Source organism: Nymphalis io, chromosome 1, assembly GCF_905147045.1.
Source record: "Nymphalis io chromosome 1, ilAglIoxx1.1, whole genome shotgun sequence".
Lineage (NCBI taxonomy): Eukaryota > Metazoa > Arthropoda > Insecta > Lepidoptera > Nymphalidae > Nymphalis > Nymphalis io.
The window spans coordinates 10,132,159-10,276,337 of NC_065888.1; the positions used below are offsets into that span (position 1 = coordinate 10,132,159).

The 144,179-nt window shown below is 32.4% G+C and overlaps 1 protein-coding gene across 4 annotated transcripts; it reads left to right on the forward strand.

Moving 5' to 3' along the window:
• The first annotated feature begins 37,604 nt into the window (after positions 1-37,604).
• Positions 37,605-95,138, forward strand: LOC126773213 (uncharacterized). 4 transcript variants are annotated; one of them, XM_050494394.1, is made up of 20 exons: positions 59,608-59,730; positions 60,139-60,330; positions 60,551-60,831; positions 61,255-61,405; positions 66,225-66,571; positions 66,735-66,893; positions 67,013-67,196; positions 71,018-71,167; positions 73,692-73,807; positions 75,596-75,770; positions 79,067-79,195; positions 83,058-83,200; positions 83,547-83,769; positions 84,041-84,315; positions 84,533-84,714; positions 85,196-85,387; positions 90,305-90,464; positions 90,904-91,028; positions 91,257-91,423; positions 94,567-95,138. In XM_050494394.1, exons 5-20 carry the CDS (start codon positions 66,481-66,483, stop codon positions 94,751-94,753), a joined length of 2,658 nt encoding a protein of 885 aa, XP_050350351.1. In that variant the 5' UTR covers positions 59,608-59,730; positions 60,139-60,330; positions 60,551-60,831; positions 61,255-61,405; positions 66,225-66,480; the 3' UTR covers positions 94,754-95,138. The 4 variants fall into 4 exon arrangements, with proteins under 4 accessions (XP_050352714.1, XP_050351150.1, XP_050350351.1 ...); XM_050496006.1 differs by lacking the exon at positions 60,139-60,330 and having other exon boundaries at positions 59,615-59,730; XM_050496757.1 differs by lacking the exons at positions 59,608-59,730; positions 60,139-60,330; positions 60,551-60,831 and adding an exon at positions 37,605-37,700.
• Positions 95,139-144,179: the final 49,041 nt, after the last annotated feature.

Sequence of the window (144,179 nt, forward strand, 5' to 3'; positions counted from 1 at the left end):
ATTTCACTGTTGCTATTATTAACTCATCATTATCAGATCACAAAAACATATATGTTCAATTGAATAAATTCAAAGCTCCAAAAAGAATACGAACCACTTATGAAGCTATAGATTACACAAAGTTGTACAGTTCCCTAGAGTCCTCGCAATTGATTAACTCAATTGAGAACTATACAGAGCTTGAAAATATAATAAAACAATATGTTATGGACTGTAAAGAAAGAAAAACCAAAATTTTAAACCACATAAGAGATGATTGGATAAGCAAAGATATCGTCGATGGAATAAGTCAGAGGAACTTTTTATGGACGCAATATAAAAACAATCCCGACAATGAGTATGTAAAAAATCAATTTTATTCAAAGAGAAATGAAATAGGTACGTTGATACAAAATACAAAAGATACATACTATTACAAACTATTTACAAACAATGCAAAGAATCCTAATAAAATTTGGACCTTAGTTAATAAATTATGTAGTAATAAAATAAGTCAAAGTTGTGCTCCCTCTAAAATAATAGTAGAATCAAAAATAATTTCTGATACAAACGATATTTGTAACGTATTTAACAAATATTTCGCAACAATAGGTTTCCTCTTAGCAAAAAGAATACCAACACGACACCACAGCATCCTACACACAATTAATACAATCAATGAACATGAACTTGTAACATTCAAACCGTGTAGCTTTTGTGAGATTGAAAGACTGATAGGGGATCTTGATTCGAATGCAAGTAGTGGTATAGATAAGATTAGCACAAAAGTATTGAAATGTTTATGTAATTTAATATCAAAATGTCTGGCACGCTGTTTTAACAAGCTTATGTCCGAGGGACTATTCCCAGACTCATTAAAGGTCGCAAAAATAACACCTATACACAAATCTGGATCTTTAACAAACCCAGAAAATTATCGTCCAATATCTGTGCTACCTGTTCTCTCAAAAATCTTGGAAAAATTAATTCATAACCGCTTAATAACGTATTTGGACTCTTTTGATTTCATTACTGAACGACAATACGGCTTTAGAGCTAGAAGTAACACCACTGCTGCAACTGTAGATCTAGTAACAAAAATAAGACAGAACCTAGATAGAAAGAACATAGCTCTGGGCGTATTTATCGACTTAAAAAAAGCCTTTGATACCGTAAGTCATAAAATCTTATTACATAAACTTCAAAACATAGGTATCAAAGGTACTGTACTAGAAATGTTAAAATCGTACCTAACAAACAGATTGCAAATCGTGAAAATTGGTGATATGCAAAGTAGTGCTTTGCCTGTCACCTGTGGTGTTCCACAGGGCTCAATTTTGGGACCACTTCTCTTTTTAATTTATGTAAACGATATTGCAACTTTGAAACTAAATGGTCACCTGACTTTGTATGCAGATGACACCTGTTTATTCTATTTCGGTAATAACATAAATGATATAATTTCTCAAGCTCAACGTGATTTAGATGTTTTGCATAAATGGTTCAATCAAAATCTTTTAACTATTAACGTTTCCAAAACTTGTTACATTGTATTCAAAACTAAAAATAAAAGGATTGCACCGCATGTTCCATTAACTATTGACAATTTTCCAATTGAGCAGAAAAACTGTGAAAAATATTTAGGGTTACGAATAGACAATCACTTAACTTTCAAATATCAAGTAGATTACATTAATAAAAAACTTTCCTCTTTAATTGGGTCATTAACAAATATTTCAAAATGCTTACCTAAAAAAATAAAGTATAACATCTACAATTCGCTAGTAAAATCGCATTTATTGTATTTAATAGAAATATGGGGTAATACTGGAAAAACAAAACTGCAAGAACTACAAAGAAAACAAAATAAAATTATTAAAATACTTTTTAGATATCCACCTTTGACATCAACAACTAAACTTTACAAAGAAACAAATATTATGAACTTACGACAACTTTATGTATATAATTCTTGTATTCTCATTAGAAAAATTATTAATAAATCGATACATTCAGAATTGTCATTTATAAAACAAAGCAATAAACGTAGCACCCGTAGACCAAGCTTATTAGTACTCCCAAAAATTAGAACCAAATTTGCAAAAAAAAATATAACTTTCGATGGAGCACAACTATATAACAAATTACCATCTTATATAAAAAATGTAAGCTCAGTTAACGGGTTCAAGTCTCAACTCTCAAAATATATTTTAGAGAATACCCACTTTTGTACCGATTAAAATACACACATCTATTTTACTATATTACATTCCGTTAACTAAGTATCTATAAGGCGAATATATTTTTTGTCATCTTTACATTTATCATACTGTTCTCATGTAAGTGAATCTGTCTTTTTTTTGAGAATAAATTCTTAAACCTCATATTATAGAAGGTGGATTACCAGGGTGGCGGCGAAAATGACGATACGTTATATAAGAAAACACTTGTAATGCTCGTTACAACGGTTACAATACCAATGCCCGATATATTTAAACTGGCGGTATTTATACAAAAACACCTTGACCTAATTTAATACTAAATTTACAAACTTAAAAGATAATATTAAACATTGTTTATCTTAATTATTCTAATGATTATTTACGGACAAATATTATTTAATAATACAGGATTATGTAACATTAAATATTAAAGATTAATATATTACACCGGAAGTTGATAAGCAGCAGATAACCTAGCCAGATCAGTAAAATAAGATTCTAGTAGCTTAATCCTTACATTATACATAATAAAACAAAATTATTATAGCATTGATTAATCGACATAATTTGAGAAAATATAAATAAACAATAAGCACTATTTATTAATTGCACCGGAAGCTGACAAGCAGAAGGTGCCATTAATAAATAGAATAATATTTAATAAAATGTTCCAAGTATAAACAAATATGAATCAACTATTTATTTGATTATGAAATTACTAATTAAATTGTTAAACAGAAGTTTTAATCTATACTTATAAATAATCATCAAGATGTACCCGAATTAGTCGTATATGTAGGACCGGAAGTATTAATTGATAACAATATGTTTTGAACGGGCAATGGAATGTGGACACTGATATTAATATTGTTGACTAAGTACATTGAATCGACAAAATTATTTACAATTTTGTAAAGAAAAACCTGATCTTTGCATTACCTGCGTTTCTCAAGCGACAAAATATTAAGTTTATTAATAGAATTAGACCCAAATTTAAGCGTTAATCTTCTTATAAGTTTATTCTGTAAGTTTTCGATAGCCATAATATACTTTGAGTATTGTGGATTCCAAACCGTTGAAGCGAATTCCAAATTAGATCTTACATAGGAGTTGTACAGGACATTATTTGTATTGATATTTTTAAAGTCTCTTCCCAGGCGAAATATGAAACCCAACATACTATAAGCTTTTGCAATAATTTTATTCACATGCCTGTCAAATATTAAATTAGAATCTAGGAGCACTCCTAGGTCCCTAACCTCAGTTACCCTCTTAATTAAATGATTGGAAATTGTGTAATCAAATAAAATTGGATTTTTTTTTTCTAGAAAATGTTATGTTTATGTAGCACTTATCAAAGTTAAGATGTAGTCCGTTAGATGAACAATATTGCACTACAATATCTAAATTATTTTGCAAATTTGAGCAGTCATCACTTTTTTTAAAGATTTTAAATAGCTTAGTATCATCAGTAATCGCCAATATAGTATATCGCCAATGCGCCGCCAACCTTGAAAACGAAGATGTTATGTCCCTTTTACCTGTAGTTACACTGGCTCACTCACCCTTCAAACCAGAATGCAACAATACAAAACATTGTTTAGTGGTAGAATATCTGATGAGTGGGTGGTACCTACCTAGACGGGCCTGCACAAAGATCTACTACCAAGCAAAAGTATTAAAAGCTATTATTAATATTGCATAATAATGGAGTTTTAAATAAGACGCAATAGTTTTTTCTACAATAACACGCTGGAGCAGTGCCAGGAAAGTCAGTATGCACGCATCGCAGCAAAAATACTGCTCCGTTTGTTGCCATTACGAACAACGCTTATATATAGTTTACCCCCTATAACAAATGTTCTTAGTACTTTTGCAAATGTGCAGTTGAATAATTCAATATAGTGAAACTTGGATCAGTTTCAGTTAAACTTAAAAATGTTATGCTTAATGTCCTTGAAACATACATTTAGAATTTTTTACTAAGAAAAAAGCTAAATTACAATACAAATGTTATAAAATTTGAATTATTTGTACAGAAAAGTTATAACGGAAAAGTTTACAGACATGGATGGTGGCCTCTTTCCACGGGGAAACGAGATAGCTATCCGTGGAGGATAAATTATAAGACATGTATGCAGAAACACAAATAGATTATTTTATTTCTTTAATCTGATAATCCGACGTTACGGCTATCCAACACGACCTGATCAAGAGACAGAGTGTATGTAAGCCTTGTAATTTTAAGAAAGATATATTTTACATAAATATGGTTTTAATTTGACTATATTTATTATAGTATATTATACTAAGAAAATCAACACGATGGGTAGTCAAATTAATTATAATTTTAAGTAGGGTTAAGGAATTTAGAAAGGGCTGTGTGAATTGATTTGTCTCTCAGTTCGTTTGGTGCATTGGTTGCAAAATAGGAGGCCTAAATCTAGGTGAGAGTGAAGTCTGCCTGCGTATGTTGATGCTGTAATATAAATATTAATAATGTCTCGCTTATTCATGCAAGGTACATTAGCAGAACTGAATCGGAGTCTCAGATTTGTACGAAAGCCGTGACTTTTCTTGTTTTCAGTTACAAAATAAATAAACGAACTATTTAAAATTTGGAATAGTGCCTGATGCAGCAGCAAAATTACAGCATCGTAAAGCTGCCGCATAATTGAGCCATGACCAAGCATGATATTATCAACGGTTGATGTATTGTGAAATATTCTTTCCTTTCGATTTCTACTTGTAGTACGAGATGTAATATAAATGATATTTATTGTGTGGATAATTTTTGGTCCAATTTTAACGGAAATTTTTATTATTATCTGTTAGATAATATTTATTAGTAGAAGCTATCAAGCTTATCTCTACTACTAGTATATTTTAATGATATACTCTATTCAAATAGACTGTTACTAGCACTTTTGAATCGTGATTTGTCAAGATTATTTAATGTAAAGCTATCTCCGAATTAGAATATCTCAGTAGTTACTCTTTGGTTTGAATTTCGAATGATCCAGGGTACTATTTTTAATATAAGTTACGTTATGTCTTGGAGCGGATAACTGGCAGCAAATCAACGCAAATATTTCTAACAAAATGATAATGGGCTGCATCGTTGTTCTAGCCTCTGCAGATCTCGAGTTCCTGGGTTTCTGTCAAAAAAATCTCAATTTGGCTATGTTAATATGCCAATGTCTCGGAAAGCACGTAAAGCCCATTGTCCCTGAACTCTTTTCGATTGCTTCGGAATATCGCACTTTGCACCCGTATTTGCGCACACACTTGAGCACTATAATATCTACTCGGTAGTTGGATGTAAATATTTATATTAGTGATGTAAGGAATTCTTAATATTTTTTACAATACCAATGTATATGGTGGCAGCGACTCCTTACAATCAGGTGTACTGGCCAGTCTGCCTATCCATTACCATTAAAAAAATGAAATCAAAAATGTTCTTCGTTTAAAATTGCTGCCGTGTCAGATATCAGTCAGAATGACGAAGTAATAACAGATAAAGGTGACAGACACTACACCTAAATGAATAAATGTTTCAAATCATAAAATTCACAATTTTTTTGTTCCTCACATGAAAAGAAGGATTAGTTATATGTCAATAATAATTGCAGTGTTTGTGTGAAATAAGGAATCCCGCTTAAATTCGTCTGAAGCCGCACTCGAGACGTTGTACATGTAAACATGAATGTTCACACTACATACACACTTGTAATTTTTGTGAGAGTGACGAGTACTCATTGTCGGTCCTTCGTCGCGCAACGACCCTCTATCTTCCTATTGTTGACTTTCTGGATATACTGCATATAGACTTTGTAATATCTACTAGGGTTCATTCCATGTTGATTTCTTTATAGTTGAAATACTAACTACGACGGAGCGTTGCATGGTGGAACTGTCATAACAATTAAATATAATATTTAATAATTTGTTTGTAAGTTGAGATGAGCTTCATATGTCAGTTCAAATAACCCTGTTGTTCTAACCGATTAACTATTTTAGGAGATTAAAATCATTTTTACCTCACGAGGTGATCTAGGCTTTCGAATCTCTGTCATAGACAATGTTACATTTTTAGTAGATAAAAACCCTACAAAAAGATCCTTTCCGCACGATTTCACTCAACTTGATGTTATATACACAATTACGAAAGAAATAAGAAAAAAATATACAGATATAAGATAACCGCCTCATTTTACATATGAGTTATAGTACTTAATATATGATTTTGAAAAATTAGCAAAAATCTTTTAAATTATTAACAAGCGACCACTCAAATCTGCTCCTTATAAAAATACATTAACAATGAAATATTCGTATACAAAAATTCTATTTTTAAAAGTGCACTTTAATAGGCTTTAAAATTATTCAATAATTGCGAACACACTGGCACTGATGACACAGACTTGCCTAGCTTTAGAGCTCAGGATTTACGTAAGAATGAATTTAACAAATAAATATTATTTTAATTTCTATACTTACATAAGCTGAACTGAAAATAATAATTAAATAATTCATATAATGCTCCAAGGAAACACGTATCGTGCTCTCATCCAATTCCAACTTCAGCCGTCATACTTAAAGCTGTCTCACGTACTCTAAAGGTGAATGTAGACTAGAGCATTTCCATGTATTGCAACGTTCCTGCGAATGCTCTGCTGAGATGGACGTAACGTTCACGGCAATAGCGTTTACCTGTAACATTTCTCTTACGTTTAGTCTTCGTTAAAATATCGCATGTGTGTTTTATCTAGATGAGTTATATTATTTATCCGGGCGCACCTCACTCCGTATCGCCCGCACTCGTGTTTTTGATCGATGAAATGTTACCGCATTACGCTTACACCAATACAAACCAATGTAAAATCAGGTAACAAATCGTCGAGCATGGTAAGCGAAGATCGGTTCGTGAAACGTTACAAGTAAATGCTCTAGTCTGTGTTCACCTTAACGGGAGCGAACTTCCCAGGATATTATGGTGCGGTAAGTCTCTTGTATAAACTAGTAAGTAATCTGATAAGCTCTTAGGTATTGGGAGGAATAGGTTATAACTTTGGTTATTACACTCGGTTTTTCGTTTACTTTTCACTTAATACTTTTAATCTACATCGGATTACATTTTAAATTAGTTTATATAAAATTTTCGTTTTATAGCAGATTCGTCGTTTGGTTTGTCGTTATTTCTTTACATATATTATATTTAATATGTCATTTATTAAGGGCGCCAAAAAGTTACAATTACATATATTAGTTATATTTGAAATATCCTTAATATTAAATGGTTGCTTGTAAATCAAACTACTTTGAAACTCAGTTGAAAAAAAAAGAAAAGCGTCTAACAAACATTGAGATAAAGAGATCAGTAAGCCAATATAATGAATTTACAATTAATATACTATACTTACATAATTTGATACCCATAATATAGTAACGTAAAATATATTTTTTTTGTTTATAGAAAAAAAATATGTTTATCAGCATATGTATGTGTCCATATTATTTATGATAAAAGCATGGAAATCACGCTAGTCACGTGGATAGACTAACATTGTAGGCAAGACTCGCTTAGTTACTTATATAATAATATTTTACACAAAAACTTTTTCCAAAACGCGTTGCATCTTCTTCTATAAGGTTTATGTATTATTTAGTAAAAAAAGTCTGCTCGTATATATGTTAATGATGATCGCCTCATATACTAATAAAGTATAGATTAAATGAATTTGAAGTAAATTCGATGTCTATTAATCGAATAACGTTCCTCATAAAAAATACCCTGAGCTATAAAATTTAACGGTAATGTATTCTATTATTTGTATATTCTTTACGGAACATTTGCGCCGTATACTTCGATAGGAGACACTGAAGGAAATTACGTCAGCGTCATTACCTTCTACAGCTTCCACAACAGTTTAGTTTCATTTTTATAAGAATAAGCATATTATTTAGTTATTAGACCATAGTATTTGTTATCAATAATATTTTAGGTTTAATTTTGGAATTGAATAGAACAAATCTTTGATTTCGTTTATTAACTTAATGTACCCATATATGATTAATATTCTCTTTTGGGACTCGCAAGTTTACGAAAAATGTAATGTTCTTCACATTTAAATGCTTTTATTTAGCTTAACCTGTTTGTTGTTGGACTTTGGGTCAAATTAAATAGTAATTAAGTGTTTTTATCATAAGACGCGAATTTTATTGACTTATCTTGGCGTTTTTTTTATAAATAACAATTAAATTATTGGTCACTAAAATTTTAATAATATTTTTTAACTTAATTATGTAATTTATTTAGTTTGTAAATCGGAATACAATATATTAATAATTAACATTCTTGAAACATTTATACTAATATTACACATGTGAATGTACCTTTGTGTGTTATATCATAATAGTTAAACCACTGTACCAATAGTAATGAAAGTGACATAAAGGTAGCCTCTAGTCTGGATATGGACACATACATAGACGACATTACGGGATTTATGGGGAAATAAATTTTGATGCTTATGGAGTCGCGAGGAACTGCTAGTAAACTATAAATACTAATTATAATCCTAAAGTTGAAAGTAAGTTTGTTTGTTATGTTTTCAAGTCTTAACTACGATCGATGTGAAATTTTGTATTCACGTTTTGAGGGGTACAAAAAAGGACTATGTCACGGAAACTTTAAGCCTTTAATATTACTATTAATGAATTTATAATTCAACCGTATTTGCTTATTAATAATAATAATTATTATAATAATTATTGAAGTATGTTTATCATATAATATTTCGTTAGTATTTAATGAACGCCTTATAGATAGATTGGTTAGGACAGGTTATTACTTCTGAAGTCAAACTCACGCAGTGGGTGCAGATGGAGCAAACAAAGGAGAAGATTGAAGACACCGGCAATTGACACGAGAACATACAAGTTAACGAGTATATTAAATAATATCAGGACTGCTTAGAAAACTAGTTTTATATACACCGTCGGTGCATGATATTTTTATTCTATGTATTTTATGTATGAGTTTTTTCTGAGATCACGTTATTATTAGAAATATATATTATGTTTAAAAATGTAAAGTATTACCGATTTACTTGGGTCGAGTTTCACCGTGCTAGTCATTTATCAAGTCGTATATCAAGCCGTACAGGTACCTATTTTACACAGTTGAAATCGCAAGCGACTTTATAGTCAATATCTTCGAAAATGTTGAGCAGAACAGATCCGGCGCCATTTTAGTCACTTGCCGCATGCGTATTCAGAGTAAAATTAGTTAAAAATTAAAGTATTAATATAAATGTGTGTATGTGTGTTCTTGGTTAATTTTTTGTATGTATGAGTGTATGTTATTATAGCAGTATTATGTTTTATTTTTATCTCTACTAATTATTGCTTTCTTAATTTGCAGTTTTGACTGCTAAACTCTGCGATTTCTGAATAATGTTCGTTTTATATTTTATACAACAAAGGACAGAGTTGAGATGAGAAATATTTTTTTGTATTTGTCATCTCTGCTCAGCACACATATTAAAAAAGTATGAATAATTAAGTAATATAAAAGAAAATAACACTTAAAATTTATATACTATTATTTACATTTATTTAAGTGCAGTATATGAAATTCGATAGTCTCATACTGAACCTTAATTTATGATCCGGAATATTTGAAGCATTACATCGTATATATTTCGATAAATTATGTGTTGTGTAATTTTTAACCTGTCATTATTTCATCGTACGGACAAACAACATTTTTACTATCACAATATCGTAGTGGTCTCGAAATTTTACCAACTAATAAATACAGTTACATAAAATAAACATTCCGCTAACAAAACAGCAGCAAGTATTACATTGCACCATATAAATAATATAGATATGTCAGATAAAGATAAATAATGCTCAATAAAGGAGTAAAATTGCACCAATAAGAGCAAGAGGACAGGCGGACTCTAAATTTATCGAAGCTTTATTGATCGTCGTTCACTTCATTTATAAATACATCGAGTTCGTGTCGTTGGTGAATGGCTTCATTTGTACACATTTTTTGCCATACAATCCGATTCAAAAGTTCCTTTCACACTTTTAGTCATTTTTATTTTAATAAAATTGTACTTTTCACATCATTGGTGGTTTTTAATATTGTTTAATATTAATATGGGAGTGTATCAAGAAATGACCGTTTTATCAAATTCAAGATTTAAAGAATTGTACATATTTTAATCCTATTTAATACTTACCAATTCTTAATAATCCCTTTAGAGCATTCTCTAAGGCTTGTTTATTCCCATTCGACTTAAAAAAAAGCCTGGTTTAGTTATTTGTTTCAGAGAAACAACATGACAGTGCCCTACGAAATTCTCGTAATTATAAGGCATTATTGAAAAAAAAAATACAGCCGCTGAAGCAACTCGTGAAATATGGAAGGTGTCCTTGACCAGCGCACTGCGTGGCGTTGGTTTGAAAAATTTAGCAGTGGAGATACGACGTTGGAAAGGAAGAAGGGCTCTGGGCGACCATTAATGGATATTGATGAGGTTCTGCAGGAAGCTGTTGAGTCAAATCCATCCACAAGTACTCGCGAACTTACCAGGGAGTGTGGTGTGTCGAAAAATACTGTAAATCGCTATCTTCCATGGGGAACATGAAAAAGAGCAGTAGACTGGCCCCTCACGAACTTACTCCTCAACCTTTATATTTATTGAAAAACCCTCCTGATTGATGATTTTACCGGAAGATTGTCACCTGTGATGAAAAATGGGTTTACTGGCGAAATCCGAATACCCGTGAACAATGGCTAGATCGCGGTCAAACTGCTTTTCCGGTTGCAAGGGGGCAATTTGATAAAAAATACTTTGATTATTAATTGTATTTTATATCAAAGAAATAATAATACAAATATTTGGTTAAAATTAAACTAAAACGGTCATTTTTTGATACTTTATATTTGATATTATAAATATTTTTTACAGTTTATTTTTTAATTTTCACTTATGAACTGAACAGAACAATTTCAATTAAGACAATTTTTATTTATTTCAAAAGATTCTTATTTCGTTATATATAATAATATATAAATAGGCATTCGTATTAATTTAGGATCGGATTTTCTCCATTAGACACTTGTAATATTAAGTTTTCTTTGATTATCTTAATCAGAATACCTAAATATGATAACTATATCATTATATTCAGTCGAAGGACAGAGATTTTAAGCGATCATACATTTGCGCTTTTAGTTGATAAGATTAATATTTTCTTCATGATATTCCGTGACTTTATGTCACGTTTTTGTTTGTGTTAAGGAGAAATTCTAGATGAAGGCAGGTATCATAAATAATATTTTTTTTCATTTGTAATCAGTGTTACAAACGAGCGATCTGACAACTAACTTTTTGATAGATGGCTTGACATCGTTGAATATTATATTATTTTTGAATATTGAAAAATATCGTTATGATTTTAGCTGGAAATAGAAAAATAACACTGACCTGTAGTTGCGTTTTTATCGTATATTGCTTGTAAGCTTAATAATTTAACGAAAGTAGGCGTGATCAAAATCGGAATAAAAACGTCATTACTATGAAAAGATATGGAGTGATTTAGGATATCTTGTAATTCTAAAATATGTAAATATAGGGACCGAATCGAATCGAGGCAACCTCCTTTAGCCACATTTTATTTTTGATAGCTCTGTGATGGATTGCTCTAAGAGCTGTTTGAGAAAAATGAGAAGTATCTCATTATAAATACTTGAGGAGGAAAATTTTAAATTCAAATCGGATTTTGCTTTTCGGAGTTTAGCTACTAGAGAATATAATTTTAATGCTTAAGTTACTTTGCAAGTTCAATTGTAAAACGAGACATTAGGGAGAGGCGTTAGCATGTAGTACTAAACTAGGCAGCCAACTAAGTAACTAGTACTAAAACTAGGCAGCCATTTTTTTACGCTTGATTTATAAGTTTGATAGTTGTTTTTATAGAAAGATATCTGTGTGTATGACTGAGTCTGTAATTGTTGGTTTCTTCAGTTTAAAACTAATTTCACCCAACGATTAGTTTTAAAAGGAAAAATTAAACTTTTATTTTGTTTTATGGAAAAAAAGTATTTGTTTGTCCTAGAGCTTCAAATAAGAAGTGTTGAGACAAAATATCAACTAGACTATTTTTAAAATATAATATAGTATAGATCGTGGAACATCGTCCATTCGATTATTTTACGTCGCACTTTTATTCCCGCTAGCTCGGTAAGTAAAACGAGATTGTCGACCACCTGAGCCAAATGCATTACGCAGCGTCACTGTTGCGCTTTAGTTAATTTTTCAGGATTACTCCAACTGAAACCGTGAGAAATAGCTTCTTGCAACTTTTATATAAAATATCTGCCAACTTTTTAATAAAAGTAGTAGCTTGATGAAAGATAAAAGATTTCTGTTCAAGACACCCATTCTACAGATAAATTAAAATTAAAACTATTTACAAGCGTAATGTCAAGTCGATTAAGAAAGGAACGTTATTACGTAACTTTCACTCGTTAGGGTTTTGTGTAAGCCTGTCTGGGTAGGTACGACCCACTCATTTCATATTCAAGCACCAAACAGCAATGCTTAGTATTGTTGTATTCTTGTTTGAAGGGCAAGTGAGCCAGTGTAACAACATTACAAGACTTCTTTAGGCAGGCACATTACATCTTAGTTCCCTAGGCCGGTGACGCATTGATGATGTAAGGAATAATTATAATTTCTTACAGCGTGAACTTCTATAGGCGATGATGTCTATTGCCTGCCCGCCTTCCTATTTTCAATAAAAAAACATAAATAGAATAGACAGCAATAGAAAGAATAAAATAAACAATTACCATTAAAAATACTCAGACAATATTTAATTACTAAATTATATATATTATTTATAATTATTTTTAATTTTAAGTAATGAAAAAATAATAATGTATAATGAGATTTAAGAGAACGTTCGGTAGTATCGTTATAGTTAAAGTTTAAAGAATAGGTAGTATATCATAAAAACGAACATTACAAGACAATTTTTTTTTGCTATAAAAATCCACCGATATTCAAAATCAACCGATACATTAGTAAACATTAATTTTATTTATATGACCATTATAGTACAAGATTTACATTTTAGTAGATTTACGTTATTAATTTTTATTATTTTAGTCAAATTTAAAATAGTCCCTCCCGATTCCCACCCGACGCAAAGCTGCCCATAATGCAGGCCGCATTTCCGCGCTGTATGGCAATGGACAACCTTTGTGCCAAGTGGGACCCGGAGCGACTGTCAAATCCCCTCTCTCTAAGGCGACAGCCAATTTCCCTTATTAAACTAAGGGCATCCGACCCCCAACATCCCGACGTCTCGAACGCTAGTGGCACAAATAAATAATTTTTAAACAAGGGGCCATACTTCTCCCTATTCCTCGCTGCTGCACTCTCAGCAGCCGCCATTAGAACATTAATTAGTATTTATTATTCTAAAATACTTATGTTACTACAAACATAATATATTATTATTATTAATGTGAATATTATTTTCATGCTATCTTTATATATAAAGACGTGACATCGCATGAATATTTATATTCATAAACGATATTGATTTATGAAATTATACTTTGAAATCAACTAGTCATAAGAAAAACAAAAAGTTTTATTTGCAAGAATGTTAGATACATTTAATAATAATCACTTATTCATGTAGTCTGTAAAAAAATAAGATTCTTGTAAGCGAAATTTCAACTTGTTTTATTATACTTTGTTTTAGGATGGCAAACAAATGAATGTTTGAGTGATTACTAGTCGTAAGTTGTGGTATGGTATAAGGAACGCAATTGTATAAATTAAATATTATATTATTCATTATTATGTTATTTTCCAAAAGTTGGAATTGAATGTTCGTATTTGCTATATTAAAATAATAAATTGGTTGAATTTTTTTTCATATTACCATTGTTTATTATTTTTATTGGCTTGTAAATTGGACAGTCACTTCTGGGAACACTGGAATGGTGTACATGTGAAGCGGGTCTAATTCTAGGATTAAGTACTAACATAGTTTAAGCATTCGTTACTAATCTATTTAATTTTAATTATTTATTTGAATTTATTTGTTATTATTTTTTAATTTTATTTGAATTTAATGTTAATTTTAATTTAATATGGATTGTTTAATCTGAAATAAAGTATTATTATTATTATTATTATTATTTTATAGCAATTATACTCTCATAATTTTAATCCTTTATTTATTTAAACTTTAATGCAAACAGTCTAAAATGTCTAACTGATATCATTTACATTTTTAAAAAAAATAATAATAATCTTCATATATATTCCTCTCTCAAGTATTCATGATCAAATATTTATACACATATACATAACGTAATATGCATATTGAAAGCTTTTTTATATCACTGCATACTGGTATTATAAAACAAAGTCCTATCACTACGTTTTCATTGGTTTTTACTGGTGGTAGAGCTTTGTGCAAGCTCGTCTGGGTAGGTACCACCCACTCATCAGATATTCTACCGCAAAACAGCAGTACTAGGTATTGTTGTATTCCGGTTTGAAGGGTGAGTGAGCCAGTGTAATTACAGGCACAAGGGACATAACATCTTAGTTCCTAAGGTTGGTGGCACATTGGTGATGTAAGAGATGGTTAACATTTCTTACAATGCCAATGTCTATGGGTGTTGGTGACCACTTACTATCAGGTGGCTAATTTGCTCGTCCGCCTTCCTATTCTATAAAAAAAGTCTATCTTTCTGAACGCAATAAACTCAAAAACTACTGAACGGATTTTTAAATGGCTTTCATCAATGAACGAAGTGATTCATGGGGAAGATTTAAATGTATAATTTATTAAGGTTTTGAGTAAATTTGCTAAAAAATGGCGATGATTCTTGAAGATGTCACAAAAAATCATGCTGACATTCCAATAGAAGATGTATGTGTTACTTGAAAATATGAACGTAGTCCGAACTTAACGACGCTAAGCCTCTTTAGTGTCACTCTCTCTAATAAAAAGAAAATGTCTGTCATTGTAATCACGCTCCGTCTTTTTATTTAATCTTTCTCTAGCCTGACTCTTTAAATCTATAAACTAATACTTGTTTTCATTAATTACGATATAAACGTTTTAAGAAGACCCTTATTCTACACGCTCAGACGGGTAGCCTAATAATAATTACAAAAAATAATCAAGATTACTTACGTTTGTTGATTAAACTAGTTTAGTGCAGATAACGTCCTTAGTTATTTTATATCTTAATGTCTTAATCTTATTAACGTTGCTCCTTGGATGATGATATATTTGTGTCTTTTATTCAGATTTCTATCGTTTTTATTTTCACACAATTATTGTTACATGATCTTTTCTATTTCATATAAGAGCAACAACACTTTGATTTCGAATTATTTTTTACATTAATCGAGGCTGCTTTCATATGGCCAATACAAAATATACTTAAAGCTTAAAAATAAGTTTTTTTTTGCCGCTACATTAAAAACTCGTTAATAATATTTTAGTTAATTATATTTTTAGCCATACATTTGTCCAGCCTGTATATGTATACTAATTTTTATAGTAATCGGTTGAGCGTAGAACGGCTGCAGCACGATCTGGTACAACTTAATGGTATAATAACCGTCTCCAACAAAATATACATAATTGTGCTAAATTTTATGGTAATCGTATAAATGGTTTCGAAGTAAAATTTCCAACATATATACCACCTTTTATATAGTTATATATATCTTCTTGTTTAAAATTTTATTCAATATTGTATTTACTATATTAAAATGGAAAGCGTAACTTGGGCATTCGCAAATTCGTGTTGCGGTTGCTTCGTACTGGAACCAAGTAAGTCAGCAATATTGTCTCGAGTCAAGTGATATAATGAGTCGCGCCGCGGCAAATTGCTGGCTCAGCTCACCCAGCTCTGGCTCAGGGGAAATTAAAACTGTTTATTTAAATAATCCAAATGTATTTAAGATAATTGTAGATAATGTTTGTTTTATTTTTTATAATAATCATTAATAATGAAAAATGAGAAAAAGTTTATGGGTGCTTAAAGTTCAAATTTTCTCTTATAAAATTTCACGCTAAGAATTGTAAATTCATTAACGCGCCACTAACCATGAGCTCTTTGTGTTGGCAATTAAACTGGCTTCCGAAGATGATGAGTTAACTTATAAACATAAATTATAACAAATTTTTTTGTTATGCAATAATAACTCGCTTATTACTTTGACTTGCTTTCATCTCATGCTTGGCAAAGAAGAAAATCATCATGAGAAAACCTGTATGTATCGATTGATATATTGTCACATGTATAAGCGCCACACCGATTTGGAGCAGCGTGGTGAAATGAGCTTTATAACTTTAATTTCAAGAGGACAGAATGCCTTAGTCAAACAGTAATACATTGACAGGCGGTTACTTACTCCCAAACTTACTAAATTATTGAAAACGAGAAAACAATAATTTTTCAGCACTAAAAATATAAAAACAGCTCCCAATATATTTTTTCAATATATATCGTTAAAAGGTTATCGTTGAAATCGAATAAAGTATCTAAAATATTTCAACTACCAGCCACTGTTAACATAATCCCATATCTGATTCAATTTATATGGGAACTATAAATTGCAAACAGAAAATATAAGGGCAGAATATTCATGAGGTTCAATGCATCTATACTCGATACCTGCCGTCTGCCACGGCAGCCACTATAACTAGAATTGAGTGGTTTTAAAAATACTATTTTAGATATGACTGTTTTTTGCGGGTTGGTGGATAAACATGTGATATATTGTCATCACTTATAATGGTTTCCTTCATAGGCAAGCAGGAAATAAATTATAAGCACAATAATTTTTTATAAGTTTTAATTTATTTAATAATAAATTAAAACTCAGTGGCACCTGGCCAGTTTGAACCCGCTGAAATTTTCGATAAAATTTTACTCATTCTATGTACTGGGCCATAGTGAATAAGAGTGTAAAATAATATATTATAGCCATGTTATATAACAGCAATCATCCTTTTACTTAGTTCAATAAATTTAAACCAACATACAAAACTAATATTGTCATAGTTGAAATTCCAATCGTTATTCCGTTCCACATTATCCCTTCAGAAATTCTAAGTATGTGGACACTTTACGCTATAAAAGAGAGTGCATTTTACAAATACGTACATTATTGTACAATATTGGAATGATTAAAATTAAATTTGTGTTAAATTATAATGGCGACCGTAAGATACGTAATTTTTTAAAAATATGCTTTGCTGGTGGTGACCGCTTACCATTTAGCGAATTTGCTCACCTGCGTACGTATTTCATAAAAATATATATTAAAGAAAATTTGTGTAGTGGACTATTTCTATATTTATTATCAAAACAATGTAAATTGATGAAACATGGTAACAAATGAGGTTTTATTTTGAGTTATTTTCCTAAATTTATTATCTGTGTCGCATCAAGCGATAAAGTTTTTAGACTATTATCTTGTTACTTTTAAAATAAAATACTAACTATTATTCTACCATAAGTCTATTAAAACAATTTCTATTTTATTTCAATAATATCCGCATGTATATAAATAAGCAAATAAAACAGTATGCTATTTGATTTTCTTTAAAAAAAAATGTTCGATTTATGGAAATTTAATGAATATAATTATAGTTGAATCAATCGCTGGTAAAACACTAGTTTATTGAAATAAACTAAAAAGGACAAACATTGATTGTACGAGCTCGGTGAGATTCTATCTTTGGAAGCAATAACTAGATCAAAATTATCAAATGAATTATAAAATAACATTTTAAATATAATATAAATAACATGTACAAAAAAAATTGCTATGCAAGATCTTATAGGCGAAGCCTGTGTTTATACTGTATATATAATCTAATCAAGAAAGTTAAAATTAGAACATGTATGATTTCAGGAAATCCGAAAATCTATCCCCAAGGATATTACCACACCCTTTGTGACTAAGCGAAGCGGAAGTGACGCAACGCTGATTTATCTGTAAAGCTGTTGCCACACTTGCTCAATCAAGTGGCAGTGAATTATCTTAGTTTAGTTGTTATAGTTATCTTGCTACGTCACGGGCAGAATAATTCAATTTAAGAACATGTATTGATTAATATTTAAACAAGCCCAATGTTTGTCCAATGTTGTCCAACCAGAGTAATAATAAATTAATCCAGAAATAAATGAAAGCTTCTCAAAGTCTACGGACAAAACGGATGATATTATTGTCGCTTAAAGCACATAAACCGACATTTACACAATTTATATCCGAAAAATAAACAAACAAGATAAATTCACGGTTTTATTATGAATGTGAGAAAATATATAATTTAAGCCATGTCATAAGCTATATTCACACCATTGGTTCTTAAAAGATCATGTTATTCATAAGGATAGTATATCTCTCATACTAATATTACCATAAGAATAGAAGGCGGCTCATCCATCATTATCGTGAGTTCGTTTAACTTAAGTTCAATAACCTCATACATAATATGATTTCACAGTTTTTATTAAAACGAAAAATTGTAATGTAAGAACCGATAAGGATTTTCGACGCAATAATTATATATAGTTAAAAGCTTTTTTAACCAGAATTTAATGAGGGTTGGATACATATGTGTCAGGATATCATAGGATGAAACTGTGGGTGGAAATTAGTTTCTATTAATTCGGTTTATATTATTATATACATTTTCATCGTAGAATTCTTATTGTTCAATGGAAATGAGCTTTGTGATTTTGATAGTCCATTGTTTATCCATGTTTGCTATAATATTATATTATATCATAAATAATTCATTCTGACAGACATAAATATTATACGTTTTCTTGTAAATTTCATCAGTTTCATGCAAATTTATTATTATTGCCATTACTGCCATTGCTGAGAGCTGGGTGTAATGGTTATGAATAAAAATTTACAGCTTGCAAATGGCCTCCTATTCTGTTAAGCTCCATCTCAATTAAAACTCTATTATCCACTCGATTCGTGGGCGCCATGTGGTCCGAACTGCTTTCATAAATATAACTTATAGTTAACGGTCCAATTTAACGTGAGCGGAAAATTTTGCAAATTATTATATTTAGTTCGTGTTATGTTTATCTCAATTTAGACTTTATTATTGTCAGTCACCTACAGGAACATTTACAGATGTGTCACCTTATAGCCTGAACCAATACGTCGCTTAACGATAATATAACCTAATATAATAATATAACGTATATATTATTGTTCTTGCAAATCGAAATATACAATACTATATTATATATTCAAGAAATATAAGAAATATAAGTCAAGAAATATGTAAATAATGTAATGTTTAATAGAATTATATGAAATATTAAATATTCAATTATAACTTCACTGGTATAATGTATTCAACCGAATAAGAATTAGAGGCCGTGAACGAACACACGCATTTCAAAATTTCCTATTATTGCCGTTGCTTAAAAATCACGACAAAAATATTAATTTTAGTAGTTTAAAAAATTAAAAATTAGCCTGACAGACTGCGTCTTATTAATTAACTTAAAAAAAAGGATATGGTTCAACGATTTTTTTTTTCCAAGTGATCACCGATAATTTATGTGTTATTAGCCATCAGTAAGATTTTTTGAACAAAGTAGATAACAGATAATAATAATAATACAAGAGATTTATTTAGACGATAAATCAAAATAAGTATACACAAAACGAAATTAAAATATAGCTACTGTACAAATCATGACCCCGTGGAAAGGTGGCAATAATGCTAGCAGCGTTTCCTCGTTGAATCGCAATTGCGATTTTCTGAGCGAAAAATAAACGAAACGGCACAAAGGTATCATTTGGAATTATATACGAATATTTGCGTCGTTTGTTCGCTTCCGCATTTTCCGCGGCTTAGCACTGTTTTTCTAATATGAGACGGGGCCAATGTGTCCTCCAATTACCGCCCAGCAATGGCGCCAGACCATTACCATGAAATCAATATCAGTGCATCAGGTATTTTGCCATCATCGCTACTAATTCCAAAGATCTAAGTAAGATCAAGTCGACGGTAATAAGAGCTCTTACTAATATCTCAATAAGATACGTACGAGGAATAGCATATATTAAAATAAGCAAGCTTAACTAAAAAGCTACTCCAATAACTTAGCTACTTCAATGGATCTCTCTCTCTCTAAAACTACAAATCTCTATTACATACATCTATTACTAATTATTTCTGTGCCAAAATAAAAGAAAATAGTACATATTTAATCCTTGGAGGACCTTATCAGTTGTTGGTATATATATTTATTTATTTATATACTCTTTATTGCACACCAATATAGACAAAAATAATAGGAGTAAAACAAAAACAAAGAAAAGAAAAATGTACAATAGGCGGCCTTATCGCTAAAACAGCGATCTCTTCCAGGCAACCTTTGGTAGAGGAGAGAGATAGGATGGTAGGGGTGTACAAATTATTTAATACATAAAAAAAAATAGATACAATATATATATATGTATATATACGATACATAAATAAATATTCCATAAATATATAATAATATAATATACATACACATTATAAATATATACATTTACATACTATAGATACTTACATAATAAATAAAATATTTAATTGCAGTATTTCTTCATGAAGCAAGATAGTGCTCTTTTATCATTTTTTTAAAAGAAGTAATAGTTGGTGCACGTCTTGCTTCTAGTGGAATAGAGTTCCAAAGACGAATTGAATGGACTGTAAATGAGTCACTATAAAAAGATGTTGTATGAGGTGGTATTTTTAAAATCAAATTCTCTTCAGAACGAAGATTATGGCTATGTGAAGAACTAAGAAATTGAAAACGTTCTTTTAGATATGAAGGAGAAGACGGATTGAACAGAATACAGTACAGAAGTTGAAGGATGTGAGTATTCCTGCGAAGCCGGATTGTGAGCCACTTGAGCTTTTTACGAAATTCAGAAACGTGATCATATTTACGAAGACCAAATATGAATCGGATGCAAAGATTTTGGAGACGCTCAAGTTTATTAAGTTGCTCCTCTTTTAGATCAAGATAACATGCGTCAGCATAATCGAGAATTGGTAGTAGGAGTGACTGTGCTAACATAATTTTGGTAGGGATGGGTAGAAAGTTGCGTAACCTTCGAAGGGAGCCAAAGGCTGCAAAAATTTTTTTACTAACCTCACTTATCTGTGGTTCCCAAGACAGGTGCTGGTCAAAGGAAATTCCCAAATTCCTAGCTGTAACACTGAACGGTATGTTAACACCGTTAAAGTGTACAACCGGGAGATCCGAAAAAGATATACGAGAAATTAATTTTGAACTACCAATAATCAGCACCCGTGTTTTATTTGGGTTTACTCGTAATCCAAATGCAGTAGACCACTTAGAAATATTTAATAAATCATTATTAACTAAATGTATAGTTTCAGGAAGGTTCGCAATTTTACTTTGTGAATAGATCTGAAGATCATCTGCATACAGGTGATAGAGAGAAGATATATGAGAAGTGATGGTACTTATAAAGACCGAAAACAAGAGGGGAGACAACACGCCACCTTGTGGAACGCCAGCAGTTATAGGAGCCCATTCTGAGAAAGAATCTTGAACTCTTATCCGTTGCCGGCGCCCATACAAGTAAGAATGAAACCAGTCAATTACTTTAGCAGATATGTTAAGAGAACACAAAAAAGCAAGAAGAATATCAAAGTCTACAGTGTTGAAAGCATTACTAAAATCTAATAATGTCAACACAGTAACCTGTTGATTATCCATTCCTAATCTAATGTCATCAGTTATTTTGATCAGAGCCGTAGTCGTACTATGACCAGGACGAAAGCCAGATTGTAAAGGATTCAATAGGACATTTTTTGAAAGGTATTGGTTTAATTGATTGTGAATAAGGCGCTCAAGTACTTTAGACAGGAAAGGGAGAATGGATATAGGACGATAATCAGTGTAAGATGAAGGATTTGTTTTTTTGGGGAGGGGGATAACTTGTGCGTCTTTCCAGGATTCAGGGAATTCACAAAGGATAATGGATTGGTTTAAAATATGTGTGACTACAGGAATTATGATATCTAGGATTGGGAGGATCATCTTAAGACTAATGCAATCCGAACCAATAGCATCAGAATTTATTGCTAAAATGTTCTTCTTAACATCACCATCAGTAAATTGACTAAAGAAAAAAGGAGAATTTTCAGGAGTTGATTTAGCAGAAATTTCTTTTAAAGTATTAGACTTCACAGCAGTGTCGAAAGTTTGAGAGGACGAAAAATGATTATTTAATTCATTTAAATTAATATTGTGAGTATTTATATTTTTAGATGATTTTCCAACTCCTAAGGACTTGAGAAATTTCCAGACTCTAGCTGACTCCTCTTCCTTAGCTATAGATTTATGGATATGGCGTCGTTGACTATCTCTACATAGCCTGTTGCAGCGATTGCGAACCTTCAGATACTTGTCGCGATTTGTGTCAGTCGGATTACACCTATACTTAGCCTTGGCAATATTCTTTCTTACTTGGAGCTTCTTTATTTCTGGGGTGAGCCAAGGTGCAGGAAGGTGTTTTAGCCGGACAGGACGAATTGGTGCATGTAAATCATACAGTTAATAGGGAATTAAGAACTGTAACTTGCTCATTGACTGTATCAACATTTAAAATAACACTCCAATCAATGTTGGCAGCATCCTCCCGCAGACTATTCAAATCCATTCCACCAAAATTACGCTGCAGAAGAATTCTCGATTTTGCTTTGGGTGGTTTGATTTTATAGGAAAGATAAAGAAGATCATGATATGAAAAAGCAAGGGCGGAGCACTGCCCATTCTTTTCAACATGATCAACGGAAGAGACCAAAATTAAGTCGAGAAGAGAAGGGATAGAGTTAGGGAAGGAATGAGTAGCAGATAGGGGTAGGATTTGTAAATCTGCACTATTCAGTACAGATTTCAACAGACTAGAGCGATGGTCATTTTTTAAGAGACATGTATTAAAATCTCCAATAAGAATGGTATGGGCATACAACGGTTTAAATCGCTCTAGAAGGATTTCAAATGATGAAAAGTAATCGACCGTGAGGTTAGGACTATAGACCAAATAACATCTTAATATGACCAAAGATAACCTCAATAAAAAGGTTTTCAGCCCCTTCAACGGACAGAGGTGTCGATTGACTTATAATTGAAAATGGAATGTGAGAACGGAGATAGATCGCCACTCCACCACCTGCCCGACCTACACGGTCGTTACGGATCAAATGAAATCCAGGAAGAGAGTAGGAAGTAGAAGGTAAGCAGGGCTTAAGCCAGGACTCAGATACGAGGATAGCATGTATTTTATTGCAATCGAATGATGATAACATATCAGGATAATGTGCAGGAATACTCTGAGCATTAATATGGATAACATTAAAATATTTCAGACAGTCTGAGAATAAAGAATTTATAGTTTCACCGAGCGAAGGGATACTATGAAAGCTGTCATTACTGCTCAATCCATCAGAAGAAAAAGAAAGAAAAGTTTCGTCCAAATCGTCATTGTTTCTAGACATTTTTAAATTAAATATTCATATATAATCATACATTATAAATAAAAGCAAGATCAGACCGCGACTCGTAAGTTATCATTCCGTAATATAATATCTACGTATTTAGTATATGTAATTGTATTTCGATAATATTAAATAAAGTTGTTTATGTAGTAAATGAAATATAATAATATTACATTATTTGGGCCTGTATATTATATATATTATTAGCTTTTATTTAATTATATAATAATGAATATATGTACATCAGTCATATAAGCAATCATACAATCGTAACTCATTCAAAATTACATTGTTTGAAACGAATAATTTAGTATTGAAATAATACATTTTCTATAAAATGAAATTGTTGAATTAATCCAGAGAATCATTAATTATCTTTTTATTATAATAGTACATTTTTATTTTACTGTGGGTTTTATAAATTTATATCACGCTAAATTCTCCTGAAGCATTTACTATTTTCTTTATTTCAATGGTTTCATGTTTGCTGTTTCGGATATTTAATTTATATTATTTTTAAATTATAGACCCTTCTTTTTACGTATATGCATATAACCGCGATTTCCTAGAGGATTAATTAGAGATTATTTACTAATTTCCTATATTTTAATATATTAAACGAAATCATTCCAGAAATTGACAATAATCATTATATTTGTAGGATTATAATAAGTTATAACTCGATGGTTAAATGATCGGGTTGAACATTAATATGTTTTTTATTTTACAGTATACAGATATCCTGATCATATCCATTGTAATTTCACGTACATATAATGCTAATGACATAAAAATAACTTAGAACACATTTATTTCACACATCTTAAAACAGATAAACTAGCTTTGTAATTATTATTTTCTTTTCATTGGACGCTAGAGTAGATCTCTAGCATTTCACAGCTTGCGTGCGAACCATCCATTAGCGTGCACTCCACGTTGCTATAACTCCACAGAATTACTTTTTTAAATTTAATTTGTAACTCCCCATAAATAGCCCTATTACATTTGTTTATTTTAATGCTTGCTTTGATAACCTAACATTGTTAAGCTAATTGTGTTCATACATGTTTAAATTTTAATGATATTCTTGAACTTACAATGCAATATGAAGAAAATACTGTACTATTATTTTAATAACATCCAGCTACCTATTTAATTCATACACTATTTCTCTGAAACGGAAAACTTTATCGACTTCAAATATAAAATATAACAAGGCATATGTTGTATGTTTGTTCAATTGTGCGATTATAGGCAATAGGCGTAGGTTGAACCAGGGCTTTTCGGCGTATACAACGGCTGAGTCTGGCATAGATGTATGTCGACTAAAACAGGAACGCATAAATTGAGCCTGTGTCCGCTTAGCGTACTGTGAGCTGTGACAGCACAATGTTCGCTTATCTTAATTGCTTTCCGAGATACGATCACCGTCAAATTTATCTGCGGTACTTGAAATGGTTTAAAACTTTTTACTGAAAATTCTTTAAAAGTTAAAAGTGTAAAGTAAATAAAACTAAAATAAAACTGCGACAATAATTTATAGTTTCCATTAATGTGAACTTGGTATATCGATAGAAAAAAAACCTGTCGAATTAATTAATTTTAATTCAAGCAAGTTTTTAATAAGCCCGTCAACACATACATCTACCATGCATAATTGATAAATATTGAGTACAATATAATAGTAAAATAATTTATCAGAATTGCGAAAAAAATATACACAAGCAACCACACAAGACGTTCGAAAATTTTTTAATATGAAAGTGAATTGGATTAAGAAAAAATCGTAACACAAAGGGTAACAGGATCAAAATAACCGATTTTTCGATACATAGGAATTGCCGTAAATGACATAACATAACCTAACCATCAGGAATCAAGTTGATATGGATTATTCCAGTTATTTTACAAGGTCACATTAATAAATGACCAAAAGTTGCCAAATATTATACAACTCTCTATTCCCTAACTCTCATAATCCGATGGGACGGCAATTCGACACGATCGGAAAGAGTTCAAGGCACGGGAGTGTACACACTTCAGACTTAGACTCTTACATCTAGGCACTAGTCTAACGAGGCAGTCTTAAAAAAATAATATTGTACTAAGAAACATGTTTTAAAGAATCCAACACATTTCCGTTTCTGGAATAAAGTCTTCTAGGTCTCTTCCTCACACGTTGACGTTGGGCAAAATGGGCTTTTTATGTTGATACCTTTGTGTCCTTTATTATTGTTGATATATTTTAATGAGTTGCTTTTTTTTTTAAAGCTAGGTTTTTAATAGATAAAAGTTTCATTACTTTTAAAGTCGAATAAAAAAATCTAACTTTGACGATGTAAACAATGCATTATCATTGATATAATAAGTTTACTATAAATTAGACTTTGAACCTACATGATGTGACGGGTTTTAGTTTCAAATACAGAGAAAATAATACGTAATTAATGAAATATAATAATGAATTAAATAATTCAGGGAAGAAATTTATCCGTATGTTGGCGCGCAGTGATGCAGTGCTATCCGGCGAGACCGCACCGGTTAATGTTTCATGTTAATGACTCACACTTAAAATATCGCACGTTTTACTTTACGGTCCAGCAGTTTACCAGCGCCCATAAAATTCTTTGGTTAACGCTATGCAATTCGTTATGCAAATTGGAACTTTTTTACTTAAGCACACTAGAACGATAAAAGCAAATATCTTCACAAAAAAACGTCTTAACTCTTGTTAAGAATAAATACAACAGCACTGGTGGTAGAGCTAAGTGCAAGCTCGTCTGGGTAGGTACCACTCACACATCAGATACCTATTCTACCGTAAAACAGCAGTACTTCGTATTGTGTTCCGTTGTGGTATTTGAAGTATGAGTGAATCAGTGTAAATATAGGCACAAGGGACATAACATCTTAGTTAGACATAATGTTGGTGGCGCATTGGAGATGTAAGCGATGGTTAACATTTCTTTCAATGCCAATGTCTTTGGGCGGTGGTGATCACTTACCATCAGGTGGCCCATTCGCCTATTTTATAAAAATAAACACTAACAAGCAAACTACTAACACCCAAACTACTCAGCTCCGATATTCAGATTATACACAGACATTCGGCAGTCCAAATCTATACCCATTTTGTGAAACCTGGCTTGTGAAACTTCGATGGCGAAGTACAGTATCAGGAGGAAACTTACAAATTGGTTCGTATGAAAGTCTAGTAATTGTGTTAAGTTGGTGGTATTGGCTTTGTGAAAGAACCTACCCAGACAGTAGGTACAACCCATTTATTACCTTTGTGTTGTGTTTAGTGACTTTGTATTGTTGTGTTCCATTTTGAATGGTCAGCGAGCCAATATAACTACAGGCATAAGGGAAATCACAATTTAGCTTCCAAGTTTTGTGGCTCATTGACGATGTAAGGAATAGTTAATAGTTCTTACAGTGCCAATGTCTATGGGCGACCATCTTTCAAGGTGGCCCTATTAGTTAGCCTATCTTTTTTATAAGAAAAAAGTGTATCTACCAGCTCGCATTGAAACCGTAGCCTTGGCCAGCAGCTGGAAATTTGTAGGCTGCTACTTAGAGTGTATTATTGTTATGTTTATACCTGTGTATTTTATTATTATATTTAATGCAATTTAATTTTATACATGTAATTTTTTTTTATCTCAGATTTCTGTGCTTATTTCTGGCTAAATTTTTCTCGACGAAGGCTGTCTGTGAGAGATCGCATTAAGCGGATACAAGTATTTGTTCACCTTTCTTGTATACATATATAAATATTTGTATTACTCTGTTAAGATATATTTTATACATGATATGCAATACAAAATAAATAAAGAATTTAATGTAAAATTGCGAACCTTCCTGAAACTATACATTTAGTTAATAATGATTTATTAAATATTTCCAAGTGGTCTACTGCATTTGGATTACGAGTAAACCCAAATAAAACACAGGTGCTGATTATTGGTAGTTCAAAATTAATTTCTCGTATATCTTTTTCGGATCTCCCGGTTGTACACTTTAACGGTGTTAACATACCGTTCAGTGTTACAGCTAGGAATTTGGGAATTTCCTTTGACCAGCACCTGTCTTGGGAACCACAGATAAGTGAGGTTAGTAAAAAAATTTTTGCAGCCTTTGGCTCCCTTCGAAGGTTACGCAACTTTCTACCCATCCCTACCAAAATTATGTTAGCACAGTCACTCCTACTACCAATTCTCGATTATGCTGACGCATGTTATCTTGATCTAAAAGAGGAGCAACTTAATAAACTTGAGCGTCTCCAAAATCTTTGCATCCGATTCATATTTGGTCTTCGTAAATATGATCACGTTTCTGAATTTCGTAAAAAGCTCAAGTGGCTCCCAATTCGGCTTCGCAGGAATACTCACATCCTTCAACTTCTGTACAGTATTCTGTTCAATCCGTCTTCTCCTTCATATCTAAAAGAACGTTTTCAATTTCTTAGTTCTTCACATAGCCATAATCTTCGTTCTGAAGAGAATTTGATTTTAAAAATACCACCTCATACAACATCTTTTTATAGTGACTCATTTACAGTCCATTCAATTCGTCTTTGGAACTCTCTTCCACTAGAAGCAAGACGTGCACCAACTATTACTTTTTTTAAAAAAATGATAAAAGAGCACTATCTTGCTTCATGAAAAAATACTGCAATTAAATATTTTATTTATTATGTAAGTATCTATAGTATGTAAATGTATATATTTATAATGTGTATGTATATTATATTATTATATAATTATATATTTATGGAATATTTATTTATGTATCGTATATATACATCTATATATTGTATCTATTTTTTTTATGTATTAAATAATTTGTACACCCCTACCATCCTATCTCTCTCCTCTACCAAAGGTTGCCTGGAAGAGATCGCTGTTTTAGCGATAAGGCCGCCTATTGTACATTTTTCTTTTCTTTGTTTTTGTTTTACTCCTATTATTTTTGTCTATATTGGTGTGCAATAAAGAGTATATAAATAAATAAAGAATTTAATGGCTTTTTTTCTTCAAAATACTTTTTAACTCCAGAACACAGACAGTTTTAACCATTACTACTGAAAATAATGTAGTAATGTATATTGTAAAGTAGGGTAACAATGTAATTATGAATAATAAGCATCTATCTTCTGAAAACAATTGAAAAAAATCGTCCAATCACAATTAATTTAATCACATATATAATTAAATATAATTGGTATTTAAAATATTTTAAATGAAATATTCATTGCATTTCAACTGCAACTGCAAATTAAAGCAATAAAAGCGCTTCATCAATCCGTTTCGTCGTAATAAGTCGCTTAATGTTCCCAGTAACAGTATATATTTTAATAATAATGTTTTCACAAAAAGGTTTCATTTGCTACTCGTGTTCTGTAACCGCTGTAATAGTGTATGATTATAGTTAAGTACCTCAAAAGAGACAATGTGACGCCACTTAGCAAAATTATTTAAAAAAAATACATTGTCTTATAAATTATAGATCTCATTTTAGTTACTAGTAAGGCTTATACAACGTATTTTTTTATCATAAAGTTTTGAGAACAAATTTTCTTAAAATTATTATTATTATGAGTCGAATTATAAATTAATTATAATTATTATAACTATCGGAGTATCTTTGAAGGATAAGATCAGAAATGAGATTATCCGGAAAAGAACCGGAGTCACCGACATAGCTTGCAAAATTAGCAGGCTGAAGTGGCAGTGGGCTGGTCACGTATGTCGTAGGACCGATGGCCGTTGGAGCAGACGAGTCCTAGAGTGGAGACCGCGAATCGGCAAGCGCAGCGTAGGGCGCCCTCCAGCCAGGTGGACCGACGACCTTAAGAAGGTGGCGGGCACCAACTGGATGCGGAAGGCGGAGGACAGGGAGCTTTGGCGCACCTTGGGAGAGGCCTATGTTAAGCAGTGGACAACGATTGGCTGCTGATTGATTGATTGATTGAGTCGAATTATTATAGGGGCTAATTATTAGGAGACTAGCCTAGGAAATATAATGATATACAAGTATGTATGCAAGCGTATGCAAATCTAACACTGCCCAATTTGACTGGTACTGAAAATTTTGTAGACATTTGTGGCCCGACTCAGGGAACAAATCTAGGACCTCGGGATCAGTTGTTTTACAAGCTATAGAAACTAGTTAAGCAAGTTATCCTCTATAACTTGCTTGTCTATTTTACCCGAAGCTGTATAAATTGATCAGTTAGGTTAAATTAAGCTTAAACGGCGATGGTGTCGTGCGATCGATGGCCATCTACGGGGCACCCGTTTGGTATCACAGGCTGTCGGGCGTCCGCCGCTGTAGGATTAAGATCCAAAGTTCGCAGCGAAGAATGGCCATCCGCATATCGCACGATATCCTACGAGACGGCAACCGTCCTAGCGTGCTTTCCGCCCTTGGATATGGCGAATCAGGATGCGAGGGTCTATCAACAGACCCGAATCCTCCGTCAGAAAATAGGAAACGCGCCCCCTCCGAGTGCGCTCGAGGCGTTGAAGCGGCGGGAATATTGGAGGGCTCTTGTGACGTGGCGCGACCGTCTCTGCGAAGAACAGTACGCGCGCAAACGCGTCGTTGAAGCGATCCTGCCAGCCTTCGAAGCCTGGATGAGACGAAAGCAACGAATCACCTTCCGTTTTACGCAGGTAATAACCGGTCACGGTTGTTTTGGAGAAGTCGATTTTTAGACGGGTAGTGTAAGAATCAACGACGATGTGCCACCACTGTGGCGTAGATCAGGACACCGCTCAGCATACGTTGGAGGCGTGCCCCGCGTGGAGTGCGGAGAGGGAGATCCTGGTCCGTGAAGTCCGAAAAAACCTCTCCCTGCGAGCAATCGTGTCGGCGATGCTCCGCAGGGAATCGGCGTGGAGGGTCGTGTCCTTCTGTAAGACCGTCATGATCCAGAAGGAGGCGGTGGACCGAGCATAGGATAGCCCTGACACCTGGGGCTTAAAAGATAGGGCATAACCCTGGGGTCGAGGATGCGTGAGGTTAGGCCTCATGTGTACTATTTTAGACGGCCTAGCTTCCCAGCTGCCATCCTCCTCAGGGCCATGGGAGCCGGGTACCTTTTATGAAGGTTTACACTGCTTGAAAAAAAAGTTTAAGCTGAACTTGTACTGGTTAATGAATAGATTAACCACCGATAGTAGTACCTCATCCATCGGGCATTAATGCCTGAATTAAATTATAATTAAAACATTAAAATGATTACAACTCAAACAGAACATTACAAATTCTGGACCTGATATATGGTGCTATAAAAAGATTGAATGGGCGAGGCACAGTCAGTTTTAATATTTAATTGAATTAATGTTGTAACATTGTTAACATAGGCAATTTTTTTCTTTCTCGAAGTTTCGAGAGCCTTCCCAGAATAAAACCTCGGCTACGCCAATGGTTAACTCAAACATATACGATTAAGTTTGTGAGGTCTAATGAGAATTTAACTTTCAATATGTATTTAACTAAATTACATTGTAATTCTTCGTTGTATTTGAGTACAAAATTTACCTAATAAGTAAATGGCACGAGTAGCTTTCTAACTCGAGCCTTAGGGATTTCTATGTAGTGACATGAGATGTCTTGTTTTAAGCTGCCATTTCTAATTTTGATGAGCTTACATTTAGACTGCTTATTTAATTTACTGTATAATTGGTTTGGTAGCTAGCTTCTACGGTAGTATATTAAAAAGTCTGAGTTAGAATTCCGGGTCGGGCCTTTTTTTTTTTTTAAATATAAATCGACTGATGCTCAAGTTCGTCGTGGAATTGCCGTCCGATCGAGTTACAGGCACTGTATTATACATATTTGTTATAAATTTGTTGTGTCTACGTAGAAAAACCTAAGAGTACATTTACTTTAGTGGTGTTAGCCTGCGTTTGAAACGGCAATCTTCACTTAAGATTCACTTATTCTAACCGCTGGACTGTGGCTATTATAATACAATGACTTACTACGTACGTTACCTAGCGTCAATAATATTATTTCTTTTGCTGACTTCAAAACAAGCTAGGTTATCGATTTTTATTGAATAGGTTCACCTCAAGGGCGCTTTAAAGTGGTAAGTCAAAGGGAAAGAAGTTGTATTAATATGTTTTACCTTTATACAAACAGATTTGCTTTAAATTGCTTTGATTAAAAGCGTGACGAGTACTGTAAATACATATTTCAATAACGACAAAAATATTACATTTATGTTTTTAGTTTAAGAATGCGTGAATGTTCATGCTGGGAAACATTTTAAAATATTTAAATATTGAGTAAAAAAATATCCTTATATATTTTCTCTCTATCATACAACAAACTGTAACGAATTAAAAGAAAACTCACGACATCATTTTATATTAAATCAACGAAACAGTGGGGTCGTTTATGTGTCACTATTCTTATTAACTTCTTTTGTCACTAGTTCTAATAATCATTATATCAATCAAATTGCAAGATTGTATATATAGCATAAATATATATGCTTGCAATTCGATTTTATTTCCTCGTCGCGAAAATATGGCACCTGATCGTGAATGGTCACCGTTGCACTTTAAGAAATATTAACCTTCATCCAAGCGCCATCCATGCGCCATCCAACCTCGGTAACAAAGATGTTACGTTCCTTGTTTCTGTAGTTACACTGGCTTACTCACGCTTTAAACTTTGAATTGATGTTCGGCGGTAAATTATCTGATGAGTGGGTGGTATTTACCCAGACGGGCTTGCACAAAACCGTACAATCAAGTAAATAAGTATCTTTAAAAAAAAACATTTTGTTATAACGATACGACCGTCATGCTTTATAATTATGTTACATCATTACCAACGATCCTCCCACCCACGTTGTTCATATTTTGTATTACTCCGTTAGGGATATCGAATTCGGAAAACTTTCGCGCCTCATATACGCCTTACTAAATTACTCAATAAATTGACCCCTTGTATATCATGGAAAAAACATTAGGTTTAATTATACAAGTGAAACTATTGACACGAACAATTTTCCAAGTACATAATCGGTTCAAAGATGTTTTTATGATAAGGTTCTATGTAACCTCAAATTGCTTCAGTTTGATACAGTATAATAATGAAAAATAGAATAATAATTATAAATAATATATGTAAAGTAAAATTGGGGATTTAAACTAACGCATATATTTTTTGAAAACACGCTTGCTATATGCTTTTCAATAGAAAAAAGACACAAACATAACTCGAAATTAAAAACAAAAATCTGTAATTAATACTCACATAAACCAATGAAATGTATTATAGAAACTTAATTTTGTAGAACATGGGTACTATGTGATTTACTTTTTTTTAAATTGGTTGTTAGAAATTTATCTCCGAAAAATTACGTATTTTTTTCTATTCTCCCTACCTATCTACCGCCAATTCATTAACGACGTGTGTTTCGAACACGGAGCTTGTGTCGCTTGCCCAAACGCAAATTTATACAAGCAATTTCTATTGAATAAATGGATATCCCATTAAACCAATATAAAAGACAATCGGACAAAAAAGGTGATTGTTTATTGATATAATTAACTATTATGAATTATAGTATCTTAATCTGAAAATATTCAAATTAGTTGCTTGCATGTTGCAAGAGAAGATGTTAATGTGTGACGGTGAGGTGGGGGCAAGATTTTAATTCAAGCTGTGGTAGTGTAGACTCTTAACTGATAAGATTACATCACGTTGTTCAACTGTATTGGAAGCTACATTTGGCTGGATTTATCTTATTGCAGTTTTCACGATGCTTTCCTTCAGCCCCGAGCACAAGATTATAAACATAACTAAAAAGCTAAAAGCTCAGTAAAAGACGCTCTTTGGATCTGAACGTTCTGGATGGTCTGGGCGTTCTGGACCATCTCCTACTTATGTGGTGATTTAAATTCATTACTTAAGATTTAACGATAAGACATAAAAATTATTAATATAAAATAAATATTTTTCTTGTACTTATTCGTCTTATTTAAACAAACAGTGTATTGCAATCATCGTTCAATGAGGGAGTTATATAAATTGCAAATTTGATTATAGACACCTGGACAAGTGAAAATAAATAAAAGCTTGTATTAAGATAAAATAATTCAATTTATTTATCATTTCATCTTTTCAATTCAATTGAGGTAATGATGTAAAAATTAATTAAATTAACTTATTTTAATAAATTATCAGATTTACTTTCAAAATATATAAGAATGAATACTGTACAGTACAGTATACTTAAGTGGCCTTGAAAATCTTTCATCAAAGGTATGAGAGATACATCTTATACATTCATTTTCTCTTATTGTGTTTTCTTTCCATGACGTGAAATAAATTATAAATAAATAAAACTAAGGCAGAAAATGCTTTTCGAAGTAAAGAAGTACCTGTCTCGATGATTGAGATCCTATCAGACGTACGAATATACGGATAAATTATTGACGCATCCGTCAATGACTGACTTTAATACCAAAATGGTATTACATATTTCATTAATGCTAATAGAGACATCCAAAAAATTCAGCTAAAGTTCACATACAATAAAGTTTTTTTTAATAATTAATATTATATAATAATAATTTTACGGTGTAATTAAAGTTTTGAATGCAAAAGATAATTACTTCCAAGTCGTTTATTATTAGTTTCAGGATTGAGGTTATTTAATAAAAGTTGCACTTATTCTAATAAAGTTTTTTTTAACTATTTATCTCGATTTCGCAAGTGGAAAATAAGGATTTTATCCCGTGCTATTTTTCAAACAATGGATAAAAATAATCGCTAACCAGTTTCTTATATTATTATATGTTAATTTTGATATTCTAAAACTACTAGTTCGAATTAATAAAATACGTTATTTATTTTCATAAGGATTAATACGTTTTTATTAAACATTAAAATGGTTACTAACATGTATGTATCTCTGAAATATAGATATGTAAGAAGTTTTATATCAGTCAGATTAGTAGTGAAATCAGAAAAATATATTGTAATATTAATATGGTTAATAAAAAAACTTACCTCAAAAAATTGCAAATAACAGAGATTATTATTTTTATATATGTACTTGAATATTATTAGGAAGAGAATGAAAAACCTTGAGATCTATACAACGTATGTCAGGGACAACAAAAAGGTTTTATGTCCAGATTAATCTGCCCCTAGAGTTCACCCCCATTAATTAGGCCAACCGCCGCTGCCTTAGCGGTTTTTGTGGTGACAATTGACGTATGGTTCACACTAATACCAGCCAAGCCAGTAATGTCAATTATTAATATAAAATATTTCGAAAATGTAACTATAAATACAAAAAATCAATTTCTTAATTGACGTATCGGAAACACGCTTCGCTCAATATCTTACGTATCAATAAAGAGGTAAGTTTTGTTTTCTTCATTTTTTCTGGTCTCACTCACAATCTAATACTATTTATATGGACCTTGAATATGTTTTTGTTTAGCGTAAGTACAGAGAAATGCTGTAAATTATGTTTATAAAGGAAGTCACATGGAAAATTGTCGGTGCGGACGCTTTTCAACGAACGCTGCCGAATCTATAACAGAAAACCATAATTTATTTTGAGATATATTACATTTTATACTCGCGCTAGCTTAGTGGATAAGTGAACTGAATTAAAAGGAAAATGGTTATGCCTATGGATTGTTACGGATTTTTTACAGTCTAAATAAACTTTATTGAATAACATGCTTCATTTATTCATGTTTTTTAGCATAAGATTTAATTTACTAAAACTTATATATACCGATGAATATTTACAGAGGAAAAAATATTAATAGTAAATACGATATAAGCTTCACATTGTTTTACACTTCTACAATGTAGATACAATATTGATACGAAGTGGTACAAAAAAAGCTACAATTATGAGAGTAGAATAACCTTTATTGATTACCTCTATTTTCACCACCACTTCAGTCCCAACATATAGCACACCTGCTTTATCTACGGCGAGAATAATAATGGCCTAAAGCCATAACTAATGAACAATGTAGAAAATTAGAATTTAAAATATATTTTTTAGTTGTTTTAATATTATCTGTTATAATTATTATTTATTAAATGGGTGTTGAGTATTAATGAATTTGTTTTTATTGTTATAAATCAATTAAGTGTGCCATTAATAGCCAGTTAGTGCCCGTAAATGTCTCATTGTTAGACCATGGCCTCCTCTTGAGAAGCTTTAAAGCTTATTCCGAGACGCTGCTCTACCGCTGGTATACGTGCATATAAGTATGTGTATAGTGTGAGTGTGTGTGTATGTATATAAGTGGCAGAATTTCATCCGACACATGCAGGTTGCCTCACGGTGATTACCCACCACGCACGCGATCAAATAGAAACACAAGTTAAGCACATAAATATTCAACTGTTCCTGCCAAGGACGCAACGCAATCTTTAGTTATATATAATTCAGGTGTTCTAATAAGTGAACCTTTTCAGTTTCATTAATAATAATAATATGAGTCTTACTCAACCATAATTTTGTTCACACGGAGAAAATCAATTTCGTTCCAGTCGTCACGTAACTGATTTGACAAAGATTGTATCAAGGAACCAATTTGCATGGAAATATTTTTAAATTTCCCTTTGAAATGTTAGTCGATTTAAAAAGGGATGGAAGTTATAAGAATGGGAAGATATTGTAGTCGTGTTTACATTATCATTTGATTCGCCCGTGATGTCATTTACGTGTAAAGACGGCCGAGTAACAGATTGTGTTTATTCTCCGCACGTATGCCACTACATTGTAAATACGCAAGATAACTGAAGAGAATATTAAAATAACGTATGATTTAAAGTGTTTCTAAAAATTGTTAATAAGAAATGTTCGTCCATTTTAGGATCTTTATATAAAAACACACTGAGTCGTTTCTTACTTTGTTTTTTTTTTAGGTAACAGCACGTAAATGTTTACTGCTGGGCTAAGGTCTTTATTTGAGATGTTTTGAGATAATCCACTGATTCAATGGATTAGAGGTTACACTTGTGGCAGATTTTCATCCGACAAATACACTGCATGCATGCATCTCATGAGCACGAGATGAAGAATAAACAATAAAAAAGCGTATGAAAATTTCGTCATGATTATCCGGATTTGAACCCGCAACCTTCGGCTTATATTCACGTGTTCTAACCACAGGGCTATCTTGGGTGTAGTGTCAAACTAGATTGAGAAATTTTAATTGGTGTGAGATCTTGGCTTTACTTTCTTCTGACAAACTACGAACTACTTACGAAACGACTTACGAATCTTATGTTTCCAAAAATCTCATATTTTCAATGTATTTTTGAACCTAATTTATTTTATTTTCACACATATGCAATTAAAAATGTATACTTTCAAATTTAAAAATAACATACAAATATATAAAAACTAATATTAAAGATCTACTTCGGATTATTTTATGAACTTCATCGGTATAAAAATACCTTAAGAAAATTATTATTGATAGACGACGGTACCTTATGAATAGTTAAAAGGTGAAGTACATAAGCTAAGTGTACACCAGAACGAATTATTGGAACAATGCCCGCAATAATTTACGGATCGCGCAAAACGTTGAAAAATATTTGTGAAACGACTGCTGTTCAAAACATCGTGAATTCACTCGTTGAAACAATGGTCGCATGTAAGGAAAAATAAGTTTCACGGTTCGTGCGAGCGCCAGAGCTGTCGGTGTGAGGTAGGGCTTACTTTGATGGAGACATGCGCGGTGTGCGGCTCCAAGAGCGACTTCGACACAGTGACGGCCGGCGTCGCGGCAATAGCCCGCCAGGGTGCACTCGACAAAGTGCAAACAGCTCCACGTTCCAACTTACGTAAGTTGATGATTACGCGAATTTATAATTAAATATAAACTTAAGTAATTTTACGTGGCTTAATAGTGTCAATTTAAAAAATAATAATGCTACGTATAAACTAATTTTATGTATGTATATTAATTGTGAAGTGAGCAATTTACAAGTGTGTGACAGAAATTTAAGTGTTTACTCAATAAATATAATATGGGACTCTAGTTCGTAGATTTCACGTAAGTTTCATTGATTATACATTAATTGATTAATTTTTTAAATTCAAGTATAATTAATACAGATTTAAAGTTTTTTTTTAACTTATTTATCTGTTTTTGAATAAATTTTGACGAAAAGATAAAGCTGATGAAATGTGTGAGTAGTGATATTGAAAAAAATATTTTAAATTACAGTTTAATGTAATATAATTCTCAACGTTTAATATATTTAAATAGTTGCACAATAAAAAGAAGCACAAAAACATTAGACAATTTAGAAGATTGGTGGAATTTCTTAGTAGATTGTTTGTTAAATTTTATGCAATTTAACATGCTTTTAATTTGAGAATAAGAATAATTAACTTTGTTTTAAACGTATTTTCTCGTTAGAATGAAAATTCCAAACAAGTCGTAGCGTTTCATTACATCTATAACATGACTATTCAAAAGTGCTTATAAAAGGTTTTTAGAATAAAGACTTGATTTCATTGATTTTTAATGTTAAATTTTTAATGAGCTAAAAGAGCTCAAATAATAAAGAACAGATAGTATAATCAAGAAAGTATACTCTGTGAATAATCTGTTTTCGGATTCTTCGAACTAATTTACCACGGAACTTAGTCCATTAGTGCTTGGGAACCAACGTTTTTAACTCGCCCTTGAAAACTTGGATAATTGCTGCGGCAAAATGTTTTTGGATTAAAATTTGTACTTCATTGTTGTAAGTTTTAAATCATCTCGGGGGCATTTACTCGAAAAATGTTAACAAGAGTTTATGATTACTTTAAAGGAAAGTTTGTTAAATAAAACGAATTATTTTGAGTAGACTGTTTGTTTGAAATGTTCTCAAAAATATATTGTCTTTATAATCAATATACTTTCGCATAGTTTCGACTATTCGTTAGATTTTAACAGTCCTAAAAAAAAGTGATTCACGATCCGTCTGTACCTATATCATTATTTTTTTATGATTGTTAATTTGTTAGCTTTTTTATTTACGAACTGATTTTTATGATTCTTTTTACGTTAGATTCAATATAGCTCCAAGTATGACCATACTTAGGAGTCAATAGTGGGCATTGTAAATTTTTATATGAAGCGTTCATTGAAGGATTTTCTTTTGTATGAAAAAGTAAATATTTAATTATAATTTTTTTTTGGAAATTTGTTTTTGTATGAATGATGTTCTTATTTGTGCTTGATAATTAAATATTATTCATTTATACATAAAATATAAATTTTAAGTATAGACGAATAATATTTAATATAATATGAATAGTCTAATTATATGTTTGGTATTTCATCAAAGTTTAGAAAATCAATATGAAATCAGAAAATCGACGAAAATTTTCAGTATTTAAAAATAATATTTAGTTATATAAGTTATTTGATTCGAATATCACCTGCAGCCTGTGGGTGATATTCAAGCTATATATATATTTCATGCTAAATCTTCTACTACTTAAGTGAGGGTTTGCGTATATTATTTTGTGTATATCGACATTATTGCCATAAAAACGAAGTCGTACTTATGAAATAGTGTATCTTCAATTCAAACATTTACATAAATACAACACCAAAAGATGATTTTGTAAAATTTTTCTAACAATCTAACGTATAACATGTTTTTTACACCCAATTAAATCTTTATTTATAAGAAAGTACGCCATTTTCCACGTAGATTAACATATTTCGTATTTAAAAATCAAGATAAATCGAGTTTATTTTATGATTGAGAATAAAACTTATTTAGATTTAGATTTAGTAACAAAATTGAATTCAATAACAGAAGCGAAAGCTATTTAATTTATTTTATATTAAATATTAAACTAAATAAACACGTTTTATTACAATAAAGTTATTATATTGAACTAAAAATGAAACTAGAAGAATTAAGAAATCAAAATAACTCGAAAACTAAGCTGTAGACTAGATTTTCTCAAAAATAGATAGTTAATATTATTTTTTGGGTGAGCGAATGGGCCACCTGATGGTAAGTGGTTACCAACGCCCATAGACGTTGACATTGTAAGAAATGTTAACCATCGCTTACATCACCAATGCGTCACCAACCGTGGGAACTACAATGTTATGCCCCTTGTGCCTGTAATACACTGGCTTACTCCCACCCTTCAACCTGGAACACAACAATACCAAGTACTGATGTATTGCGGTAGAATATATGATGATTGAGTGGTACCCTACCCTTTCATCAGTAATATTATTAATATTAATTTTTAAGGTTGTTTAAAATAATTAGTTTTTTTTAAATTGTTCATTATGAAGTAACACTAACAATTATACACATATTAAAACAGCCATGAATATTAATTACAAATGTAGACAGCATTCATAATAATAATAATAATAATTACATAATATTACAGTAAATAATTATTATAAAAAATACAAACTAACAATATTTAAAAATAATTGATATTAGTGATATGTTACGCAAAGTTTGCTTATTAAAAATACTACACTAAATTGGTTTTAATGTATTTAGTGCCTTGTATATATTATGGTTATATATATTGCCTATTTATAAATGTTTGTATTGTTTTCATATTTAAAAGCATTATTTGCTTAAGGGAATATTATATTGGTTTAATTGATGTGGCTTTTCACCGCCAAGATCATCATAAAATCATCTCCGAATCATTCTTATAATAAATCTAATATAAATAAGATTTTGTGATGTCCGTCGTTCATTAAAATCAATTATTATTGTACCTGAGTCTGCTTGAGTCTTAAACTTTTTGCTAAGCGATTTTAGCGTATATTTATTATATAATTAAATTTAATTCAAAATATATCGTATAATAATAGCAAGATGACCTTGTTATATTTTTGAGACGCAGGGGTAAAGGTACCTGGGCTCTTGTCAACCAGGTTATGTGGAATTTTTATCCAATAAAATCCCTGCGGTGGCTGTCCTCAACAAGGATCTCTATTTAGAGGGAATGAGTGTGATCTTGCTTCCCCGCACTCCTCATTAGGACGTGCAACAGCTCGAGGTCATCTCGAGTACCGTCTTACCTATGAAATAAATTTTACTTATCCTTACCGCCTTAGTGGCAAACTTACTATTAATCTGTCTAGACGTTTGAGTGTAACAAGTTATCAAACATCTACTTAATTAATAATATTAACCTTCAAAGTATTATATATTTAGAAAATATTAGACATTGAACGGATTGCAATTATTAAAAACACAAAACATTTCATAATTGATGCAGTGGTGTTGGGACGAAGGAAAGGAGGAAATTTTATATAACTCGTGTAGTTGCTCAGGTGGTAGGGCTTTGTGCAAGCTCGTCTGGGTAGGTACCACCCACTCATCAGATATTCTACCGCAAAACAGCAATACTTGATATTGTTGTGTTCCGGTTTGAAGGGTGAGTGAGCCAGTGTAATTACAGGCACAAGGGACATAAAATCTTAGTTCCCAAGGTTGGTGGCGCATTGGATATGTAAGCGATGGTTGACATTTCTTACAATGCCAATGTCTAAGAGCGTTGGTGACCACTTACCATCAGGTGGCCCATATGCTCGTCCGCCTTCCTATTCTATAAAAAAAAAAAAAATGGCACTAACTTATTGTAGCAATTATATGCTCACTGATAAAGTATGTTAACAAATTGCAAGTGAAATATTTACTTAACTTAATTAAGCTTTTTTTGCAGATTTCACTTTACACTGTTTTTATTTACAGTTTCAAATATAGACCTACTGATTCACCATAAATTTATACAATGAACAGGCCAGTTACTTAAAAGAGCCGAAAGGGCCCAATGAATAAATAACGTAAATTTTAACTGAAAAATAGCAGATTCACGTCCGGGCAAGTACCACTGAGTAATCATGTTCAAAATGTCTGTTTATAATTCATCTTATGCTCCACGGCGAAGATATCAGAAAATATGCCGGGGTCAGATGTATACACCAACTCGTTATGCAGTAACGCGGTGGTGGCTTCAAACCCTCACGAATAAAAGAGGCCTGTACCCAGTAGTGGGTCAGATATCAGCTCTTACGTACCGTACCTTTAGTTATGTAAACTACGCACTCATAATTAATCATTCCAATCACAGAATTAATGAAAATCAGTTAATGACAATTTTATTTGAACATGTTCTTCGCTTCTATATTAATCTAGTGTATCTACATACACCAGATTTATATAAATAAGTCGTAGCTTTGATATTGGCTTTGACTGAGTATAAATACCAAGCCCGTAGCTGGTATTGATACTCCGTCCGATAAGTAGGATTTAATTATCTTTACAATTTCTATTACTCATTCTCAGTGTTTCGTTAAAATAAATCAGTTACATTGAAATTTCACTTTGCTAAATTTTTGATACACAGTACTTTAAAGAATTGAACCAAAAAGATCCATTACTCGTGTAGCCGGATCGTTTTATACAAATTTCCTTTAATTTGCTTGCAATCCATCTTTTCTGTAATCATCCAGAAATTCTAACTTTTTATCATTTTATATTCAAATATTATAATACTCAAATCAAATTAAATTATAATTTTTTTAATATAACACTGATGCGCTAATATATTTTTGGCCTACAAAATATACTGGTGGTAGAGCTTTGTGCAAGCTCGTCTGGGTAAGTAATAAATAATAAAATATAAATAAATAATGCTCATTGTATTGTAGGAAAATGTCTGATTCGTGGGACACAAAAACGTTTTAGTTAGAGGTAGATATAAAAAGTAGTAATATAAATTCGCGAAGTTAAGTATTTAGCATAATATGTAGGTCAAGTTAAGATCAGCCAAAGGAATGCGCCATTTCGTTCGTCGCAAGCCACTTTCGTTTTTTGTATGCAAGCGAGAGTGCCAAACTTTTGCGCAGTGCGTCGCTTCCTCAAACTGAATATGTATGGGTTGAACTTGCCAATTCAAATTCGGATAGGTGCTTTATTCACCACACCGCGAGATTATTGAATTTTTGTTAGGCAAAGAGAAAAAAAACCTTCTGAATATAAACGAAATGGCTATAATCAACTTTATATTTGGTTGACCACGTTTATTTTGATGCGCTGTGTGCGCTCATATTTTGGTTATCCGTTTTGGTCTATGATCTTAGAAAATAGTATAAGTTATAACCAAGCTCAGTTAAAAGTTTTATTATTATCTGCCTGTTTCAGTACACTGCTAGGCTAGGTTCTTTTGCCGACACGTGATCTACACTCAACAATCAGACTGCTCCTACGGCTAAAAGTTCTCCAGCATATATGACCAGCCTACTGCCATTACTTGTTAATTCGCTGAAATATGTCACCATTTGTGAATGAATAATTATAAAAGCATCAGTAATATTATAACGGTGATGGCCAAACGGTTGGAAGACGTAAATCTTAACTATTTATTTTATTTTATTATTAAGTTTAAGCCCAGGCAAAAATTTTCATGTGCTAAATTTGTGTTTACAATTTATCTCATGCTTAACGGTAAAGGAAAATATCGAGAGGAAACCCGCTGTGGCGGATGAAAATCTGCTATGTGCTCCAAAACCTTCTCCTCAAAAGGGAGGTCTTGGCTGGCTGTGGGACATTTACAAGCTATCGCTTAATTTTTTAATACTATAACAATAAGTAAGTATATAATTTAAATGATATTGTTGATCGAGTACATAACAATAAAATCCATGAATAAATAATCAGTACATATCATGTTTTCACACCTTAAAATTTATAATATGTATAACAAAGCTGTTATACAATTTTAATAAAATATCAAATTTACTTAAGTCCAATTAGCGCCGTATTCAGAGTGCTGATTCAAGATCTCGTTTCATACAAAGTAACATTATATCACAATTAATTTACCCCACAATTTTTTTGTCGTGGGATATAATCGTCTATTCCAGGAATAGACAATTATAACTTCCTATAATTTATAAATGAATCAATTCAATTTAAGCAAATATAGCTTAATATAATTGTTCGTCTGTTAATACATTATACAGATAGTCGTTACTGGAATAAAAATTTTGAAGAAAAATGAAAAGATCCGCTATATTAAAAGTCCATGCAAACAGTTTCACTCGCACCACCTTTATTTTATAGAGATTTACGTCATATTGTTGCTTTAAGTTTTTATATATTTTATAATAGCGTTACCCTTCTCCACGTTATACCGCGTTATGCTGCGCGTTTTCACCCGAGTTAAAGTTGAATTATACATACCTGTTAAGCTGTATGAGTTTGCCATATTGGTTGACTTTTATAGTTACAGCTCCGCTCTTTAGGGTCATAGCGTCAAGTTAAATAGCCTATAACCTTCGTAATAAATGAACGATCTAAATAATAGAGCAAAAATAATTATATTTGAATTTACCCGGTACTTTATGGAATTAACTTGTCTATCCGTACAAACTCCCCAGCATTATTTATATATATAAAAGGGATATACCATACTTACTGAGTCATAACAAGATCTCCGAAACTATAGGTTTTATTGACTTGAAATGTAGCATAGTTAATCCTTTTGGAAGCTCACTATGAACGAATTTCATGCAAATCCTATTCAAAATACATTTTTCATCTCCTCTTGCGAAGCCAAGGTAAGTAGCTAGTAATATTATATTAGAGATTACATTATATTATGTTTAAAATTTAGTCAACGTATGTTTAGACAGTTTGTCTTAATGACTATTATAATTGCTATTGCTAATTGCTTTTCGTATTAAAAACAGATCTAGATCTATTGAGCATTAAATACATAAATATTATTTATCCTTTTACCGATCGTTGGACATTAAAGAAGGGACTAAATAATGTTTAGAAATACATATTATAATGTAGTTTAAGCCTCCCCGTACCCTTTCTTGTTTCCCTGCCAACATATTACCATAAGCTTAAATAAGAAATCACTATTTTTTTAACGTCAAATTATATTTATATCTTTGATAATAAGTCATAATTTTAATAACCCATTAGTTGTATATATATATTTATATCTTTGATAATAAGTCATAATTTTAATAACCCATTAGTTGTATATATAGAAGCCGAGATGGCCTAGTGGTAAGAACGCGTGAATCTTAACCGATGATCGTGGGTTCAAACCCGGGCAAGCACCACTGAATTTTCATGTGCTTAATTTGTGTTTATAATTCATCTCGTGCTTAACGGTGAAGGAAAACATCGTGAGGAAACCTGCATGTGTCTAATTTCATTGAAATTCTGCCACATGTGTATTCTACCAACCCGCATTGGAGCAGCGTGGTGGAATAAGCTCCAAACCTTCTCCTCAAAAGGGAGAGGAGGCCTTAGCCCAGCAGTGGGACATTAACAGGCTGTTACTATAGTTGTATATAAAAACTTTAATACAATTAGAAGAGATCGCTAATGAGCCAAATGACTGCCCGACGCACTACACAATTAATCTCTATACTAATATATAAAGTTTAATCTCTAAATATAGTCTATATACTATATATACTAATATATAAAGCTGAAGAGTTTGTTTGGTTGATCCCGCTAATCTCAGGAACTAATGGTTCGAATTGAAAATCATTTTCTTCATTGGATAGCCCATTTATCAAGGAACGCTTTATGCTATACAATATTACGTTATGACCAATAAAAGCGGAACATCAATGTCATCAAAAATGTTGCAAAAACAGGAAAATTAATTCCTTTTGAGAGTTTCAGTTGCGTGCGCTGCGTAAACGGTTAAAGTTACGCAACAATAAGTCTATCTTTTAAGTTTGACTCACTATATCCTTTTTTTATGGTAATCAAATTTGTTCTAAAATAAAGCTTTATTTGCGGAATCGTTTTTATAAACATGGTATTAATTCTTATCTAAATAAATACGTTATTTCACAAGTATTTAATTTTGAATATAAAATTAAAAAATAAAATAAAATTGCCCTTATTCAATTTCATTTCTTTGAATATCTTAAGAGATATCACAGTTTTAAAATAATTTCGCAGCAAAATAATTGTCAAGAGTGATAGCGAAGCCAGTCGGTAGCTCTGCGAGGTAGCATGCCGCGCGACTCAGACGCGTGGTTGACTGCCAACGGAACGGTTATGTTCCGCGAATTGCTTTTTTATGTTTTTGTGATATCTCATCGTATAATAATACTTTTTGTTTTTGATCGAATTAGTCAATAAAAACACGGATAGAATCGAAAGATGACATTCGTATCATGATATTAATCCTTATGCAAAGGTTTTTTTTCACGCTGGAAAAACGCATTACGCATTTGAATAGCCCCTAAAAAACCAGCAGTACCCTTTCCGTCTTGACGAGGAGCGCCACGGGATCACTTGCGCATGCTACCGTGACGCTCTGACTGACGGCCTGCCTATGCAGGCCTCCATTCTCTAGGGGGATTACCAGGGTACTGAGAACCCCCCTAGTCCCGGCGACGCCTACTGTGGCGGAGGAAGAAGATGTGCATAGCGCCTCTTTCTTCTCCCCGGTCTTCTTCGGCGGAGTAGTAGAGTTCTCTTCTCGCTCCCGATCCGTGGCCTTCTTCTGCGACATCACAATTTCACAGAAGGTGACCATTTCTGACCAGCACTGTTCGCTTCCGAGCATCGCGTTGATGATGTTCGGCATGGAGAGTTCTCCACGCGACACACTTCGTCAGGGTGTGTTACTGCCGTGTCGATTGGCGCACCATACTCGTGGCAGGAAAGTAACACTTCCCGCCGCGCTATCTTGTGCAGTTACTTACCGAAGCAGCCGTGTCCGGTAATAACCTATGCAAAGGTTGATTATGCACATGTATATTCGTCTTTAAATTATTCGCATCGAACCTTTCGTTTAAAAGTAATTTTAATTTTAATATTTTTTTTATTATTTAAAACTTTAAGTTGCTATACAAAAATTGAGCGGCCACGGTGCCTTTTCGATTTTGACCAAAAATCAAAACCAAAAAGAAAACAAATAACGGGCTCCTTTTTCAAAAGGTCTGCCTCACAATGTAGGACGAATGTATGATGAGCCACCTCTCACACTTAGAAACCGTAAACAGAATCTAAAAAAAACAATAATAATAAACGCACGATAAAATATACAGGCCGGTGCTTTATGCATATATATCATTATATGCCCCTAGCACTACTGTATGGGCGAATAGATCGACTGGCGAATGTTTATACCTTATTGATTGAAAAATGCTCTTGATAAAATCCTTATTTTACCCGTACGAAGTCGGGGCGGACAGCGAGTAATTAATAATTTGTTTAAATAACGCTTCCAATGTCGAGTACAATAATCATTCTTATGTCGTTGCGGTCTGATTTCACGGCCATAGTTTCAGTGGTTAGGACCCGAGTATTTTAAACGAAGGTTCAAGTCCGGACCAGCAATACTGAGTTTTTATGTGTTTAATTTGAAGGAAAATTACGACGAAATATGAATATGTCGAATGAAAATCAGATACATGTGTATCTCACTCAAAATACGTGTTTATCTCACTCGCATTGGAACGGCGTCAGTCCAGCAGTGAGATAGTTATAGGCTTTTTGTTATGTACCTATTATATATTTATTTAAATCTTTAAAAATAAATATAAAATTTCATAAAGAAGGACTTTATGGTATTTGCTGACTTTATGAACAAAATGTTCATAAGATAAATTTAAGACAAGAACAATTTCACCCCGGCGACCACAATTACGAGGTAGTGCTTTCATTAGAGTTCATGAAGTTAGGATTTATGCCGCGAAGTTGTACAGAGTTTGACTCTCCATTCGCCTTGTAGGCGATCTCATTACTACGTACAGAAGCTCCAAATTATTTTATAAATATCAGACGAAGTGGTTGAAATAGTATTCATTACAGAAACAAAAAAGACTACCAATTTAAATTGCGCTTTAACGGCCTTTTTGAAAAGCGTTGTTTAGCGGGCGCTTAGTTTTCTTTCGAGTTTGGAAATATACATATATGTATTATGTTATGTTAAGCCGAGATGGCCTAGTAAACCAAGATGGCCTAGTAAGCCGAGATGGCCTAGTGGTTATAACGCGTGAATCTTAACCGATGATAGTGGGTTCAAACCAGGGCAAGCACCGCTGAATTTTTATGTGCTTAATTTGTGATCATAATTCATCTCGTGCCTGACGGTGAAGGAAAACATCGTGAGGAAACCTGCATGTGTCTAATTTCATTGAAATTATGTCATATGTATTCTACCAACCCGCATTGGAGCAGCGTGGTGGAATAAGCTCTAAACCTTCTCCTCAAAAAGGGAGAGGAGGCCTTAGCCCAGCAGTGGGACATTAACAGGCTGTTACTGTAGTATTATGTTAAACTCAGATGTCTATATTTCTGTCGTTTTGAAACCCTAAAGAAGAAACATTATTGTTTAACTGATGCCATTAAACAACACTTAAAGCATAGTCGTAATCGTGTACTTAAATTGTTATTTAATAATAATTTATGTTGATAAGGTCGTTTAAATATTAGCATTTCTAGAATAACGCACCATCATGTAATTGTTGTATTCTAATTAAATACAATTCTAATCAAATATAAATTCTGGTTTAGGCATTCAGGCATTAGTAATATATTTATTGCCCATTATATCTAGGACAATTTTTTTCTTTTTGCCTATAATACTATAATAACTCATAAATTAAGATGTAACTGGAACATTAAGATATTTTTTTCTACTTTCGTACTTTCATAATCAAACCATTTACAATACTAGAAATTGAACATTATATCAAAACACAAAAAAATATATATATATAAATAATGTATACAAATATTACAGCGACATCTATCGGGTTTAGATTTTGACATTTTTGTTACTCTTACTCAACATCTCTTGTTAATATAAATATGTTATTCTAATAATCAATTAAATTACATAATTTTTTAATAACAAATAAATATACATATATTTATTTTTAATAATATATATATTTACTGTTTAAATAAACTGCTTTTAAGAACAAAAGGGCGTAACCTAAGGGCATAATCCAGCAGGATAGCAGCAGGATCCAGCAGGACCAGCAGGTGTTCACGATGTTTTCTTTCACCGCTGAGCAATAGGTGATTTATAAACGAATACATAGCTTAGTTGTGCTTGCCTGGTTCTTAACACGCAATCTACGTTTAAAATGCTCGCCTACAAGCTACAGGCGTTTTTTTTTCAATTAATTAATTAGTAAAAAAGTTTTTAGAAAAATAAACGAATACACCTCGAAACGAAATTCATAAATCTTCCGTTGAACTTTGTTTTTGACATCTGAGGGTCAGCTTACCCATAAAAAGGCCTTTCTTTCAACATTTACTCTTTCGCACCTAATAACGCTGTAGTCATACTCCGTCACTGTAGTTCAAACGAGGTTTTATTATCATGGCAGTTATTGCTTGAGGCTAGCCTCAGCCATGCATGAATTCATACAAAGCAGTTTTGCTTTTGTCCCTTGTAAACTTATAATATTAATTTTTAACTTTTCACTTATATCACTAAATAGAAATTTGAAATTGTTACAAATCTCTCACAATGACAATACAAAAATATGGTACAGTACATATCGAGCTGCTATGATGATACATATGGAAGATCGTTATGCGTATTATCAAGAGTATGTCACTAGTCTAAATGAATCCTTCGGTAGTGGGTTACTTATAAAAACGTGTTTTTTATAATCAATTCAATATTACATTATACATATTGGTAGAATATATTATTATTTTATGTAAAAAATTTATTGGCTCGCTTTAGGGGTAAGACGGATTGATATGCCCCCTTTCCGCCGCTGCTCTCTGACAAACTGTAAATCCGTGGCGCATTTAGTATATACTTTGTTGCTATACTTTTATAATAATAAGAATATAATTTTTTTTATTTAGAGCGCGTCTAAAGCCATAAAATTTCTAATTTACCCGCGCACCTTTTAAGCTACGCCACCTAATTAAATTAAAATTTTTCAAAATCAATTACAAGATTTCACATTTCTTTGTAAGAATTCCTTAACATTGAAATAAAAGTGATTCTGTCTTCTTAAAGGTGTCACATCTCAATAGTCTTGAAAAATAACGAAGCTTGTTAAAACATCTTACCTTTGCATCGAATTTCATATTTCATCCAACGGCTTATTCTATTTGCTCGCATGTCCGTGAGACTATTATATTATAATTTAATTATTATTTATTTTGTGATATTTGTTATACCTTTGTTATAATTGAAAAAAATATAATAAATTAATAGTAAAATAACATTTTTTAAAATAAGCTTTTATACACAAAATTTGTTGTTTATCATGTTGACCCTGGACGAGTTTCTTCGTCTAAAGATAATCCTGGGTACACACCCTGGATGAACTCCATCATCTAAATTACATTGTCATCGGGATTGAACCAACATGTAAAATTTCAACTATGTTAACAATGAAGAAGTGATTCTAATTCAGCTTTTAAGATTCGCAATTTAATTAAAATTTGATAATGTGTAAACAAAAGGTAAATTTCCCGAAACAAAACAAATATGAGAAAATATTAAGCAATACCTTTTTCAAAATATTTAATACAGCTAATTGTTTCAGATAAAGTTACATTTCGTAAACTTCTACGATTACAAACAATTGAAAAGAAACCAATAAAAAGAACAATTCTGTCATTTTTGCTTTGGACCGAACATTTAGCATCGCTGAAGTTTAAAAACAGTTTGAAACAAATTCCGTGCCAACATGGCACGTGAATGTCTATTGTTATGTTATTTATATTTAAGAGGATAAAACTACAATTTTTTTATATATTCACTTTTATAATATTTTTTATTATTTTTATTGCACGATGTAATTTTTTTATCTTCAAAACTGAACAATGTAAAACTTAACCAGCTTATCTTTTAGCAAATCTATCCATCCATCGATTATATTGATGTTCAAGTAACTCCAAATATATAAATAAAATATGTATTACATTAAATATGTATATTATCATAAAAAAACGTAACGATATATAGGATATAGGCAGAATATAGGATCCGTTCTAAGCTTATCATCAATAACAAAGATCTTTTTCATTCTTTAGTATTCTTTAACAACTTTACTATTTAAAAATAATAAAATGCATAACTATGATTTTATGAATATATAAATTCTTAATTGTTTCTTTGAATTTGGAATTAAAATGTAATTAAAAATTATTAAAATAAAACAAACCGCTTATAAATTTAATACACGTAATACTTTTAAGTGAAAAGATTAAATTATTACAAAGATAAGTTCTATCTTATCGTAAAAGGATCATACACTAAAAAACACACATTTCTCTCGGCGTGGGTTTGTTATTTGATATATAGCATCATGTATCACGCGTGTATTGCGAATTATCATACAAAACACGCTGAGATAACTCGACTGTAACACATATAACCCATAAAACTATTTACAGAAATGTTGAAAAATCGGAAAAAATAAAACCTATCTGATAAAAATGCCATTCAGCCTACTACTGGAATACTAATATAAATATTTATAGTTGATTGAACGTCAGTCTGTCTGCCTCTTTAGTCTAGTAGTTAGCTCATAAAGCCACAGATCCCGTGATCCTTTCTTCGAATTCAACAACTTTTTTATTAATTAAGTAGATGAAATTTCTTTTTGATGTTTTACAAAAATCTCGATTGTTGGAATGTGACAGTATTAAGTGCCGTGCCTCGAAAAGCGGGTGGTGGTCCTGCGGCTGAACTCTATCTGGTCGTGTCGGATTGTCGGTCGAGACATTTTTAAGTTTAATTTATATGTAAATCATAGCAACTGCTCATTCTATGAAAACATTATTCTCAAATATAAATCCACGGTTTGGATACGTAACCTTCAAAAACAGGTATTAAAAAATAAAATTTACTTTATTATAGTGAGCCTTAAAAGCACACAGTCACTTTTTGGACAAATAATAATCAGAAAAACTATTCCGAATGTGCATTATATCTAGGAGAAGTAATAAGAAATTAAGTAGGTAATAACATTTTATTAATGTTAACCTTAAAAACATCAAGCTCTACTAAACAAATGCTTACAAAATATAAACCAATTTAAATAGGACAAAATAATTACAGAACAAAAAATGAAAAAAGAAATGTTCTGTATTTAAATTAAGTGTAAAAAAAAGTTTTACTAAATTAATTTTAATTACAAATTGCACTCTTCATCTCATAAGTTGAGTACTATTGCACCCACTGGACCAATTATTAAACTTTATATACTTTGTTGAAATTAATTATATTTTGTTCGCTTTTTTACTTCACGAATATATATTTGTTTTCCGTAGGAATTAAAAGACTTAGAACTACTTAAATACTTGAATTTTTGTTTTAAAAAAACGACTTGATTTTATTCTAATCGAACACTATAATCACTTTTTTCCTTACCTTTACATTATAATAATTTGTCTTGCAACTGGGTACGGTTTGAAAAAACTATTTTATAACTTGGTACCAACGTTTTTTAGCGATATTCAATATTTAAAGTATACATAGAAACTGTAATCAATCATAGTAATCCTCGTTAATCGCTTCTTATGTCCATGCTTATCGACTAAATGTTCAACGGGAAATATATCACTGGATTTCATAATGTATTTTACCATCTAATAAAACCAATAGTTTTAATGTTTTTAATATTAATTATTTGTATAATAAAGATGAATAGCTTTTTTATGAATTATTTTTAAAATATATTAATAACGATTATCATAAAATGCATCATAAAATCAAATCAAATTATTAATTTTGCATCAAATTTGAAAGCCAATCCAAAATATATTTTTTTAATGATTTTAATGAGAGGCAACATTAAGAAACTCAATGGTTTTTATTTTTTTATTATGCATTGAATATTTTTATGTGGAAATCAAAAAATATTAACTACGCGGTTTTTTATGACATATATTATATTCTATAGAATAATGACAATTTTTAATGTATTGTTGTATTTGAACGTAATCTACGTTCTAATATCTGAAATAAAAAAATACTATGTTTTTTTATAATGTAATTGTAGATCCCACTCCTTCGTAACTCTAAAGTGTGTCGAAGATATATTTTCACTTACCCTTTCATGATATATATATATATTAATGACAAATAGTTTTACTTGGTGGTAGGGCTTTGTGCACGTGTCTCTGGGTAGATACCACCCACTCGACACATATTTTACTGCGAATCAGCAATATTTAGTATTGATGTGTCCGGTTTGAAGAGTGAGTGAGCCAGTGTAAATACATTGGTATATAGGCTACATTGGTTGGTGGCGCATTGGCTATTTAAGGTAATGTTAATATTTCTCACATCGCCAATGACTAATGGCGGTGGTGAACACTTACAGTCAGGTGGCCTATTTGCGTGCCTAAGTTCAAAACAAGTGATTCCAATATGCTTATAAAATGCTATAAAATTGTTAAACCAAACATAAAAACATTAAGAAATAACTGGAATTTGTTTATATTATACTTCATTACACAAATTCCCCGCAAATCTCAATATTTACATAAAAAATCCAACGAAACAACGCAAGCGACAAAAATAGCGCGTTTATATGCGATCTCTAAAAGTGTACTAAATCCCACTTCTATTGACAAATCGCGCTTCTTGTTACAATATCGTATCATTTCCCGCGCTCATCACATTTTATACTCGATACCATTTTGTGTCATTCGATCGTATGCCCCATTTCATTGTAACGATGACGTACAATAATGGCAGTCAGTACTAACGGTTGAATTTTCCATGCATAATATTTTTTATTTACAATGTAGGCACATTTAAAAAGTAAATATAGAAAAATACAAATAATAGAAAAAATACATCAAAGGCACGGAAGCCACACTCACGTTGAAACATGATTGAAAAAAGGTATTTCATTTCTGTATATTATTAAATATAGTTAGCACAATATGAACAAAAAAGCCAGTACAGTAACAGCCTGTTAATGTCCCACTACTGGGCTAAGGCCTCATCTCCATTATGAGGAGAAGGTCCAAGCTCCAAGCTTATTCCACCACGCTGCTACAATTCGGCTTGGTAAAATACACATGTGGCAGTATTTTAATGAAATTAGACACATGCACGTTTCCTCACGATGTTTTCCTTCACCGTCAAGCACGAGATGAATTATAAACACAAATTAAGCACCTGAATATTCAATGGTGCTTGCCCGGGTTTGAACCCACGATCATCGGTTAAGATTAATGCGTTCTAACCACTAGGCCATCTCGGCTTAGGCCAGTGTCACACATTAAAAATCCATAAAATTTAACTGTATCCGGTAATGTTTGTCAATAATCACGCAGACTCCATAATGTTTCCATCTTTGTTGATAGAAAGAGCAACGATGTTTGCTCAAATATGTAGTGCCGAGCTTAGGATAAAAATATTTTATGCTTGGACAAAGCATACGCAATTAATAAAGCAATTTAAAAAAAAAGACAGACGGTAAATTAAAACCTGGTAACTGCTTAGCCTTATCCGTAGTGACTGGTATAAAAAAGTCAGTGGCAGGGGGGCAGTGTAAATAAATTCGAATAACTTCAAGAAATCTTGTAGTTAAACGGAAAGATGTAGCAATATATGTATGAATACTTAATACTTTGTTCGGAAATTAATTAACTATGTTGTAAATATATTGTAATCCGTGCAGTGACGGAGAAAGAATACATTTCACTGCTTTCTTTCCCATGGGTGTCGTAAGAGGCGACTAAGGGATATCTGAGCGACCATCTGCTCATCTGGTGGTAGGATGCTTACATCAGCCTGGCTTGTTATCACCGTACGCATGGTGAAAAACTCGTGAAGTGGCTTGCAGCCGCGTTTCGAGGTCAGCCAGCGTACAGCCAGTGCCCGAGCGAGTATTGCCGCGATGGGTGTTGGTCCAGTGGAGACGGCTGTTGAACCAATGCCGGGGGAAACTGTATTGACCTGCCGGACAGGGAGACCTGAAGAAACGGCTGTTCCGCTGGCCGCCCGTGGCATAGTACAGGGGCCCGAGCGTGCCTAACCAGCTCGCGAGGCTGCCTCACCAGGCCACGCATAATCTCGGGGTGGAACGTCGTGCCGGTTGGTGACCGGAAGGTGGGGTCCCGGCGGCCACTTCCTGGGGGGTTCGGGGGCCCTTCCGTCCAGCGGGTCAGTATATTTTTCCTTTTGGCAACCACTTGGGGAAACACGCCTCCACACTTTGCCCATCCCTATCGTGGCAATACGTCACTCGCTTCACGTCTCTTTTCCATTTTTTTTCCCAAATGGTAGCGCAACAAAAAAGACATAACGGTCGTACAGTGGTGCACACCCCCACCATACCCTCGCTGTTTGAGGTCGAGTTCTCTAACATCCGTGGACTCCACGCTAACCTCAACGCTGTCCACCACCATCTCGAGACAGCACGGCCAGCAATGTTGTTTCTCACGAAAACACAAATACTCCGTCCTGCCGATACCAGCTACCTTAATTATCCCGGCTACATGCTTGAAGAATCTTTCAAAGTGAAAGCCGGAGTATGCTTGTTCGTCAGGGCGGATATTTGTTGTCACCGATTGCGCTGCTTGGAGGACCCCTCCTTCTCCATGTTGGTGGTAGGTGTGGACCTGGTTCGTCAGAGTCGAGTCTACGTGTGCCTCTACAGATCCCACAATGGTGACTTGGAGACAAGCCGATTATTTGACCAACTTAGTCAGGTGGCAGATGCTGCGCAAGAGCAGTTTCCTAACGCGGATTTGGTGTTTTTAGGGGATTTTAATGCTCACCATGAATCATGGTTGAAATCCCTCAATACTGACCATGCTGGAAGAACTGCTCATGCAAAAGCATGAGCAGTTCTCTCACACATGACTTGACCCAACTGATTGATCAGCCCACCAGGATCTCAGACATTGATGGGCAAGCGCCTTCTCTACTGGATCTTCTGCTGACTTCTCACCCGGTGGAATATCAGGTTGTGGTTCAAGCTCCACTTGGTTTTTCGGATCACGGCCTTATATCTACCAAAGTGCCACAGGCCAAGCTGCCGTCTTCAGCGGTATGCAAACGTAGCGTTTGGCACTATAAGTCAGCAGATTGGGCCGGTATGCGCGATTACTATGCGTCTGTCCCTTGGAAGGAACGTTGCTTCAGTGGGAATGACCCGACAGCTAGTGCCGCTGCTGTTGCTGACGAGATCATGTTAGGAATGGAATACTACATTCCTAGCTCAGATCTCATCAGTAGGAGTACGCGTAACCGTTGGTTCACTCGTGAATGTGCCGACTCTGTATCATCTAAGCAGGCGGCATATCGCGCGTGGATCAACGGCTGCGTTAGCGGGGCATCTAACATTGACTCACTGAAAGCAAACTACAATAAAAATTCCAAATCCTATAGGAAGGCATACACGAGAGCGGATGCACAGCGCATTGTACAGATTGGTCATGACTTTATTTCGCATCCTAGGGGCTCCCGTAGCTTCTGGCGTCTGACCAAGTCTGTGCAAAACAATTTCTGCCAACCTTCGCTGCCACCGCTCAGAATTCCGGATGGATCGCTAGCTCACAGTCCGCAGGAGAAAGCTGATCTCCTGGCTAAACTCTTTGCCGATAACTCCGTGATCGATGATTGTAGTGCGCTGCCACCAACAATACCATCATGTGGCCACACGATGCCTGACATCAAAATCAGGCAACGTGATGTGCGTGCGGAGCTGCAATCACTTGATGTACGGAAAGCTAGCGGTCCCGATGGAATACCAGCCATAGTGCTGAAGAAGTGCGCAGCGGAGCTGTCTCCTGTGTTAACGCGCCTGTTCCAACTTTCTCTCTCTTCGGGATGTGTGCCGGAGGCTTGGAGAAGAGCTAATGTGCAAGCGGTTCCCAAAAAAGGGGATCGGTCTGACCCGGTAAATTATCGGCCAATAGCTATCACCTCAGTACTTTGTAAGGTGATGGAACGGATTTTAAACAACCAACAAAACGGATTTTAAACAAACAACCATTACCTAGAAGATCACTGTCTAATTAATGATCGTCAGTACGGGTTTCGACCAAAACGGTCCACAGGTGATCTTCTAGCGTACGTAACACACCTCTGGAGTGAAGCTATCGACAAGCATGGAGAATCGTTGGCTGTCAGCCTCGATATCTCTAAGGCTTTCTACAGGGTCTGGCACAGAAGTCTTCTCTCCAAGCTACCGGCATATGGTCTACCTACTCAGCTATGCACCTGGATTGCCAGCTTCCTACACAAGCGTAGCCTTCGTGTTTTAGTAGATTTTGGTTGATGGTTGCGCTTCACAATTCTATGTAGTGAATGCTGGGGTTCCCCAGGGATCTGTGCTATCTCCCACACTCTTTCTTTTGCATATCAATGATATGCAGAGAGCATACATTGCTATGCAGATGATAGTACAGTGCATGGTGGATACCACGGACGCGCAGTGGCTGGGCGGGCGGAAACTGAGGAGAGGCGGGAGAATCTTGTCATTGAACTCGATAGGACGTTAGAGCTCATCGCCAAATGGGGTTCTGATAATCTTGTTGAGTTTAATGCCAAGAAAACACAGGTACGGTTTATAATTGCGTCGCGAGATAGCAGCACTGAGCGCTTTCTATCGACTGTATCACGGCGAGTGCTCTGAGGAATTATTCTCTCTAATTCCTACTTCCCCCTTCCTTCTTAAGTCCACGCGAACTGGTTCTCGATGTCACCGCCTTACTGTGACATCAATTCCATCGCGCACAAAGAAATTTAGCAACTCCTTTCTTTGTCACACTACCAAAAAATGGAATTCCTTACCAGCTCACGTGTTCCCCTCCGCTTACAACCCGGGTTCTTTCAAACGAGGCGGAAGAGACATCTTGCGGGCCGGCAAGGTGGGGACGGCTAGTGCAGAACATTCTTCCCGACTGTACTAGCCGTCGTCGCGTTTGGACTCTACTACCACTTACCATCAGGTGGAGTAGAGTCATATGCCATCCCGGCGCATATAAAAAAAAAAAAAACTAGAAAAACCCGTAAGGCGCAGCCTGCTATATATACTTATATATATGCCAATTGTCATGAGGATCAGTTAACAATGTAGAAGTTTATGCCATGTTCATTGATGTTGAAGAAAATACATGTTACATTTTTGAAGGTGATTGGTTAAACAATGACGAAGTCTATTAATCTCAACTCGATGTACAAACATCCATTTTTATATTTAAAAAGATGTAAAGTATATTCATTTAAAAAGTATTATGAGCGCTTACTCGCCAACAAACTGAACTTGTATTTTTCGACAAGATAATATATTTTCTCGTAACAATATTCTTCAATATACATATAAATACGTAAAGAATGTTAAAAAAATATATTTACGTTTAGCGGCAAAATTATTGTTGAGTTTTATAAACCCAGGTATGTTACCACAAAGGTTCTATATGTCAAATACGTTAAATTATTCTATAGATTAAGCTAATTAAATAATCTTTGAAGTCCATAAATAAAATGATTGCATTGGGAAATTTTGTCCCCATTTTGAACAAATATTATTTATGCAACAAAAATTGTCGGTTGTGTTTGATTGTAATATTATTATATACGATAAAAATCTTTTGGCGCTGTCTATAATTCATTCGATATGAGTATGATTATAATGTTTTTATGTATAGCTTAACAAGGAAGCAGAAGGAGAAATGAACATCTTAAATCAAATTTATCTTAAGCCTACACTTAAAAGATTTATATATGAAGAGTAAAATACGGACAAAGAATGTGTCATTCTCAAACGTTTGTCACCAGCATTTAAAAAAATTATAATAATATGAAAAAGTCAAACACAATATATTTTTAGATATCAAAGTAGAAACAAAAATAGAAATATAAGAAAGAAATGAGAATTGAGATAAAACTAAAACATTATTAAATGTATTAATATTAACTACGAGTATAGATTTGGATTTAAGCGTCTGGTTTAAATTTAATTATGTCTATCTAAGCCGTCTAGACGGTTAAATAAGATAATTCGCCAAATATCCTCCAACTGCCACAAACGCGGCTATCTTGAAATCGTGAATTCTCTCCGGAAATGATGAGCAGAAACGGCAAGTAAAAGGCATTAAATCTGTCTGAAGCGTTCGATTTGCATTGAGAAAATTGCATTTTCGAATCGGCGGCGACAAGGAGGCGCCGCCTGCAAATGTTTGCGAATGCTTCCGAGAGCTTTACTTTGGAATTTTGTAACAGCTCTTTACGATCCTATGCCAACTGCAAGTTTATTTCTTATATAAATACCCACCCGATAATATACAGTTTGATTCTATGGACAGTTGTGTATATTAAAATATTATAAGATAAAACTTATGAAAAAAATAAATAAAAATGATACTGGCTGATAAATTAAAAAAGATATAAAAATAAGAATCAATTTAAATTTTCTTTGACTAGTTGAATTTTATTTCACCATATTATGTTCTATAAATTTCAGTGATATTTTAAACAAAAAAAAAAAATTACTAAGACAAAAATTGTAAAACGTTATAAATGGCTTGTATGTATGATGAATTAGAAAATTATACTGTGACGCCGATGCTCATATCTCCATGTGTTCCGGAACAATGCTATGAAAGACCACCTATGTGCTGTGCATCCTTGCCACGGTGTCGGAAACCAGAAGTTATTTATTATGAAAAACCGCCAACAAAATATTACAAAAAAACAAACGCCATTAACGGTAATTGTTGCAGCGAATGTTCAAAACAATCTCGTTCACCCCAACCCCCAAGACGACAAACGTGTTGTTCATCTGAAGAGCAATGTACATGTAACAATTCCTGCAAATCAATAAAGACGAAATACGTCATCCCTTGTTACCGGTACGAAGATGGCCGCATCGTAAGTTTCTATATTGTTATTTTCAAAAGACACATTACAATGTAATAATGTTTTTCTGTAACAGAAATGATTACAATTGAACTGTTTTCTGAAACCAGCAACAAAGTTAGTGACGTTATTTATTTAGTTGTTGGTTTCAGGAACGGTATGTTCCAACTCGTCACGGTAGACTACCGGTCTCGGCCTACCGTAGAAACGGCTTACAGGATAAAATCTACGGCTACAGAGGCGCAACTCGTTACTTGTGCGCCGGTGACGATAAGAAGGATTGCTGTGTTTACACTGTCGTTGAACCGATTCGAAGATTATATCCGAAAATCACACAGGAAATGCTGCCTGTTAAAAAGAAAAAAAAATAAACGGCTTTAATATATGACGAGACGTAACCACAGAAAATACCGCCAACAGGTAAATCCGATGCCTACAAGTGCATTTAAAAGAAATGGAATCCAAGATCAGCATTTTCAAGAGAGTGGAGGAATATCCTACATTCGTAAATCTTGGGAATCAGCGACATGGAGCTACTATCCATTTGCTATACCCGTCAAACCTATGAAGAAACTCCCTACTACTGTATCTAAGAAGCGATGACCTATTTTGGTGCGTTAATTAATCAATTTTGTCTATAAAGGACATCTCATGGCAGTGACTAATGAATTTACGAAAGGGTTGTCTTTAATATTAGATTTATGATAGCTCACTATCCTGTCAAGTGCCTCCTAATCAATATTAAATGAATCATCTAGTAATCGATGGACGCTTGTCAATTATTCATAATAGATCAATGAAAAAAAAACCTAAGGCTGACTGTAAATTGCAGGTCAACAAATTACCAGTCTCTGCATTCAAGCGAAACGGAATGCAGGATCAGGAGCATTCGAAGCTATTGGGAACTACTAACTTTCTGACGCGATGTCCTCGTGATGTGTCTATTGAATGTGAAGTTAACCCAATGCCTATAAAAGTGAAAGATCCAGTGAAAGTGTCACGATATGATGGTTGCACATTGGAATCCTGCTTGTTAAAGAAAAAACCGATCGCTGTCGCCTTAGAGGATATACTAGATGATTGATCGATATTGAAAAGAAATGAAAATTTCAGGTGAAATTGGAAACTCATTTGCTCTTTTTAAATTTAATTTTATACAATATTATCACATATACTTTTTCAAAGCTAGAATTTAATCTGTAATACCGGTTTAAAAGAAAATTTAAAATGCGTGGATACATTTAGTCTATAGGTTGATTACTAACGCCCGCTATCGTTTCATCTCAAGAAATTATACATTCATATCATAGCCCAGAATGTTTAAACTGTGTGTGTGTGTTTTTATATCACTTAATTTTTAATAATCGACTCTTATATAATATTACTTTTAAGGATTCATATATATTATACTGCTTATATGCATTATATTATACTGCTTATATCAATCTTTAAAATGTAAGCCATATATATAAAATTAAAAAATATGTATAATTTTTACCTTTCCGGCAATACAATTTAATTTTTTCATTGTTACAGGTAAATCAACCAACAGTTCTGATGCGCCGTGCATGTGAAGTTGCTGTCGGCGCGCGACCTCGACGAAAACCTTTCGTAGAGTCCTGTTACAGTGCCGACTCAGAACAACAAATACATCGTTACGTCTCACAAGATGAGCGGGTATCTTACAGTTAGTTTCCATAAATATTAGAATAAGGCGTTTAACTCATTTTTCACAAACAGTATAATACTCATAATATTATTCTTGCATAAATATTGATTTTATTCGAGTCTAAAATGATGGCATTTTATGAAAGATTAATATTCAGAGAAAGGTATTTTACTCCGGCACCTGAATTGATTCCCACGCAATATCCTTTGACGAAGCTAGAGCAAAAAGCCGACTAAACGCCGTCTCTACCATCGGAGAGAATTTCAATTTTATTACAAAATCACTTCAGACTTAAAATACACTGATATCGATTTCATTTTAATATCTTTTGAGAATTAAATAACTCATTGGTTTTTCTTAATTTATTTCTCTTCATTGATAAAGCAAATATATTTTATGGCACCAAATGGCTTTCATTCACTCAACCAGTTTAACGCTTATGATTAAACTCGATTATAAATTAAATGAAAAATCCCATGTACATTTTAAACGAAGTTAATTCCAATTTTGCTTATCGTTTTGGGTGTACTATTTGCAAGTCTAGATGAAACATTATCGCTTTTACTTGCTTAGTGTCATCGATCGTTTCGCTTGTCAGATCGCTATGTTTATTCGCCGAACGCGACGGGGTTCAAATACATTTATTTTCGACTGATGCTAAAGACCCGACCCTTCGTGATTTTCCCTTATTTTCTGGCTGATATAATGTTAGAGCTAACGACGTTTCAAATGTAATACCCTTATAATATGAAAGGCGTTTTATGTTCACGTTCAAGGTTATGTGCTTTTGATTATTTATTGAAATATAGAATAGTATAATCTCTACCGTCTCGATGCTTGGTCTATTCTGCTACGTACATACATACAAACCAACATAGAATACATGGAACTGACTTTCACCTACTGTGTTTTCCCAAAATAACAACAGGGGACCATTCAACGGGTGGATAAACGAACACACCTCAAAAACTGGTGATGTATCGACAGTTCCCCTGGTTTTGTAAATGTCCAAGTGTGGTGGTAATTACTTAGCATCACACGCCTTCTCGTTTGCTTGCAAATAATGATAAAAAAAGAATTAGCTGTTACTTGTAACGTATGAAAATCAGAAAAGGAGTTTTAAGTTTTGACTTCGACAATTAACGGAAAGCGCAGTAACTGGAAAAACAGAGAGATAGAAATTTCGTCATCAGATTTTTAATTACAAAGTTAATTAATTTACGTGATTTGAGTCGGAAAACTTTGCATCTTATGCAAATAAGTCGTTTATTTACTTTGAATAAAACTGGGTATCTTAAGATTGTATTACGAAAGTACTGATTCGATTAAAAAAATTGGGACGTCATTTGTACAAAAAATCTACTTAATGAAAGCCTTTACGTATTTATTATGCAATCATATGTAGAATAGGATTAATTCTATGTCGATATCACCACTTAACCTTAAAATTTCGTTATTATATTAGGCAACGCATACACCACCGCATATATACACACGCACACACACGCTCAAATACCCACATACACATAGATTTTCTCTTTCTAGAAAACTTAGTATCGAACTCATTGGATATAACACTAAGAACTTTGAGATTCATTAGAATTTGGATTTCTACAAATATGATCCATTTCAACAGCTTTACAAAGATTATTAAATAAATGAATATATAATTAAATAATTTAATATATACAATGTATTAAAAAACTTTAAGATCTTTATCAATGACTAGGTTAACTATTTCTATGTACATTGTCAGGGTAATTGTTGCTACCACTTCGAGAAAAAGAAAAACGAATCATTTATGGATGGCTGTCATTCTTGCCTCCAGTGCGGAGACTGTGTTCGACCAAATGTTGCTTCTTCGGGGAGCCCCTGCGCCTATTACTATTGTTGTTAATTGTATTGTAATTGGTGGCTGATGTCGTTACGGTACATTAAATTAATTACATTTATTTTAATTTATTTTTTATTTAAACATCCTTTTTTATATTATACATCAATCAATTGGTAACTTTTGTAATTATATCTGTCCATCTTATATATTTTAAATTTAATTTTATTAGATTTCATCTATTGTTAAAAAGACGATTAATAAATTACTTTACTAATATATGCGTACTTATTACTTTACTAATATCACTAATATATATAGCTTACGTGGCAAATCACTATCATGTCCCCTTTTGTGCTATAAATAAAAAAGTCAATATGGAACGCCCTCGAATCGTTTTAATTATTCTAGAACATGGACTAATAATTCTAAGCGTTATTTTTAAATTCGTTTAATTATTAAAGTAACCGTTGTATTACTAAAATTTACAGAATACAATAAATTGCGTATCGATGAATCTCTTTTTACTCAGAAAAGAGGTTGTAAGCTGAAAGTATTATAGTCTTGACGGTTGTCAAAATATATTTAAAATGTCAATTTGTCAATGTTATTCTAATTCATTAATCAAAATAAGATGTTGAATATGATGATGCTGACGGCATACTTCTAAAGATGGATAGAAGATACGTAACAAGACCTTCCAATCAAAATAACTATAATAAAACCAATTATAAATAAATGACATAGGTCACGAAAGTATTAAATAAGAAATCGCAAGTTAATTGATACAATAAACAAAATAGTTTCTTAAAAAAATAAAATATTATTGTTCAAATCGTTTTCCCCCTAACACCGTGTTCACATAAAGCCAATAATCGATAATGCACTTTGCACCGCTTGTTTAAATAGGGAAAAGTGTTGCCTTTAGTGTCCGGTATAAGAGCAAAATTTTGTCGTATTTTTAGCTGTTTGGTTCTCGACTACCAGCAATACCGCTCGAGTCAAAATTCAATATTTTCAAGAAATGAGGATGCAAATTTTGTTTCCACCTTCAACAGCTAAATGTAAGACATCGTTGGATAGGTATTTTTAGCTGAACAAAAATTAATATGGCTCCAAGTTTTAAATCTTAGCCCGTTCAAAGTTATGCTTCATTAAAAATGGCAGTAAGTAATAATGACATTATGCTTTTTAATAATCGTTTGGTGCATAGGGTTCGCCAGGCACGAGGGGAGTAGAAATAAAAATGTGTTTTTTTTTGTATAAACCAAAACGTTACTAAATAAATAATATATATATTAGCTACAATTTTTTTTTTATATTGACGTTGACGATGTAAAAAATATTAATCGCTTACATCGCCAATATGCCACCAATAGAAACTAAGATGTTCTGTCCGTTGTACTTGCAATAGGGCCGGTTTGAATAGTGAGCTAACACTGGTTAACCGGTACATAATAGTACCAAGTATAAGTACTGCTGTTTTGCTGTGGAATTTCTGATGAGTGGGTGATACATACTCAGACGAGCTAGCACCATGCCGTACCACTGATTAAATATATATGTGTTTAGTAATAAATAACTCTCAACGAAATAAGATTTGGAACTTAGCGCCATAGTAACTTTTATTCGACTGCCTCGTTGGTCTAGTGGCTTGATATAAGGCCGCAGATCCGGAAGTCTTGGGTTCAATTCAAAATCGGGCCAATAAAAAAAGTTATTGGGTTTTTCTGTCAGAAAATTCTCAGTAGCAGCCCGGAGTCTGGAAGTTGGAAGTGTGTACACTCCCGTGCCTAAACCTAAACTCTTTCCATTCGTGTCGGATTGCCATCCTATAGGATTATGAGAGTTAGGAAATAGAGAGTGACTACTGTGTTTGCGCACACATTTGTGCACTATAATGTCTCCTCCGTATTTGGCTAATCACTCTTAAAATTGGCCGCCGTGGCCGAAATCGGTCTGGACGACATTATTATTATTACTTAACTTTTATTCAGCTTAAAAATACCTATCCAACAATGTCAACACGTCGCTATTGGAGGTGGGGCCAGAGTTCATACAAATTCGATAGGTTAAAATCCGGCAAGTACTACTGAATTTTCATGAGCTAAGTTTGTGTTTATAATCCATCTCGTGCTTGACGGTGAAGGAAAACATCGTGAAGAAACCTGCATGTGTCTAATTTCACTGAAATTCTGCCACATGTGTATTCCACCATCCCGCATTGGAGCAGCGTGGTGGAATAACCTCCAAGCATTCTCTTCGAAAAAGGAGAGGAAGGCCTTAGCCCAGCAGTGGAATATATGCAGGCATTTTCCATAGATGTCTGGATTTTAAATTTTTAAAATCTTTATTAGTTTGGTGGAATACACATGTGGCAGAATTTCGATGAAATTAGACACATGCAGGTTTCCTCACGATGTTTTCCTTCACCGAAAAGCACGAGATGAATTATAACAGAAATTAAGCACATGAAAATTCAGAGGTGCTTGCCCGGGTTTGAACCCACGTTCATCGGTTAAGATTCACGCGTTCTTACCACTGGGCCATCTCGACTTATAAGAATATTATTAATATTATGGAATAAGCTCCAAACCTTCTCCTCAAAAAAGGGAGAGGAGGCCTTAGCCCAGCAGTGGGACATTAACAGGCTGTTACTATATACTACTATACTACTATTATTAGTTTGTGAGTACCATGGATGGCCATACTTGAATATGATTAATTGATGAACAGGGAATAAAATAACCATTAATTTCATTTAAAAAAACAATGAAATAAATGATGAGGGTATATTTTTCTAATAACGTATATTTGACTAAATGGTCAACTCTTTTGCCTACGTTGTCATGACAGACTGTGATTAAAGCAACGTTCAATACGTACATTTACGTAGTAAAATAATAAACTTTTACAACTAAAAAGACATAAAAAACTACAAGATAGTAAGCACATTTAAATTTAATTTAAAATTTTTTTTAGAAAACAATAAGAATTTTGTTACAGAAAATCCTCGGGTCAGAATGCGAAACGGAATTACCAGGAAAACAGAGGATCAAGGGGATTCGCAATAAAACCCCGATAAACTAGAAGCGAAGTGAAATAAAATCTACTTTTCAGTGATTGTACAATCATGCAAATCGGGGCATGGTCATATGTTACTGTTTTCTTTGGTGGTCCGTAAGTGGAGAAAGGGGTGTAGGAGCAAATGAGAAAGCGACGCGGTAGGGCGGCGCGAGCGCGGTGACTGTCCGCGCGCACCATGCGGCAGGCCGTAGCGGTATTGATAATAGCCGCGTGCGCCACTGTCTCCGCACAAATAGCTTGGACGCCAATTTTCCTCGACGGGAGTAGTAAGTTTTTTTTTTATATTATAGAAAAATCACAAATACAAATAATGTGTGTTTATCAGTACTGTGAATATCCATAAAATGAAGAATAAATAAACGAATGAACGAAGATACAGACAAGAACTAAATAAATTGTTCTTTCATTAATAATGACTATTGTGAACAGGCCAAGTTGATCTATGGACGCAGTCGTCATCAGGCTGCGCTTGTCCTGGAGGGGAGGGCGAAGATTGTGCGTGCTGCGTGCGTGACGGGGCATGTCCATGCGGTGATATTGCGCCTGGCCGTTGCGCGCAATGCGGGTTGGAACAATATTGTTCTAATAGTAAGTTATATTATTTAAAGTATAAGCGTTGACTTGTATGTAGTAACAAAAGTTATACCCAACACTCGATTCGTATTAACACCTGATTTTACCTAATTTCATGTTTTTTTTGTATATAGTGTGCAACATTACGATTGATTCGCGGGTGCTCAAAACTAAGTCAGGGAAAACGTTCGGCCAAATTAAATCTCCATCAATTGAGGGTCCCAGTGCGTGTTCCTACACCCTGCAACCTGACGCCGGGCAGAGAGTGGAGATACAACTCTATCGACTCGTGTCAGTTGGAAGATTTAATGGTTCAAGGTAAAATAGAAAATATTAATTTTATCGGTTAAAATTATTAATTGTTAAAAAATCTATAGTTATATTTTTATCGCTTAAATAGCTAACTTTAACCCCAAGCAGGCATCCGTCACTTCGTAAATAGGTATAAGGTAGAGAGAAATGCCACTGCTCGACAAAAACTGCGATATTAAAATAGTATTGCTTTGTATTAAAAAAAGATATGCTCAAATTCCGGTTCTCTCTTCTCACTTTAATTAAAAATATTGACTTTGTTTCTCCAAAATAGTTTTCATTGTTGCTTCTAATTTATCATTTATTAAAAAATAAACCTTATTATATGTATATATATGACGTGTAAAAGATATATGAAAATAAAAATGAAAATGAAAAATAGTTTATTCTTTATCAAGTTGTACATAGCAAATAAAGGTTGGGACCCTCTAGTGAGTATAATATAATACTCGTGACAGAAGGACCCGCTCTTCCATAACATACAATTCTGTCCATGTTCTTAAAAAGAATAAACAATATCTTACTATATACTAAAACTCACAATCAGTAGATAAACTAACATTATATCAAAATGAATTTTACTTGTGTGTTTGTGTGTGTGTGTGTGTGTGTATGTGTGTGTGTATGTGTAGGTGGGTGTATGTGTAGATTACAGTAGATTAGATTATGTTTTATGAAATAGAATTAATTCGGTGTCATCGTATGTTTTTGTTTTTAACCATTCAAATAATTTCTGTTTGACGTTAAAATATTGTTCGGGATATATGTTTAGAATTTTATTAATTTTATTATAAAGGTAGGCAGAACGTGTTATATATTGGTTGCTAGCAAAAGTAGTCTTAGCACCATACGTTTCAGCAATTTTATGTTTTATTCTTCTGTTTAATGAACTGGATTTAATGAATTTTAATGATTTATGAGCTTTAAGAATGATACGTTGGATATACATTTGTCTGACAGTCAGTATCTGGCTCATTGAATATAGCGTGTCCGTTGAGAAGCGATATGGCTTGAAGTGGATAACTTTTAGCAAAAGCCTTTGCGCTCTCTCAACTTCAATGAACTTAGATTTAGCAGCTCCTCCCCATGCAGGAATACAGTATTCAAATATTCACTGCGCCAAAGCTTTATATATTTTATGTAATAAGGCCCAAGAGGCTTTGTGGCGTAACATCTTAAATATCCAAATTAGTTTACGCAATCTACATCCTATAGCTTCTAGCTGTGCATCCCATGATAGTCTTTGATCTATTAACACACCAAGGTACTTGAAAGAGTTCACTCGTTTGATCATGGAGCAGTTATTACAATCCTCACATTTAATACTATTGGAAACATGAACTGTAATATTATAGTAACTATCTGGCTGGGTTCGATTATAGATGGAAAAAGGCATGTAGTTTGTTTTGGTTGTGTTTAGAGACAGTAAATTTGACTTCAGCCAACAGGAGACAGTGAAGAGACCTCTTTCTGTTGTATTTTTAACTTTAGTCCAACTAGTATCTGTAAAAACAATTGCGGTATCGTCTGCATAGGAAAATATTTTAGCATTGTTTATTTTTAAATTACAGAGATCATTAATGTAAATTAGAAACAAGGTAGGTCCTAAGACACTACCTTGCGGTACGCCATAAGTTATTTTTGAGGCACGACTAACAAACTGTCCAATTTTGACTTCTTGAGTTCGGTCGCTCAAGTAGTCCCTAAAAAGAGCCAGCGAGGTATCTCTGATTCCCAAATATTCTAACTTTTTCACAAGAATGGGGACAGAGACCGTATCAAAGGCTTTTTTTAAATCAAGGAATACAGCCAAAGACCTTTTACCACTGTCAAGACTCTTAACAATGTGCGAGGTTAGAGCTTCAACAGCGTCCTCCGTGGATTTGCCCTGACGAAAACCATATTGAGAGTCTGACAAAAGCTTAAATTTATTTAAATAGTTTAATAATCTCACATTTATAATTTTTTCTATTAACTTTGATATTGACGGCAAAACGGAAATTGGACGATAGTTACTAACGTCATCTCTGTCACCACCCTTGTGAACGGGAGTTATGATAGATCGTTTAAACAGGGACGGAAAGATTCCTTTTCTAAAGCAAAGGTTCGTTAGATGACAGATTATTGGAACAACTACTAATTTAGCTATTTTTAAAAATTTAGTTGGAATATTATCCCATCCAGGGGCACTATCTGTTCTAAGAGACATAAGTACATCATGTACTTTTTTACAGTCTGTATCAAGAAGTACAAAGGAGTTTAACTGACTTGTATGAGTATATATATTATTATATATATATATTATATATACATATATTATATATACATATATTATATGAGTATATATATCTTATGTATATATATATATATATATATATCTTTTACACGTCATATATCAGTTTCTGTAACATTTAGATTAAAGAACAATATTTTACTATAACTAACTCTAGATGACTGTGAGTCATATAGCTTAATCATAAAATATTATACTAATTATGGAATTCAATTTATAATTTATTATATTATCACTTTGAAATTATGTTTGGATGTATATTATTTTTAGTCAGAAAAAAAATCAACAGAGTTTCAAAAACTACTTGTCTATTTTCTTACTGTCATAATCCGGTGAAACGGCAAATTCGACACGAGTTCAGGGGCATGATCAACGACTTTAATCGCATTCCAAGGCACCGATGTGTAAACACTGACAACTACCAGACTCCGGGCTGCTATAAAGAATTTCGTGACAAAAAACTCAACCATGATCCCGGTTCCTACTCAGATCTGCGTCTTATAAGTTAGCCACTATGCCAATGAGTCAGTCTATTAAAATATATCGAGCGTACATTTAATAATTATTCACCATAAAAATTGTGATACAATACATTTCAGAAAATTGTCGTCATACAATCTGAAAGGGAAACCATACATATGTTTATTTCAAAGTAATGTTAGTCACGCTTTACAACAATGGTACTTTAATATAGCTGCGACTTATTCAAGCAATTGCTTTGTTAGAGGTTATAAAGCTCTAACCTGAGAGCTGTGACGTTGACAATAGCATGCATAATATTTTCTTGGAATTCATTCAATTGTATTTTTGTTTTGAGATAAAAAACTTCCCAACCTAGTACCGATATATGAGTAAATTAAGGAATAATTAATTATTCTGACATATTTTTACGAAGTTTACTGAAGCTTATTTTCAATGTGCGCTTATACAGTTTTAAATCTCAGCGTCAAGTATGTTTCAAGAGAGCGATGTTTGACAATAGCCGGAGAGGTCATGGCCACACCAACACAAAATTAAAATATGATTCATTCAAGTAGACTCTTAGAAGCACTCTCATAAGTTCACTTTAAAAGTCTATCGTGTTAATTAAGCGAAAAGCTAGTAAAGCTTTCGAACTAATGATCTCTGTATATGGATTTTGTAACGATGAACTGGAAGAAGCTTATATATTTGGTCTTTTTACGAATAAATGCTTATTATATACACACATATATAATTATAGGTATTTCTGGATTATTGGATTTTTAACTAGAAGTTAATAAGGAAGAAGTAAAAGTTAAGGAGTTGATAGCTGTCATTCCTGTGCTTTGGAAATCACATGAAGTTTGTTTGAACCTGATCTTTTTCCGAATGTGTCCGATTCTGATATTTTGAGTGAGGAAATAGAAATTGCACATATGTTTGCGCACACACTTGCACTTTTTATTATTTCCTGCGCAAATGGCTTGTCTTTGAAATTGGCTGCTGTTACTAAAATTCAGTCAAGAATACTTATTTTATGTTATGATATTAACCGAGTCCTGTATTTATCTAGTTGCGTGGGCGGATGGCTGCAGCTGAGCGATGCAAGTGCAGTGCCGGACTCAGGTAGAGCGGCGCCGACAAGGCTATGTGGTGCTAACGAACGATACACACCTCCGGTTGTACTATTTGCTGATCATGGAGCATCAGTACTTGATTTTAGGTATTTAATTAATTACTATATAAATATACTTCACAGTGATGATATATATTCTTTGTGAAGGAGTTGCAATAGAACATATTATAGTGCCAAAGTTATTCCAGAATACCTTCCATAGATGAGATACTTTCTATTTGTGTTTTACCTCCCTTTATTGTAAATATTTCGTTGTTTTTATAATAGATAGTAGTATTCTTCTTAATACGTGTATAAAAAAAATGAAAAAAAAATGGCAGTAGCACAATCTCTTGTGTCCAACTATAATTGAAAACCTCGTCAAAACATTCGGTGGACTCGATACTAAAAAAAATATTGTAAAATCGGTCAAGCTGTTTGGGATGAGAAGAATTATGAACATACGCCGGAAATGTTAATTCTACAAAGGAAATGTCATTAACAGTTACATTACCCACATCCCGCTTAAATGATATTTATTAATTTGTTTGTTGTTTTAGTTATTATGTAAAAAAATGTATTTGTATGGCTTAATGTAACGGAGCTTTTCCACTGAAATAGTTGGCTCTTCTTTTTAAATCGAGAGGCGGACTGGTACATAAGTCAACTAATGATAAATAGTCATGATTGCCCATAGACTTAGACGCTGTAAAAAAATGTATATCAATTCTTACATCACCACCCTTAGGCACTAAGAAGTTATGTGATTTATAATGGCTGACTCACCCGTCAAACTGAAACACAACAATACAAAGTAAAGCTGTTCGTCGGTAGCGTAAGTGATGAATGGATGGTACCTACCAGGATGAACTTGCACAAGGTCCAACCGCCAAACGATTCTTCAAAAAGTTATACAAACTATTAATTTATTGATTTATCATTATCACAGGAAATTAAGGATATTATATTACCAAACTCAATGCGAACAAATTTGTTAGCATTTCAAGTATTCGTTTTCATTTACCATTCTTTTTAAGCATTTATTACGTTTTCCTCCACGTCGGTACTTTCATTAAATAAGTCACCTACAGACAGCTATATTATAAGACCTTATTAGAAGCTCATTTAATGGTATAATTTTTTATTTTTTGAGAACATATTTCCGCGCGTATCTTACGATGTACCTACTTAGCGAATGAGAGGTAGGTCGAAATAAGTGTAAAACTTCAACCGTCGCACTACGGGTGCTTGTGTGCTTACTAATGTGTCTATGTATTATTGCTGAATAGGCGGTGGAGCATTGCTTCATTTTATTTTAAATTTACATTTTCAAACGTTGTAATTATTTATTTCATTTTGTTTTTTTTTTAATATATGGCGTCAGGAACATCTTTCCAACCGGGTATTCGTTTTTTTGTTTATGTTTATTATTATTTCCATGCTATACTAAAAGCAAATATCACTTGCAAGTATTAGCTATGTAAGCAATCAATTCGCATTCTTTTAAAAAAAATCATAAAATTTTATTTTTATATATTACCTAAGTAGTAAAGGATATTCATTATAGTTATTTAATATCGTATATATACATAAAAGTTCAAATCGTTTGTCATAAGAATTTACCAAAGAGTTTTGAATTGTTACAAGATGTCCATAGTCGAAACTGTGATTGTTGGGTCCGACATTGTTGTTTCACGACAAAGGCGAAATTGTATTTGAGACCGACAATTCTCAGCGAAACACTATCTACTACCTTTAGGGAATATTAATTGATTTGAAGCATTGCTTAGACACATTCTATAAAGTCCAATACTCGGGAAATTGAAATTAGTTGTACTTACAAAATAAATATAAATAAGCGCCCGATCGAAGACTTGAGTGAGCAAGAAATAGTTATTAAAGTGGAAAAAAAAATGGTTTATCTGTAACTAAGTTTAATATTTATATTAAATGTTTGACAAATCACCTATTCATTGTACAAAATTAACAGTAGAGTAAGAGTAGCAAGTGCTAAGTTCAACTCCATACACCTGCACTTTGACCTACCAATGACAAACAACGTTGATGAAAATTATCAATATTCAGTTTTAATATACGGTATTGAGATTTATAAGTATTATATTAATCTAAGCGTTGTATAATATATTTTAAGGGCACTTTCAAGACAAAAATTTATATATATTTATAACGTTACGTGTAAAAACATCAAACATACTATTAAGATCTAAACAAATTGAGTCGTAGTCTGATAAGCTAGTCTAGTGGCTAGATATTCGAAAGCTGTCAAGAACTTTGGAAGTTGGTAGCGTTCTTCTGATTGAAAGGGCTTTATGCAGTGTTTACATTTACTGATCACACATTCTAACGCAAAACAGCAATACTTGGTACTGTTGTGTTCCGGTTTGAAGCGTGAGTGAGCCGACTACATACATAAAGAATATAGTATCTTATTGCCAATGTTAGTGGTGCGTTGGCGTTAACTTTCCCCGGTCGTATTAAATTACCGTCCCATTGGATTACTGGGCGCGCACGTGTGCACTATAATATATCTCGGCCGTTTTAGTCTCTGCAAGATGATCGCTGTCGAAATCGGTCAGCAGCATATTTGACTTAAAATATTTTTTTTTTTTAGGATAACAGAAAAAACAGTCCGATCACAGTTTCTCGCATTCTTCAGCTTTACTTCTCTGAGTAACACCCAAGGAGTGGGATTTCATCCGAGAGGAGGCTCTAGAATTCCACAGACAGGTAAGTAGGTACAAGCGTACGTTCAAAGAACTTAGTGCGTAATAACACTTATACATATTTTTAAAACTTATGCAGCATTATACAAAATATATGTAACTAGAAGATATGCAAGAGATAACTTAACTTTTATACTTACAAGCAAGTATACTTTGTAAGAGCTGATGCTATATTGTTTAAAGGTTTGAATGAATATTGAAAGTAAAAATATTCATTAAGCGTAGCTCGACAGCCAATTTACAATATATGAATTCAGGTTTTTTACAACGTTTGGGGAAGTGATGGCCGGTCATCTGAAAACTTATTTCATTGATCCTATTAATTTTGACTAGGAATTTTATCATAAATTATAGCTTGGGTTTATATTTACATACATATTAAAAATAATATAAAAAATTCTTAACATCGGCGATTCTTGTTTTAGTACACGTGTAATGGTAATGATTGTTATGGTTAAGGCAAAGAAAAATATATAATTCTTAAATTAAATGCGAAACTGAGCTTGTTTATTTGTTTGTTACGCTTTTACGTCTAAACTACTCAACCGATCATCGTGAAATTTTGAATACACGTTGCCAGAGGTACTGAAAAAGACATAAGGTTAGGTACCTTATCTACAGCTGCCCCTCAGAGGCGATTAAAGCCTACCTATAGAATATTCTAGAACGAAACCGTTAATACGCGACGTAGTTTATAAACATTATTCTTCTTTAAAATGATGCACTTTTATAAACTACAGTGATATTTTATCTCCGACGTCGTTCGCGTTCAACACTTAAATTGCATATGATTATGTGACAGCGTTGCTAGTTCGAACAGAGAAAATTGTTTCCTCTAAGTTGAGTGTATGCATTTTTCCCACGTTCGCCTGTGTTCGGATACACTTTTCAAAGTCTTTATACATTAGTTCACGTCCTGTTACGGTCTGGTACTTTCTGTTCAATTCGAAAACACATTTCAATTTATACCGAGTATTTGGTCTACACGTTTATTTTACATTTTTGAAGATTTTAGTTTTAAGAAGTATTTTTAGTTGTTTAGGTTTCATTTAAATTCACCTGTTAGTATAACTAGGCCATCTTATATGCCCAATTCAATTGTTAGCCCAACCCAGGTATCGCAACCGATTGAGAAGTTTTGAGAAGCTTTTGAAAGTTTGTGATAACATAATGCTAAATAATAGTCGTTTATGTAAATGGATTTTATTAAGCTTATTCTTAAAAAGGAATTTATATTTAGTATCTTGATATTATATCATGAATAAAATATTAAAAGTTTTATTATTTACCAAATTTCGTAATTAATTTAAAGGTGTATCAAATTGTTCGTGTAAAATGTCTAACATGATTATAAAAAATGAGGTTGTTTTTTTTTAATTGAGTACGATGTTCTTTATACTGTTACGCATTCCAGATAAAAAATAATCCCACATGACTTTCTAAAGTCAAAGAAATTGCAATTTGTCTAAAATCGAAGCCGCATGATTTAAAGAGGTTTCAATAGTTATGTTTCGTGTGGATTTCTAAAATTACACATTTGGTTTTCTTTGTAATATAAGTATGGTATTATTAACATTACCGACACCACGCATATAAAATATTATTTTCTTCTAGGAACTCAATATATTTTTACACTCAGCTTTTAGTTTAGTCAAATTGTAACATTTCAAATAAAAGAAATAACTTAATTTAAAGTATAATTATATTTAGAATACATATTGTGTCATCAGGCACTGATGACGTAATACGTCTAAAGCATGTTCATTTTCTAAAGTTATATTCCTATATACAGACTGCGACTGGTTATACCAAGACGTCTCGTGTCGGGGTGTCGGTTCATGTGTATTGGCGAGCCCAGGGTATCCAGGACTGTACCCTCCTTATCGAAGATGTCGCTATCTGTTCGCGACCAACTCAGTGCACACACGGGTCAAGATTATTTTCTCCTCGATTCTTCTGCCTAGGAAGTAAGTATACCAATATATGATAAAATATAGTAGAATAGATGTTTAAGTGACTGAAGATGTTTCTCAAACCTCGGATAGCACGTAAAGGCATTAGTCGTACGCCAGAATTATTTCCGGTCGTGTCGGATTGCCATCCCATCCGCTTATGAGACAGAAGAAAATGCACCTGTATTTGAACTCACACTTATGAACTATAGTATCTCACACACCATTATATATTAATTATATTTTCTGTTGAAAATGGCTGCAATGATAGAAAGATCGATTGGAAGGACTTTTCTTTGTTCATTAAATGATATAAATATAATTGTAATCACGTCTTAAGATTAAATTCACTCCCTATAATACAATATATATTTAAGTTTGAACTACCGACAGACACGTAATCCAACAGTCGAACTTTTGATTTATAAAGTTCTGTAAAATCACAGTGTCGATAGTGATCATGGCTTTAGATTCAATATTTAATTATTGCTATTGAAATAAAGTTACCTTTAAATAACTGCATTTTTTTTCTGTCACATAGTACAGACAACTTAAAAACTATATAATTGTTTGATATAACGAGGCTTACGAGTTTTAAATATTAATTAATTGATGTTTTATAAACAGAAGATAATTGTTTAATTTCGCATATTTATCTTTGGTAATAAGGGTAAAGAATATTTGAGATTTTATTGAATATTTTTTAAACGTTAATAAATGATTATAAAGCTATACCAAGCTTTGCAAAAGATTTACTATCGAAGCCATAATAAACTCGTCCATACATAAAAAGCGCTACACAACGTCTAATCAAATAAAAAAAAAATCTTCTTTCGTCCACATCTATAAAATTTACGTCGACAATCCACTAGATAGCGCTGCACAGCAACGTCCGTTCTATACCGTTACCTGAACTATACCGTTCAACTGGACTACGACAATTGATATACATTTGAGCTCGGATAATATTGTAGCGTATGTCGTATCGAATAATTGTTTAAATAAAGAATAGACATTGCAATTGAGATTTTGAAATATCAGGATTTTTATATTATTATTTTTTACGGCTCTCTCTGGAACGGCGAAGTCACAGTGAAAAAATGTGCAAATATCTGTTATTTTATTTTGCTAGGTTATGGGTTTGCCCAGGTTAATATTGAAAATAGGTAGCTACACAAATTTAAATGAAAATTTCTCGAGCAAATAGAAGTCTTTGTAGGAAGTGATCTTGCCTTATCTGTCTTGAAAATATTTAGGCTTCTCTTGTAATTACTGGTAAAATTTGACATCAATGACGTTGGTAACAGTTTCAATTAGAAATTACAATGCACAGATGTATGGAATAATATGTATACTTAATTTCATTATAGGGCATCTCATCATCAGTTAAAATCCAATGAAAATATAGTCGGCTTATGAAGTCAATTAGAGTCTATGTGAGTCACGGGTTCATGGTCGGGAAGAAACACCATGTTGGCCGCAGAAGGAAGCATTTGATAGGGAACAGTATGAGTGAAATACTTGTGAAACATATAAACTTCAAACTTTCCTACGACATTTACAGGATGTTTTTACTTTCATCCAGTATATAAAGCCCCGTATATTTATAGACGTGACGACACATTATGTTTAATAAGTACATATATTTTCCTTAAATGAATAATGATATTAAGACAAAGTCACTATCAAGTTACTATTGCACTTAGGAAATACTTTTATACTGGTGGTTTGTTTGTTTAATTATAAGCAGTCCTTTTTCGTATCATATTGGTAATATAAATAAAACCATTTATAGGAATCGTTTGATGATTGCAATTATTAAAAACGTTTTATAAAATATTATTGAATTATTCATATAAATTTAAAAACATAAATATATTTTTCATGAATAAAAAAATTATACATCAAATATACAATATACATAAATTAAGGTAACAGCCTGTAAATATCCCACTTCTGAGCTGGGCTTCTTTTTGAAATGAATGTTTGGAGCTAACTTTTATTTATTTTACATAGTTTCTGTTTTTCTTTATTTTTTTATGAAATCCGAAAATTGATTTTCTTTAAAACAATATTACAAATATAGCAAATTTAATTGAATCTCGTTATTTAATTAAAAAATTGTATTTTTCTCCGCTTTAAATACTTTTATACAAAGTAAAGTTTTAATATACCCGTATTAAAATATCAATCCACCCGTATCAAACCACTAATAAAATTAATTTGATTTGGCCCTAAGATTGTACTTTTCAATTGTTGTTTTTTAATAGATCGAAATATATTTATGGCAAATATGACCAATGAATAGAGGTATTCATTTCATTAATTTTTTCAAAATATATTAAATCGACTAGATAAAAGATATGGCCTGAAATGGTGGGTAGCCGTTTACCGAAGTTAGTGGGTTCAAACCCAGGCAAGTACTGGATATTCATGAGCTTAATTTGTCATTTCGTGCTCGACGGTGAATAACGACCATCGTGAGGAAATCTGCATGAAAATCTGCTACATTTGTATCCAGCGTCATATGAGCAACTGATCTGCATAGAAGCAGCGTGGTGGAATAAACTCTTAACCTTCTCCTTAAACAGAGAGTAGGCGTTAGCCCAGCAATGGGATTTACTTTTATCTGCAAAATGATCTAAAATATATATGAACTTATAATATAAAAGTATAATTGTGTATGTATTGGTAATATAATTTATTTATTGATATATAATATGTGTATTTTATATTTAGATTGATTTATTGGGTTTGTTTTAATTAAATATTAATATTATTTTATTTATACCACCACCTACCTCCATATCCTGTCAGTTATTACTTACACCGTTGGTTGCCTAGAAGAGATCGCTATGTAGCGATAAAGTCGCTATAATTGTACTTTTATTTAGGCAGTATACATGTTTTTTTTTGTATTTTTCTCTTTGTGGTGTGGTGTACAAGAAAGTATAAAGTAAAGTATGTATATTAAATTGGAGATCTTTTTAAGACATTAATTTATGATTAAATAGGTAATAAAATTTACACTTTAAAAAGTTATGATTAAATGGGGTCTGTCGCCTTTTATATATTAGCATAATATTCGAATCGATTTTATTTTAAGATTTATATGAAAACACTAACATGATTGTATAATATGTATTTGAAAGAAAAAATTGAGTGAAAATTACTCTAATTAATATAAAAATGTTACGTATCAGTAATTTAAATATGTATGACAATATAAGGTATATTTCAATTTGTTTCACTTGACGACAGCGATGCAGTCAGTGAATTTTCGTCAGTTGGTAATTATCACTCCTTTGCAGCCATTGTGCTACGGACTATTTAACGCTGCGGGCTGGCAGTTCGCCCTCTGCCCCGCTGCTCGCCTCGCTGTGCTCAGAGAGAAGTGCTGTACTGGAACATCCCGGCCCTAATCTTTTGTTGGAATTTAAGTGAGTGTAATTGGTGAAAATTTATATGATAAATTTAATACTGTGTTACATGTGAAAATGTTTCGTATCGAGTTTAACCATCGACTAAATAATTTTAACGTGAATCATTGCTTCTGCAATATATAAACTGAATTATTTTTTTAATATATTAATAGTTCAGTGATAGGACTTTGTGCAAGACCGCATGTGTAGATACCACAGTTTTCACAAAGAGCAATACTTAGTTTTGTAATGTTACGATTTGAAAGGTGAGTGAGTCGTTCTAACTAAATACACAAGAGACATAACTTCTTAGTTTCCAAGATTTATGGCGTATTGGCTTCGATCAACAATACTACTCAAATATGGCATCGATTGAGTATACCATAAAATAGAGAAAAACGATGTAACTGTTTAATAATTTCAATCTAAGCATTCGTTTACGACTTGCGCCATGAATGATAGAAAGAGATAATTTTGTTCTAAATTCAACCTTATTTCGTTAGTAATAAAGCAAATAGTTACAGACAACATTTTACTTATGCCATTTTAAATTTAAGATTTTAAGACTACTGCTCTGAACAGAGTATTATGGAGTCGAACTTCTATTCTATTTTTTTCTGAACTAGTTTTTTTCTTTACTTTTTATTATATCATAATCATCATACAGCATTGTGATGTTCATTTATCAGTGTTGCATTTGGATAATTCAACAATTTAATTAGTTTTATTAATTACCTTTAAACAGATTAAGCTTATTACATAGTTGCCGTTTAGATTTATTTTTTATTTGATATGTAATGTAAGCATTACGCCAATTAATGATTCGATCACGCATTGTAACAAATCTGTATCATCTTTTTCAATAAATAACTTTAAAACTGTTACACAATTAAATATTACTTCATAATTTTGAGTTCACTTTTGCATTGTGATATTTGTGCAAAAAACAGATGATAACAGACTATACGCAATAAGTGTTATTATTTGTATGAATAATAATGTTCTTATTCAAAATATGTCCATATACATTATTGTAGAATAGTAAAATAATATCTTATATTTCTTTCCATTTAACGACCACTTTCTATAAACCCAGAAATTCTCAGTCCTTTAAGTGTCCCTATAGAGTTTCCACTATATTTGTCGTCCACGGAAATCCACACAGTGGGTCGCAGTCAGTTTCACTTACCACTAGACCAACGGTACAGTAAAAAAAATTGTTTAAATAAAAAAAAATATTATACTACTCCATAGATTCACTGTTCTAAAGCAACCATTTGTTGGCCAAACATTGGCAAATATTGGTGTGTCTGGCAAAAAACGAAATAATGGTTGTTTAATTAAAATAGTTTGGTATTTTATTATTTATATGAAAACATAGCATTTAGGTACTTACCGAAAGTTTGATATTCCGTCCGATACATTTATTTTTCGATAGTTATTTTTGCAGTTTTTGAGCACACACTAAGACATTGTGGTAAGTTAGCACGTTGGCGCAATCGAAAGTGAACTAAATTTGAAATAGGACCCCACTTTGAAGTGAGGCGTTATTTGCTCGGCCTCGTTGAGACTCCAACCGGACAATTAGTAGTATTGTTGATCGAAGCGTATTAGCAATGTAAGGGATGTTCAAAATTTCTTACAGTGCCCATGTCTATGGTATGTCTATGGGCAGTTGTGACCGTGACTTTATATTTAAAATTAAAAACAAAATTAGCAATTGGCAACTATTTACTTGTGAATCAGAATAGTCGTAGTAATTCAATAAACTTATTCCTTGTAATAATTAAACCTGTCGTACGAAAGTCCACAGAATTGAGTAATGCATGCATCTAGATTAGTTTGCCGTGAACCCATAAAATATTCATGATTTCCAGAGCTTCAGTCGCAATAGAGGTTAAAAAATATTTCACTCGGTTCTATGAATAAAGTGTACAATACTATATTTTATTTAGTAAGATTTCTTACAAAAATATAGCATAAAATATCTGGAAATAGTATTCTAATTAGAGGTATTTAGAATATTCAATATTTTATAAATACGGAAAGTAAAGATAAACTTGTACCGACAAGTTATCGACTTCGCGAAATAAATATATCCTTCATGAGGCAGAATGTTTAATTCTATAATAAAATTCTCAAGATAAATCCTCAAGACCATTTTTTACTTAACAATTATTAAATTTAAAGATCATATTATGATAGTTTACAATTGAGATCTTTAAGCTGTACAAGATTAAATAAATGATAAAGCAACCGGTTAATATTCGTTTATGTCCATACAGGATGCATAATTTTCTATTACGTTATTATTACATATATGATATGATTGATGAAAATGGGTTCTTTGCCGTTGAATCAACACTCTTAACCGATGGTATTCAAAAGTGCTTGTAAAAACCAACCTTAATCACTACTTATTATAAAACAAAGTCCCCTCTCCGCGTCTGTTTGTCTGTTTGAACGCGATAAAGTAAATAAATACTAAATGTATTTTGATACGATTTTCAACAATGAACGTAATGATTCGTGAAGGAGGTTTAGATGCATAATTGTTAAAGATTTGTGTAAATTTGATGATTGTTGAAGATCTCGGAAAAAAACATCCTGACGTGATGGGCTTCACTGGCCCATATAACTTTTATAGAGTTATATATATTACGGTATAAGTGTTTTATGTAGACCATTATTCTACCCGTGCGATGCCGGGACGGGTAACTAGTAAAGGATTATTTTTTCTTTAGTTCATGATGAAATGGTATGCTACTGATGTGATAATCGATTTCACTTATAGAATTCTTTTTAATTGTTGTGTATCAATAATTATTACCCACAATCTCTTTCGAACTCTGATACGCTGACCTAATTTGTACCAACTAAGCCATTTTCATCCGCAACCGCTACTATTTATTGCATGACTGAACTTTTTCGTTTTCTCTTATTAAACTGAGTGCTGTTCCTGTTCAGACTTTTAATTTTCAATTGAATAATACCTAAAATTCTTTTCTAAACGTTTACTTTATAACTCTATGGCGATGAATACAAATTAGCTTATTATGTTTTGTACATATGTTTGTTCTTTATTGTAAAATATTATTAATTAGTAAACTTCATAGCTGGTTTTTGGTAGATACAAGAGAATAACGTGTATTGTCGTCCTTCTTTTGTGTGATATGAGAAAGAGATAATACATAGCTCTTTTGTTATAGTGAAAGTCAAAATATTTATTTAAAATAAAAGCGTTATATTATGTTATTACGTAATAAAAAGGTTTTAAATATATATATATATATATATACCACCACCTATTAAGTAACTCGGCTGTTTTTTTTTCTTTTCTTGTGGATAATTTGGTTAAGCTTGAAGTCGAACGATATATTCCCACGGTGTATAATCATTTTAAATTCAATAGTTTTATAATTTTCCTTATCATCTTTTTTAAACCTATCTAGAATTTCTTTAATTTGTTAACTGAGATTGCAAGTTTATCCTTTCTTCTTATAGTAATAGTGTGCATGTACGAAAATACACCAAAAATATGAAAATTATTGATAATACAATACAAAATACATGAAATGTAATAATAATTATTATATCGTATCTGTATGTATATTCTGGTTTGAGGTTCATGTCACAGGGCATACTTCAATTCTATTATAATACCATCTCACGTAGATTTACAATTCCTATTGGTATTTGAACAATAATCGGAACGGCGCGTTCACGTCCTTTCAAAGGTATGGAATATCCGCAGCCGTCGAAAGAGAAATGTCAAAGCTATATTATTATTTGTCAAGTCAAAATTATAATATATACGATTTACAAATAATCTATGTTAACATATTTTCGTAAATAATACTAATAAATTTTTTCTATCTAGCTCTGGACCTTTGGTACCTCCATACGATTACAACGGCTTTATAGCGAAATTAGAATTTCTGGAGAAAATCGACACCAGTGGACCTCCGCCCACTATCGTCGCTGCTTCGCTACCTCTCGCTGCTCTTACACACCTTACAAATGGTAAAAATACAATTTATAATTTATTATTAGATACACCATATTACTATTATTATTATTGACTACCTCGTTGGGCTAGTAGCTAAGACCACCGAACCCGAGGTTTTGGGTTCCACGCCCTGTTCGGCCAATAGAAACAGTTATTGGGTTTTTCTTTCGAAGAGTAGCACCGCAGATCCTGGAAGGTCATGATCATCGTCATCATTACTATTATTACCTTTTTGTAAAACATATTTCGTTAGAAAAGACAAAGGCAGTGACTTAGACTATTGTGAAAATCATTGTACCTACAAATAGATCGGGGTTTATATAAATGAAAACATTAATTAATAATATTTGAATTATATAGGTGATAGCTCAGCAGTGGAAATAGATCCAGTGTCCAATGAAATATCGTCTAACAATGGAGGGCATGTCGGTTGCGGTGCGACGGTACGAGGGTTTGGTGCGGGAGGTGTTCGTTCCGGACATTTCGATACAAGAGCGTCGGCTTGGCGTTCTCAGTGTGTTATACATTTGTTTGGGACATCTACTGATGTCGTTCAAGTGTCACTGTTCAATTATAATCTAAGGTATGTATTGAAAATAAAAAATTAGAAGCAAATATAAATATTAATACCAGCAATGACTGTTTTCACGAAGTTTTTTATACTCCAATTTTTAAACATGGGGACGACAAAAGCTCAGCTTTATGATCGAATTTGCGACTTTCACAGTGCTGAGCAACATGTATGCCGTTTATCCAATGAAGCTATTATACTGAAAAAATCTAAGAAAAACAAATAACATTAAGTTTACTGTGTCACATTGTGCCACATTGTGTACTTATCGTAACATGTTTAGGTTACCAAGTTGTAGATCTCATATTGAGATCTTGGAGGGAATTCATGAGATCGGTGGAAGAGGCGAAAGAGGAGATAGATATGAGAGAGGGGACAGGGCCGTGTTAAGAATATGCGGTCCATCTGTAAGAGAAGCGAGAGATCCTTCTGGAAGATTTTTAGTTCGTCAAGCGGTGACATCAAAGGGTTCAAACTTAACAATATTTGTAAGAAGAGCTACATCCCAAAGCGTTGATGAAGAGGAGTTTGTGGATGGCGCGTTTGCTTTTCATGATGGTAAGAATATATTGTTTTAGATATTCCTTACTCTTACACGTGTATCTTACTGCTTTAAACAATGAACACTGTTTAAAAAAAATTATAATTTGTCATCCCTACAGTTATAACGATATATACAGATTTTGACAGATAAAGCCACTTTCAGTCGGTGGTAATGACTTATGAGTCCACCATCAAAAGAATTATTACCAAGTTAGGTTTTTTTTATAAACAGAACAACATGAAGGGACGGTTTCACCAGATGCGACCTGCGCCTCCACGCACTACGGATTGGCTTCACCCACACATGGAGGGGTGTCAGCTCCATCGCATCATCATATATTTTGGAACATTGAAGAGCAACTTATGTGCACTAATCGTTTTATACCAGCTTCGAATCAGAGTGTGACAATTGAGGTATTACAATATAAAATAAATGTAAATCAGCTTATAAAATATAAAACGCACGTTCAAATTAACACAGGACGTTTTAAATATCAAATCTTGCTTTATTATTCACATTTAATAATGTAGCAAATAGCGGTACAAAAATTATCTATTCAATAAATTGCAAACGTTTGTGATGAACTAATTGCAATCGATAGTAAATTACTTAATAACACGCAAATCTAATTCGATTCGTTTGTATTTGTCTACATTAGCATTTTCGTAGTTTATAGCTAATTTGTATTTATTACGTAATTTGTATACTATAATCGTAATTTCGAATGTGAATAATAATATTTTAAATTGAAATCAGTAGGTTTTTTTATATAATATTTTTTTATTGTTGTATAACAAATAATGGCAAAAGGCTTTGCCCAATATTACTATCGGTTTATTGAAGAAAAAAAAAACTTTTACAAGTACTTGTATGATTTATGATAATTGTTCGAAGATACAAAGACTTGAGCGCATGTGGAGTGCAGAGCCAACTGGTAGTGTAGCGACGGGTAATGGCGGCTGTCGCACGGCTTGCGGGGATGCTGGATGCGAGTGCCGCGCGGCCACGCCTCTACACTACCATGACCATATCGCACTCGTAGCAGGAGACGGCACACATTTATCCTGTTTGTGTGGAGACTTTCAGGTAATTGATAAATTAAATAATATCATTGTATTTAAATTGGTGATATATTATAAATAGCACATAAACATATATATTCTTTCTTTTCCCGCTAATCTCATAATCCGATCGAAATTATCGAATAGACGGAGAAAGGAAACTCCACGGAACCAATTGTACTAACAAATTGTCACTTTATCGCAATCGAATCGAAGCGTGATCGTTGCTATTTATCCGTTTTCTTATTATTTTATTTTACTATCGACTGTTGCCATAAAAGTCAACAATTAAGTTGAATTTTGATATAACGGTATAAGTTAATATATTCGGTTTTGGTTCGAATAAATATAGATTTTTCAAAGTTGGATCGGAATTGAATCAGGAACGTATATAGATTAGTACGATTCGGCCCCAGGTTGCTGCTGAAAATTTTTTGATAGAAAAACACAATAGTTTTTTATTAGCCCGACCCGGGATTAAAGTCAAATATAGGGCATCTGTAACCTTATAAGGTAACTAAGAGACCGAGAGAGACAGTCATTTTTGAGGAATAGTTATTTGTAATAAGATGCATGACGAACTAGCGTAACGACAGACAATGACGGATAGCTGTATCTCGTGTAGGGAAATGACAAACATCCAGCTTCATTTCGGGGTAGGATAATAATAACCTTCTCATCTTATATGATATCGTGTAATTGTGTTTTTTTTCTGTGGAAGCGTCAATTCTAGTTACAGATAAGAAATTCGTAATAGTTATAATATAACAAGACTAAATGCCAGAATATACTGATTAGAAACTTAATTGAAGCTGATTGATGCAGCATACAGTTTGTTGTATACTCTTTCATAAACTCCATAAAATTGTAATGAAGCGTATCACGAGATTAACGACATAGGTGGGACACTTCGCCAGGCGGAAGGATAAATAATCAAAGAAGTCACGGAGTAGTAGACTTGAAAACCCTGTGGGATATGTTCGATGCATGTAGCATAGGGCTATGAGAATTGGAGTATCAGAGAAGAAAGAGCCCTATATACAGCAGTGGTTTGATATAGGCTCAAATGATAAATTGATTAAATTCCGTCACCTGTGCCTAAATAGGACTACCTCTGTTAATTTTGTATTTGTTTGATTCATGAGTATCGAAGTAAATAATATGAAAGAAAAGGTAGAACTATATTTAATACGAATAATTTAAAATTCTTTTCTACGAATGTATTTCATTAATTAAATAAATGGTGTCAATATTAATAATAAATGAAACCCCTCCTCAAAAACATATAATACACGAGGCTTAATAGCTTCATGTTTTACTTAGTAATAATCGTAATTTTATTTTATGAAAAACTAACGTATCAACCTTAACGTAACAAATGTGATGTGCATTGGCGCATGTAATAGTCTCCAAACCTTTTCTTAAAAAGGAGATGAGGCCTTAGCCCAACAGTGGGATATTTATTTTTTCATATGTAAATTATATAACATCTTTTTTTAGTGAAGTTATTGTAGTGTAATTTAGTTACATTATTAAGAGTACTATATAAATCACGCCCTTCTCAACATGATGACGTATCTCGTATGCAAGTAATACAAAGTGATTATTTTAGTAGAAGATTTCAAAGTAAATATTTTTCCAAATTAATAATAATAATAATATCCTGGGACATTTTTTACACACGGCCATCTGATCCCAAATTAAGCTTGTACAGAGCTTGTTCTATGGAAACCAGACAACTGATATACTACATATATTATTTTTCTTTTGTAAATACATACTTATATAGATAATTACACCCAGACTCAGGACAAACAGACATGTTAATGCACATAAATATCTGTCCTGGGTGGGAATTGAACCCACAACCTTCGGCGTGAAAGGCAAGCATCCACCAACCACGCCAACCGGCTCGTCATCATTATACAACGACTCGCATATCGACACCCAGTTTCAAATTTAATGAACGTATTGGACTTACGTCCGACATCTTACTGGTCGTGTGTGTTTGCTGTCCCATCGGACTATTAGTGGTGGATTAAAGAGTTCACTTATGTTGGTACATTTTTTTACACTCTATATCTGTTCAGAAGGGTCACCATCACTGAAAAATTTTATTTGGTATTTTCATATTCATTAATTTTACTTACACATATACTATTTTGTGCTAAATGATTGTATAAAGATTCGTATATGTATATATTTATGTATCGATATTAACATAATTTTTTTTAATATAATATCTTCACAAAATATTAATTATTTCGGAATAGTGGCTCCGTTTTATTAAATTTATTGAATATGAAGTACGCAAGATCTATTGTAATAAAAATCAAGCTCATATATTTTGACCCGCACAAATTACAAAGAACTTAATTAAAGAGACAAAGTGGTCTACTGTTACTTTATAAGAAAAGAAAATTCTATTCTTACGACAAAATCAGCCGTCGAGAAAATTGACGATAATTGCATGAAAATGGACGATAAAAGAAAATCGAAGCGATTGCTAAACAAATCTTCGTCCCCTTTATGTAATCACTAAATTACTCATAGGTATATTTTATTTATATTTTTGATAACCAGTAGATAAAATACGTTAATCTTAACTGAAGTTGAATCCAGATCAGTCACTACGGTATTTTCATGTATTGTGATTACATATGATTACATTTATGATTACATGATTACATTTATAATCATTTTCGTTTTGAATGATGGAATTCGTCTGATTGAAGGTAAACATCATGCGAAAACTTGCATATATATATATATATATATATATATATATATATATATATATATAGGTCGGATATATATATATATATATATATGTCGGACGATGTGATGTGATGTAGTCTGGTAGATTAAACTCATTATTTTATCATATTTTGGAAACCTATTAAGCAAATAAATCTTTGATGATCGAAGCCATCAATGATAATTATTATGTATACATTTATAAGTACTACCAAATTTTTAAATAACGTTACCAGTTTTGTAATATATATTAAAATTAAATAGGCATCAAACTGTTTTGTTGTTTTTTTTTAAATATTTTTGAAGCTAAGAACTATCTTGACTTCAGTTTAAACTTCGTTGTTATCATGAATTTTATGTATGCTTATACTTTGACAAGTTTTTTAAAGACATTTCAAGTTGTTTAAAAAAAGAATTAATTATAGTAATTTGCACATTTTGTTAAATTATTGTCATATTTTTATAGGTCAATAATTTCTGGTTAAAAATCCATTTAAGCATTTTGCTATAGCTAGATGTTTTATTATTATATAAGAAACAAATCATCAATAAAAAAAATAATGTTATAATAATGAACCATGTTTTAATATATATTATGTATATACCTATATTTAATTTATATATAATATAAAATATATTTATTTATTTCTTATTAAGTGCATCTAGTGCGTGGTGGTGAAAAATCGAACTGATATATTGTAAAAGCATTCCAAATGCAGACTAGTGTCAGATAAACGGCTTGATGTAAACATCCGTCTTACCTGTTATCTTAGTGTTACAACATTGCATGAACCCCAAATAAAATGGGATATGGCTCAGCGAATGGTAAGGATGTTTAATATTATAACATTTCGAATATATCAGTATAATCTAATCGTTTGTAACTTCGTTCTACAATTCCTCTAATTGCTATTTAATAATTTGCAGTAAATTTTTTTTGAAATTCACCAGGTAACATTACTGCTGAATTACGCTTTAAATTTCGTCGTACTGTAACAAATAAATTAATCGCGTTACCGGGGTCTTATGCTAACACGCCTACAGATGAACCGGCCCTTCCCTGACTGGCGTCCGGGTTGCGGTGCGATCCGCATAATTAAGTAAGAGGGGTTACCATTAAGTATGTAATAGCAATATAGCGCGGAGCGACCATCCGACCGTGAGGGACTTCAGTATAAAAGCAAATTTACCACTAAATAATTTACCATGTTCTACAAATTATGCATAATACGTACATCGACTAACACTTCAACATAAACTTGGGGTGGCGTATTCAATGACTTTATGTCAGCTGTAAACAATTTCGTATTTCAGTTTTGTTTAAACGCGGCTCATCCATTCGTGTAAAGGTCCTTTGATTTCTTAGGCGCCAATCTCGAGACTTGTTTCAAAATTCGAATAGCAATTAACGGATAAAGAACTTTGCTCGACCTAATTTAGTAAAGTACGCAAAATTATAACGATGATTGGATGTTTTACATACCGTCACATTTGGTTATTATTTTAAATACAGAAATTTAATACAATTTTCCATATTATATATCTACAAGTTTATATGAACTATAATATTTTTATAAAAGGTAACAAATGGTTAGCAACATGTAGCGTTGCTCATTATTGTGTTTTTCTTTCGGAAAATTCTCAGTAGCAGCTTAAACTTTGGAAGTTGGTGTAGTGTTAATACTCACTTGCATCTGAAAACGCTTAAGTCATACGCCTGAGCTTACTCTCGCCATGGATTGCCAAGGGAATAGAGAGTGCATTCGTGTTTACGCACATACTTGTGCACTATATTATCGCTTGTGCTAATCACTTTTTAGATAGACTTCACTACTTAATACTTGGACTTTTTCTATCTTTGTAATTAATTTACTAATACTAATAAATTAATATGAATAAGAAGACCCTTTCTTAATTTCTTTCCTCTCGAGGCTACAAAGAATGTTATTCGTTATTTTTTCATTTAAATTGTAGCAAAAAAAACCTTTACCTACAAAATTACCCCATTCTAAAAGCTAATATTCTCTTGTCCCTAAGGAAAAGGTTTGGGTCTGTCCCTTACTCTTTATTGTAAGTATGCAAAAAACTTATTAAGTTATCGAAGCGCGTTATTGATTCTTCAAGACATTTGGAGTATTGACATGTTTAAATCATTAGAATTTCCAATTTTTTTTTATCCTATTAGGCAGCCTGGCTGCCGGTCGTAGTCCGAAGTTGGACAAGTCTGCGGTTGGAGTACTCAGTGGCGCACTACACGTACGCGAGTCGAGGATTTGATTACGCCGCCGCGTATAGCTTTAACGACGACGCGATGTGCGGTCAACGCACGTATACAACCCACTCTGGTAAGTTAATATTAACACTCACGTACTATACAAATAAAATCTCGTTATTTTGATGGTATTGTTCCAAATAAATTGGGATGTAATCGGTGATTTATCAGATATAAACGTCAACGGCCGTGATCCCATAAAAGAAAAACATATAGTTCAATTCTGCATTCGTCGCGCGCCGCGAACGTTTGTTAAAACGCTTCGGATATTGTTCTCGGTGGCGTGGGGCGTGTCCGAGAAAATTACGTGGCACCGACCTAGTTTCACGCCGCTTGGGGTAACGTTGAAATGAAAAAACCTTGAACGAGATCGTAATGTTCCAATTACACGCTGGTATTGCGGTAACTCGTTGTTTTTGGCTTTTTGCAGGCGCTCATAAGCATTTAGCCTCAAGAGCTATACAGCTGAATATTTTGTAACGTCGAGTTTAATAAAAGTTTTCTTTTAATAGGCGAGATAACGTCGAAAAACGTGACAGTCACCGGCAGTTTGAATGAGTTTTTCTATCAACAATGTACATGGGTCTTGGACTCGAATGTTGAACGTCAGCTCTACATCGACATATCTTCCGAGCAGGTATTCCAGGAACCAACTATTAATATTGAGCTGACATTTAAATTACTTACGACCGTAGCTCCACAAAATTAAAACCGTAAATGAAACGTAAACAAACAATAATACAGAAATGAAACCAAACATCAATCTTTTGTTCTCGTACCGTGCTCGTGAAGCGGTTATTGCATGAACGTTTTAAGAATAAATTTAACCTCTGAAATGAATTTTAAAATTGCATTCATCCCGTAGGATAAGTCGTGTAGTTCGTGGAATATTACGCTCCACGAATGGTCGGGTCCTCGCGCGCACGGTGACGGACTCGCCGCGTCCGCCGGGGACTTACTCTACACTTTCTGTGCGAGGCACAAGAACCACACGTACATTCTGCCGTGGCGGCTTAATACTGTAGTTATAAGGTAAGGTACTCTTGTTAAAACTTCTTTTGTTATAAAATTTTCAATTTATTATTGTTTTTCTTGATTTTATAGTTAGCAACAATATAAAAAACAGTTTTCAAAAGTTTTTTTGTTGTTTATAATATCACTAAGGAATGTAAAACTAATATTAAAATACATAATAATCTTATTTTGACTAATGCATAAATAACGCTTCACTTATCTGTCTTTGCTAGTATCTCATTAGTTCAAGAGAGAATTTTTGTAAGAGCTTTTAGCGAGCTCACATTTTCGAGAGGAAGGCAAACACTGTTTGTATCACTTATTTGGTAAATTATTTATGAATGGCCCTTAGCCCTAATACGCCACCCACCCGTATGAAATTCGTAAAAGCGCATGCTTTTGTAGAGGTAAGTATATTGTCATTTGAAAAGATCTTTGTCCATATTATATTATAGGCAACGCCAGTAACGTGACGAGTTGTTAAAATGACATTTCTTTCGCGAATCATTCATAACGATGTGTTTTTACAAGTTTTTGTCATGAATCATCACGAACTTTTATAGATTATTATTAAAAATTATCGAATAATAATCGAAATAAAAAAGCAGTTAAAAATAAACTACAAAAAGGCTTTCTCTTTTCCTAAAGAAAAGTAGTAAATACTTAATGCGTCACACAATTCTATTACAGTTTCTTATGAAACACAAATTTCTTCACGACATTTTCCTTTACCGCAAATCACGAGATGAAATGTAAACACAAATCAAGCTCTCAAAATACTCAGGGATGATATCCCGGATTCCGGTTTAGATCCACGTGTTGTATATATTATATAGGACTATTTCCGCTTGATAATAGTTTTTTTTTCTCGTAAAGGGTTTGTTTATGTTCACAAGTTTTTTTGGTCCTTCTCAACTTCTATATTTATTTGGTTTATATATCCACTATACACTCACCATAACTTATCATTAACGTCCAAACATTTTGACATATAAAGATTTCTAAAGATTTTCTTTGAAAATCTTAGATACATAGGCTACGCAATAAACATATGTAGAAGATATAAAATCGTAGATTTTCATACAGGATATATTTTAAATTTAATTTAATATTATAATAAGTAAGGCAAACCAATTATAATAAATTTATAGGCGGGATAAAAACGAAAATACTTACTTTCAAATACTTTACTCATCGTCGAATAAATTCAAGGTAAAAAATTATAGAAAAAAAATCTAGTCCTATTTCAGGGAACCAAACTATTGTTCCTAAAATTTTGTTTTTTTATTAAAAACTAGCTGTGTCCGCAGTTTCACTCTCGTATAAATTAAAGAAACCACTTCTTCTTCGTCGTGACACTCTTGTTAGAGCGGTCGTGGTCGCCATGAAGTATTATGAATTGTTCGGCGCAGGTGTTATTCGCCTCACGAGCTTCCGCCATATGTCCTTGTTAGAAATGAATATGTCCCTATTGGGTGTCCTGCTCCCCTCGATAAGACGTAAATACGTGTAATGACGTAGGTACGTCATGCGGTGAATTCGACTTTGACCAACTCATGAAAGAAATCACCGAGAGCAGAATTTTAATATTTCAGTATATACAACGTTTTTAACGTTTTATTTTCGTGGTATATTCATATTCATTGGTTTTTGCCGCATCCAGATCTAGATAGGGCAAAATATAATTGCCAATTGGCCATGAGAAAAACAGCATTCCCTCCGTCTATTCCGACATACTTGAATGTCTTTCCCTGTGCTTTATTTATTATGACTGCAAACGAAACCTTCATAGATATCTATAATCTTGTCTCGATATCTTTCATAAGAATTAATGCCATGTTTATAAGAACGAATCCGCAAATAATGCATTATTTTAGGACAAATTTGATTACTATACAAAAGGTTATAGTGAGTTAACCTTAAAAAATAGACATCTGCTATCGTTGACTTTTTTTTAAACTTTTCAAGAGGAACAATTCCGTCATACATGATTGTTGTGTAATTTTAACCGTTTACGCAACGCACGCAACGGAAGCTCTCAAAAGGATTACATTTTCCCCGTACTTGCAATATATTTCATTCAGAATGACATTTCATACTTCTTACTTTAACATAACAGTCTTCCGTACAAACGTTTACCCTTCATCTGTACTAATGCGCGAGTAAAGCCGCGGGAAATAGCAAGTTAAACGTATAGTATCGAAAAATAAAAAATAAATGTGTATTATATATATTGTTATTTGTTTTAATCCGTAATATATACAGTTTTTTTAAGCCTAACTACCCTAACAAAATATGTTATAAACGAATACAGACAGAGTCTTACGAGGTCCTTGTTACCAGGAAGCGCCGTGCGCCTCCAACATACGTGCGTTTGCTGCATATAACTCAATGCTATAGGCATCATATGCTATAGGCGCGGCAGCCGGCGCGCTTTACGTATACGCGTGGGCACGTTTAATCGACGAATGTCCAACATAAGATAAGCCCTAATGAATATGATTGATTATATAGATCTGAGCTCGACTTGCATTGGAAGATTCTAAATCTCTAAAACTGTCCATTTTTAACTTTGTTTTGTTCCTATAAACTTTCAATCACTATCATTTTATAGTTTCAGCCAATTCAACTGAACTGTTATTTTATAGCATGATTATCGGATAAATGTTGGCAAGATTCTTTAAATTGACATAACTTATTTATTTATAAGCCGATTGAAATAAAACATACACAAAATTTTAAGTGAATTTTATCAAAATACATTGGTGAAAACCGTACCCAAATCAGATTTTTTTTTATAGAAGAGGATAGGCCCCTGATAATAGTTTTACTCATATATCTTCCATGGACAGACAGTGATCAGTTAATTTTTATTATATAATAAATATATATATTATATATTTATTTATAGGCTGTACAGGAATTAGATGACGATTTAAAAGGTTACGTAGGAAATGACCATCTCTACTAATAATAAATTCCATTTTTGTGTCTAATTTATAATTTATCGATAACACGTTTGTCAGAAGACTAACTGAAGTCATTCGGTTTTTAAAGTAAAATCAAAATTAATTAATTTAAAATGTTATATTGTAAACTATCTAATTACGTAGAGTGTGATACCAATACATTATCATATTTAACATGTTCCTGTTTTTCAGACTAGTTGCACTATCACGACAACAACCATTGTACACCCTCCGCTGGCGATCGCAAGTGGTACGAGCTAACCGCCTCGGCCCTCCCACACCCGCGCCCGCTGCCGCCGCCAGCGCATCCAATGTCACGTACAGCGTGCTTCTTATTATACTTACTCTGTGCTCAAGGTACGTTCGAATGTGTGCGTAAATAACACGTACATGATTAATGTGAATACCTTAGTGTGAGTATATAAAAGTGATATAAACGGTACAATGTGAAGTTTTCGTGCAATGTCAACTTTGATTCTATATTTATTCTTCATTTTAATGTGTCATATTAAACCTACGAAACTTTAATGTGACTATATTTTTGTGTCGTGTAACTTATAGTGAAGATGTTAACGTGTCTATTAGGATAGAAGGACGTGTAAATAGTTTTTACATGATGTTGCATTCTAAGGAACAAGTAACTACTAATATAAATCAATAAATGCTATGTAAAAAACAATTAAGTGTTAATAGTAAAATGTATGTTTTAATATAAGCACATAAAATAATTTTTTTTTAGACACCACACACAACTTGTATGTTAACCAAGATAGGTGAAACTTCATAATTTAGTTTATTCATATAAACAAATGAATTAATGAACGAATCAATTAAATTAATCGATCAATATAAAATTAGTTCCAACGCAATCTAAATTAATATTTACTTCCTTTAAATTGCTATTAAAATCACGTCTGAGAAATATTCAATTGTCATATTGCTATAGTTATATGTAAATTGTAAAATATATTACCAAATGTCAATTAGAATTAATATAGAAACTAATTCATAATGCTCATAATACTTTAAATGTAACGCTCATTTTCAACCACAGCATTAATTGTTATAGTAAGAAATATGTTAATTAATTATTTCATTAATATTTCGGAATAATAGACACATACGATGTTTTATATAACACTCGATTTTTTAAGAATTTCTCAGTAAATATTAAAGGATATTATATAATTATTATTATATTTGGCTTACAGCATTCTAATAAATACAATCAAAGTAATATTTTTACTAATAATAACTAGTAATTTAGTTAATTCGAATTTATTCTTCATTTAGATTGGCAGTTAATTTGCACATGAGTTAAACTATTTATAAAATAAGTTTGTGATTACATTCTAATAAAAATATTCTCGAGAAACAATTTAAAAAAAAATAACGAAAATCTGTAGTCATTTTATATTTTTTCTCATAACTATTTCTGATAATGTACTGATGTTTATCTAATTATTACCTGTGTTCGTCTTTAGTACACAAATTAGTTCCAGTAATTGTAAATTTTCATGTAATTTTAATGTAGATGTACATAGAACACACTATAGACTTATTGAAGTAAGCATTGATTATAATAGATCAAGTTGAAGTAATTCAGTGATGTTTGTTACACCGAAATAGAGAAATCAAAATAAATTTGACTTTTATTTCATCGCATTTTATCGAATGGAACTTTCCAGCGCTGAACTTACACGAATCGCTTTGCATTAACATTCATTTAAATCCATAGGTCGAAATCAAATGTTCGCACATTGTGTTTGGTGACAAAGCTCTAGCTCATATTCTATGCTTTAGTATTAATATAATTCTCTTACTATATACTACGAACAATGTCTCGATCGTCTATATATAAAACTGGAGAATCCAAAGTCCTGGGTTCTACGAGTATTTTAAGGTACTGATTTGATCTTTCAATTAAGAATAATGGTAGCCCTCAGTCATTATTATGTAATTAATTTGGCAGTGTTGCATTTAATGTGCTAAAAAGAGAGCGTCTGTAATTAGATACACATCTGTGCTCTATAAATTCTGTTATCAAAGATTGCGCCTGTGCTTAGATACACATTTGTGCACTATAAATTCTGTTAAATATGCTTTTTATGTTAAAATCGAGAATCGGATGTGTTTTTAACGTTGATGATTTCAACACTAGAATTACGAAATATACATTACGAATTCAATTAAATAAGATGACTGTGGTAAATATGTTAATGTATATTTAAGTTTACTAATCTTTTTAGCTTATGAAAGCTTTTTTTTTAATCGCTTTATAATATTGGCTGAAACCTGTAGTATCTTTGACAGCAGACATGATATATATGTACATACGACGTAGAGTTACGACAAATAATAAAAAAAAATATAGGACATTTGCAATCGGACATTGCCATGTCTTACCATTTTCTGCAAACAATTTTTATCATTGTAATAAAAAAATATTATATTTATATACATTTAAAGTTATGTCAATTTATAGAATATACGTTGGATAAACGCATACGGCACTTTAAATTACCCTGACGCTTTAAAATTATCGTTTAATTTAATTAAAATGACAATAATAATTGCTTCTAAATTAAATTAATTATACGCATTTAAGCAAATAATTAATTATTGTATGTTTCAAAATAATACTTAAAATACAAAGTACTTAAAAGGTTTTCTGATAACTATGTCGGTGCTGGAAGTTTTATCGAACCGTTAAACTTTCATTTGAAATGTTCTTTTAGCTTTTAACTTCTACTATCCTTTGTGGTTTCTAAGAACGAAATTTCTTTTTACGATACGAACAAAACTTGACGTTAAATTTTATTTCACAGCTGCTACTTGTATAATTCTGGATGTTTTTTCTAGTTTGTGACTGCAAAGGAAATCTACAAGATTTTGAAAAACTAATAAAGTCTAACATATTTACGGTAGATTATAAGCGAGGTATCGGATTGTCTGTGGTCTGGTGGCCAGTTTTTCGTTACCGTAGAAGATCTGTGCAAAGGTCGACTATCATAGAGGTTTTAATGGGCAGCTAGCCTTCTCCGAGCGGGATACCTTTCAAATGTATGTATTATATTTCCTTGCACTAAAAAATCCATATTTTTTGGTAAGAAATTCTCAGTAGCTGTCCAGATTTATTGGAAGGTAGGCTGGCTAACCGTAGGATCTGAGATGTTTTGTCCAATCAAATTGAATCTCGGCAGTATAAAATATTTATTGGCGGTAAAATGAACAATGAGTGGAAGTTGGGTGAGGCCTGAGGGTGGCCTAAAGAACTACCAAAATTATTAGCTTTTTCTTTTTTATTATATAAATAAAATAATAAGAAAAATATATTTATTTTGTAAACGAAACTATATGTTTTCATTAAATTATTACATTTTGTTATAAATTTAATTATAATTTATTTTCATTACCATTCATTTTGAAGTCCCACATCTGCCTGGCGTACCATGATAGCTTTGTCTTTTATTTATTATTATGATTTATAATATTCTGTTAATTCGCAGTGTATTATAAGTAACGAATCTAATTGAAAGTATTAAAACGGGTTTCCGAGTAACTTTAATTCATTGAGACGAAATCCGCCCATCCGCCCCACTACCTATCTCATTAGCCAGCCAATTTGTTGAAGGATCATTCAAAGACTTTAATCTTGCGGGTTACCAGTTGATCCTATCTACAGATATAGACTGTTAGCCCTTATAGAAGTCACTAAGTGCGAAATGATTGGACACGGACACTATTATAAGATTATTTCACGTAAAGTTGCCGTAAATAGTTTTACGAAAACCTTATATAATATTTTTTTACAGAATAGGTAGGTTGACGAGCATATGGGCCACCTGATGGTAAGCGGTAGCCAACGCCCATAGACATAAGCATTGTAAGAAATGTTAACCATTGCTTACATCGCCAATGCGCCACCAACCTTGGGAACTAAGATGTTATGTCCCTTGTGCCTGTAATTACACTGGGTCACTCATCCTTCAAACCGGAACACAAAAATACCAAGTACTGCTGTTTTGCGTTAGAATATCTTATGAGTAGGTGGTACCTACCCAGACGAGCTTGCACAAAGCCCTACAGTACAGTACAGTAACTGCCTGTTAATCTCCCACTGCTGGGCTAAGGCGTCCTCTCCCTTTTGAAGAGAAGGTTTGGAGATTATTCCACCACGCTGCTCCAATACGGGTTGGTAGAATACACATGTGGCATAATTTCAATGAAATTAGACACATGCAGGTTTCCTCACGATGTTTTCCTTCACCGTCAAGGATGAGATGAATTATAAACACAAATTAAATTAAGCACATGAAAATTCAGTGGTGCTTGCCCGGGTTCGAACCCACGATAATCGGTTAAGATTCACGCGTTCTAACCACTAGGCCATCTCGGCTTTTTTTTCGGCACAAAGCCCTACCAAAAGTAAAATATGTACATATAACAAATATGTCGAAATTAAGAAATACATCCTACATCTGTATTATTTAGAAATGGTTGTCAACGAACGACTTAAATTTTTTCTTCATTATTTTCCTTGTGTATTTTCATATACAACAATATTTTACACCTACCTTTTCTTATATATAAGAAGAATAATCGTTGTATTTACCTTTAAAAATGTAAATAAGGTCCTCCAGACTGATTTCGGCCACGGCGATCAATCTCAAGTGAGATTAGCCAACTGCGCAGGCGATATTATAGTGCACAAGTGTGTGCTCAAACACAGGGAATAGAGCTTGCTCTATTCCTTAGCTCCGATGAGACGGCAATCCGACACAACCGGAAAAAATTCAGGCAAAGGACCAAAAGTTTTACGTGCTTTCCGAGGCACGGGAGTGTAGACACTTCCAACTTCCAGACCCCGGGCTGCTACTGCAAATTTTCTGACAGAAAAACCCAATAACTTTTTATTGGCGCAACCTGGGAATTAAACCCAGGACCACTGGGTCAGCGGCCTACTAGATGTACTGTCGCTAAACCAACGAGGCAGTCGGCTATACATATATAGTCTATACATATATAATTGGTGAAAAAGAGTAACTGCTGAGTTTCGAGCCGGTTCTTTTCGGTTGACCGTTCATTTCGGACCGATGATAAATTTGAATTTCTTTAAATATTTCAGAATGATTTAAATGTAGTTTTAAAAATCTGCTGAAGTATATTATAATATCATTGTTTTAAAATTATAGGTATATAAAATAAAATAAGTTCATTCATTAATTATAGATGTATATAAATTATAGTTAATGAAGTCATATTATTAATTAAAGGATAAAATAACTCAAGTTTTAAAAATTATATTCCGATCAGTTAACTTATACTACATAATTGTCAAGACAATATTGTAGAAATAATTTGCATGTAAAAGCTTTCTGTAAGTTTCCGTAGCATCCAAATCATGTAGCGAGCAGCGGGCAGCGAGTAACCGAGGGCCAAGCGAAACGATCATTAATTAAAACCTATCTCACATTGAAACCGTTTCTAACTAACCAATATTATACATTATTTTGTAGTCTTAATTTGAAGCTATTTATTCTATTTCTTAAAAATTAAATAAACTAAAAGAAAGTCAAAATATAATACAGCAAGGTAAAAAAATAAACAGTCGAAGTTTATTCAACCTACTACAGGAATTTATGTATTATATTATACACTAGCGGCCCGCCCCGACTTCGTCCAGGTTAAACAATTATTATTAGTAGGTATTACGTAGATATAGTTTATTTTGAAACAGGAAGTGTAAGAAAATGTGCCAACTGTAAATCTGACACACGTATCCATCTCTAAGGCATCTCCTCAAATGACGAGACGTGTTTAGCCCAACAGTGAGACATCAACACATTGTAAATTTACAATTTATAGTTTGTTACTGACACACGATCACATCATTAATTAATTAGCATATAAACTCTCTACCGGCATACTTTTGTCGTAAACACTAAACACATCCAGGGCAAGCTCACTATATACAATGAAAACAGATACAAGTCTGCAGAAAACTTCGGTTTGTTTGCCAACTCTCCTACTTTGTGCTCTGCCAAATAATTCTAATGTTTGTACACAAAGTAGTACCCACACTAGTTAGTTACTTGATACAAAAGTACAACGTTCTGACGTAAAGTTCCGTAACTAACACCCATATATTTTTATACGTTCGAAGCTAATATTACATATTGTTCTATTTTTATGTTATAGTAGTAACAGCCTGTTAATGTGCCACTACTGGGCTAAGGCCTCCTCTCCCTTTTTTTAAGGGGAAGAGGTTTGGAGCTTATTCCGCTGCTCCAATATGGGTTGGTAGAATACACATGTGGCATAATTTCAATGAAATTAGACACATGCAGGTTTCCTCACGATGTTTTCCTTCACCGTCAAGTACGAGATGAATTATAAACACAAATTAAGCACATGAAAATTCAGCGGGGCTTGCCCGTAGTTGCACGATCATCGGTTAAGATTCACGCGTTCTAACTACTAGGCCATCTCGACTCGATTTTTATGTTGATAAATTAATATCGTACACCACAGACAAAATATTCTGGTATATAAATGCATCGTTTTTTTGCTTGCGTGTATTTAATTTAAAGAGGAAAGGTTCAAAAATAGCAAAACTGCTAGCTCTAAGAGGTGTCCGAGTAATACGATCGCTTAATGGGCTCTTAACAACATTAAGAAAATGTTGTAACACTTGTTCCGCCGAATTACTTAACAAGAGTTAGCAAGAGACAGGCCAGTCATAATTAAGTTTTCAATGGAGCTGAAACGTGGTTTCAGTGCAAACAGCGGACGACAAACTTGCTGTCACAAGTCTGGAGCAAAACGCTGTACCACGAGCGACAGTTCGCCTAATTTAATATGCAGTATAGTAGAGTAAACTGCTACTGCATATTAATAACTGCATACTATACTGCATATTAATATTTATTATTTTTCTATTTATATACAACAATATATTTTATTAGTAAATCATCATATAATATCTAAAGAAAATAATCGTTTTTATGGACGATATATTTACCTTTATATAAATTGTATTATTTTTATGGAAGGCAATATTCAATAAATATCGCCGGGCTAAATAAATATGCTGAGTAATCGTATATATAATATTTTATATAAATAAGAGATCATGTTTGTATGTTTGTTCTCTATGCATGCCTAAGCCTTTGATCCAATTGTGATGAAATTTTGTGAATTGTTCAGCGTTCGCTCGTGATGCTTCCTGTTCCAAAAAATGAAGATTTTTTCTTTGTGTTTCACCTCCAACATAAACGTTTTATATAAACCCTTGCAAAATCGGGTCGGGTAGGTAGTATAATACAACAAAAACCCACTTTTTGTTACTGTAAAATAATTTACTTAAGTTTATAAAAGACAATAATGAAACTTTGTAATTTGTGGGATATTCACGTCCTTTAACATCTAGTTATTGTTACATTGTTAGTCAGTTGAAATTCATTTAAATATATTGGTGTGAATGTTTACAAATTCCTACGACCCCACAACAAGAAACAATGTAACTTAGAATGTAGTTAGAACTGAATTAATTAAGAGACAACTCGTATTTTATTCAGTACTATACAGTTTGTTGCCCCGAATTTACTGTGGGTGTTTGTAACAATAACATTCAAAGGTATTGTTTCCACTAGGCAACATTTCTCGTCTAATGTCTTGAGACAACTCTAAAACGCACCTGTGAGTACTCCGCACCATCTATTGTTCGAGGAATACGCCATTACGGTGTTTCCTTCACCGAGTGCCAGAGGGTACACAACAAAGGTGTATCAAACGCCTTGAATACTCAGTAAGTGCAATATTTTCATACGGCTCTATATTAAACGCTATCAAAATGAGAGACAATATTTTTAAAAATATTAAATTATGAGAATTCTCCTAAGTGACGGTGAATACAAGTGTAAATAGCTTATTTTTCTTTTTTTCTTCGACATTTTCTGAGAATTCGCCATGATCTACTTCTTACGTGTAGATTCAACAATTTTTATGCAAACTCCTGAGATTTAAGAAGAATTCTAGATTATCCGTGACTAGATCCGTTCTCTTCCAATAAGATCCGTTCTCTTCCAATAATTACACGAGACATATTCTAACCTGGCTTAACATATAAACTGACTCAAATTACATATTTTTGTTGAAAAAACATATTTGTAATTGAAAGTTTGTATTTTCATCATAAAATATTTTTGTTGTATGTATCAAGCAAGTAAAGTTGTAGCAGCAAAATACTAATTACATCTATTTAAGACGTACTTAATATTCATTTTATTAAATTATTGGCATATATACATCTATCGAGGGGTACGTATCAAAGCTCCATGTAAATAACTATAAAATTTCAATAAAATAAATAAATCTGAATACTGTTTCAACTCACTATACCTAGATCTAAGAATATAAAAAGTTCATATATAAAAAGTTTTAACATTCATAAAATTCAATCCGCAAATACACATGTATAGTTTTTATTTATTGGCTTAAAATTCTCATTGAATCTTGTATGAAATTAGTCTGTTACTTTACAATTTCAGTATATTTAAATTGATAGTTTAACGGAAACGAGTTGAAAAGCGAAAATATGAAAAAAGTGGTCGTGAATGGACGCCCGGCAGAAGTGAAAAATTGAATTAATGGTTATTGAAAGAATTTATAATTAAAGAAGACCAATAAATAAAAAAATAGAATTTACATTGGTAAAATATTTTATTGCAATTGCAGTATATACACAGAGAGAAGGAATGAAGTATGTATATAGTATACGCGCCACGCACTTACAAGGCACAAGGGAGCAGAGCGGCGACGAAGAAAGTGCACAATGGCATGAGTCTGCATTATGTCGTCTACTGACACGGCATTCGAGTGATCTTACCCCTAAGGCGCGTCAATAGAAGTTTCACATCAAAAGTGATGAGCAAATGGGGTAATGAGAAAAATAAATCATTTACATGGTTTGAACGTATGTGTTGGATGAAATTCTTCCACAAACTTTTCTTTTAAAATTTTATAGGTAAGCGTGCTACATCCTAGACCGTGTCGATGCTTAACATCAGGCAAGTCAACGGTCAAACGCTGGCCTATTAATTATTATAAATAAAGAAGCCTAGGACCAGCAGAGGGACATTTATAGAAAGTTACTCAATATTTCTTTATTATAAATGTGACATGCACATATGTGACTAACCGGGAGCACAACAGACCTTATTCTAAGCCCTTGTAAACCCTTTCCTACCTACACAATGTTATTTAGAATCGAAATAAAAAAAAAACATTAAAAATATATTCCTACTTTTGATTATTTTAACAATACCACAAAGTAACTCAATGCAAAGTGAAAATAACTGAAATGATAGAATCCAATTATTTTGTTGATGGAATTCAAAGTGCACTCCAAATGTTTGTTAAGCAAATGACAATGTACGTGGATCGTCTTGTTCCAAATAGGCTTGTTCATCTGAATGACTTCGCACGTTCGCATAATATTATATAATACATAAAAAACAAATACAATATATTTTACTTTGTACATAATTATAATGTGTACTTGCGTTCATTGGTCATAAATCATTATCAAGCAATGAGTCGATTTATATTAAGATAAAAAGAAAACTCAATTATTTAAAAAGTATTTGATGTACATAATTGTTACGTGTACTTGTGTGTGTTTCATTTTAGGTATGTATAATAGTTGAAAGGCCGAACAATAATGCATCAAAGATGGTGGTATTAATTGCACGCATGTTAATGCTATACTAGCAAATCCACCTCTCTATACAGTTGTTCGATCTATGGCACCCATACCGTGTTCTTTGTCATCGTTCAACGCGCTCTTGTACAATAACCCTCAGTGGGAACTTTATAATGAGAAGTGGTCTCTTATAATATCTGATATCTTGAAATACTCTGATTATTACTCAATATAATATTATAATTTATAATGGTTTCATTTTATAATAAATCACAATTGCATACCTTTTCAAGAACAAGTTTGGAGTTTCTTCCAAGACGCCGATTTCTTCGGGTTAGTGAATACACATTTGGCAGTATTTTATCTAATACGAAAGATTCCTGTTGTTGTTTCTTGATGTTTTCCTCCACCACCTAGTTGACGGGAACTATAATCACAAATTGAGCAATTTATGATATCCCGGATTTAAGCCACCACCATTGTGGTGGTGTTTGCTAAGGTTGAACTCGCAATCATCGGTTAAGATTCTCGTCTTATATCTCATCATTCATTCACTCATTCACATTCAGTCATTATCTCACTGGGCAGTGATTAGAAGATGTCACGGGTCCAGGACTCAAATGAGTCTTTGTTTTTATGAAAATATATGAAAAAGCAGAAATTAGTAAATTTTTGCATGCAATAGAGAAAATGTTATACGGATTATTACAATTCAAAATATTTCTAAAACGTATATCTATCTTCTTTAGAAGTAGAAAGGAGAATTGAGTTTAACTTAATGTCGTTAAATGTTATCACGAAAGCTCTGCATGTTGTTCTTATTCCTTTACCGAAGACTCCACAGATACTTATGCCTGCTTGCCGTAGATAAAGGCTTTCGCAGTGTTAAATACAGAATATTGCGAATTTACCCAACCATTTACATAAATATGACGATTGGTTCATTGAAATCGTAATTAGAGAGAATCCATTTGTGATTTTTGTAACTGATGGTCACTAAAATATTAATTAAAATATCGTCGAAAGGATAACTCTTTTCACTGACAAGAACATTGTTATATTTGTTGACTTTAATTGCTCTTCTAGTAATTGTTTTCAGCTCGCTGCATTTTGAAATATCAGATATTTCCTAGAATTTAATCAAGTAAATTTCGATGCATTTCGCTCTTCGATGCAAGTAGTCTAGTCTAGTGCTACCGTCCTATTATTCAAAATGGTACAAATGTCGTTTGATTTCGCTTTTGACACGCCGACACGCAATGTGTGAACGAATTTATCCGGCTTTTAAAATCAACTTCAATGCAGCTTTTCTCACAGTACTTACTGAAGCGTTACAGACGATAGGCACTAAATAGAACGTTCACATACAATAGCAGTGATTGCTGCACCCGAAAGCAAATAGGTAGTAGACTTGGGAGGTCTGACCTAATTGAAATAGTTGGGTTATGAATTCATTTCGGACTAGACAGTGCTTTTGAATCTGGAAGTAGAGCTGTCGATGTATTAAAATTAATCCAATCTATCTGCGTGCCAAATTTTCAATTCTAATTAGATATTATGTTGTGCTTACTTCTGACCAAGAGTTTTATGTTTAATTTATATTCATGGAAATCTATATATTATATTTATATAATGTAAAAGATTTATATATTTCTAAATTGTTTCTGTACAACACAGAAACAAGTCAGAAATCATTACAAGAATAATGAATACATTTTTTTTCCCCTTTTCTGGCGTGTATCTACGCTATTTGAGCGCAAAATATTCTGCCAATGTCACGTATAAAATAGATGACACATATGATATGAGATTATTTGGTTTCAAATTTTGAATCGTTTAATATAATGAACACATGAACAAAAATATTATTTTGTCAATGTCAAATGACCTTGAAATGTTAAACAAAAAGATTTAAAAAAATATATATTTAAAAAATATATAAGTAATTTAAAGTAAAAACATTGATAATAATTTGGGTCCCGTAAATGGAGTTCCTTTGTCAGAGGAAGGAAACGAGCCTTGCGAATGTTTGTTGGCGGTAAACAATGAGTCTGCAAATTGCGGCCGACAACTTCGTTTTGTTGATGCGAATCAAAGCACTAACAAAATAGAGTCAGCAACAAAATCCTAATGTAAATTCCTAAGCACGTTTATTCAGTAATTAACATTTACATGAATAAAATTTAACTCTGTATGTACTTTTGAAATTCAAACATGTTACATTAATAACATTCTAATTACATTTAAAAATTGTTTGAATATTTTGTAAATGTTTTCATATTATATTTTAAATTATAAGATTTTAATAAATATCCTTCTAAACAAAATTCTGCCTTTGACTAGTCAACTGTGCATGGAGTGTGTATGCAAATACAAGTGAATTCTCCATCTCCTTCTTCCCTCACTTTTTTAGTTCGATTGGACGGCATTTCGACTTATAAAGGAGAGAGATGATGCACAAAAATGTTTTTTTTTTCCATTTCTCGCTAAGAACTCAAGGTCGCTCAAGATCACAAGCTCGTAATATTAATTATGTCACTAAACTCCTGACCAGGCCGTGACCCTGCATTCCGTTTCGGGGTTTCGAATTCAATTCCGCCACAAATTTGGGTGTACAATACACAAGTATGTGTTATATATTTATACATCTATTCAAATGCATATGGGCCACCTGATCCTAAGTGGTAACCAACACCCATAGACAGAGACATTGTATGAAATATTAACCATCGCTTACATCGCCAATGCGCCCCCAATCTTGGGGACTAAGATGTCCTTTGTCCCTATATTTACACTGGCTCGCTCACCGGAACACTACAATACCAAATACTGCTGTTTTACGGTAAAATATCTGATGAGTGGGTGGTACCTGCCCAGACGAGCTGACACAAAGCCCGACCACCAGTGATTATATGTAAATATGTATATCAGTTGGATGCTACTTCTAACACAGGCTAGAAGTTGCCTATCTCAGGAGCTGACGACCGAGTGTGTATTTTAAATTAAAAAAAGACTTAGTAGTATTACAACGTCACATTCTAGGCGTGCCAACAATAAATCATTGTCATATTATAATTTGAAGAGAAAATGTTTGATGAAATGAAAAATAAAATTTATAACTTTTTGATAAACTTCAGTCTATTATAACACTGTCAATATGGTCGTAGAAAAAATATCTCCATACCCTCTGCTCGATTTAATTTTATTAAAAGAGTAATAGGAAATCTAAGCAACAGAATCTCAATATTGTATCGTACCCATTGTATTCGATATAACAATAGCCTTTGATTCAGTTTTACCAAAATATTGATAAGCATTAACCCTGTACAATATTTCAAATAAGTTTTTAATTTGCTGTCAGCTTGAAATACCCGTGACAGAAGTTCTTGCTCTTTAATAAAAGTTCATATAAAATTAAAATCATACAGAAAGTAAGAAAAGACAAAACGAAAACCATAACCGAAATACTTATATACTCAAATAAGTGTGTTTTTGTGTACGTGCGTGTGTAACCTAGTCATCATACTAATATTACGGTAGAGAGGTAAGTTTTACTTGTTTGTTTTTTTTTCGGATTCAAGTAAAAACAACTATTTCGATTGATTTGACGGTTTTATATTACTTTAGTTTTTGGACCAACATATTTTTATAGCAATTTAATATATTCCATCTTTGTTGAGATATGTCTCATTAGGGCGGGCATAGTCAAAGAGAAAATTGTGGATCTAGGCGCTTTCGAAGCGAACGCTGCAAAACCTATAACAGATAGACAGTCCAAAAAATTGCTGTTAATTTTTACCCGTTTTATGAAATGTACCCTTATGGGTAACTCATTCACGCTAATATGTATATGATGATTTAATTTATTTCATTTAAATTATAATAAAAATACAGGACAAAATTCTGACATGGTTTATTTGTGACATTAATTTGTGTTTATTGTGGTTTATTTGTGATTATTGTGAATATCAAAATAATCTTTGATATGAGCTAACAAAGTAACAGCTTTATGTAGACACTTGGCCTAGGAGTATAACATTTTTAACTTCTGGTTCACTACTGAGATTTTTTAATAGGTGTTAAGGGATTAACACTGAGTATAAACAGTTGTACCGATAAATATCAGCAATAAAAACACGGCATTCATATGATAAAATAAATTTAAAATAAATATTTGTAATTAATCCAATAGAGTAATTGATTATCTTTATTTAATTACTAAAGTAAAACGATAATATATGTAGCCTGTGATAACCAACATATCGACGCACATATGTACAATTTTCTATTACATATGTAGTTGACGCAGCAAAAGCAGTAAAAATAATTTCAAGCCATTGCCTACGGCGTAAACAACATGTTTATTATTTAAGAAATGACCCTTGAATGCCGTTAACGACATTGGATGTTGATGCAAATAAGGTGTTTTTCCCAAATTATTAACGAAGTTATACAGATTTAGCGAAAACACAAAAGAAATCAAAACAGAAAGCTAATTGCTTCATGTTATTTTATGTTTATGCCACGATAGTTGTTTTTATTGTATCACAAACTGCTTATAGTATGTACTTATAGTATTTGTGTGCTTGCTATATCATAGAATGTATCTGATATTTTACACGTGCATGATGGACAATCTCTTATTTATGTATATAATTTTTTTCCTTCTTAGGTTGCTTAAAAAAATTTTTTTAAGGGATAAACAACTTCTTATATTAAGTTCCAAATTTACCGCTAAGCTGAGTAGGCCAGACATGAAGCGCCTTCTAACCCAAAAAAAACAAACCCAAAAATTTGCTTCACAGGTAGACAGGGGCAGCAATCTTCCTTAGGCCTATAAGAGCAAAAGTATCAAATACACCCCTGCTCACTCGCCAACAATGTATTAAAAATCAACAGATAATAATTATGAAAGGAACTGTCAGGACTATCAAGAGATTCTGTTTGAGGTTTCAGGCAGTTAAATATTGTAATTCGATGGATAATTACAACGGTCATATAGGACGGTTGATTACAGAGACTCAAAGTGTAGTTAAATACTTAATTACTAGTGTATTAACCATTCATACTAAATGGTTTCGTGTCATAATCAATAAATCAAAATTAAATGTAGTGTTTAGGGTTTAATTGTAATTAGATAAATAAACGCATTGATAGATATTTTCGCAAATACTTTAGAAGCTTTCGAAACGTCAATGTAATTTTAACGCTATAAAATGCCTAAATCAATTGACGATTAAATATTTCTTGATTATTTATTAACAAGACTGCCTAAAAAGGATTGCAATGCTTTCTCGGTACATGTATGTATGTATGATAATATAAGAATATGAGTGTCTATGCTATATTTCTTTTAGATGTACTTGGACGTACGAGGTATCATTAGAATCTTTACATCATCCCGAGCAACACTGGCTAGGGATACTATAAAATTTCTATTATTTAAACTTTGTTTCGTTGATCTCAAACATATTATTGAGATCTACTTCTAATTCTGTCTATATTCCGTATGTCTCTTATATGTTAGGTTAAGACATAAAATCTCTGTTACTTGTAGGTATTACAACTATACAAGCAAAACAATAATCTACAAATTCGATCCTATATATTTTGATAATAAAAACATCAGTAAAGTAATCATTGTAATATCACTGCTGGGAAAAATTGTCTTTTATTAGAAGTAGGTTTGGTGCTCTTTCTATTGCTCACGGTGCAGGGTTTCATTATGTTTTCCTTCACCGCCAGTCATGATATCTATTATAAACACATATATGAATAAAGCACATTAAAACACTTCGGTGATACTTGCCCGTGTTCGAAACCGCATTCTTCGGTTAAGATGTTATTATTAAGTGTTCAAAATAATAACCATCGATTTAATATTTATAATAATTGTACACAGAGCGTATAATAGCAGGCTGCTGTACTCGTATATAGTTTTACCAATTAATGTAGTTACCGACTCTCTAGTTGTTAGGACTTGTCTCGTATTAGTTTAACTTTATACAATTTCCGCCGCGAGGAAATCCAATTAGCAATATCATCCGGTCACAAGCATAACGGGGACTGCGCCTCTGATACAGTTAACATACTACAAATTGATGTAAATTTACTTAATTCGATAATACTCGAAGTGATTTTCATAGTGATATATTTACATGTTATTCTTATAACGTTTTCAGCAATCGTTAACCATTACTAAAATGTTTATTGTATATTTAAAACTAATTTTAATAAATAAATACCTTGCTTAAAAATTAATCTGCATACACAACTATAAACTTATATATTTATATGTTTCCAATAACAAAGCAGTCACTTTTTGATCAATATTTTTATCTTGCTTTGTCTCGTCTTTGTCTTACACTGACTTTTATTTGTTAACTTTTAGTGATAAATATAAGTATTAATTATTTTATAATCAGCGTTACTTAGACAAACGAAGGCTTATAATATATTCAATTAATTAACACTCAAATTTTGTTGACTATAGGTTCATATTTGTAACAATATATACATAAGCTATCGTAGAGCATACCAAAAAATAATAAGGCAAGTCGATAAAACTTTGTCATTTTATAATCGACTAAATAGATTGGGAAAATAATTGATCGCAAAGGCTGTTGTCGATTCGTATGTAATTCATTCTTTATATATAAGGTTTAAATACTAATGGTATTTAAGCTAATAACGTGGTTTTACTAATGTCTTACCTATTTCAATTTATATACTTTTGTAAAATAAGTCTCTGAGACGTAACTCTGAAAACATCCCGACGTTTACTTTCACTGGTCATTTTACGGTCCGTTGCTGGTATACTTTGACTAGACCCATAATAAAAAACCGCACAAAGTTGCACGGACCGTAATCAACGTCGTCTTTTACCCGAGCTACGTTCTCCGTGAGCTTTTTTTTTACTAAACGAAAGTTTCATAATTTTAATTGCGCAATTTGATGCCACGAATTAGAATATTTATTCGGTTGTTTTCGTGCGGTATATATTATATAGAGTTTTGTTCTTGTTATCGTTATTGAATTACAATTCCGTGAATTCAATTACATGTTTTATCGACTTCAAAATCCGACCCTCTTCCTTAAATCACCAGCCATTATCAAAGTATTTGCATGCTCATTAAAATTTTTCAATTAACCTAGTTAATTGAAAGATATATACTTGGAAGTACCTGTAAAAGGCATTTTCGATGGTAGATACCGATTACAGCCCATTCTACAAAGCGTCCACAACGCTTATGATTTTTTACGTGATTCGCTTGACTTTGACCACGTATTTCAAAATAATATGTGGCGAATACGGATGGTTGAGACTCTCTTTACTCAATTAACGGATGTGGTAAGCAAAAGAAAACCTTTAGTCAGCTTTTTCAACGCCCACGGTTTGAAATGCGGTGTCTATTCCGAAACGACAACGCAATAAATGCCGATCGAATTTCTCTTACTAATGCATGAAGTGAAGGCTTATCCTTTGCATTCATAAAAAATTAAGATGTAATTTATTACAGATATATAATAAATTTCATCTTAATGTTTTATGAAATTTTATATATTACAATATACTCTGAGTTTTTACCTACCGCAGAGTACGTTTATTAATATTGAATATTCATACTGTTATATATATTTACAGACAACATATTATTTGTCAAAATATATCCTATTCGTTCTGAAACGTGTTCTATTTTAGCTATACAGAAATGAATTAATAGGATTCCGAGTTTCATATAAAAATCCTTTTAAAAACCTTCTCACGAAAGTCTTTAGATATAAATATATTTCTTTTAATTTCACCGGGCCACGCTTCAGCATGACTGCCCATTACGAGATAATTAAAGCGCTTCTATCTGCTCTCATTTGAAACAAGGTTCACCTTTCACTTAGAGTTTATCTCTGCTTCAAGATCTTTTATACTAATAACTATATAGCAATGACGGTGACAAAAACTGCAAATGTTTTTGTAGCACCAGTCACGATTTAGAAATATTCTTCATTTTAAATTTATTTGTTAATGATTTATTCATCGTTACTTCTATAAATAATGTTCTCACGCTCATACTCGCTCACTGTGAAGCTATTATTGTAGCTACGGGAATGGCTATAAATAAATATACATATATAACTTAGGTTTACGACTAAAAGTAGTCACCCCAATTTTTTTCCGAATATTTGGCGGTAGTTAGGGCCCAAGCAAAAAGTCTTACAATAAATAATGTTGTTGTTTAATTATATAATGTTAAACATACATGAACCAGCTATGTCGTACGCGAGTAAGATTTTATTGTACCCTTAGATTGCTTGCACACATTTTTATCTACGACATATGTTACACATCAATTTAAAAATCTTAGGTTTACTAAAACACATAGATCTGGAAGCTCTTAGACTATAATGAAACTTGCTTCCTCCTTAAATGATTAGTCTCAATCCAAAAATAAGTTTGTTGCTAGTCCCCTCGTCAAAATTTACATTCTGAATCCTATCAATATGATATTATGCTTTTTAAAGCCTACTTAATTGAAATATGAATGCAAATGATTATAAGAATTAATAAAAGTTCCTTTAATATCACAAAATCATTGCACATAGCAATTATACTGTCGGCTATAAATAAAAACCAAATGGTTCCTTCATTTTCATGTGTGCGGAACGCTGGAAAGCCTTGGGTATACTCCGCATAATGAAGATTTGTGGTGGGTAATAAAATACTATTGTGCTCCCATCTCTTTGTATCGCCATTCACAAAGCCGGACACAGGAAAGTCAGTGATTACGTTCGGTAGGAAAATTCCCGAGATCCCATTAAAATAATTTATTAACTTTTCATATCAGAATTATTTATTTTAGTTAAGTTGACTTTTATTATTATTATAAATAAATTTAAAGTTTTAACATAATTTAAATAGTTATACGTTACTAATTTTGAATGAAATTATTATCTGAACAATTTATCTCTGAAAGAAAAACATGAGGGATCGTACATGTGTCCGAATTAAAAAAATTCCCACGCTTATCCATCAACTCGCTCGATTTTTCAAACAATAGAACATTTAAGGGCGAGGTATTTAACGTTGTATGAAAAATTTAGCTATACTCCGACACAACATATCACATCTAAGATGTTTATGCTATTACCAATTAAGCTATGCATCCGAGTAATTGCAATTTCAAAGGTTTATTATAATACTATGTACTTACCTATGTAATCTATAATTATGCAATTACTCGGATGTATAAAATAATTGGAATTTTGGTAGAATGTGAAGAAGAAAGTGTTAATGTATTTGATTTAAAATCCAAGGTTCTTATTGAATAAAACCTATAATTGAATTGAAACGTTAATTTAAAAAAATATGAGCATCAATCTATATAGTGAGAGTGTTTGAGCGCTTAAGGTCCTCGCATACACTTTTAATCACAAGGTATAACTAAATCAGCTTAACCGTATAATCGTGGTATAATCCCTTATAAACAACCTTACCAGTAACATATTACCACAATGTTACATTTCGAAATCTATGTACTGACTACACTAACATTGTTTTTACCTAAACTATCTCATACTTTATGTTAGTTATATCACGTTTCAAATTTGTAGAAATAGCGATTTAATTAATTAAACTTTCTGCCACAATACAAGTTTGAACGCAAATGATGGTCGGTATACGTATACGACTCTTTCGACCAATCGTTAACAAAAACTTGTTATCGACTATATATGACTGTAGGGACGCCTTAAAAAGTTGTTTCTTGGACTTGCTGTAGAATATTCTTTATTTTTGTATCTGTCAATACCAGATTTAATATTCGAGAGCTCTATTTAAGGTCACGTCATCCTCGACTATAGATGTCATGATTGCATTGTTCTCGGAAAATATTTCCTAACAATATAACTAATTTAAAACGTTTCTATTTCAGCCACTTGATGTTTATAATATGTCGGCGTAAAACGTTATTGATCTTTTGAACGAAAATTACAAGTCAAGTGTGCACAGTTCGTATAATACATACCGTTTTGTTGTTCTTGTCTTGCTCATATTCTCAGACGACGGGTTGGCGAAGTTGATCTCATTAAACGTTTTCTCAAAGACGTATTTCATTTACGGCCCTCGTTTCCCATGAACGATTCTGCAGAGGTGCTTCAATAGTGTTGGTCAATAGAAATCAAGAATCATTAGAAACTTATACCAATAATTACATAACTCACCTTAACAACACTTTGATGGGCTGGTTAGCGTGATTGGTAAATACTTGCCTTCGACGCCGAAAGTTGTGGGTTTGATTCCCAACCAGGACAGACATTTTTGTGCATGAACATGTCTGTTTGTCCTGGGTCTGGGTGAAATTATCTATATAAGTATGTATTTACAAAATAAAAGTAATATATGTAGTATATCAGTTGTCTGGTTTCCATAATACAAGCTCTGCTTAGTTTGGGAACAGATGGCCGTGTGTGAAAAATGTCCCAGGATATTGAAAAATTAAAAAAAATATATAATATCGATTAAAAAAAGAAACTAATTAAAATATTATTACCTGTCATCATTTAATTTTAATTTTTTAAAACATTTCGGTTGGATCTCTAAAAGTTATCCCGTATTAAAATCTTTATAAATAAAAATGGACGACGGTCACCGTTCGCGCCAATTATTCTACAACCAAATAATGTTATTTAAAATTACTGTGTTCGGTTTGATAGGTGAGTGTGCTTGTGTAATTGCAGGCATAAGCCAGGCCCTGATTAGATAGTATCCTAGATCATAGTAATTTACTATTTTCAACTCATATATATTTACATCTGAGAATAAAAAAATGTTAATAATTTCTTAAATAACAGACATAAATGCTTAGGAGCCTGTTTCACGTTCTCATTTTATACAGACAATTATTACTTGCCATATCTCTATTAAGTATCTTCGTTTACTTGAACAGAATATTTATGAAGAAAGAAAATCTATCTGCCTCAAAATTTTATTGGAATGTTACAGAAAATATATACATATGTTTTTTCTTTAAACATCTCATTTAGTCGGTAATCTTTTTACCAGATAACTGACAAAGGCAGACACGTGACCTACGTTTCAATAATATATTATACTTACGTCAGTTGTTCGAGTAATTTTACATTTACGTTTGAACACGGAGCCGCTTGAACCCGAGTTTTAATTACAAGCGACGTCACAAGCAAATAGAGGTTCATAAAATGCTTTTCAAGTTGAAATATCACAGAGAACTTATTGCAGAGCGAGTAAACAATTGAAACGCTGATGTCTCATGTATTCGTGTGAATATGTTACCTATAGGAGGGTTCGTGAATAATGGTATCTGAGCTCGCGGAGTTATTGCCGTGCATTCATTACACACCGCAAACTCTCTCTCTCTATGATTGGGATCTCTTGTATTGAGTAATGAAAGCACGTAATATTGAATCGTTTTGTTCAATTTTGTTTGTGTTCAAACTTCAGTGTTGCTGTAAACAAAGCTAAAAGTTTTGCTGTAGCTAACTATAAAGTTATATAAGCATTTCAATTTTTATCCTTAGGGTTAGAAAGAAACTTTAACCCAGTAAAGTCATTATTGCGATTCATATCAGAAATAACTTCATCGTAAAATGGCCGAATACCAGCTAGTCTAGTCTGGGAATACTGAATCCCACAAAGTATAGACGAATAAGAAAAAATGCTATAGTAAAAAAGTATATAAACGTTTACTATATTAGACTTATGTACAGTTGTAAACTGAGCACGGAACTTTATATACGTGATGAAAGATTCCATAAACTTTTTGGACATCCTTTTATTATTCGAGAAAAAAATATTCTCTATGACCCAGTTCATTTTTCATACTTGCGGGTGGAGTTATATATATTTTTGAAGTTCTGTGTTTTTCGGTCTTCATCATAAATTCTACCTGTAGAGAAAATGCCTTATTTTATTTCATTTATATAATATTATTAGTATCGAAAATGGGCACCTAAAAAGTAAAATATAAAAACAAAGTAAATATTTTCTGATGTGAATTATGCATACAATTAAAGTCTATAGCCCATTTCAATCACGGGAGGAGTAAAGACGAATAAACAAATTGGCTATTGAATTGACGCGATGTCATTGGTCGAGATCCTGAATAAGCTAAAATATTCATTTTGGATTCAATTATAATTAATATGGATATAAATAGCTAATAGTGTTGTGTTATAAATAAAGATATATTAGTTAAAAAAAAATGTAGTGTAACATATATAGTAAAGCCATCAGCAAATGTTACGGTTTATGTAAATACTCAATTGTTTATTAATAAACACAACCATAAATATTTAACTTATACTACACTTTAAATGTAATACAGCTAATGTGTAAAAGCCTCATAGCGTCCATAAAAAAAGAAAAGATTTTTTAAAAGTATATATATATTATATTAATTTACTATATTGTGTTATCACATTAATATTACATATATTTTTGTCGATATGTCATGTAATATAAATCTCCTCATCATATAAAAAATATCTCCCATATGCCTGTACTTATACGCCCCATATACTGAATTATCATTAAAAAATCATTGTTATTTTTTGACGGCAAGCATTGGCGTTGTCATAATTGTTTTAGATTAATTGTTAACGCCGAAGAATAAATACTACATTTAATATATATAATATAATGTATATCTTCTCCTATTTCAAATAGATTTTAATTAAATCGAAAGCACTCAGAATCCAAGTCCCTACAGAATCAATTAAGCCCTGTAATTACGTACTTTGTTAAATGCTTTGACAGCTCCTGGATGAACGTCTAAGGTGCTACATCTAAGTATCGCTTCCGAGCCTCGCTGACTCCGTAGTGAAGTTAATTTGCGAAATGTACGCTGGTAATAGCATGTTACATCTTAAGTGTAGAGATAGCTCTTAGCTTAGACGTTTGATATGTAATGTGCATTACCACAGAACAGAATATCGCCGATTCAAGCATCATACTTAAAAGCATCGTATCAATTTTATGACATTACTATATACATTTTTGCACGTGACTTCACTTGCGTGTTGACGGGTGGGCCATTGTGAGGCATAAACAAGTAACCTATGTCCTTTCTTTGAGTTCTTGCTTGTTTATAATAAATTTTATCAAAATCAGTTCAGTCATTTCGCCTTAAAAATGCAACAAACACATAGACATAGTTACTTTCGCATTTATAATATTAATAAAGATGACATGACTTTGTATAATAGTGCGCTTGTGATGTTTAAAATCGGTATTTCCCTGATTAATGATAAATCTTTACAATTAAGGTTTTCTCTTATAATCCGAATATTTTTAAGACGAATGTCTCTTTATCTGTCAGTGTTCCATTCCTGAAGGTTCCTCTAGAGAATCTTTGAAATATCTTGAATACAAAATATATATAATGTATTTATGTTTGTGTATGTATGTATGTGTATGTATCGATAAAATCGATCGTTTTATTTCATTTAGTGCATAATTGCACAATGAAAAACTGTATTCGTTTTCTATACAATTTATTCAATATTTTTGTAGTGAAAACTGCACTAGTATACTTTTAGATTAATATCGTAAGGATTGTTTGAAAACAAACAATTGTATACAAACGTAATATAATAATCCAATTGTTTATTTCAAAGCGATTGCTTATATATTTATCAAACGACATTTTAATATATTTTGGTATAATTTATAAATAAATCCGTACATTATATGACAAAATATTAATATAAATTTTTAACAACTGCCTGAAGTAAAATTATTGACAGACGTCAAACAATATAGAATACGTACGTTTTGTAAGAAATTAAATTTCTTCAACTTCAGAAATTTCGTAGGCATCTTTATTTTTCTACAGTATGCATACAGCATAAAAAAAAATCTCAGCTAATGTCATTAAAGGTAGGTTTTCACTATCATATATTTTAGTATGAACTAATTAGTATGAAAAGAATAATAAACAAAATGGCATGACACCTCTAACGCTACTTATACGACTTTGAGGCATGTAGTAACTAGTTTATTCCAAATTTAGTCACTTTGTGTATTTCACTACTAAAAAAGCAAAAACGTATATAATCTGATTTATCTGTAACTATGTGTTTATCGAGAAGCAATACATTTATATAATATAACATACTACAAATATATAATCTTCTGCATAAAATGTATGAAGCTTTCTAAGGTTTTATCATTAGTGAGAAAGTAAATTTGTATTGAATGCATATTCAGTCTTCTTTTGTAGTCTAGTCCAAATGTATGAAAAAAATGTTTATCTATTTAGTAACGAAACAACCTAATTCTCTACTATATGAATTTATTTGTATTTTAAAGTAAAACAATGACATAACTTTAAAGAACTACTTCATAATGAATTATTACTATAAAAACATTTTAATATAAAAAAGACACCTGAATAAATAATTTTAAACCAATCTTGTCTGTATAAACTCAATTCGTGAAACGAAATTAATTAATGGATGCGATTTTACGGTCTCCAGAATTCACACGGATATTTGTGCGGGAAATTGAAAATACAAAGGCATTTGTGGTAGATTCGAATTTTATTTGAACATACCATACTTTTGAGATTCAACTTCGTCTGCAGAGCCTGTTTTCATAATTAATGTTTATAAAACTAGTTATACATTCGCTATATAAAATGTTTTAAATATTAAAGAAAAATTCTGTTTTTTTTTTGGCCAGGAACCCACGCTTACACAAAAGAACGCACTAAATCATCGCCTCTATGCGTTCATGATTTATGGGACAAACATAAAAACATTTAGACCACTACATCAGTTTTAATATTTATTGGAATTATTTATATATATATAATTTCCACATATATATATGTGTGTAAATTCAGTTCGAATTTAAAATGAAAATATTGTATTTATAACTGCAGTATATCTTAAAGATCTGTGTTTATTAAAAGCATAAAAGAATAATTTTTTCTGTATAGAAAAAAATCATGAAATGTAAAAAAAACATTGAGAAATGTCCTCTATTTATTTATATTCTTTATTAAATTTACAAAATAATCTATTCTATGTTGAACATTTACGTTTTATTTTAATAACGGTAAAAATATTTTGCTTGCTACATTATTTCTCGTGAAAAACCATATCACCTCTCACAAGTCATCCATACTTAAAACGCATAATAATTTGTTTCTTAAATCTATTACTGCGGTGCTGTTGCGATGAGCGGACTACGGAAAACATTTTGAAAAGCGCTTTAATGAAATATGTAAGTAACTTTCAAAGGTTGAGTAAAATATTCAGTCCATTTATTATATTTAAATTATAGGAGATTTATAAATTGTCAAATTTTACTTTAATATTAAATAAAATAATTAATAAATAACGAGGGGTGAAGTCGTGTCGCTAATACGATATAAAGCTAAAGCTCATGCACGTTGGAAATCATCTAAAAATCCACGTGATTATGATGAATTTTCGCTATTACGATTCAGACAAAAGAAAGCTCAAAATAAGTATTACAACCAATTTCAAACAAAAATGCAGGAGAACATTAAAAAGGATCCAACACGATTATGGTGGTACCAAAAATACTTACGAAACTGTAAGAACGGCTATCCGAGCTCTCTTTCCTTAGGAGATCGTCAATTCAATAATCCTACAGAAATATGCACGGGATTCTGTGAGTTCTTCGAAAGTGTTTTCGCCAAGCGTAATAGTAATGCTTACAGCAGACATATCCAAGAGCCTAATACAAATGATACTATTTGTAACCTCAACATTGACAAAGAATTAGTTTATAAAATACTTAAAGACCTGGATATAAAAAAAGGAGCAGGAAGTGACAGAATCCCAGCCATATTCTACAGTAAATGTGCTAAAGCATTAGCAGAGCCACTGTCAATAATATATAATAAGTCTGTCAATGTATTTAGCGCTTTTCCAACGAAATGGAAGGAAGCACTAATCATACCAATCCATAAATCAGGACCAAGGAATAAAATAGAAAATCATAGACCCATTTCCATATTAAATACAATAAGTAAAATCTTTGAAAGAATTGTTTATAAGGCGATCGTACCTATTATCCATAACTCAATACCCGTACAACAACATGGCTTTATGGAAAAACGATCAACGGTAACAAACTTATCACTATTTACTGATTTTGTTTACATGGCAATGGACAATAGAGAGCAAGTAGATGTAATATATACCGACTTTCAAAAGGCGTTTGACAGAGTAGACCATGATATATTAATGCAAAAGCTTCAAGAACTTGGAATCAAAGGTGACTTGCATAGGTGGTTTTGTTCCTATATATCAAAAAGGCAGCAAGCAGTTGTTATAGGTAGTGCTCGTAGTGACTTCATATACGCAACTTCAGGGGTCCCACAGGGATCACTATTAGGTCCGTTACTGTATAACGTATACTTGTATGATATATTTAATTGTTTTAAGCACTCCCGTTTTTTACTATTCGCAGATGATAAAAAAGTTTATAAAGTAATAAGTAGCACATCTGACTGCATTGAATTGCAACGTGACCTTGATAATCTTTCATATTACTACGAAAAAAATAAAATAACGATTAATATTAAAAAAACAGTAAAAATAACATTTTCTAGGAAGTACAAAAATATTGAATATAACTATAATATTGATAACAAGCCGATACAGGAAGTTAAATCAGTGTGTGACCTTGGAATTCAATTAGACTCTAAATTATTGATGGCAGAGCATATAGAACTCATTACTGATAAGGCATATAAGCAATTAGGCTATATTAAACGTTTATGTCAATCTTTTAATAATATTGAATGCATAAAAATTTTATATTTTACTTATGTACGTTGTATTCTAGAATACGGTTGTAGTATATGGTCTCCGAATTATATAACTTACAAAGAAAAACTGGAGAGAATACAAAAAAAGTTCATAAAATTTCTTTGCTTCAAGGACTTTAAAGAATTTAACGATTATGTTGATATATGTAAACAATATAATATTGAAACATTAGAAACGAGACGACGACATTACGATATGTATATGCTACATGCAATAATAACCGGAGATATAGATTGCAACGATTTATTGAGCGTTTTGTATTTAAGAGTTCCTAATCGCCGCACACGTCACACAGCACTATTCCACACGCCTGAGCTAAACACTAATTATGCACACAACTCTGTCCTTAATCGCATGGTCCACACATATAATTCAAAATACTCAGAAATAGATCTGTTCAGCATGTCAAAACTAGCTTTTAAAAAAGCTATAATTAAAAAAGATAAAAATTCATTATAACACACACACCCACACACACATCACACACACACTCACACTCACACACATACACGCACATATTGGATTCCCACCCATAAACAGTTTTACTTTTACTACCGTCTTCTAGTTATTAATATGTTTAAGTTACCTGTGTAATCCTATTTTGGTTTTAATTATATGTTATATAATAGTCAATATATCAACTTATGTATAAAAACTGTTGGATTACCAAATAAATAAATAAATAAATAAAATTAATCAATTTCATCTAAACGTTTCAAATTGTATGAAACCTTTGTAATCGCATATTTAAGCGGACATTTTATAGGTGAAATAAAATTTTAAACTTGTACTAAATAATAACATATGTTTAACTACAGTATTATGTAATTAGTTCGTGTTTATTTTGTAACTAATTTTTCTTGTTAAAGGTTTTTATCCTTTGCTTAATAAAAACAAACAAACGGTAAATCTATGAATAACAAATTAATTTACTAAAACTTAAAGAAATAATGAATAGATGTAATAAAGACAAGATATCTTTGAACAAAGGATTAATAATAATAATCCAACGACCAGTAAGGTTTTTAATAATCTTAATGCACATTCAAGTTTTTGCCTTTAGATTGCTGATGGGGTTGCCTCGCTTCTGTAGTGCTTCAGAGATCTTTGCTGAAGCGAATATAGACTGTTTTTACGCATTTATACGAAAAAAGGGTGCATCCTTGGTTCACAGGGTACAAGCCAGCTCCAACAAAATTCTAATCATGGTTGCTAACAGACTAGACTGTATATTTATAAACCGCTGTTGTACAGTTTCAGCTGGACCAGTAAATTGTATAAGTAGTAGATAGTAGTGTTTATTACTATTTTTTTTATATGAGACTTGTTAATCTGTTGTTAAAATTATTATTTCGTTTACAAAAAAGAATAATACAAGTTTTTTACTGAAATAAGCTGAAAACGATATTTTTTATTAATTGACATTTTTAAGAATAATCATTAATACCAAATAAAAATACCTGTGCCGACAGGCGCAAAAACATATCATATTTCATGTAAACCTTATTGTTGACGATATATTGTGAGATTTCACTTGTCAGTAGAGCTTTGTGCAAACCCGTCTGCGTAGATACTCACGACTCATCACATATTCTATCACCAAATAACAATACTCAATATTGTTGTATTCCGGTTAAAAGTGGGGACATCTGTCACAATAGCTATGTAGGAATATTTCTTACGACGCAAATGTTTATGGACGCTGGTGGCCGGAAACCATCCGTTGATGTATTTGCTTGTCCGCTTACCTGCTTTATAATAAAAAAACCTCTTAAAATACACTTCTTCAACTATTCACCCAATTATCGGTCAGTGTAACATTTGTGTAAAATAAACAATAATGAAAAACAAACAAACGGTAAGTCCATGAATAAGAAATGAATTTATTAAAACTAAAATAATGAATGTATGTAATGAAGACAAGTTATCTTTGAACAAAGGATTAAATCCAACGACCAGTAAGGTTTTTTAATAATCTTAATGCACATTCAAGTTATAATAGTGATTAAAAAAGAAATAACAGAATGAAACGCGCAAGAAATCCTTATCGTTACCCGCGTATAAAGCTTGGGCACAAATAATTTAATCTGTTGCCATTAACGATCTCAATTATCGAGTCACGAGTAGCAATTACGAGTTAATGGATTCTGTCGTGCCTTAAACCAATTATTAGTAGAATGAATTTCTTATATCAGTTATCTTTTTTTTAATAATATTTACATGGGCAAGGATGAAAATTTGGGTTTTATAAATATTTTTATATTCTATATGCTGTAAGCGGTTATTAATTTTTTTTCAGTTAGCCTTTAAATTCTATTCTTATTATATAAAGCTGAAGAGCTCGTTTGTCTGTTTGAATGGGCATATCTCAAAATCTACCAATCTGATTTGTCCGTCTCTAGTTATCCGGATATCTGTTACGCTTTCACGGTTGAACCACAAACCCTATTTTAATGTAGATATGAAGCAAGCTTGAATCCCAAGGATGGACACAACTGCGGGCGTACACTTCTTCACTATATAACATCACACGCCTACGATATTAAGTATATTTTCAAGTAGACGAGATCAATTTAATACTTAACAATTGCTACGGTTGAACACGATCATCTCAAGAAATACCATTTTTCTTTAAAATTATTTTTTCACTAGATAAAAATAGTAAATTTAGAAAGATTATTAGGTATTTTCTTTATACCTTCACTTCTAAAATACGTTGAATGTACAAAATTAAGTTTTTGAATAATTAATTTTCCAAACAAACTGTACATTCTTAATATTCATAAAGTATATAAATTAATTATACACTTCACGAGTGTATATACGTATTTACTTTACACAACATTTTATATATATTATTTTATGTGTGTTTTGTTCGTTTTTTTATAAATATTTTGTAAAATATTTTGACTTTGAATTTAAATTATATAATGTAAGCTAATGAAAGATCGTTTTGATTTAAAGTCTAAAGGAAGTTCGTTAAAATTGTAAGCGATCTCAATATGATGTTTCGTCATCTGATTCAGTGAACACGGTTTCTACGACTACAAAACCTTAATTAAAGCAATTTCGAGAGAAGGCCTAATAAATACGTGTTCAGATTACAGTAATTGGGGATTAAAACCACCGAGGATTTTCCGCGACATCCCTCGCGATGTTCTGTGTCTACGGCTGATATTTATCGCGGACATTGAAAATTCAATTAGGAAACCTTTCTTCCACCGCACCCCACGCACCCTCTTATCTCTTTCTGACCCTGAATCATAATTTCGTTACGTAATTTGCGTGCATCAGTATTCTTATGTATTGTATATTAGCACGAACAATTATATTTTTGATACTACACATGTCTGCTTGTGCATAATTGATATATTGTTTAAAAAACATTACACACACAGCATACACAATCGTACAGCTTACGTAATTGGTAAATTGTGTTGCTTTATTATATTTATTTTCGTAATTTGTAAAAATATAAAATGTATAATGGACGTGTTGTCCATGCCTTTGATCTATCTTATATTAAATAAGTATTGATGTTATTTTAAAGTACTTGCATGTTAATTACCATTCAGCATTACAATATTAGTTTTAAGACTAAATCTAAGTAAGTAAAACCGCAACTAACCCATCTTAAAGCTATTCATATTCGCTGATAAATAAAAAATTATAATGTGACCTTTATATTCATTCACTGACAATGCACCGCCAACCATGGTGTCTAAAATGATCTGCCCTTAACCGTATGAAATAAATTGTCTCAGATACTACATATCATTTTTTTGATATTTAGTGGTAGCTATGATGGTAGCTACTACTGATGAAGCCTACCTCTCAACAAAGCCTACAGGTACTATATAAACAATCAAGCCTTAACAAGGAAAAAAACGTTCCTAACACGGTAATAATGAAGCAAAGTAAGACACATTCTGGAATATATATTTAGATTTGTCAGTCGTCATTTCTCGGGTAAAACTTAATTAAACAATTTCGCTAGACAAGGTCTTTTGGATACGAAAAGTTAAGAAAAACATCATTAAGAGAACGTCGAGTTAAAATAACGAAGAATATTTCAGCTTACGTTTTAATTTTTATAATACGGACTAGTCATCCATGTTATTCTGAAATTACAGCTTTTAAATAAAAAAAGCTTTAATTCGATTATATATTTCAATGTTGATATACAGATAAGAATATAACAAAAGATAAAACATAATAATACCTTTATTATTTTATTTTATAAAGTTAATAAAAAATATATAAACTTAAATGACTAGTAACTTATTTACTTGGTCTTTGTCCAAGCTCGTCTGGGTAGGTTCACCACCACACACAAATCAGACATTCTACCGCCAAATAGAAATACTTAGTATTATTGTGTTCCAGTTGGATGGGTGAGTTAGTCATGGTAAATCAAAGGGACATAAATTCTCAGTTCCCAAGGTTGGTGGTGCATTGGGAATGTAAGGTAAGAAAGCGTTATGTGTGCAAATTTTGATACATACAAAATTTGCACGCATAACGCTTCATTGCATGCAAACATTTTATACATGTTTGATATTATATACGAGTGACATAAACGTATTGTAGGTTCTATATTTAAAATAACAATGTTAAAGTTGTTAAATTCACATGAAAATATATAATAGATACACAAAATTTGTACTTTTTTAAATACATATCTACGCTAAAGGAGTTAAAAATAGTATAGTATAGTCTGCCAGTATCACGTATAATAACGATGACACGTAGAAGATTAATTATTTTCAAAATCCACATGAAATTCTGTCAAGGGCGCAGAAAAAGACATAGCGTAATACCTACTAGTAATAACACTTAATTTTTAATAACAAAAAAAAATTCACGTTCAATGGACTGTAAGTTAATTATTAAAAAACATCAATTGTCAATAAAAATATAACATTCACGATTCGCAATAAGAAAATTCTGTCAATTTACTGTAATTTTTTTGCGTAGTGAACATATTTTTTTAAAAGAATATATTTTTCATTTCGTTCAAAAACTGCTCCATATCAACAATATCTGACAGACAATGTTTACGTTTATATTGCGAAAACGAATATTACATCTCGATAAATGATTAGTTACTTTTAAAAAAAATACTTTTTAAAATTTTAGTGATCAGTGAATTTAAATAACCCTTGAATGTGATCCTGGATTTCTGGGAAGCTTATATAAAGTTTTGATAGACTATTTTATTGTAGGATAGCTATATAAATTATACACTATTTCAGCTAAAAAAATGTACATATGAATATGGTTAGTATTTTACATAATAATTTTTTTAATGAAGGGTGTTCCGTGAAACCCGCCGTGAGAAAAAAAAACCATTACGTATCTCATTTTCTAAATTGCTGATCAACAACTCATGATATGCGGCCATTATGGACCTTAGTTTCATTTTGTTGATCTTGCAAAAGTAATGGGTCAAAGTAAATTATTGAAATTTCACTTAGAAAATTTGTTTTAGATATTAAAACACGACCACGATTTTTTTCTATCGACAAAGCATGCCTCCATTAGATCAGGTTAACTTTAGTTGCTATGATTATACAGTTTAATAATATAACGCTTCTTTGCCTAAACTAAAAATGAAAAAATACCCCACCGAAATTCAGTGTAAAACTTTTTTTAACCTTTATACCTTGGCCCATAAACGATTTTTTATATAGTTCATTAGACAATGACTGAATTTGAAGAAAATCTTTTACCAGGCTATCAGAAAATAATTTAATTATTATTAATTATGATATGAAGCAGGATAAGAGAAAAAATTAAATGCATAGCAAATATCTGATTTGACTATCTGAAGCAAATGAAACCCAATAGAATCTTATACATTTAAATGTCAAGAAATATATTTAAATAAAGTCATCTACAATATTTCGATTTATAATAAACGGTATAAAAAAATTAACAAAATCGAACATGAAGTATTGATGATTCTAAAACACAGTAAGAATTTACGACATGCAGGTGTGTTCGCTTAGAACGTCGTTGCGGCACAATCGCCCGACAATATGTTATTGGGCCTGTTGTTATTGGACCATTTATCTGCAACTGCAGCTGTCATTTGTTGGGTTCCCGTAGCAAACTGACATTAATACATTTCATTTTATTTCTATTCTTTTAACTTGTCTTCACCCGAATACTATTTATGCACGAATGTTTAACATTTACGTCGGACACGCAAATAGTAGTAGTTTTATAGATAATAAATAAATAATAATAATAAATAAATAAATAGCGCTTGAAATTACGTTGTCCCCTTGCGTCGCTATCTTTTCGAAAACTATTATTACTAGTAACTATAACTGTAATTTTGCTTTGTAATATTTTTTAAAATTATTAATATAAGAATTTTAAATATTCGGAATCGTAAAAACTAGTAAACTTGTAAAATCCAAATGTGTTTGTTTGATTTTTTAATTGATATGTTGGTAAATTTACATAGTTTCTCGTACCACGTTAATTATATGGATAAGATATCAGTCGAAAATCAGACACGCCAAGAGTTACCTTCAACATGAGCAGCCTGGCAGTTAGTGTGAAAATCTTTAGAATAAATAAATATCAAACAGGAACCTCGACATTTGAAAACATTTAATTAGTATAAACATGCTGAATATCAAAATTACCATTAAATTAAACAACATAATATATTTTATTTTATTTGAGTTTGCCATTCCTTGTAAACAAACAAAATAATGGTATCCAAAAATAATTCGATTAAAAAAAAAAAAGGATAATAAGGCAGGCCATATAGCTCGGAACTCGCCACGTAAATTGCCGTCGACAACATCACGCTGCACTCAATGAAAACAAAAAGGGTTCCCGTTAAAGGCAATGAAATTCCCAAGTTGAGATTGGGCTTGAAATTGAATTGATGCCAAAAAAATATACATTATCACGCACCAGGACTTAAATGCTTTTATTACAAACAGAGCAAAACTTTTTTTTTTATATAGCATAGGAAGGCGGACGAGCATATGGGCCACCTGATGATAAGTGGTTACCAACGCCCATAGACATTGGCATTGTTAGAAATGTTAACCATCGCTTACATCCCCAATGCGAATACAACCTTGGGAACTAAGATATTAAGTCTCTTGTGCCTGTAATTACATTGGCTCACTCACCCTTCAAACTGGAACACAACAACACCAAGTACTACTGTTTTGCGGTACCTGTGCGGTGCGGTGGGTGGTACCTTTATTTTTATAGATTTTTTTATAGAATAGGAAGGCGGACGAGCATATGGGCCACCTGATGATAAGTGGTCACCAACACTCATAGACATTGGCATTGTAAGAAATGTTGACCATAGCTTACATTGCCAATGCGCCACCAACTTTGGGAACAAAGATGTTATGTGCCTTGTAATGCTTGTGCCTGTAATTACACTGGCTCACTCACCCTTCAAACCGGAACACAACAATACCAAGTACTGCTGTTTTGCGGTAGAACATCTGATGAGTGGATGGTACCTACCCAGACAAGCATGCACTAAGCTCTACCACCAGTTTTCTATCACCAGATTGACTTTAGAATTTAACACATCTACTCAAGTTCTCAAAATCGTTTTCTCGACGTGTCAACTTGGGTGACGTTTCACTCACGGTAGCATGCGAAAGCGATCCCGTGGCGCTCCTCGTTAAGACGGAAAGGGTTCCGCTGGATTTTTAGTGGATATTCCAATGTTCGGGGCGCACTCGCCCGAACACCGGCAAGCCCTACATACTCCCCCCCCCCACTGTTCCCGTGGGGGAAGTGCGTAACACGTTTTTCCAGCCTTAAAAAAAAGTGGCCTTTCACAATTGAGCTTGTCCGTCCCCTGGAACTATCATCAGATCTTCAGGTCTTTTATCATCATAATAACTAACAGACTCAATAAAGTTAATACTTTATTATATTTTTATTAACATACTTTTCTTGTGATGATAACAGCTGTCAATACAAACAAAAAAAAAAGTCAGGGATGATTGGGTTTAAATAATCTTACGATATAATTTCAAAAGTTTCGTAAATGTTGCCAACATACTTAAGATTTTAAAAGTTTCTGATGGTTCTGAGTAAATTCAATTAATTTCACGGAATAAAGGAGACTCCGTTTTATAAATTACAAATGCATTCAGAGTATTTTTCCCACAAGAAATCTGTAATTAGTGTATGGCTGAGAACAACTTCTGCTAAATTGATTTTCTTTATCCACATATAAAATATTAACATTTACATTAATATAAGTATGACAATAATTTGATTCTTTTTTCATTTTTAATTAAAAGAGGTTTCAAACTCTTCCAGCAAAATTGAATAAAAAATAAAAACAATAAGCTGATTTAAAAATATTATTTTGATGGTTTTGGGCTTTACATGAATATAAATATATTATATATATTACATATATAAATATACTTAATTTGTTGGGTTTCATCCCTGATTTAAAAAGGGTACAAGACAGACAAAAGAAGTTACTTTCGCACTATTAGCATAAGTATAGTTAAAACGTTTTATTAAGTCTATATCTAAGTACTTATAGCTCTGTGGGAAAAATATTTTCTTCATAATTTACTTATATTAATTTCCTTTGATTAAGTTTATAGTAATTAAAAGAATAGTTGGCAACGGCGGCAAAAATATCCGGACGTTAATTCTCGTTACACTGAACACCGACCTACTGCCCCATGCCAGCACAAATAAATGATTAGCGAAATTAACTCAATTTACGGCTATTTTCATGTCTTAGCCTTTGGAAATGAATATGAATGAGTTTTAATTTCCTTAAAGCATAATAATGCATGCTATCTTACTATTTGTGACGATATTAAAAAGTTCCGACAGAGTTCTTTCTATTCAGAGGGCAGCTAATGGCGGCAAACACGAATTATTTTACAGCCACTGGTTTTTATTTGAAAAGTAATTATTCAAATTCCTTTTTTATACATCCACTGTTTTAAATGTTTATTTGTTGTTGTCCTTCCTTGTGTATAAGACTGCAGATACAGAGCTGAGATGACCTAGTGTATAAAACCCGTAAATCTTAATTGATGATCGCAGGTTCAAACGCAGGCAAACACCGCTGAATATCCATGTATATAATTTATGTTTGTAATTCATTTCGTGTTCGATGGTATAAGAAAACCTGCATGTTTCTCATTTCTAAAATTTCTGCTACCATGTGTATTCCCTCCCTTCAAGCCGCATTGGATGAGCGTGGTTAAATAAGCTCCAAAAACCTCCTCAAAGGGAAAGAAGGCCTTAGCCCAGCAGTAGGACAGTCACAGGCTCTTACTTTACTTTTTTTATCCAGAAGCTTTAAGTTCAATTCCCGCGTCGGATCAATTAAAAAGTAATTAAGTTTTTTAATGGCGTTGGATTTATGCAAAAAAATAACCACCAAGTTCCCTGTCGGTTTCTCTCCATAACGTCTACATTGCAAATTGGTGGTACATTTTAAATGTTATTGATCTTATATACTGAATATTCTCAAGTGCTTCTAAAAGATTATCTAAATATATTTTTTTATTTTGATTTGATCAAAGTCTGATCTGTTTCTGTAACAATATTTTTTCATTATAAATATTTTTTCTGTAAAAATTTTACCAAAAAAATCCATAGCTGATTACACTGAAAGTCCTGACTGATATTACAAATTGATACCTTTACGCAGCCCCAACACATAACAGAGAGCATGTATTCTGAATAGCAATTGGTTCGGTTTCTTAAGGTCTCATATCTTTTATTTCGTCTCAGGTGAATTTTTTTATTCGTAATGATTTATTAATTTAATACATTTCTATTAACGTCATGTGACAATAAATTTTGGAAATATGTCTCTACCAGATGCCTAGTAAATATTACAATGACATAAATATCCTTTAAAAATGTAATTCAAAATTAGGTATATTCTTAATATTATTAGTTAAATAAAAACTTTGATGTATCCAAATATAAAATTTGGATATATCAAAAATAACAATAAAATAAGTTAATATTCACCGTAAATTGAAGAACAGAATATGGTTTAAAACACCTTATTTTCGTAAGTGTAACTTTATAGCGTCATTTCCAATATCTTAGCAAATACTGCCGCACGTGATGATGACCAGCTGTAAAAAAGTAATTTCGGTAAGGTGAGGTCGCTCGTAAACTGTTGAAGGTATAATATGTGGGTACAAGATAAAGCGATGAAAACACGTTTTTGCTGTTACTTTATATATTTATTAATGATCGTTACAAGAATTATTAAAGTGCTCGAAAAGTCCAGACAGTTGTTATCTGTTTTTAGACAAAATACAAATATTAGACAAATAATAGATTTTAAATACTGAATGCGAGGAAACACAAAAATGTTTTCAAAATAATAATATTAGCATATAAATAATATAAACATAATTTGTAAACTTTTTCAATTATAACTTTTAATAGCACGTTTCTCTTAATTTTCTCAGAGCAATAGAATAATTTGATTCCAAGAAATGTTTGCAACATTACGTAAAGTTTGATAAAATTCGTTGAAAAGACCCGAATGAAATACGCTTGCTTCTATTAGGATTACAAATATGTATTCTTGGCAGACGGAATTAGTGAATATAAACATTTATTTCACATATGTATATATATCAATTAGAATAAAGGCAAACCAAAAGCAAAACATCTGGTCAAATATTGCACATATAAGAATTAGACTTAAAATATAGACTTAGCCAGATTTATATTTAATTAAATTTGTGATTATAATTCATCTTGTGCTATACGGTGAAGGCAAACATTGTGAATAAACCTGCATGTGTCTATTTTCACTGAAATTCTGCTACATGTGTATTCCACCAACCCGCAATGGAGCAGCGTTGTGGAATAAGCTCCATACCTTTTTCAAAAGGGAGAAAAGGCCTTAACCCAGCAGTGGGACATTCACAGGCTGTTAAAGATTTATATTTAGGTAGAATATAGACGTTAAACACCAACAATTATTTAACAGAAACATCCACAAATATACACACACCAATATTTGACAGATTATTTTGGAAATTAGTGTTATTAATTATTTTTTTTGTATCTCAATTATATGGACCTTTTTTGTCTGAAAATAAATGATTATTATTATATTATTATTATTATTAAAAATGTTGTCACAATTAAAATGGAAAGGTCTCCTATATACCCAACCTCAAGACATTTACTTCATAATATTTAAAGTGTACCTTTAGGACTCCGAAACAACAAAACATATGGTCAGAGGTAAAACAATGTAGGTATTTAATAAATTCTTAATTTAAATCTCATTCAATAGATAAAAACAGGCGTTAATTAAATGCTTCGAGAAAAACTCATACAAAACAAAATGGTCATACTCGTAATTGTGAAATTTGTCTTTACAAATTCTATTTATATTTTCTTATTTCATTTATTATAATTTGTTGCAATATGTTAAGTTCCAGAAGTAGGGAATGAGGGACTATGAATGCAACAAATAATTTGCTCAACGCTCTAGGGCTTTGAGAAGCCACTTTGAATTCATATGCGAGTTAATTAGAGGAGAAATGTTAACATGCAAGTTACATGTGTGTGATGTGTCGTTGTTTTAAGGTCTTTGTTATTGTTAACTTATATTTCTATGTACAATAAAATGCTACGGTAAACTATTACACGTGTATTAATAGACAGATAAAAGTATATTCATTTTAATTACATTTCAAGTGGGTCATTCACAACAGCAAATGTATTAAATATTAACTATCCCTTGCATCGTCAATGTTATGTACCTAGTGCCTATAGTCACAATGACTCACTCACCCTCCAAACAAGTACACACTAATATTAAGTATTACTGAAATATGCAGGTTGCTTAACTATAAGAAAACCTGCAGGTTTCTTTACAATTTCTCTCCTTAACACCGATTACGAGATAAATTATAAACACTAATTAAACATGCAAACACGCCCAGAAACACCTGAATAATACATTCCTTCTCATACTCACGATTTTGTCAATACTCCCAGAACATAACTTAAAACTAAATTTAACAAAACTTATACATTTGAAAATGGTTGAAAAATATCTAAATTGCACTTAAATATATTCAGAACGAATACCCTGGGAACGAGGACGTGCGCTATTGTGGAACGCCACATTAGTTAGCACATTGGCCACGTCTCATCCCAGGGAAACAACATTAAACACTAGAGCCGAACACTGCTCCCGGCGCTTTAGTTTGTAAATATATTAGTATGATAATATTTAAAATGATAGAAGATAGTATTATATAATTTAAAAAGAATATTTAATTAAAAATATTAGTTTTGCGTTCCTCATACTTCAAACATTTGGAACTTGGATTGAATGCACAAAAAATTAACTCAATACTAAAACATATAACCCGGTTTATTGTGTCCACTCTTTTAGGAGGGCTATTTTATTTCCGCCCAAACAATAGGAAGTGCGATTCAACAGCAAGCCTTTATTTTACCATTCCACGCGTGATTATATGGTGATTTATACAGTAGCTATTTATAATTATTATTTGTATAAACTCTCAAAGTAAACAACTCATAAATAAAAATGATCATTCATCAAAATAAACCAATAATAATATCACAAATATGAAAAACGGAATACTTTTGTTCAAGTTCATTTATATTAATACAACGAAGCTAAGTAATTATAAGTACTCAAAAAAGTAAACAGAATGCAAATTCTTAAGTTCTAAATTTTATCTTTTGTTAGCTTACGAGTATAATTTGATGACGACCCTGCAGCCTAAATATAGGTACAGCTTATTTCAAATATCTACATATTTCATATCAATTACAATTTCATATCTTGATATCTTATATATTGTTTATTACGGCATACAAGAAACAACCGTAAATGTCCCACACCTGAGCTGAGGAGAAGAACTTTGCGGCCCTTGCGGGCCGGCAAGGCGGGGACGGCTAGTACAGAACATTCTTCCCGACTATACTGGCCGTCGTCGCGTTTGGACTCTACTACCACTTACCATCAGGTGGAGTAGAGTCATTTGCCATCCCGGGGCATATAAAAAAAAAAAAAGAGGCTCTCCTCTTAAGAGAGCCTTTGGAGCTTATTCCACCATACTGCCCTAATGCGGGTTAGTGGATACATATATGGCAGAATTTCATTCGAGAAATGCAAGTTTCCTCGTAATGTTTTCCTTTACCGCCATGCACGAGATAAATTATAAGCACAAATATATAAAATTAGTAGTTTGTATCAGTAATAAATAACTCTAAAGATGTTAATATATTCTTATTTTATGTGAGAAAGCCTTATAAAATACACGTTTCAAGCTAGTTTAATTTGACGTTTAAGGCTGCTAATTAGAATGTTTTACTAGGACGCCTGGGGAAACTAAAGTATTTAAAAGTCATTAACTAGCGCTAAGAACCTATAAAAAGTTCTGTTAAATTAAAAATGGTCTAACATCTTCGTCTAGCAGTTTATTAGAAAAGTCAGTCAAGGGTGACTCTTACTCGAGCACAGTAGGTTTTGTACAATATTAATTAAGAAATATTATCGGCACAAACTCAATAAAATTGGGAACAATGTACATGATCAATGAACGTTATTAATTAACTTTGTTAAGATGTTATCGTTAAACTATTATTATTACAAAGACGGTAGTTTTGTTTATTTTCTCTGAATTGTCATAAATATGATTCTAAGTCGATTAAATACAGACAAAAATACAAAAAATTCCGGAATAGCATATTTCTTTGTAAAGTTACTTTAAGCCTCAAGGGTCCAAAGAAAGTTTAATATTTAGACACGCGGCAGCGTGTCAAGCCAAGTTCAAGCTAACAGAACTGGCGAGCAGCACCGTTTTTTTTTTCTCGCAGTGGATACCTTCAGAAAGGTACCCAGGTCCTATGGGGGTGGAACCGGATTATGTGGGATTCTTACCCACTAAAACCACCAGTCGTCCTCAGCACGTATCGGAGAGGCTGCGGGATCGTGTTGATATAACGCATCCACGGCCTCTCCCGTGCTTTGCTCCACTCGTGGCTCGGCGGAGCTCTCATCAGGGGGCGAATCTCGCCAATCCCGCACTACTCGCTTGTGCGTATGGCAGCGCGAGGCCATCCCGGCTGCCGTCCTCCATAGGGCCGTCTGAAATAGGACACGTGAGGCCCCCACCTCACGCATCCACGGCCCCAGGGCTACGCCCTATCTTTTAAGCCCCGGGCGTCTGGGCTATGGGAGGGCCGAGACGACGCCGTCGTCGTCTCCGCCGAGCAGGATCGGCCCTTTTCCGTTCCCGCTCCGCCGTCTCCTTCTGGACCACTTACACTAAATATGTCAAATTAGGCTTATATATTGAGATTTGCGAAATACGTATGTACTCTCAATTTCATCAAATACAATTTTTATGTACTTACATAAAAAAAATAAAACATGCTATTTCATATTTAGGATTTTATAAACCAACTAACTAATATTTAATTTTTCACAATTTCTCTTGTAGTTTTATTTATATATGAAAATAACCAACGCTTAGGCCTAGTGACGCCTTTATATAAGATATTTGTAATTAGTATAGCAAACCCTTTAGACCCGAACATAATAATGCAATGCAATGTTTATGCTAAATTTTGAAATATTTAGTAGCCATTAGTATTTTAGTAGCCACCTGGCTGCCGAATTAAAATGTTATATGGTACAAAGGTGAGTCTGAATTTATTTAAAATTCTTCGTTTCATTTTCTGATATGTCACTCATACTATTTTGGCATCCTGACTATAAGCGAGAACTTACGTGGAGGGAATAATATGGCCCATATTGGGGACGGTTATGTAGCACGCTATCAGCTCTACACTTATTTTACAGGATAGAATACGTATTGCTATTTCCCGTTTAATATTTAAGGAATTGCCAATTTATTAAAAACTCTATATAACTATTGCTACGATTGTATTATACATAACGGCATTAAGTTTCACCGCTTATTTATAATATGGTTACTTAACCTATTTTTTTGTATACAAACTGTGTTAGATTTTATTAATGATATAAGAAAATAATAACTCCAAAGCTGATCCAATGTTAGACAAATTATCGAAGGCTCTATTCCATTAGATTATTGATTGATAATCTTATAGTATTAATTTAATATCTACCTTGGATTCTCATAATAGAATTAGCAAAATTAATTAAATTAATTTCAAGGTACTAAGATCTGAGATAACCTTTTATTACGCGATGAATCTTAACCGAAGATTACGCGTTTAAATCTGGGCAAGCTTCATTGAATTTGTGTGCTTTATTTATGGTAACATATCATCTCATGTTTTGCGGTGAAATATATATCGTCCAACCTGCATTGGAGCAGTATGAATAAGCTCCAAGCATAGGACTGCTTTTGGGATTATTGGCTAACTTTTTCTTCGTGTCGCTTTCGACGAATTCCTTTCTTCTATATAAGTATACCAACTGCTCCGCGAGGTTCCTGATGCGTATTTCTGCTCCGCCTTCGTGAGTCATAGAAGTTATGTTTAATATGCACAATTCTTGAGGAATATTCCTCAAGAATCATCTATCAAATGAAAAAGATTTCTCAATTTGGACCGGTAGTTCAATAGGTTAGCGCGTTTAAAACAAGTTGGTTTATTGTTGGAAATAATCATGCCCTACGATACTGTCAGCTTAAAAAGTTGTTAATACCAAATTACTTGTACTTTCAACGATTTCATAATATTAACATTAGTATGTAGGTGACGCAAAGCAACGAGTCTATCCCCTACGATAAACCAGCGCAACAAGCCTAAAGAAGTTTTCACATCAAAAATGTTAATAGTAACAGCCTGTTAATGTCCCACTGCTGGGCTAAGGCCTCCTCTCCCTTTTGAGGAGAAGGTTGTGGAGCTTATTCCACCACGCTGCTCCAATGCGGGTTGGTGGAATACATATGTGGCAGAATTTCAGTGAAATTAGACACATGCAGGTTTCCTCACGATGTTTTCCTTCACCGTCAAGCACGAGATGAATTATAATCACAAATTAAGCACATGAAAATTCAGTGGTGCTTGCCCGGGTTTGAACCCACGATCATCGTTTAAGATTCACGCGTTCTTACCACTGGGCCATCTCGGCTTTTTTTGTTAATAAAATTTATTGAAATTTTCAAAATGTCAATCAATAATTATGAAACTTTAAGACATGTTATCAGGTCGAAATCGAACTCGGTCCATTCGAATAATCGTAGTATTACAAACCTTTAAGGCATCTAATCGTTACACGGAAGAATGAAATTTATGAACTCAATTTTTCATTATATAAACATTAGCATATGGATGACGCGAAGCCACGAATTTATTCCCTACGAAAAAGCAGTACAACGCGTAAAGAAGTTTCACTTCAATAATAATATATTATAACTAAAAGATTTTCTGGGTGCTCAGCGCATAAGATAATGGACCCTTCATTTGTTACCCCGACACCTATCTGTCGTCGTCACATCGTCGTTCACACTGGATTACTTTGATAGGTACATTTTATTCCCTTGGCCTAAATTGAAACACAATAACTAAAATAATGTTGAATTTATAACCGAGAAAACGTGACGTTGCAACGAAACGTGACAATATATAATCTAGTGCTCAAAATAGTCGGTGAAAAATACATCAAATATAAATTTATATCCATTGCTACAAATACGTTCTGAATTTTTTTACTTGTTTAATTATGAATGACAAATAATTCTCTAGTTTTACCGAAAATACTTAATAAAATGTGTAATACGATTGAATACGCTATTTGCATTAGTAGTCAAAAATATGATCTAATGTGATGCAATGAAAATCTCAGTACCTCATTATTTTTAGATAGGTTTTCACACCTTATAAGTACTCAGCTTCACACATGATTAGGAAAATTAGATAACTAACTGGCATTGGTACTCTTCGATTAATATATTAAGTTTATTTTCCTAATATAGGATGATATTTATTAGGTATCATTTACTTGTGAGTAAATCTCAGACAAAAGAAAGTTCGTTTTACAAAAATAAGTTTTTGTGGCTTAGCTATTTGGACTATTCTTGGGAAGTTTTTAAGACAGGAATATTTAAAGCTCATGTAAAAATTAAAATGCATGCAAAACCATATATAACAAAATCAAGGTCGCTCAGCATGCTATAAGGTTAGCTTTTCTCGGAGTCTATTTGAAGGATAAAATCAGAAATTAGATTATCCGGAGAAAAATTGGAGTTACCATTTTAATAAAGAATAATATGATTCCTTAACAAAAAACAACTATCTCAACTTTTTACGGATACATTTTTGATGTATTATGTTAAAACTGATGTGGAAGTTGTGAAATATATATATATAATTATACGATATTATATTATATAAACAAAGTAACAAAATACATGAAAATAATGAATAAGAATGTATATTTGTTCTTCACTCTACGATATAATAAAAATATAACGAATTTAATAATTTTAAGCTGAGTTTTTATAATGGCATAATTTCAATAAACCGATCACGGTAAAGAATGTGCGTCAATCTCGAACATGGAGCAATACAAATTTTAATAAGCGTCAATCTCAGTATAATGCTATAGATATTTTAATATGCGTCAATTTGTAGTGCACAATATTTAGTTTCTATTTTATTATATTTATGATAAGGAAAGCAAATGAGTCTAATTCGAAGACAGATATATACTGTAACCAAGCTTTATGCCTGATTAGTTCCTTGCATCAGAAGTTGACATGCACTCTCAACCCTTAGACTGGAAATCAACAATAATAAGTATTAGGCGCTCGATCAACTGAAGAATGGGTTGTACCTTATGTGCCACACATAAACAAAACATAACCACCATTGTTCATTTATATATTATACCAGTATTTGTAACCATTATTACAACTTACATTTACACTACACGTACACTTTGCATTTTATTTTATATTTTCTTTTTTGTTACAAATTAAACACATAGCTCACACATAACTCAAATTGTAAGGGACGTTCAAAATGAAAAACATTTAATGATTTATCACAGAAATTATATTTTTCGAAGACATTTCTGTTGAATTTATAAGCGGTTCGTAGTACCGGCCGAAGGTGAACCTCCCCTTCCCCCCTGTTAATTGTTACAAAACTTTGATCATATTTATGATACTTATGTGGAAAAGTGATAAATGTTTGTAAATCCAAATTATATAGAATACTCTATTATAATGAACAATAAAAACCATTATAATACTAATGAATCAGACATACACACACAAACACATGGACGCACGCACGCCTTCATTAATTTTAAATTTAAAACTATTGTAATATGTCTGAAATGAAATGATAAACAACAATGGCCATATTTATTTTTCTTGGTTTGCTTATCATAAGACGGTTTGTATGAAGATTGAAGAGGTACAACGCCTTCTTCAAATCAAACTATCACACAAATCTTTGTTACTCCACTAAATGTTTCTAGACTTTAACTGTATAACTTTTACGTTGTTAGTCAGTCAGTCATTGTTATTTACAGTTCTTTTTTGAGATGATTTGGAGCTTATTCTACCATACTGCTCCAATGCGGGTTGGTGGAATACACATATGGCAGAATTTCAGTGAAACTAGACACATAGATTAAGGTAAACTCTATTTGAGTCTCATCTAAATGATTGCCCAGCCGAGATGTCCCAGTGGTAAGAACGCGTGAATCTTAACCGATGATCGTGAGTTCAAGCCCGGGCAAGCACTACTGAATTTTCATGTGCTTAATTTGTGATTATAATTCATCTCGTGCTTTACGGTGAAGGAAAACATCGTGAGGAAACCTGCATGTTTTGCTTGCCTGGGTTAGTTAAACCGGGTTAAGATTCACGCGTTCTAACCACTAGGTTTATAAAGAAAACAATGCTTTCTTCGATAAAATAATATATCACAGAAGGTGCGAGCGTACAAGTAATTTCGAGATTTAAGCGATCACAATCACGGTGAGCGTTCTGGCGGGAGAAAGAAAATTTTTTACTTGTCATTACTCATAACTTCTGTTTCTACGGTTTTTTCGTTCGGCCAATATTCCTTATAAAAATTTAATATATGTACATAAAAAAAATTGTGAATATTTAATATGAATAATAAATAAAATAGTGGATGAGTAAAAAAAATCTACAAACGACTTATTTATAAAAAAAAAATCGACAAACATTAATTGCTATATAGAGACAGTGGGCACTTATTGGTAGAAAATTTCATAACGCGAGTAATTTTGCCATGACCATAGTAGATAAACACTCTATGGTCATGGCAAAATTACCCCTATCTATCTATCGCTTTTTCAAATATTATTATTTTTGCAGAAAAAAGGTATTATATTTATAGCTTCTTGACGGCTTACAATAAATATATTTTACAAGGATTATTGTTTTAAAAAAAATAATGTATTCTGCTCACGCCTTACGCTCTGGCGGTTGGGCTTTGTGTAAACAGATCTGAGTATGTACCACGCACTTACCAGCAATTTTATCGCACAAACAAATATTGTTTGTATTGCTTCTGGATTAATGAGTAAATGAGCTTGTGAAATATTTTAATTACATAGGGACTATGGACATAACCAAAAAGTGCCCAAGGTTAACAGCACATTGACAGTCTAAAAAGTGGTTAAAATTTTTAACAACGCTATTAATCATATATAACTTATCGATCTACCTTACTATAATGAGTTTGAAAAAGCAGTATTATTAACCAAGTAATACAAAACAAAACAAAAACGTTTTAGAATATTCTTTATTTCTTTAATTGAGATAACATTATTGGTTTCATTGGTGCTTCTTTAATATAGCGAAATCTTACAAGTTAAAATGATTATTATTCCGAAAGCGATCTCAGTGCTATGAATGAGGTGCAGGCCGCGTAAAAATAGCCGTTTGTTATAACATCCAAGATTCCTTAACAAAGTAAAAGGAATTTATTTTTTTCGGATATCTTAATAAATTATTCGAAATATCTAATTTTATTCAAATTATAAATAAAATTAAGGACAATAATTTGTTCTGAGTATTATAAAATATTGAAACAGAACCAAATTCCGATATTTCGATATATATATACATGTATAATATTAGAATTAGCCTATTAAAATCATTTAAACACATTTAAAAGATTTAAAAAAAAATGATGTAAACATTAGTTAATTTTTTTATAAGTGTTTAGTTACACTAATCTTAAAACATTGGGAATGTTGTGATTATTAAAACGTTGTGAATTTAACTAATTACGTAGGGCTGCCGTTGAGGATGCAGAATGAAACCGAACGAATTTAACTTATACGTTTATTTAAGTAATTAAATTTAACAATTAATTATTTCTAATTTCTAATACGTGACAGTCTGTTCGATATCAGAACAAAAAGTGAAGATCTGTAGTCTGAATTACATATTTATAACGAAATCGGTGAATCACTGAATGGTCCCCACGGTATGGTAATTCTTGGTAGCACTCGATGTTCGGGAGGTCTTGCGAAACAAAGCAGCGACGCTGGCAACAGGTGGTAGCTTCAAGGAATGCATGGTGTGATTATTTCTCACAGTATGGTATTTCTTGGTAGCGCTCGATGTTCGGGGAGGTCTTGCGATTATTTCTTAACAAACTGAGTTACAATATCAACAACAAGCTGTCCAAATAATAATAATTAAATAAATAAGTGTTTTTTAACCCACTAGATTAAAAACTTAAATTTTAGCTGTAGATCTTGGGTTCATATAATTCGGCCTACGTGAAGAAAGTTACATATTATTCTTGATATAGTTTAAGTTACCACATTTGTATCTACAAATATGCACAAAACGAAATCAGTTAACCTCTTAACATTCACCTTGAGACGAAGCTTTTGTCCAGCATAAAGACATTTACTTCACTTTTTATATTCATTAAAAGGAATTGTAGTATTTTCAATATTATAATAATTATTATGACTGCCTCGTTGGTCTAGTGTAGTGACTTGATGTAAGGCCGCAGACCCGGAGGTCCTGGGTTCAATTTTCAGGTCGGACCAGTAAAAAGTTATTGGGTTTTTTGTCAGAACATTCTCAGTAGCAGCCCGTAGTCTGGAAGCTGGAAGTGTATACACTTCCGTGCCTCGGAAAGCACGTAAAGCCGTTAGTCCTGCGCCTGAACTCTTTCCGGTCGTGTCGTGTCGATTATAAGAGTTAGGCAATAGAGAGTGCACCTGTGTTTGCGCACATACTTGTGCACTACAATATCTCCTGCGTAGTTGTCCGTGGCCGAAATCGGTCTAGAGGAAATTATTGTTATTAATTATTATGTATGACACTTATGTGTATTAATTTTACTAGGAGTAACAAATATTGAATCGACGGCGTTTAACGATAACCAAATTGTAAATATTTGAATTATATTTTATATTACGGTATTTTGTAGCAATTTACAGGAAAATTGGACAAGGAGCATTTCGTATTCGAATACCGTTCAGAAATATTCGTAGGAAAATTCTATCGTATCCACTTCTAATTCACACGGAGGACATATTTTTACTACTATGGAATACTAAAATTTTCATAAAAGTAAAGAGTATATTTTAAATTTGAAATGCTTTAGTTACTTAAATGTTACATTTTGTTCAGATAAATATATACTATGACTACCAAATCCGGTCAAGTTTTTCTGAGATTTTAAATTAATAGACGTTTACTCTTTCTCATCCACTTCGTAAGATCGAAATTGAATTTGTTGTTCAAGCCAGTTCAAACCAATTTAATTCGACGTATTAGAATAATGAACAAAATTAATTAAAGGGTCAAGATTTTTTATTAAAATAGTTACAACTCCCTTTATTCAAATTATTAACTGTCACAAACTTAGTTCATTCTACTGAATCCGAATGTTGTATAGGATCTCTAACCTGTCCATCCACATCCATCGTATCCATATCCTTCGCATCATGAATTAATAAAATCTAATAATACAAAAAATATTATTACTAATAAATTGCCAATTGGGTGAGTATCACCGACACAACCATTATTCTACAGTAATGCCTAGTTAATCTAGTGGCTATGTTATAAGGCTGTAGATCTCAAGATTCTAGCTCCGGGAGTGGGACCAATACATTAAATAATAATTTATTAATCTTACCCCATTAATGTGCCTCGGAAATCATCAATTCTCAATAGCCGTAGTATGTTTTCGTAGACGTTTTATAAAGGAATGTTTGCTTAAGCTTTTGAAGAAAAGTATATCGATTCGAACTAAAAGTATTAAAACAATGATAAACAAAACTTTTATAATAAAACAACCAAATGGGCTCGTACAACATATTTATTTTTTACATCATACATAGTTGCCTTTATAATTAAATAACTTTACAGAAAACGCTTTGGAATATGGAAACGGAATTCCCTCCCTATGTTGTTGTTACCTGTTACTGACATTTAAATATAGAATGAATTATAGTAGTTATAAGGAAGAGCGATGTCATTTCCGGTATATACAAAAAATTAAATGACGACTAGTGAATAATATATATCGAATGAATAATAAACACTACAATAGTCTTTATATATAATTATATCAGTAAGCGAGGTCATGGCCATGACCTCAAAGTGTCTACAAGGCACTAATTATCCCCGTTCTTTTATATGGCTCAGAGACATGGTGTATCTACAAATCTACAAATCAGACATAAAAAAACTTGACACATATCACTTAAGGTGTCTACGTTCAATTTTACGTATCAAGTGGCAGGATCACGTCCCAAACTCAAGATCCTGCGTCGCTCTGGAATTTACGGCATGGAAGCTCTTCTGATGCAACGTCAACTCAGATAGTGTGGGCATGTCCTACGCATGGACGATCGTCGTTTGCCTAAAGCTGTCTTTTATTCGGAGTTAGCTAAAAGCAAACGGAAGCATGGTGGTCAGTATATGCGATACAAGGACGTGTTTAAAAGACACCTAAAAGCTTGTGATATTGGCATAGAATGTCGCTTCCCAAAGAGCATCTTGGCGCTCTACCATCTACAAAAAGATCAAGACGTTTGAGGAAAACCGCCTACACGCACTAGACGAAAAGCGCCAGTTAAGAAAAGAGAGAACTAAGCCATCTTACACATACACATACAACTCTGCGAGCCAACTGTATTGTAACACGTGTCGTAGGGTTTTTTAAACCAAATTTGGTCTAGCGAGCGACATTAGGGCTCATGCTAGAAATAACAATTAATTTCTAGGATCGCCGT

Excerpts from the sequence above, each read along its gene's own strand:
- LOC126773213 (XM_050496757.1), top strand. The coding sequence starts at position 66,481 with ATGCGGCAGGCCGTAGCGGTATTGATAATAGCCGCGTGCGCCACTGTC. Across the intron at positions 73,808-75,595 it reads CTCTAGAATTCCACAGACAG|ACTGCGACTGGTTATACCAA; the intron begins GTAAGTAGGTAC and ends TCCTATATACAG. Across the intron at positions 84,715-85,195 it reads ATCAGAGTGTGACAATTGAG|ATACAAAGACTTGAGCGCAT; the intron begins GTATTACAATAT and ends AATTGTTCGAAG.